The 144,179-nt window shown below is 42.4% G+C and overlaps 6 protein-coding genes and 1 pseudogene across 7 annotated transcripts in view; 5 read left to right on the plus strand and 2 right to left on the minus strand.

Moving 5' to 3' along the window:
• Window positions 1-12,531: 12,531 nt before the first annotated feature.
• Window positions 12,532-30,467, minus strand: prkn (parkin RBR E3 ubiquitin protein ligase). Of its 2 annotated transcripts, XM_085368969.1 has the most exons (11): window positions 30,405-30,467; window positions 26,219-26,382; window positions 22,898-23,129; window positions 22,152-22,267; window positions 19,629-19,712; window positions 14,144-14,259; window positions 13,917-14,053; window positions 13,665-13,726; window positions 13,048-13,278; window positions 12,855-12,972; window positions 12,532-12,781 (listed from the first exon to the last, which is right to left on the minus strand). In XM_085368969.1, the coding sequence occupies exons 1-11, from the start codon at window positions 30,409-30,411 to the stop codon at window positions 12,678-12,680; spliced, it is 1,371 nt and encodes a 456-aa protein (XP_085225095.1). In that variant the 5' UTR covers window positions 30,412-30,467; the 3' UTR covers window positions 12,532-12,677. The 2 variants fall into 2 exon arrangements, with proteins under 2 accessions (XP_085225095.1, XP_085225094.1); XM_085368968.1 differs by having other exon boundaries at window positions 13,917-14,259.
• LOC146620550 (uncharacterized) lies at window positions 27,148-28,490 on the minus strand. The gene is made up of 2 exons (XM_085369826.1): window positions 28,219-28,490; window positions 27,148-27,936 (listed from the first exon to the last, which is right to left on the minus strand). The coding sequence occupies exons 1-2, from the start codon at window positions 28,387-28,389 to the stop codon at window positions 27,148-27,150; spliced, it is 960 nt and encodes a 319-aa protein (XP_085225952.1). The 5' UTR covers window positions 28,390-28,490.
• A 7,674-nt stretch (window positions 30,468-38,141) lies between the features above and the next one.
• qkib (QKI, KH domain containing, RNA binding b) lies at window positions 38,142-54,029 on the plus strand. Its single transcript, XM_085369619.1, has 6 exons — window positions 38,142-38,280; window positions 43,167-43,303; window positions 43,499-43,615; window positions 46,278-46,421; window positions 53,322-53,409; window positions 53,623-54,029. Exons 1-6 carry the CDS (start codon window positions 38,151-38,153, stop codon window positions 54,027-54,029), a joined length of 1,023 nt encoding a protein of 340 aa, XP_085225745.1. The 5' UTR covers window positions 38,142-38,150.
• Window positions 54,030-123,321: 69,292 nt separating this feature from the next.
• On the plus strand, window positions 123,322-124,113 carry LOC146620552 (uncharacterized; the record flags this gene model as incomplete). Its single annotated transcript, XM_085369023.1, has 1 exon — window positions 123,322-124,113. A coding segment is annotated over exon 1 (792 nt), but the record flags the coding sequence as incomplete, so codon positions are not given.
• A 2-nt stretch (window positions 124,114-124,115) lies between these two features.
• On the plus strand, window positions 124,116-124,723 carry LOC146620553 (uncharacterized; annotated as a pseudogene).
• A 9,938-nt stretch (window positions 124,724-134,661) lies between these two features.
• On the plus strand, window positions 134,662-140,990 carry LOC146620554 (uncharacterized). The gene is made up of 6 exons (XM_085368971.1): window positions 134,662-134,984; window positions 135,097-135,145; window positions 138,124-139,149; window positions 139,309-139,464; window positions 140,281-140,373; window positions 140,650-140,990. The coding sequence occupies exons 1-6, from the start codon at window positions 134,962-134,964 to the stop codon at window positions 140,959-140,961; spliced, it is 1,659 nt and encodes a 552-aa protein (XP_085225097.1). The 5' UTR covers window positions 134,662-134,961; the 3' UTR covers window positions 140,962-140,990.
• Window positions 140,991-143,314: 2,324 nt separating this feature from the next.
• The window catches only part of lbx1a (ladybird homeobox 1a), a 1,253-nt gene continuing 388 nt past the window's right edge, over window positions 143,315-144,179 (plus strand). The window contains exons 1-2 of the mRNA XM_085369024.1: window positions 143,315-143,618; window positions 144,047-144,179. The exon at window positions 144,047-144,179 is cut by the window's right edge and continues 388 nt beyond it. Coding sequence (XP_085225150.1) covers window positions 143,315-143,618; window positions 144,047-144,179 — 437 coding nt within the window. The remainder of the gene's footprint in view (window positions 143,619-144,046) is intronic.

Consider the following 144,179-nt stretch of genomic DNA (forward strand, 5'->3'; position numbering starts at 1 on the left):
TTTGAGACCTTAGTTTTCACAGGAGCTACAGTATCCAGAGTCGTACATAGTGAGGAGGTAAAATTATTAACAAGATGATCGACCTCTGTTGGAGTAGCGTTCAGATAGCTGTTCTGCTCTATGTTGGTACAGGCCATTGAAGATGATAACAGTGTGTGGATTATATTCTTAAACTTAGTTACAGCGCTTTCAGAAAGACATCTACTGTGATAAAGTCTACTCTCCACTGCTGTGTAATCAATTATTGTAAATGTACATGTTGTCAGGAAATGATCAGACAGGAGAGGGTTTTCGGGAAACACTATTAAATGTTCAGTTTCTATGCCATATGTTAAAACAAGATCTAGAGTGTGATTAAAGTGGTGGGTGGGTTCTTTTACATTTTGAGAGAAACCAATCGAGTCTAATAACAGATTAAATGCCATGTTGAGGCTGTCATTTTTAGCATCTACATGGATGTTAAAATCACCCAGAATAATTATTTTATCTGAGCTCAGAACTAAATCAGATAAAAAGTCTGAGAAATCAGACAGAAACTGTGTAAGGCCCAGGTGGATGATAGATGATAACAAGTAAGACTGGTTTCTGAGTTTTACAGCTGGGTTGGACAAGGCTAAGCATCAGGCTTTCAAATGAATTAAAAGTCTGTCTTGGTCTTTCATTAATTAATAGGCTGGTGTGAAAAATTGCTGCCACACCGCCCCCTCGGCCTGTGCTTCGAGATTTCTGGTAGTTACTGTAGAATGACTTGGGGGTGTTGATTCATTTAAACTAACATAATCATCCTGCTGGAACCAGGTTTCTGTAAGGCAGAGTAAATCAATTTGTTGATCAATTATTGAGTCATGTACTAACAGAGACTTGGAGGAGAGAGACCTAATATTTAATAATCCACATTTCACTGTTTCATTCTTTGGTTCAGATGTGGATACTGTATTATTTCTTTGTCATTTTTTATGTTTAAATTGTTTGTTGCTGGTTTTTAGTTTGTTTTTTGTCTGTTTGGGAGCTGAAAGAGTCTCTATGGAGATGGGTCTTTGGGGGGGGTAGCAGGAGGAGAGAAGCTCCAGAGAGGCGTGTAAGACTGCAACTCTGCTTCCTGGTGCTAACTCTGGATAGTCATATTTTGGGGGGTTTAATAAATGTGTCCATATTTCTAGAAATGAGAGCTGCTCCATCCAATGTGGGATGGATGTCGTCTCTCCTAACAAGACCAGGTTTCCTCCAGAAGGTTTGCCAATTATCTATGAAGCCCACATCATTTCTGGGACACCACTCAGACAGCCACCAGTTTAAGGAAAACATGCAGCTAAACATGTCACTCCTGGTATTATTGGGGAGGGGACAAGAGAAAACTACAACAAAACACATGAAAACGCCAAAACACATGCAAACTCCAAAACACGAACAAAATCCAAAACACATGCAAAATCCAAAACACATGTAAACTCCAAAAAACACGTACAAAATACAAAACGCATGCAAACTCCAAAACACGTACAAAATTCAAAACACATGCAAACTCCAAAACACTAACAATATCCAAAACACATGCAAACTCCAAAACACGTACAACATCCAAAACACATGCAAACTCCAAAACACGTACAAAATACAAAACACTTACAAAATACAAAACACGTGCAAACTCCAAAACACGTGCAAACTCCAAAACACGTACAAAATACAAAGCACTTACAAAATACAAAACACGTACAAAATCCGAAACACGTACAAAATCCAAAACACGTACAAAATCCAAAACACGTACAATATCCAAAACACTTACAATATCCAAAACACATGCAAGCTCCAAAACACGTACAAAATCCAAAGCACGTACAAAATCCAAAACACATGCAAACTCCAAAACACGTACAAAATACAAAACACATGCAAACTCCAAAACACATGCAAACTCCAAGACACGTACAAAATACAAAACACATACAAAATCCAAAACACGTACAAAATTCCAAAACACATGCAAACTCCAAAACACATGCAAACTCCAAAACACGTACAAAATCCAAAACACATGCAAACTCCAAAACACGTACAAAATCCAAAACACATGCAAACTCCAAAACACACGCAAACTCCAAAACACGTACAAAATTCAAAACACATGCAAACTCCAAAACACGTACAAAATACAAAACACATGCAAACTCCAAAACACGTACAAAATACAAAACACTTACAATATCCAAAACACTTACAATATCCAAAACACATGCAAACTCCAAAACACGTACAAAATCCAAAACACATGCAAACTCCAAAACACGTACAAAATCCAAAACACATGCAAACTCCAAAACACGTACAAAATCCAAAACACGTACAAAATACAAAACACATACAAAATCCAAAACACGTACAAAATTCCAAAACACATGCAAACGCCAAAACACATGTAAACTCCAAAACACGTACAAAATCCAAAACACATGCAAACGCCAGGGCCCCATTTCAGGAAGCCGGTTTAGTGCAAACTCTGAGTAAGTATACCCTGAGTTAACGAAAACTCTGGGTTTTTGGTTTCACAAAGCGAGTTTAGATTAATTCTGAGTGAGTTACTATGACGACACACTCCGTGAAGCTAACCTGCCCCCTAGCAGGTTTACTTCAACTAACCCTGACTTTCTCCGCCTCTTTGTCAGAAACCTGACTGTAGGAAGTGTCAGACATGGCGTGCCCCTTCCTTGAAGAGCCAGTAGATGTTGAAGCCCAAATTCTCCGCCGGGAGAGAGTGATTAGAGCGCGTTCGGACATTTTATCATTTCCTGATGATCTCCTGTGCGAACGTTACCGTTTTTCAGCACAATCTATAATTTATTTGAATAACATCCTCAGGCCTAATATTGCTCATGTGACACATCGCAGACATTCTCTCAGTTCTGTACATATTATTTGTATTGCACTTCGGTTTTTTGCAAACGGGAGCTTTCTGTATAATATTGGTGACGCTGAGCACGTTTCCAAGGCTATAGTGATGGGATTTCCGGCTCTTTTTAGAGATCCGGCTCTTTCGGCTCGGCTCACTAAAAAGAGCCGGCTTTTTCGGCTCCGAACCGGCTCTTCAGGTTGTTTTGTTGCTTTAATTAATTTATTATTCACAATAATATAAAATTATGCACAAAAGGAATTACTAACGTAAAAAAGTGGTTTTATTTATATATGTTTATATATAAATATATGTGGTGGCCCCTAGAGACAAAACACGTACAAACTCCAAAACACATTTCTAGCATGAACTGAACTTCCAAAGCAGAGCTACTAGATCACTTAAATTACACAATTGAAAGCATGTGTGTATTGTTTGTGTATTTATACACAAGCACTCAAATATATTCAAATAATTTAAAAAAAAAGTTCATCTACCTGTTACTATCACACACCAAATCCGGTCATTGGTACTTGCTGGATTGTGTAGCCACAAGATAACAAAAGCTCAACACTGCGCCCAGCATCCTGGAGCACTTCTGTTGTCTTTTGTAAGTGTTTTGAGTTTTTATGTGCTTCTGAGTTTTTACGTGCTTCGGAGTTTGTACGTGTTTTTACATGTTTTGGAGTTTTTACGTGTTTTAACATAAGATAAGATAAGATAACCTTTATTAGTCCCACACGTGGGAAATTTGTTTTAATCAATTTGGAGTTTGTACGTGTTTTTACGTGTTTTGGAGTTTGTACATGCTTCAGAGTTCGTACATGATTTGAAGTTTGTATGTGCTTTGTCTCTAGGGACCACTGTAAATATACTTTTATTTATTCACGCCACATAAAATGTAATAAATAAATCATATAATACAAAAATTAACTATTCACATTTCAACTTTTAACTATTTAAATTTTCAGCTGTTTCCTTTTACAAATTTAAAGTGAAAACAACACAAAACACTGCAAAACACAATTAAATATAAATTATAATATGAAAACAAAAAGAACATGCACATTCTCTGTCATATGGGCCCGCATGAATCCGCACTTTCTGAATCCTTTATCATCTGCAACTGAAAATAGTTGTGGATGATTACTATACCTTTCTAATGTGAAGTTGTTGTCCCTGGCTCTCTTTCTCTCTCTCTCCCTCTGGCTCTGTTCCTGTGCTACTGAGTGTAACTACCGCCCCTCCCCCCTCTGCCCAGCGTAAAGCACAAGGCTCGCGTGCAGAGTGAAGCGGAAAAAAAGTGCGAGACAGAGGGTGAGAGAAAGAAAAAACAAAAAAACAAACCCACGAGCCCTCACGGCTCACGATAAAGAGCCGGCTCTCGTCGTTCACGTCAAAGAGTCGGCTCTAAGAGCCATTTCGTTCGCGAACGACCCATCACTACAAGGCTACCGTCTTTCGGGCAGTCAGGAATGTTACAGTTGCACTGAAACGTCTCCTGTACTCGTTTGTGGTGTTCCCCGGTCATAGACCCACAAGATTTATCAAAGAGGGATGCCACAAAATTGCAGGTATCAGGATGAACGAAACTTAATTCATGATGTGGTGATATTTGAACTACTACTTAAATTTTACATTTATTCTCACGGTTCCCAGGCGTGATTGGCTGTATAGATGGCACTCACATTCCAATCATTGCTCCTTCAGTAAATGAAGGAGACTATGTGAACAGGAAGTCTTTCCACAGCATTAATGTACAGGTACATAGTTCCCTGTGGCATTTCAAACTAACAAATTATTTCATTATAGTAATGGATGCTAATTTGTGTTCTCTGCACTGTGAAGATCATATGTGATGCTGCCAACATTATCACAAATGTGGAAGCCAACTGCTCAGCCTCTGTGAGTGGTGGTGGCGGAGGACCCCCACCTGTTTTTCGGGCCTCCGCTTTTTTTCTGTTGGCTATAACGGGTCACATTTGAGCATACAGAGTAAGCAAATATGTACTTGTAATGTGCTCAGATAATTTCAATAAGTGCTTACAGAGGGGAAATTAATGTAGCCTCTAACTGCAATTGATTTACATCGGACAAACAGACCAAGCACTATGGCTCATAATACAATTACACCTTACCTGTTTGGACTATATTTTTATATTTCATTTTTACTTGCTGCCAGGAATGTTTGGGGCCTTTTGGGTTGCACCTGCGCTCACATCACATCACAAAATAAAATGTATATGTCAGGGCTCTGTGTGCGGGCAGGCAGAGATGAGAATCCAAATGCAGGACTCGGAAAACGGAATGTAACTCAAAAACCTCAGCTTTATTGCTGGCAGGAAAACAAACATGAAGCGAGGATGGAACACTGAGACCAAGGACACACAGGCATAATCTGTGGGTACGACGCGACACTGGGCATGGGAAAACACAGGGCTTAAATACACAGGGTAGTAATGAGGAAATGGGCCACAGAAGGGAGACACAGCTGGGAGAGATCAGGGCTAACGAGACATGGGGAACAAAGCTGCACACACTAACATAAGACAAAGACTTTCACAATAAAACAGGAAACATGAATCACAACTCAGAGACATGGACTCAACACAGAGACAGAAAATGAAACATGGAACTGAACTATACATTAAACCACCATTCCTAAAACATGGATAATAGAAACATGAAACTCTAATAATAATAATAATAATAATAATAATAATAAACATGGGCAGCACGGTGGCATGGTGGTTAGCACTGTTGCCGCACAGCAAGAAGGTCCTGAGTTCAATTCCACCATCAGGCCGGGGTCTTTCTGTGTGGAGTTTGCATGTTCTCCCCGTGTTTGCGTGGGTTCCCTCCGGGTACTCCGGCTTCCTCCCACCGTCCAAAGACATGTAGCTTGTGGGGATAGGTTAATTGGATAATCCAAATTGTCACTAGGTGTGAATGTTCGAATGAATGTGAGTGTGAATGGTTGTCTGTCCCTGTGTGTTGGCCCTGCGACAGACTGGCGACCTGTCCAGGGTGTACCCCGCCTCTCGCCCTATGACAGCTGGGATAGGCTCCAGCACCCCCCGCGACCCTGAAAAGGGTAAGCGGAAGCGAATGGATGGATGGATGGAATAATAAACATCACAACAAGAGAATGAGAAACAATCCAAAACACCAAGATAACTGAAACACAAAGTACCAGAGAAACAAAGAATAATCCATGATGCAAAAGTGAACCAAAACATAATAAACTCAAAATACTGGGTCCAACGGACCCAGAACCGTGACAGTATAAAATAAAATAAAATAAAATAACGTGTTAAATGGGTGGAAATCCCTAGATCAATGTTTAAATTAACACTCACGCATTGACTCTGTCGGCTATGTTTTGCCATGCATGCTCCCTTTCTTTTGCAGCTGTGGCTGTGTTACCTTTTTTCCGCGGAATTTGCATGTTATCGGCATATACTGCCATCAGAATTTCGGCCTCAAGCGCTGTAAAAGACATTGACCGCGCCTTCTTTCCCTCCGTCTCCATGGTGACTCGCTTAATCTGTGCTCCACTAATCAGGGCTTTATGTATCCTCGTGCGTGCCCTTAATTTGGGGTTAAAGCAACTCCGCGTTGATTGAACTAATTGTTATCAGCCTTTCTGAAACCGAATATTCCGAGTTGGACAGTTCGGGGTTACTCAACCCCGTGTATCATTTTTAACTCTTGAGTTTTCTAAACCGGCTTCCTGAAATAGGGCCCAGAACACGTACAAAATCCAAAACACATGCAAACTCCAAAACACAAAGGAACTGCTCCAGGATGCTAGGGGCAGTGTTGAGCTCGATTTGCAAAATAAATGGCAAGTTTGTTGCAAACACATGGGCTGTATCCCAATTCAGGGTCTGCAGCCTTAAAGTACGCAGCCTTAACGGTCCACAAGGGCCGCGTACTCAAAGACCGCTAAGGCTGGAACTGCAAGGCTTGTAGGCTTGTGAAATTGGACGATCTAGTCTCCGTCGCGCTGCCCAGGTTGCCTAGCAACCATGATACTAACCGCTGGAAACGTGTCATACAGCTTTGTTTGACAGAAATGAAGAGAACATATTTTGTTCATTTGTTTGTTTGTTTCTACATGAGCTTTGTGTGATTTGATAGGTATCTGAGGCTGAGACCACAGGACTGTAAAACATGATTGTTGGGCTTCATTTCTGTACTGAACAGTCATTTTAAGATTAGCTAAATCATACAATTGATTGTCCCAAAAATTAGAACAGAATTGGGGAAAAGGGCTTTTAAATATGCTGCCCCTGCTTCCTGGAATAATCTGCAGAAGGAACTGAAATTATCAGAATTGGTTACCTTGGGAGAGTTTAAGTCTGTTTTAAAGGAACGAGAGAACAGCTCTTTTACTCAGTGTGATTGCTTTTAAATGTACTCTTAATTTGATCTGTTATTGTATATTTTACACATGTTTGTATGGGATATTGTATTTGTTTTAAATGTTATATACCTATGTGATATGTGACTTTTGTTGCTATGATGCCAGGTCTCTCTTGGAAATGAGATTTTTAATCTCAATGAGATTTTTTACCTGGATAAATAAAGGATTAATAATAATAAAAGCTAGTAAATAACAATTAGCTAATGCAGGGCTCTAGACTAACTTTTTGCCATGGGCGGACGGCACAAAAGTTAGGCGCACACAAATTTTCTAATAATTTATATAATATAATGTGTTTTTCTGGATACACTGTGCTTTTTCAGCATTCAAAGATTGATGACACCGTGTCAGAGCACTGGCTATTAATTTCAGAAGCATCAGGCCTTAACAGAAAAGTTAGCAATAGTTCTTTTCCTGTTACAGCTACATCCACTTCTGTCGTGCCTAGGCTGCTCATAGGGCTGGGTATCATCACTGATTTCTACAATCCATTCGATTCCGGTTTTCAAAGTCCCGATTCGATTCAACTTAGCCTCAGACAGTCAGAAATATTATAATTCTGATCATTTATCAGTACTGACTTCATCAGAATTGTGAACATCACAGCAGATGCCTTTGTGTGAAAGTAACTGAGAATAAAACACAGAAAAACATGAAGGAGATTTTCCTGGTCTGGCTTTTTATAGCAGATAACCTTAAAAATATTCTACAATGTTCTGCATATGAAGTTTAAATTTCTTCAGTATTGAACAACAGAAAAAAAAGGCTTTCTTGTCCGAGGTCATTTAAGTGAAAAAAAGAAAAGAAAAAGACAGCAGCCACAGCGCTGTGAACAACAGTAGACTGGTGGGTAATAAGCGAATGAATAATACAGAAAACAGAGATTGGAGACGGGAAACTGTTCTTGAAGTGGGGGTGCAGGACCACCACCTGTCTTTTTTTGCTCTGCCCTTTTCCTGGGTGCTGTTATGAACAAACAAACAGATTATTTCAGGGTCTCTTTCCAAGAGACTAAAAGCAATATAAGTGATAAATATTACCATTCCGTAGAATATTCTTATATTTCACTTTTACTTGTTCCCATGTTCTAGTGGGTCCTGTTGTGGCTCTAATGTGAAAGAGGATATAATGTAATATAATATAATAGATTTACCCTACCGCCTACTGGTGTGGGCCAGAGGAGCCTGCGTCTGCCCTGGGGCTGTCAGTCTGCCCCAGGGCAGCTGTGGCTACAACTGTAGCTGCCTCCACCAGTGTGTGAATGTGGGAGTGAATGAATAGTGGCATTGTAAAGCGCTTTGGGTGCCTTGAAAAGCGCTATATAAATCCAATCCATTATTATTATTATTATTAATAAAGTACTTACGAGTTTAATTTGTCAGCAACTTTCTGCCAGCCCTCTCTCCTTGCTTTTGCAGCCTTTGCAGTGTTCCCTTGCGTTTTAATTAAACTCTGAAACTCCTGAAATCCCTCAATCAAGAGTTCTTGCTCTGCTGCCGAAAAATACTGAGCGCGCTCCTTTGACATTTTCGCCGACCAATCAAAGGGTTGCCGATCAATGTTTCTACTATCGATGCGTAGCCCCTGTTAAGCCACCCAGTGATCTCACATTACTTCATCCAGCTATACTAATCGTCAACAACAGGTGTGTTCGGAGAACCGGAATAGCGAGCTCAAAGTTGGTGCGATGATTTGATCTTGGATGTAGTAAGCGAGGTACGAAGAACGGACCCCTGCTCTCATTTGCTGTTTGGTTGTTGTTGAAATGGTCTTGTGAGCTTTAAAACACTTAGAGTCCCAGAGAGCAGCCATTCGGCTTTTCTACCTTTAAAACCCGCCTTCCAACCAAATGGCTGGTAGGTGTTTAGCTAGGCTTTAGCTTCAGCCAAGTGGAAGCTAAATTGTCTAGTCATTCATATGTAAATTAGGTTGTTATCTGGGAATTCTGGAGGGGAGTGGGGGTGTGTGAATGAGGGGGGGGGAGGGGGGCTGCTAAAAGCTGTGAACTTCCTTTTGTGTTCGTCTTGATGCATTCTCAATCATCCAGGAAAATAAATCTCCAAAAGTCACCAACTTGGAGTGGTTAGTGTACTCACTCACTTTTTATTATTATTTGTAAATATGTGTACAAATGGTTGGTTTTTTGTACTGTTTTTATCAATAAATCTCAGCAACAAAGGACATACACCCATGTGTGTTGATTTCTCCCTAAGATGGCAAACTGAAACACAAGTTTCCTTGTGGCTCAGGAAACTTTCAACATTTTCAGCAATCACTCACAATCCTGGCACTGCCATGGTATCTGTAGTCTGCATTTACCACATGTGTGTCTGTAGCAGTGAACACATCGCACAGTGGCATGATTGTTCTTGCATTTGTGTTTGACCTGACACATGGCTCTTTTTCCAGGGCTATGTGTGGAGGGTTGTGTCCAAAACAACTGTTCTTTTCTTGCCTTCTTCGCAGCTACATGAGAGTGAGCCAACTCTCTTGCAAGCTCCACCAGGAAGTCCACCCGTCTTTCCTTCGTCCCGGTGCATGCTTGATACAGCACATGTGCATTCAGTGCTGCCATGTCAATCATGTTATAAAACACGGCAACTGGCCAGCGCCGTGTTCCTCTGCGGACAGTGTACTCCCGAACCATCTGGTCCATCACATCCACGCCACACTTTGTTTTGTTGTAAAGGGTGACAGAAAATGTTGAAATGTACTCACTTTTTATTATTATTTGTAAATATGTGTACAAATGGTTGGTTTTTTGTACTGTTTTTATCAATAAATCTCAGCAACAAAGGACATACACCCATGTGTGTTGATTTCTCCCTAAGATGGCAAACTGAAACACTCCAAGTTGGTGACTTTTGGAGATTTATTTTCCTGGATGATTGAGAATGCATCAAGACGAACACAAAAGGAAGTTCACAGCTTTTAGCAACTCCCCCACCCCCTCATTCACACACCCCCACTCCCCTCCAGAATTCCCAGATAACAACCTAATTTACATATGAATGACTAGACAATTTAGCTTCCACTTGGCTGAAGCTAAAGCCTAGCTAAAAGCCTACCAGCCATTTGGCTGGAAGGTGGGTTTTAAAGGTAGAAAGGTAGAAGGCTGGGCAGTGCTGGTGTTAATCTGAGAATCTGGCGTTTCTGGCAAAACACAGTTATATTTAAAAGTCGATTCAGGATTTAATGAATTGATATCGCTTTATTCAAGCTACTCACCTCCCACTTCCACCTGCACTTTCAACTGGACCACGGCCAACCAGAGAGGTCCCGCCCCTTACTATCTCTGATTGGTTTAGTCCACGATAGGGGCATAATGTGTGTCTGTTGTTGACCACAGGGAAGGTTGCAGATTTTTTGTTTTTTTGCTACCCGAACATTTGGTCGCAAAGGTGCAACCAAATTTTTCTTTTTAGTCGCACCACTGAAAAATTTGGTCACATTTGCGACCAAATTGGTCGCACTCTAGAGCCCTGTAATGTTGTTCGTGAGACTAAAGTCATATCACTTTGGTAATGTAAATATAATATGGCCAATATTATAGTTATTATATTAATCATTATTAGTTATTACAGAAGTGAACATGAACTCTGTGTCAAATACTGAGCTTCAGTAAAGATTCAAGTTGCAGTTATTTATATTTCTTATCACCTTAAATCTTCACTCAAAGACGAGTATCTGTGACAGTGTATATATAGATGTATTATATATAAGAGACAAATGTTGTTCTTTTAATATGTTGGCATTACTAAATTTGGCTCAATGCTTACATACATGTGTAAAAAGAAAATGTACAAGCTGTGATAACTGTTTCTGATAGAATGAAGAGTAGACTGATATATGAAATATTCATTAATTTGGTGAGAAAATCAGACCATGTCATAACTGCTTTAAGTCATACAGAATAGATATCAGAGCCTTAAACAGGCTGACTTCTGCTAAATGGGTCAAACTGGGCAGAAAGTCTACAAACACATAACATCCTTATACACAGCAAAATCTCCAGTGTTAAATTAACACTAGAGAGTGTCTATATGGGTCCACTCCTCTGAGTGTTAAATACAACACTGTTGAGTGTTAAATTAACACTTTTGACAGTGTTTAAATGTTTAAAAGTAAGCTAGTCAGTTTTGAAGATTAACAAAGACTAACACTGAGCAGTGCTGATTTTCTAACACTGGAATATTTCTAACATTTTGAGTTATTTTCCAGTGTTAGAAAATCAGCACTGCTCAGTGTTAGTCTTTGTTAATCTTCAAAACTGACTAGCTTACTTTTAAACATATACAGTGGACACATGTTTGACTCCTGTGATTAAAGCATCTTTCTTTTAGCTTAACGAGTGAACCGTCAGCTCGTTCAAACACACGTTAAAGTCCGTTTGGCTCGACACCACCGAACAGAGGCAGCAATATAACATAGCTAACATTAACAGTGCAGTGAATCCTGCTTGTGCCGTGATATTCAGGACTGCAAACCGAGCAGCATCACTGACTTTCAGCTTGTTGTGTTTGTGGATATATGACTGACTTTAATTATCCATAAAATCATCAGATTCTCTGTCAGATTAAGGTCGACTATTGAACGGCGCATATTTTAAAGTAAAGGCTTTAAAACCAAGTTAGTACAAACATCGCTAATGGCACATAACTTTGCCAACATGTGGCCAACAGTATGTTTTAATGTTCTTCATTATTAAACATTTGCGCATAAATAAGTGACATAATATTCAGTACTTTGAAATTTTACTCTTCGGCCACCCCGCTTCAACTGTTTTCTTTGGCAAAATTATCCACACCCACCACCGCACTATGAAGTCTGGGATATGTTGGGCCATGAAGGCTACACCGACCCATCCTTAGAATTCAGGGAAATAAAGGATGCGTTTGAGGGCCGCATTTCAAGCAGCCTTTGGTACCTAGTAACTACACAAGCCAGGAAGTACCTGGCTTGTGTAGTTACGTCCTGGAGCACTTCCGTTGTGTTTTGGAGTTTGTACGTGCTTTGTCTCTAGGGGCCACCGTAGCACCTGATGATGAAACGTTTCTCATCTGAAAACGTCCAGATGAACAGAATCAACTTTCTTTACCTGGACGATTCAGCATACACGTGAAGATATTTTAACTCAGAAATGTTTACTCAAATTAACAAAGGAGACAGTAAAACCTGAAAGTCCAAGAGTGAAAATAAACATTTTTCCCACTGTTGGATCCACATGTTTATTCAAACAGTCAGTCAGTCAGACTAAAAACTTCATTTGACTTTTATTGTGAAAGGGCTTCAACAAAAAGGAAGAACATGTTAAAGCCATCAGTCTTTTCTGTGACCGCAAGCAGTGATGTGACCCGTTTAACTGAACCAGTGGTTTCCCATACACTCTCTGTTCCAGGGGACTCCACAGAGCCAGCACCACTCGGCCTTGCACAGCGGGCAGTGCATGTGCATGCAGCCGCCTGCAGGGGGAGACAGCGTGTCAGCCATTGTCACACGATCCTCGACATGTATGACACCACAGCCGTCCCTTACCATTTCTCTCCACGGGAACCGAACACGTTGGGCAGGGCCGGGTCGACTCGGCGATGACGAGCAGAGACGCTGACTCCCATCTCCCCATGAGCGACGCCTCCTCCCCGACCACGAAGCCCTGAGGAAGAAGAGGAGTCAGCTGATTGTTTTATTTTCGTCATCGTCCTACAACCTCTGTAACTGGCCAGCTCACCTGTGCTGCTTCCCCTGTGGGCGGGGCTGTCACTGCCTGACACGCCCCCTCATGGTACTCCCCCCTGCAGAGTCTGCAGAAGACAAAGCCGCAGCCAAGCCGGCGGTCACACTCCAACTTCCTTCTGCCATCAGGTGGGAGAAGCCCCGCCCCACAGCCAGGTGATGGACACATCATTCCTCCAGTGGTGAGCAGACACTCCTCAGCGCCATACTGCAGGTAGCGCCCATACTGAGAGGACACAGCAAAGGTGACTGAGGGTGCAGGTGGTTCAGCTGACTCACCTGGAGCATGCTCACTGGATGAATTTTGGTTTTCTTGCGTTATCGTTGCCATGGTAACCCCTTTCTGCTCACAGTAATTGGCTAGGATTGAGGCAGAGGCCTCTCATTGGCTCTTACTGGTTCCCATTTGCTTACAAAAATCTTCTTCAGGGATTTCATATTTGAGAGTCTGTCTGACATCTGTCTGCCACGTTCACTCTTTTATTTATTTATTTGTTTTTATTTTTTGATCATTTTTTGTTGGCCGAGTGTTGACAGACTTCACAATGTTTCACTCACAGTAAGTGTGAGAGTATTTGTATAATTATCTTTGTGATGCAGTACTGCGTGTACCTGCTCATCTCCCAGGATCCTGAAATGATGAACTTCTTTAATCAGAGAGTCGTCGCAGCCGACTGAAACATTAACACATGAAACATGTTTACACGCGTGTGCACACTCACACATGTCTGATAATGTCGCATGCTCCTGTCTGCAGTTAATGAACAATGATCATTGAAAATGAATTCAGATTCTTGGGCAGTCTTGTTCTGACATATTTCTACAGAGAGTGAAGGTTGCATTGACCACACCCCTTGTCCCCACCTGCACACGGCAGCGAGTAGCCAATCACAGGATGGTACACAAACTGCCGGTCATTCAGGCGCGTCTGGCAATAACGCTGGAAACAGTCGAGACAGATCACATGACGCTCCGAGCACTGGAAGACCAGGACCACGCCCCTGAGAGGCAGAAGGGGTGGGATTACACCTGGCTGATGGGTGATGGGTGGTGTGTGTGTGTGTGTCCGTGTGTGTGTGTGTGCGCTGTACATGACATCGGTGCAGGCGATACAGGGCACGCCTCTGGTGTTGGTCATGATGAGGTCGAGGGCCACGGAAAGGTCATCATCTGACGTCGGGTGAGACGCACACTTCATGTAAAACTCCTGAAGACAGACACACACACTCCACCTGGCTTAATCAATGACATTATCTGTGATGGCTCATGTGACAATCAAAAGTTCCCGGAAAAACTGAAGTGAGGCGGGGCGCTGTTAGACACCATGGTGTGAAGCAGATGGCCCCGCCCCTCCTTGAGCCTGGTTCTGCCGGAGGTTTCCTCCTGTTAAAAAGGAGTTTGTCCTTCCCACTGTCGTCAAAGTGCTTGCTCATAGGGGGTCATATGATTGTTGGGTTTTTCTCTGTATCTATGAAGCGCCTTGAGGCGACTTTTGTTGTGATTTGGCGCTATATAAATAAATTGAATTGAATTGAATTGAATCTAACCCTAGCGAGTTTATTTCCCATCTCCTGCAAGATCTTCTGAAACGGAATGAAGCACCTCTGTTGGATCGGGTTCACAGATCCCTTGGACCAAAGCCCAGAGATGGAGCACCTCCTTGCCCACTGCTCATTAGAGTCCACTACTTCCATGTCAAGGAACAGCTGCTACGTCTTGCAGGATCAAACTCTCCTCTACTTTACCAGGGCAGAAGGATCTCCATTTTTCCAGACTTCACACCTGCAGTGGCTAAAAAACGTTCGCAGTTTACTAGTTTGAAGCACCTTCTGCACTCTAGTCCTGGGATCAAGTTCGGCCTGTTCTATTCAGCGGAACTGAGGATATCACTTCCAGATGGAGTTGTACGTAAGTTTACTGATCCTGCGTCTGCCACGGACTTTGCCAATAAGATCCTGGGGGGCCCTGCCTCTCAGGACACATAAGTGTCTTAGCCCGTTAGGCTGATATGTTCATCTTGGTTAACTTCTGTGAAATTTTTTATTTTTTTTATTTTTTTAGTAACATTTATTTGAGGTGAACTTGATTTATAGGATGTGTCTTGTTCTAATATATTTTTATACAATCCTTGATTTGTCTCTGCCTTGTATTGTAAGGAGCTTGAACTCAACTGAGACTTTGGATGGTTGGGAAGAAGTGCTCAGGGGTGTATTTGGTGGGGGGTGCGCGCATCTTGTTTGGGAAGATGCTTCAGCATTTAGGGGGAAGTTTGGGCGTTCTCTTTGTTTTTATGTTGTACTGTTCTGTACACTGACTTTGTTCTTTCTGTGCTTCTCACCGGTCAGCTTTTGTTTTTTTGTCTTTGTTCTAACATGGTATCGCAACTAAATATTAATAACCAACAAGCAGGTCACTCGTTTACGTTCTGTAGCTGGAATTGTAAAGGTCTGAATCAGCCTATTAAAAGGAGCAAGGTCCTCCATCATTTGCAATTTTTGGTGCCCAGATTGTGTTTTTACAAGAAACACACCTAAAAATTTCAGATCATTTTAGACTTCGTAAGTGCTCCAAAAACGTGCAAATATGTGATGTCTTGATGAATCGAGCAGATATTAGAAGTTTACACAGCACCATTCTGGCATGAAAATATCTTTAAAGTTTATTTTGTGACCCAGAAACAGTAATATTTCAAACTCTGCCACTCTGTGTTCCTCTGCCACTGCCTCGTTTGAGGCAAAATAAATTTCACCTCAAAATGCAACACTTGCAACTGCAATTTTTTTTTACGTGCGTTCAAATTTTTTTTACGTACACTCAGAATAGTGGCACAAAAATAAAGCCACACACATCGAGCACATCTACTGCGGGTGTGGTGCCTGTTATCAGACCCAGAGTTTGCAACATCTCCCAAAAACCCGAAGATTAGAGCAGAAATGATAACGGATGATAATGGCAGCAGCAGCAGTTATTCTCTGCATGAGTAGCTTCATGTTGTTCGTGTGTCATTTACGTTGAGTAGGCTAACCATGTTATCACATTAATGCACGTAAGGTGAACTAGCAAACACCGTCGTAGTTACATGCGGCTGTCTTCTTGTTTGATAGCAGATGCTCCCTTCACCCTGGCCAAAAAGGCTAAAATGACCAAACAAAAAGTGGAAAACAGCTAAACATGAGAGGTTTTTGGACAAAGTTTGTTTTTTCCATTGTTTAAGCACTGCTTCCAGCCAAGAGTGATACCATATATGCCCCATAGCTGCAGAAAAGGCTAACATTGTTATCTTTTTACAAAAAAACAGCTGAACATGAGAGGTTTTTGGACAAAGTTTGTGTTCTCCATTCTTTAAGCACCGGTTCGAGCACCGTTTAAGCACCGGCACCGTTTCAAAAGTACCGGTTTGGTACTGGTATTGGATAAAACCTAAACGATACCCATTCCTATAACGACAGGCTGTCCTTGCAGACTGAGTTTAATCACCTGTCCTCTGCTCGGGCTGAAGAGATGCTGTTGAAGTGTCAGCACTCCCAGTATGAGTATGGGGATACGGCCAGTAAACTGCTTTCCCATCAGCTTCGTAGTGCAGCAGCTGCACATTCCATTCCTCGGATTCAGACATCAAGCAGTGTTTCTATGGATCCTAAAATAATTAATAACCAATTTCGAGACTTTTATTCTCTTTATGCGTCTGAATCTGTATTTAGCACTGAATCTTTGGACTCCTTTTTCAATCATCTTAAACTCCCATCAATTGATCAAACACACAGTCTTCGGCTGGAGGGACCAATAACTGTAGAAGAGATCCTGAAAGCTATCAGCAAATTGCAGTGTTCTAAGTGTCCTGGACAGGACGGGTCTCCCGTTGAGTTCTATCGTAAATTTATGCCTAGACTGGCCCCACTCATGGTAAATATGTATAAGCATTCACTTGAAGTTGGATCCCTCCCACCTTCTCTACTACAGGCATCTATACCCTTGATCTTAAAAAAGGATAATGATCCATTACAATGTGGCTCATACCGTCCCATTTCTTTGTTAAATGTGGACTATAAAATCCTTGCTAAACTTTTAGCGATGCGTGTGGATAATCATCTCCTGGTTGGAACTTCTTTATACTTCCCTGTTTGCCGCTGTCAAAACAAATGGCACATATTCTGACTTTTTTCCTCTGTTCAGAGGGACTAGGCAGGGCTGTCCCATGTCGCCATTGCTCTTTGCAATTGCAATGGAGCCCTTGGCCATATCGCTGAGATCTAACCCAGGTATCACCGGGGTTACTAGAAATGGTATGGAACAAAAGGTCTCCTTATATACAAATGATTTGCTTCTTTATGTCTCAAAACCAGCATCCTCATTTCCTTTGGTGCTCTCAATACTTGAACAGTTTAGCCTTATTTCTGGCTATAAGCTGAATCTCGGCAAGAGTGAACTGTTCCCTCTGAATGCTGCTGCACAGAAATATCAGTGTACAGCACTGCCTTTTCGACTTGTATTGGACAACTGTACATATTTAGGGGTTAAAATTACAAGTCAATTTCATAATCTTTTCAAGCTTAATTTCAACCCACTTGTGGAGAAAGTTAGGCAGGATTTGGACAGATGGTCTCTTCTCCATCTGTCTGTGGCAGGGCGTATAAATGCGATTAAAATGAACATCCTTCCAAAATGTTATTTTCTTTTTCAGTGTGTCCCTGTATTTATCCCAATTTCTTTTTTTGTTAAATTAGACAAGATTCTCTCGGTTCATTTGGAACAAAAAAAAAACAAAACCCTAGAATACGCAAGACATATCTTCAAAGACCGAAAAAGATGGGGGGGTTGGCTTTACCAAACTTTATGTTCTATTATTGGGCATGTAATATTCGTATTCTCAGGTACTGGCTACAGGGGGAAGGTATGAATAATGCCCCGGCGTGGCTGAGCTTGGAGATTTCTTCCTGTGCCTCATCCTCTTTACCAGCCCTGATTTATGCCCAAAAGCAGCCTCCGAGTGCAGGTTTTTATAATAACACTATTGTCAAAGTTACCTTGAAAATATGGCATCAATTTCGTCGTTATTTTAAGCTGAACTTTTTTCCCTTCAGTCACCCATTTTGAAAAATCCCTCTTTTCAGCCTTCGTTAGTTGATGGTGCTTTTTGTTTGTGGGCCTCCTTGGGTATCAGGTCTTTTTCTGATCTGTATATTCAGAATACATTTGCCTCTTTTAAACAGCTCTCATTTAAATTTGGCCTTCCAAAAAGTCACTTTTTTCGCTACTTACAAATCCGGAGTTTTGTTAAGGAGAAATCCTCTCAGTTCCCATCTAGACCTCCTTGTCATGACTTTGATAACCTTCTATTGCCTCCCCCTTCATCACAGGGCCTGATCTCTTGTCTGTATGGGAGAATATGTTCATTTGGCAACTCCTCAACCTCGGCTATTAAAATGGCATGGGAGCAGGATTTGGGATGTGTGATTCAGGATGTCTTTTGAGATAAAATTCTTTACCGGGTCCATGGCTCCTCATTATGTGCCAAACACAGGTTAATTCAATGTAAGATTTTACACCGCGTACACTGGACTAAAGCCAGACTAGCTCCAATATACCCCAACCTTAGCCCTGATTGCGACTGCTGTCATCAAACACCTGCCTCTTTAATACATATGTTTTGGTCATGTCCATCCATCAAACAATACTGGATTAATATTTTTCTGACTCTATCAAAGATCATCCAGCTAACCCTCCAACCTGTGCCCTCAACCCCTTTGTTTGGGGTTCTTCCTGATACAGTTGTCTTGCCGACGCCCCAGGCGGATTTGGTAGCATTTCTCACCTTATTGGCAAGACGCATGTTATGTTGGAAGTCCCCTTCTCCCCCATCCTGGGAAATCTGGATCAGAGATGCTTTGCATTTTAGCAAACTCGAAAAGATTAAATTCACCCTGCGTGGGTCTATGGTCAAATTTTTTAAGATCTGGCAACCCTTTTTTGATCATGTGCAGACTTTCCAGTCCCGTAACACTCCCAGTTAGCCAGCTCAGACTTTATTCTATTTTATCTAATGCTTAACTATACAGACTCTATTGTGCCTGCACTTTATGATGGCATTTATTTATCTACTTTATACATATTTCTTTTTTCTTACGGATTTGACTTATTTCGACGACTAAGCTGACCACTCATTTTGTTTGTTCCGTTTTGTTTTTTGTTTGTGTAGGGGTGTGGGTTCTGAAACTCTGCATATCTCTCTTGTCCACTCAGGAACTGCTATCTTGTACTCCAGGGTTTACTATTTGTATTATTAGCTTGGATCCTTTTTTTTTTCCTTTTTGTACACCTACTGGTACTCTTGTAATTATGAGGTGGAATGTATGTTTCATATTGTTTTACGTTCTTCAAAAAGAAAACGGCATATTGTTCAAGTTGTCTTTTGTAAAATGGATGCAGAAAATTCAATAAAAATATCTGGGGAAAAAAACTGAAGTCATGCTCCACCCCTCTGACAGCTGATCAATAGTTTGCAGATAAGTCTCTGAGCCGCTGCTTATTTTCTGATTCATCACTGATTCAGCTTTTTGGCGAAGCCTCGCCCCTTACCGCTTCGTTGCCTTGACAACCCTCTGACTGACAGATGCCATGGATGCGACCGGAAAGGAGCACGTCGTCCCAGCAGGACGGACCCTGCAACACACACAGTCAGTGCAGTACTGCAGTATAAGTACTGTAATACAAGTACTGTAGTACAAGCACTGCAGTATAAGTACTGTAATACAAGTACTGTAGTACAAGCACTGCAGTATAAGCACTGTAATACAAGTACTGCAGTATAAGTACTGTAGTACAAGCACTGCAGTATAACTACTGTAATACAAGTACTGTAGTACAAACACTGTACAGGGTGGTCCATTTATATGGATACACCGTAATAAAATGGGAATGGTTGGTGATATTAAAGTCCTGTTTGTGGCACATTAGTATATGTGAGGGGGCAAACTCCTCAAGATGGGTGGTGACCATGGTGGCCATTTAGAAGTCGGCCATCTTGGATACAACTTTTGTTTTTTCAATAGGAAGAGGGCCATGTGACACATCAGACTTATTGGTAATGTCACAAGAACAACAATGGTGTTCTTGGTTTCAACGTAACTTTATTCTTTCATGAGTTATTTACAAGTTTCTCTTTGTTCACAGCCATTGACATGTCGAAGAGGTTAACACGTGAAGAGCGAAATCATGTTGATATCTGGTGAACGCAGTAACCGGGTCATTGCAGCAGATTTCAATGCAAGACACCCTACGAGACCACCCACCTCCCATGCTACAGTTAGCAAACTGCTTGCTAAGTTTCGTGAAACTGGTTCAGTGTTAGATTTGCCAAAATGTGGACGTAAGAAAACCGTCACTAATGAAGAAACATCAGTGGCTGTCCTAGCTTCATTCAGCAAGAGCCCACAGTGTAGCACTCGCCGCATGTCACTGGAGAGCGGCATTAGTCGAACATCCCTTTGGCGGATATTAGCTACTCACAAATGGCACCCTTACAAACTCCAGCTACTGCAGCATCTCAGCGAGGATGACCCAGATCGGTGCACAGAATTTGCAGAATGGGCAAAACAAAAACTGGAGCAGGACCCTCAGTTCACGCAGAAGATTTTGTTCAGTGATGAGGCAAACTTTTATGTGAATGGTGAAGTTAACAAACAAAACCACCGCTATTGGTCTGACACTGACCCACATTGGATGGATCCCTCCAAGACTGTTGGAACAACAAAAGTGATGGTTTGGTGTGGTATATGGGGCACAACGATAGTGGGTCCATTCTTCATCAATGGAAACCCTCAAGGCCACTGGATGTTTGAAATTGCTACATGATGATGTGTTTCCCTCTTTATGCACTGAAGCTGGCATGTTCCCTGAGTTTTTCCAGCAAGATGGTGCACCACCACATTATGGGTGCAGGTCCGAGCATTCCTAGATGAGCAGTTTCCTGGAAAGTGGATTGGTCGTCATGGGCCAGTTGAATGGCCCCCAAGGTCTCCCGATCTGACCCCCTTAGACTTTTATCTTTGGGGTCATCTGAAGGCAATTGTCTATGGTGTGAAGATACGAGATGTGCAGCACCTGAAACTACGGATACTGGATGCCTGTGCTGGCATTTCTCCCGCGGTGTTGCTATCAGTGTGTAAAGAGTGGGAGAAGAGGGTTGCATTGACAATCCAACACAATGGGCAGCACATTGAACACATTTTATAAGTGGTCAGAAACTTGTAAATAACTCATGAAAGAATAAAGTTACGTTGAAACCAAGCACACCATTGTTTTTCTTGTGACATTACCAATAAGTTTGATATGTCACATGGCCCTCTTCCTATTGAAAAAACAAAAGTTGTATCCAAGATGGCCGACTTCTAAATGGCCACCATGGTCACCACCCATCTTGAGGAGTTTGCCCCCTCACATATACTAATGTGCCACAAACAGGACTTTAGTATCACCAACCATTCCCATTTTATTACGGTGTATCCATATAAATGGACCACCCTGTAGTACAAGCACTGTAGTACAAGCACTGTAGTACAAGTACTGCAGTATAAGCACTGTAGTACAAGCACTGCAGTACAAGTACTGCAGTATAAGCACTGTAGTACAAGTACTGCAGTATAAGCACTGTAATAAAAGTACTGTACACAGCAAAATCTCCAGTGTTAAATTAACACTGGAGAGTGTCTATATGGGTCCACACCTCTGAGTGTTAAATACAACACTGTTGAGTGTTAAATTAACACTTTTGACAGTGTTATATGTTTAAAAGTAAGCTAGTCAGTTTTGAAGATTAACAAAGACTAACACTGAGCTGTGCTGATTTTCTAACACTGGAATATTTCTAATATTTTGAGTTATTTTCCAGTGTTAGAAAATCAGCACTGCTCAGTGTTAGCCATTGTTAATCTTCAAAACTGACTAGGTTACTTTTAAACATATAACACTGTCAAAAGTGTTAATTTAACACTCAACAGTGTTGTATTTAACACTCAGAGGTGTGGACCCATATAGACACTCTCTAGTGTTAATTTAACACTGGAGATTTTGCTGTGTAGTTTAAGCAGAAACGTCTCTCACCCTGCTGAGCGTCAGCGCCGTCTGTTTGCAGCGTCGGCAGCGCGCTCGCAGTTTTCCTGGCTCGATGGAGCGGCAGCTCTTACAGAACACGAAGAAGGTACTGCAGGTACGCACACCTTTACACACAGTACACAGTCAGAGTAGTAAGGTGCTGCCAAGCATGATTAGGGTTATAAATACAATTTCAGGGTATTTGGTGGGACTCGTCTTTTCCAGGCAGCAGAAAGAATGTAATGTGCTACTGCAACCAGAAGGTGGCACTCAAGTGTTCAGGGACATTTCTATACAAACGTTTTACTTTATCATCGTACATAAGAAACAAGAAGCACTGGAACTCACAGCTCCAGCGAGGTACTGAGTAATACTACTCTGAAGGGAGTATTACAGCACTTCATGTGTTTCATGTATAAAAACGTGTTTCAGCTCATTTTTAATTCTTTCATCAGAAATATATCAGACTCCTCCCTCACACCTCCATCTCAGGTGTGTGATGGATCACTGATCAGAGACAGGTGATGCATTCAGGTGCCCTCGTAAACTCGGGACTCAAACAGGATGTACTGTCAGCTGAGGCAACAGTTAAAATAAAATTTAAATTGAATAAAAATCGGTTATAAAATAAATAAATAAGTCTTTCTGAGAGTCCAGTGTGCTATTTGTTTCATTAGAAAAAACATTACATTTCAGGAATTTCAGCAGCAGCAAGGGACGGGGCATCGAGGCACCTGTAACCATGACATACTCACTGCTGTGAGCTCCAGCCTGCACCTCCTTCAGACTCTCCCCCTCTACTCTGCCCTCTCCTCCCTCACTGTTGGCAGGGAGTCGAGAAGAGCTGAGGTCCAGCCTGGTCAAAGAGCCCTGCTCCTGCTCCTCCTCTCCGTCCTCAGCTCGGTGCTCCTGCATGAGCCGCTGAAAGGAGGCGCCTGAAGGAGGGAGGACGACGTGGACGGTGCTCTGCTCTGGGAGGTCGCAGCCCTGAGTGACAGGAGGAGGAAGAGGAGGTTTTTTTTTTTAAATTAATAATTAAAACAATGCAAATACAAACTGTCGTAGAGGATAAAACTGTAGAACAATATTCAAAGACAACAAAAACAACAAAAGACTGGAGGCAAAAATCAAAACAGTAACAGATGAGAAACGTCATCATAGATTTTAACAGATCTGCTGGATTTCAGTTTCTTCAGTGACGTGAATAATGACCCACGTGGAGGACGGTGTAGTATTTCTCCACTGGCTATAATGTAGATGGTATTTACCTAAGCGGATGATACTGTTAATCACAGTAGAGACAGATGGATGTAAATGATCCATATAATAATAATAATAATAATAATAATAATAATAATAATAATAATAATAATAATAATACATTTTATTTATAGGCGCCTTTCAGACGCTCAAGGTCACCTTACAAAAACACGTGAGCAATAGCAGCAAAAAATATATTAAACATGGTAAAATCTAATTTAGTCAGTCATTCAGTCATAAAAGTATAAAAGCAAATATAAAAACTGAGCAAGGTAAAAATGGACTAAGACAGATCAGCTGTATGCAATGCTGAATAGATGAGTTTTGAGACATGATTTAAAAGTGGTGAGAGCGTTTGGCTCATTAGTGACAGGCTCTGAGTCCAATGGTAGTCAGGCGAGCAGGTGGAACAGACAGAAGGGAAGAAGAGCGGAGTGTACGATGGAGTGAGTACGTATGAAGATCAGATAAATATGGAGGAGCGAGGTTATGAAGCGCTTTGAAAGTGAGAAGAAGGATCTTGAAATTGACATGGTGGTGAACTGGAAGCCAATGGAGCTGTTTAAGAACAGCTGTTATATGTTCAGTGGATCTAATTCTGGAAATAATACGAGCAGCTGTATTTTGAACTAACTGCAATTTATGGAGAGATTTATGAGGTAGACCACAAAGAAAGGGATTCACAGTAAGCTAAACGAGATGTGACAAGAGCATCGACAAGTATGGCGGTACTGTTTGAAGTGAGTGAAGGACGAAGGCGGTTAATATTACAGAGATGAAAATATAATTTATATGTGCTGCGAAGGACAGAGCGCTGTCGATGATGACACCAAGACTCTTAACCTGAGGGGAGGGTGTGACAACAGTCATCGATGGATAACGAAAGACTGGTTGGGACTTTGGTCAGTTTTGATTTGGTGCCTATTAAAATGAATTCTGTTTTATTAAATTTAAGAAAGTTGTGAGTAAACCAGACCTTGATTTCACTTAAACAGTCAGAAATGGATGTGGGTGGGAGAGTAGCTGTGGGTTTGGAGCTGGGTGTCATCTGCGCAGCAGTGAAACTGGAAGTTAGGCTTCCTGATAATATTACCTAGGGGTAGGAGATAGATGATAAAAAGTAAAGGACCCAGGACAGAGCCTTGGGGTACACCAGAATTAACTGGAGTAGATACTGATCTGTGAGAGAGTAATTGAACAAACTGTGAGCAGCCAGAGTAAACCAGGCGAGTGCTGTACCACTGATGCCAATAGATGCTAATCTGTGAAGAAGGATGTGGTGGGAGATTGTGGCAAAAGCTGCTGTAAGCTCAAGAAGAATGAGGATGGAGATGAGTCCAGAGTCAGCTGCAAGCAGAAGATCATTGGTGATTTTTACTAGACATGTTTCTGTACTGTGACATGAACGGAAGCCGGACTGAAACTGTTCGTACAGGTTATTTCCAGTGAGATGACGATGAACCTGTGCAGCCACTATCTTTTCCAGAACGTTGGCTAAGACAGGCAGATTTGAAATTGGCCTGAAATTATTTAGATTGGAGGGATCTGAACCATTCTTTTCAGTACTGGAGTTATTATTGCATAGAAGGTAATCTATATTCTGCTCTTGCTCTTGACGAAGGCGGTCGCACTTTTCTCCTCTCCTCCTCCTCTCCCTTAGCTTCCCTGCTTAGCCTCTTGTGTCCTTGTCTAGTCTCGTGTTTTTTGTATTACTTTACATTCTCTCACAGTCTGTTCTCTAAAACCTAAAAGAGGAATAAAGGCCACCTGGGTTGGCAGGAAGACTGTTTACTTAGCCTGGCAGGGCGAAGGACACTGTCCCAGCTGAACTCTGGACACACACATACATATACACTGATATGCACACACTCATCTCCCTTCCCTTTCCAAACGCCTTCGACACTTATTCCCTCCCGATGCTGCACCCCCCCGTTGCTTGTCATGTGTTTCTTTGGTGTATTAAGTGTTTTTTCATGTGCAGAGGTGTTTTTTTCTGTTCTCAAACTGATCTCCCTGTTGGAGCTCAGTCTGGGAGGAGTTATTTTCACTGATTTGAGTGACAACCAGCTGATACAGGACATGAGAAAAACAGATGGTGTAATGTTTCACAGGCTGAATCACTAAAAGAACACGGGTCCAAATGTAAACCTCCTTTTTAGAAATTCAGATACGGGGTATTTATTATTAATGACCTTAAAATGGGTTTCTTTAACTTTTGGAGGAACAGGCTACTTAACAAATTCAGAAAACACCTTTTCCACTAGTGACTGATCCCCGTGAAAGGCCTGCACACGTCTACCCGAGTCAAACTCATGGAAAAGAATCGATTTGAAGTTCACTCTAATAAACTTATTGTACTATCATTTAAATTAAAGTTTCCAATTTTGAAGCTTGGCAGCGCTGGTTTGATGTTAGAATGTAACAATGTGTTGCATAATAGCTGAGCTAATGGGATAGCATGACAAACCTTTCTGGTATCTTTTAGTGGGCAGTCTAAATTGTGTCTCTTCAGAAAAGATACATAATCCAGTAAAGCACCATTAGAGTCTAACAAGTCAGTTACAAACAAGATGCCGCTCTCAAACCAGTTTCTGGTAAATAATGGCTTTCTAGCGGTTATCAGTCTATTGTTCCAAAGTGTCCACATGTGAGACGAGGAGAAGGAGAGGACCTGTTTGAGAAAACTAGATAGTTTAACCGGAATTTTACTGAAAGTCGAGGAAGAGGAGGAGATCACTGGCATGTAGACCCCTCTGAGTGATCACTTCCTCCTGCAGATGCCTCGACCCCGCAGTGACCCCTGACCTCTAGCGTACCTGCAGTGTGGCAGTGCTCTGCAGCTCCCGGCCTGCAAACAGCACCTTGAGGCGCTCCGGCCGCACCCCCTGCTGACTCCCCACCACCTCCTTCAGCTGAGCCACGCTCGCCTCCTCCTGCAACTCCACCGGGACGCCAGGGCCCAGGTTAAAGCGCACAAACACTGAGGACAGACACACACACACACACACACTTCAGCTTCACGTAGGTTATTTGCCACGTGTTCTTTTGAAAGTAAAATGACGTCACTGCGTGTAGCACCTGAACTCTAATCAGGTCATTGGCTGTGTCCCAATTCAGGGTCTGCACGCTTGAGGCACGCGCACTACGCGCACTACGCGTACTACGTACGGTGCGTACTATAAGTACGAGAAGTGCGGAAGTGAGAGGCTTGTGAAATGGGACGGGACGGTCTAACCTGCGTCGCGCTGTTCAGGTTGCCTAGCAACCATGATACTAACCACGAGAAACGTTACATACAGCTTTGTTTGAAATTAATGAAGGAGAAAAAATGTTTTGTTGGTCATTCATTTTTGTCATGACATCACTTTGATTAGTTGAGTATCTGAGGCTGAGACCACGGGACTGTAAATATATGTGTGTGTGTGTGTGTGTGTGTGTGTGTGTGTGTGTATTATAGCAGTGAGCTTGAACTCTGGGTCAAAGATTCAAGTTGCAGTTATTTATATTTCTTATCACCTCAAATCTTCACTCAAAGACGAGTATCTGTGACAGTGTATATATAGATGTATTATATATAAGAGACAAATATTGTTCTTTTAATATGTTGACATTACTAAATTTGGCTCAATGCTTACATACATGTGTAAAAAGGAAAATGTACGAGCTGTGATAACTGTGTCTGATAGAATGAAGAGTAGACTGATATATGAAATATTCCTTTATTGGGTGAGAAAATCAGACCATGTCATAACTGCTGTAAGTCACACAGAATAGATATCAGAGCCTTAACCCATTTTTTAACTAATGCTGTGTTCTGGTAATTTGACAGCATACATGCCACTGCAAACAGTTGGTTGATATTATAAACATGTGACATGGTAATGATGCTATCAAAAAGTTTGTTCTGTTTGATCCTCCTAATGACTCGCTCCACATGTACCCTGAGTCTGGCTATGGCCTGCATCTCCTTAACCTGGTATGCTGGCATCTGCTTCTGCTTAGATAGAAAAGGTGGGCAGTACACTTTGCATTTACAACAATCAGTGATTAGGAAGCCCTTATCTACCATCACTGCCATGTCTTCAGTCAACTTCTCAGCAATGCCTGATTGTTTGAATAGTTCCTTGTCACTAACCGAACCAGCATACAGATTAGAGATGAATGTCACTGGACCATGTGGAGCTATGCCAACCAGGGCTTTCATCGTACAGTGGGATTTGTACGAAGAGTACATTTCACTTTGGAGAAGTGGTGAGGATGGTGTCTGACACCTCAGCTCTGTACAGTCAAGGATCATCTGGGTGTCTGAGAAATCTTTGAATTCCTCAGGGAGGTAAGCTTGCACTCCTTCACGTGTAAGCCAGATGCACTGAGACCCCAGTGCAGTGGCAAGAAAATTTGTCCATGTTGCAATAATGCGGCTCACTGTGGACTGGTGTATGTTAAAGCGGTGTGCCAGGTCCCTCTCCTTCAAACCAACTGACAGGAAAACCAGGAAAAGAAAAAACTCGTCAATTGGCTGTAGCAGCTGCCTCTGGAAGGTGAAAACAAAAGGGAAAATGTTACTCCTTAAGCTATGAACTAGTAAAATTATTCTTTTCTTGGCTAAATGTTTTGTAATGGTTAGGCATACCATACTGTACCATGGGGTAAACAATGAGGTGCTGTAGTGCACAGGTGTATGTATGTAAAGGATACTGAGTCTAGCATACATACACCTGTGTATGTATGCTACTGTACATAAAGTAATGTTATTGTACATAAATACAATAACATTACACCTCTAGTTCTAACTACCAACAAACCCATAACCTACTGTTGATGTGCGTGCAGGTGTCAACACTTCTTCGTTCCGATTGGCAGCTGACTTGGCTCTTGAAACCCGGATCATTTTATAGATGCAAGGCTCAATCAAAACCCAGAATGCCATCAAATGATCATAGCTTGGAAATCTATTCACGAGAGAGACATACATCATGTCAATCATTAATTAACATTACACACTGACATAAAAATAATGTGAACTGTGACAAATATGCTAATGGAATGCTGTATAAAATAGTCTGATTAAGAGTATTTGGTGTTGTATTTTACCTGTAGCATTAGGATATTGTTTAAATACTAAAGCATCTACATAAAACATACAATCAGCAGAGAAAAAGTAAATTTCTATTTTGTTTTCATTAAGACTGGAAACACTTTCGAAATTTAACTGATGGTGACCTTGGTATATTTTAAACAGTTAGCTTGAATAGAACTTAGATGTACCTGGTATAGAATCAGATGTCAGTGTCGGAGCCAGCAAAACGCTGTAACCCAAATTCTCGCTGGACACGTAACTCCTGTATTTTCTTCCTCAGAGTCTCCACGTCTTTGAACAGGTCTTCTGCAGCTGATGCAGATATGTCCAATGCAGACGGCTCGGGGACTGAGCAGTAGTCATGATCTCTTGTAAGACTTTGCTCTTCTTGATCGTCAGGAGGAACTAGTTCAAGGCGTCGCGCCGTTCTCTCCCAAACACTACGCCGCGGTGGTCCAAGTTTATAGCCATTCTACTCAAAAAGTGTTGGTACAGCACCTTTAATAAGCCTCCTTCGACCATCGAGGGTTGTTGGCTCTATGAGTTGATCACTGGCAAAGTGTCTGCAGCAGACCCTGGTGTGAGAGGTAATCGTGAAATGATCCCGGCGTATGTTTACCGGCCATTGTCTTCTCAAGTCGGAATGGGTCGGAAAGGCATGAAAACTTAGTATGCCGTTAAATTTGGCTGAAGCTGAACAAAGTGGGACACAGCGATGCTCGGAGTATTTCTTCTCCTGTTTTTGAAAATGTTCTGTTTTAAATACTTTCCTTTTTATACTCATTCTGAAGCGACATTAGCATAGCTACCGATAGATAAGCAAACGTACCGGAAACGCACAAGCGGTACTATTTGGAAACGGAAATACGTCACATGCCCTAGTGCAAGTAGTCTATTCAGGGTCTGCAGCCTTAAAGTACGCATTTCAAGGCCGATTACGTCACAGCGGCGCGCCGAAGGCTGTCCCAATTCAAAGGCTGCTCAAAATGCGGCCCTCAAATGCGTCCTTCATTTCCCTGAATTTTAAGGCTGTGGCAGTGTAGACTTCGTGGCCCAACATATCCCAGAATGCATAGCGCAGCAGTGGGTGTGGATAAATTTGCAGAAAAAAACGGCGGATGAGGGGCGCCCGAAGAGTAAACTTTAAGTACTGAATATTATGTCACTTATTTATGTGCAAATGTTTAATAACGAAGACCATTAAACATTCCTGTTGGCCACATGTCGGCAAAGTCATGTGACATTAGTGACGTTTGTACTAACTTGGTTTTAAAGTCTTTACTTTAAAATATACGCCGTTCAATAGCTGAGCTTCATCTCACAGAGAATGATCAAAGCTCATGTAGAAACAAACAAACAAATGAACAAACGATTTTCTCCTTCATTTCTGTCAAACAAAGCTATGACACGTTTCCAGCTGTTATTATCATGGTTGCTAGGCAACCTGGGCAGCGCAACGGAGGCTTTTTTTTTTTAACTTTATTGACAAACAACAGTATCAGCGCAACGGAGGCTAGACCGTCCCATTTCACAAGCCTCGCACTTCCGGCCTTAGCGGTCTTTGAGTACGCGGCCCTTGAGGATCGTTGAGGCTGCGTACTTTAAGGCTGCAGACCCTGAATTGGGAGACAGCCACTGTGTGATATATGGGACCACGAAGCGTGCACCGGACCACGCTTGATATTTGGGGAAATCGACGGCGCATTTGAAGTACACTTCGAATTGGGACAGCCGTCGTCGCGTGGCGGTGACGTAATCGCCCTTAAAATGCGTATTTCAAGCGTGCAGACCCTGAATTGGGACACAGCCACCGATCCGCACACAGGACAGCCCACACAGAACCCTCACTGACCCGCATCAACCAAAAAAAGCAGATCAGCTGACTGACCGGATCAATCAGCTGATCGGTCCGGTAGACTCACCGATCATGCTTCTCTCTGCTCTCTCCGTCCTTCATGTGTGTTTACAGTCTGCGGGCCGCAGTGCCCCCTGGGGGCTGTAGTTCTTTTTTCTTCGTCTTCAGTTGACTCCAACAATCAGGCGCATTACCCCCACCTACTGGTTGGAGGTGTAGCTTTAGGGCTGTGTGTCAGGTGTGTGTGTGTGTGTGTGTGTGTGTGTGTGTGTACCTGTGTATGGGTATTAATGTCTTTGTGGGGACCAAAATCCCGGTCCCCATTAGTTTGAAGACACTTTTGAGACTCAAAATATGGTTTTAATGTCAGGGTTACATTTAGGTGAGGTTAAGGGGCTAGGGCAGGGGTCAGCAACCTTTAACCCCCGAAGAGCCACTTGGACCCGGTTTCCACGCAAACAAAAACACTGGGAGCCACAAATACTTTCTGACATCTAAAATGAAGATAACACTGTATACATTGTTTTTTTACCTTTATGCTTTGTGTGAGCAACTAAGGTGTGTTGCTTATGAAATCCATGAAGTGCTACAGAGAAAACTACATTTTATTTATGTAATTAACACATTTTGAACTCTTAAAGAAATATAACAAAAAGGAAAGACACTCAGTTGAAGGTCTCTTACATGAATTTAAAAGCTGAACTAAAATGATCCATGTAGCAAAGAAAAACTGTTGAGAGCCGCCACCCTTGTATCGCCTTTGGGTTTTTGGAGCTTTGACCTGAATGTTAAAAAATAATTGGAAAAAAACACTATGCTGCTAAAAAAAATATTGCAAAATTCTGCATAAATATGTATTTTACCATGTTAATGTGTGTGGCGGGGCGTGGTCTGCAGCGCCGCTGCAGGGAGTCGGATGCACCTGAGCGGCACCCAAAATCACAAGTCTGTGCTCTCTATGCTGTTGTGTTGGTGTGTGTCGGGCTGTGAGCTGCAAAGCTACAGCCTGCTGTGTGCGTACAGCAACCGTGTGCTGAAAAACGTGTTCATGCAAACATCGTCGGGCCTGCCGTGACTTCTGCTCCTGAACCTCTGCGCACAGCGTCTGCAGATCAGGGCTGTACGAAGTCACTTTCATCTTTACAGGACTGTAAGCTGTCGTCTGTGAGGCGTGAGCGTGTTTGTTTTTAACACAGTTCACGGTGGAGAACAGCTGGTGACATAATGTGGATCCGAAGATCCATAACTGGCCTACCTGGGGTCGAAAGTCTCGATAAATGCACAGCGTTTCGGCGGCTACACCGGCTTCCGCCAGTGTGACGCTTATTTTGAGCAACGAAAAATAATGAAATATAATTTTATTTTTATATTTCAATATCACAATAATCTTCCAATGTAGAACTACAAGTTAAAAAAAGAACTAAACACAAATAAAATACACTTCAGCTAAACACTTCTCATTTATTTTACCCAAACCACGCGGGGCCGCAGTATAAGGACCAAAGAGTTGCATGCGGCTCCCGAGCTGCAGGTTACCGACCCCTGGGCTAGGGAAGGGTTAAGTCAATGAGATGTCCCCATGAGGATATGAATACACACACGTGTGTGTGTCTGTGTGTGCGTGTATCTGTGTTTGTGTGTGTGTATCTGTGTCTATGTGTTTGTCCGGGTTCCTCACAGTTGCCGGTTGAATTCTTGTTCTGACATCCCGACCTCTGTCTGATGCCCAGTTATTGATTATGATTTTCAAGGAAATGACGTCTGCAGCAGGAAGTGGCTCAGTTTCCCTTTCTGACAGTTCACCTGCTCCCCTGCAGAGGGCCTGGCTGATTTATTTGAACTCTGGGTTTAAAGGCCTCGAGAGCTTGAGAGAGGAGGTGAGGAGAAGTGCAGAGCGGTGCGCTGAGAAGTGGAACGACCTCACACTCGTCTCTGCTTAACAATGGGATGCTGCGTGTCCACCGTGCTGAAACTACAATATCCAGAAGATGGACTACAAAACGCAAATCTTCTGGAGGTCATATAAATGAGAGCAGCCTGTGAATGTATCGTGCACTACAGAGGCTGGAAGGAAGAGGAGCATTTGGGGTCAGAGTCACTGATGTCTGCAGAGAACAAACACAGGGTTCCTGCAGAGGCTCAGAGTCTGTTTGTCCCGACAGCTGTGAACAGCAACATTTTGGGCCTTATGCACATGTGTTTGTTTCACTCCCAGGAGGAGAGTATTTAAACGAGTTATGTAAATGTGACACAATTTACTGCATGAAGTCTAACGTGGACGTTAGAAGGGGTCAGCACAGAGACTACAAGCCCATTATCATCAATGGAGCTCCAGTGGAGAGGGTGCAGTCCTTCAAGTATCTTGGTGTCCACATCTCCTCAGACCTGACATGGGCTGCCCACATTCAGGTCCAGACCAAAAAGGCTAGGCAGCGCCTGTATCACCTACGACAACTGAGGAAGTTCAGGGTCTCTCCAGAGATCCTCAGGATTTTCTATACAGGCGCTGTGGAGAGCATCCTCACACAGAACATGACATCGTGGTTTGGGAACAGCTGTGTGAAGGACCAAAAAGCTCTCCAGAGAGTGATCCGTACAGCAGAACGCTGCTGCAGGATTGCTCTCCCCCCGCTTCAGGACACCTACACCAGGAGATGCCGGACTAGAGCAGATACTGAAGGACCCGTCCCATCCTGGCAACAAACTGTTCCAACTTCTGCAATCTGGTAGAAGGTTCCGCATCATCCGGGCAAGGACAGAGAGACTCAAGAGGAGCTTCTATCCCCAAGCCATCCGTGCCCTAAACACACACACCCGCCCTCTCACATCATCTATAACTGACTGAGTCAGGACTCTCTTCCAAACACTCTAAACCAAGGCACAATGTACATTTCAATTCCTTTAATTTTAAATATGTTTATATTGTCTATCCTGTAAAATAGTCAGATGTCTATTCATATTAATGTACAGAATTCACCTGCTTGCTGCTACTACTGCACATTCACCCAGTGTATATACTATATATATATAATGTTCTTCCTCTACCCCCCCCAAATTTTTGCACATGTCGAGGAGCGTGTCAGGCTACATTTCACTGTGTGTTATACTTGTATAACTATGCATGTGACAAATAAAGAACCTTCAACCTTCAACCTTGAACGTGTTCTCCCTGCTGCTGGGACAGGAGGGAGGCTTTATCAGGACGGGCGTCCTAAAAAGCTTCATTCTGTTCCTCAGTAACACTGTTTGTGCAGGGTCAAAGGTCATCAAGAAACCAACCAATAGGTTTCAGTCAATTTTGGTGGCTCCACCCACCTGATAAAACCCCAGATCATCCAATCAGAGCTGGCTGAGGCAGCTGGACCACTGAGGAGGTGCTGTACAGATGGTTCTGTTCTGTAGAACGTCATGTGACATGTTAGTCACATGACGTTCTTCCCACTGAGTTCTCTCTTTCTTTCGAATGACATCATTGTGTGTGTCCATTCAGAACTCCATTTGAATATGAATCAGTGGTCGCTGGGCGGAAAACAGCCGACACAAAGACTCCTTCACTGTGCCCCCCCTTACTTCCTGAAACCAGCCGGCCTTCTTCATGAAGACCGTTTTCTTTTCTTCCCTGTTGAAAGACGCTCTGAGAGTCTAACGCTGCTGACAACGGGAGGAGGAGGAGGGGGAGCGGGGGTGCGCTCCGGCCTCCTTTCAAACAGCTCGGAGGTCTGGACTGAACCCAAACAGCCAGAGCTGATCCAGGACTCCTAAAAGGCCCGACTGTGGGAGAAAATGTGAAAGGAGCAGGACGAAGAGGAAGACGTGGTGGCGTCTCCCTGACTCCTCTTCGGCCTCCTCATCTTAGAGGAGCTGCTCCTTTAATGAAAGTGTCTGTGGTGATTTGTGGGGCTGGTAATCAGTCTGAACCAAAAACCACGACCTTTTCCCAGGACCTCCTTCGTCCATCAGAGGAGGAGGAGGAGTCCCAGAGAGGGTAGGCACGCAGGGGAGCAGGAATGCTCACTGCACGTCCTCACAAACTGAACCTGGACAGTCAACACATAAAGAGCTACCAGTACTACTACTATATACTGTATCATACACTGTATGACACCCAGCACTACACTACAGTACTGCAGTACTCTGTGCAGTACTACAGCTGCTGACTGAGCTTTAACTCAGTTTGACTCTGTCAATGATTCCTGCAGAGCCGCACCTGTGCAGGTGTGTGCAGGTATGATAATGACTAAATCGCCTATCTAGGGGCGATCGTGGCGATTGTGTGTTCGTCTTGTAATCGGAAGGTTGCTGGTTCGAGCCCCGGCTCGGACAGTCTCGGTCGTTGTGTCCTTGGGCAAGACACCTACCGCCTACTGGTGTTGGCCAGAGGGGACGATGGAGCGATATGGCAGCCTCGCCTCTGTCAGTCTGCCCCAGGGCAGCTGTAGCTACAACTGTAGCTGCCTCCACCAGTGTGTGAATGTGAGAGTGAATGAATAGTGGCATTGTAAAGCGCTTTGGGTGCCTTGAAAAGCGCTATATAAATCCAATCCATTATTATTATTATTATTATCTCCCTCCTGTAACCACGCCCACCCCTCGCTGAGCCTGGTATTGCCGGAGGTTTCTTCTTGTTAAAAGGAAGATTTTACTTCCCACTGTCACCAAATGCTTGCTTTACCTTAGAATATAAAGCACCATTCCACAGTTTAAACACACACAGTTAGTGGGGTTAGTTTAATCGATGATTTGGAATTATCCGTAGGTGTGAATGGCTGTCTGTGTTAGCCCTGCGTCAGACTGGCGACCTATCCAAGGTGTACCCTGCTTCTCAGCCTTTGGTAAGCCCCCCCATGCCCCACGACCCTGATAAGTGGAAAAGAATGGATGGATGAACCTGCACAGAAACAGCTGTGGAATCTCCTGGAAGCCCTCCCACAGGCAACGGTGCTTCATAGGGAAAAGTAAGAAAGTCAAATGGCAGATCATTCTGTTGGTGTCATTCTCATGTCTGAAGTCCTGCCATTAGTTAATGATTCAATCTTAAATATGTTGGGAGGGGGCTCCCAGGTACCTGCCAGGTACCGGGCGGTTTATAGGTGCCTGGATCCCTGGAACCCTGATTCCGGCTCGCACTGGGGTGGCCGTCCTCTGGCGAGTTCGGCTGCTCTCGCCACTGGTTGTCTGGGACTGCCACCACATCTGGAGCCTCCCTCCTTCTCCTGCTGGGATAGGCAGGTGGATATCGCAGAGATGTGTGGCTTCGGTTCTTCGGTACTCTTGGTGGCTGCGGATGGTCCGATTTTCCTGGGTCCATTTCTGTCTGCTTCTGGTCCTTGGGGGGATTATTGCAACTTCCCACCCTCATTATCAAGTACATTTTGTGACACACATACACACACAAACACACACACCACAAGAAGACTGCTGATGTCTGTCTTTGAGCTTTTAAACCTTCCTCTAAAGATGAGACTGAAGGCTGTGGATATGAAAGGGCTTCACTGAGTCAGCGTTCAGAGAGCCTGATGACAGAGAGCATCTGTGCACAGGTGAGTCATAGGTGCGTGCGCTTGTCCACAGTGTGGATCGAACCGAAGGAGAAGCAGAAGAAGCTCAAGCCAGCTCAGAACAGACCCCATGCAGACAGAGGAGGCTGTGATTCTATCACCGTGACCTTTGACCTTATGATCTGAGGTCAGTGTGACCTACGCAGTCTGAAGGTCTCCTAAAGGTCACATGACAGCGATGTTGTTTGTTCCCACCAATCAGAGTGGGCAGAGAGGTCCGCAGATTTCTGTCGTTCCAGAAATTCATCCGAAAACAAAATGCCAGTACAAGTACTGCATAAATCTCTGTTACACTGTGGTTCCCTGTAGTACCTCTCAGTACACTGAAGTAGTCTGTAGTACTCGTCAGTGCTCAGCTGACAATGTGGTGCTCTGATCATGTGATCAAAGTAAAGGGGAGAAACTGGAGTGACCTCCTGATGAAACCAGTGGACACACACACCTCGCCTGCGCTCACACACTCTCACTCTGTTGTTTGTCCGTCAGAGAAAACTTTCATTGTTCCACTCGTAACAGGTCGTCCAGGCTCTGGTCACGTGACCCTGTCAGCTGACCCCAGATGGGCTTGTTTGTCCACCCGACTGACCTCCACCAGCTGAAAGACGTCCTAAAACCAAAACGGTGACTTTTTGTCTGTTCAGACTCAGAGCCTTCAGCTCAGGCTGAGGAGCCTCCGTTTTATTATCCAGTTTTATGATATTTACACATATGCTTGGAGCAAAATCTGCGGAAATGTTTGGCTTCTATAAAATTTTGAGATTTTATCTGTGCTGTGTGTAATTTTGAGGAACTTTCTGGTATCGTTGTAACGTCGTAGAGCATCATATTAAAATAATGAAAATCTGTGCGGTAGCTCTCTCCTCTCATGTGATATATCACTCGATAAGATTTCTTAAACTTGTTCCCTGAGATGGTGGACAGAGCTGCAGATCCATGACAGCCTTACACAGTTAGCTAGCAGCTAATGACCAGGACACGTGTGCAGGTAATAAAGGACAGGTAATGTACAGGCACACACACCATGTTTCCACAGAACAGCTGACCCACGTGTCCATAATAAGCTAACACTCCTGTGTTTTGTAGACTACAGTGTAGGCTATTCACCTACTTACTGGTTTCTGTTGCCTCAGTCTGCGTCTCCCAGTTACTTTCTGTTTCTCACAACTCCTCACAGCTCAAGTGTCAAAACATGTAGGGGCTCTTTGCGAGCTGGTTCCCGACTCGTATCTGCAGTCAAGAGCGATCACTGGTTAATGGTCATCATGTGACAGATGCAAGAAAGATCCTTTAATTTAGCAGAACTGTGATTAAAAGTTAAATATTATTGTTGAGGAGCACAGGCAGGACGCCACACATACACAAAAAACCCTCAACAAAAGGGCACTTTGGGTCCACACCAGGAAAGGGCTGGGCAGGCAAGGAAAAAACTACTTTCAGTAATTGTTAACTCAGAGCTAGTAGAGCACAGGTGTCCAACTCCAGGCCTCGAGGGCCGGGATCCTGCAGGTTTTAGATGTGTTTATGATCCAACCCCTGAGGTAAGTGTACAGGTGAGCACGACGGTGAGGATGCCTTCATTACAGGAAGTAAACACCTCCTCACGGAGGTGACGGATCAACCCTTAAACTCTTCATGAGCTGCTCTGAGGAGCAGCTGCACCTGCTCCTCTTCATCACGCTTCTCCTCTTCATTTCCCTCCTGCTCTTCATCACCCAAAGCGATTTTCAGCCAAACTCACAAAGAAGAAAAGTTTTTGTTTTCCCCTCCTTTGTTCTTCTGTGAGTCCCAGGCTCTGGAGAGGAGGTGGGTGATGAAGAGGGAGAGGAAGAGGAGGAGGCGGACGAGACTCATTTCCATGTGAAAAAAACCATTAAAACCAATAAAACTATTTAGAGGGACACGTTCAAACGGAGCAGCTTTATTGATGGTGACGCCTGGGAACAAAATACCACACACACGTTAGTTAGTTAGTTATTTGGTTAGTTAGTTAGTTAGAGTTTTATTTTGAAGCCCCCCCGTGTGCGCGGAGCGGAGGCTCAGAGCCGCTGCTGGCCGACACACAGCGCTGTTCTGCGCGGAGCGGAGGGCGGAGAGCCGGGCAAAGCCGAAGCAGCTGGAGCGTTAAACCCGGACTCGGAGCCGAGCGTGCGGGACTCAAGGCGCCTCCGTGTCTGGAGCGGGTCTGGATTCATGCTGATGCCGTGCAGTCCGCTGCGGTCCGGATCCGTGTAGTTCGGCGGGTCGTGGTGGGGAGGATGGAGGGGAGGGAGAAGCCCAGACCCGGTCCGGATTACCTGATGCAACTCATGAACGACAAGAAGCTGATGAGCGGTCTGCCGAACTTCTGCGGAATCTTCCAGCACCTGGAGAGGCTCCTGGACGAAGGTGAGACCCGCACGCGCGCGAGAGGGTTTAAATCAAAGGAAAAGTTTACTGAAACCATCCTGATACTTTTTCTTTTAAAACTTCTACAAGTTAAAGTGCTGGCAGTACTACATGTACTGCAGTAAGTACTGTCAGAAAGTGTGCTATGTGTTTTCAGAGTAAAAGTACTGTCTGAAGCATACTCGAGTAACGTATCATACTTTAGTGATCATGGATTTTAATAACTGATCATCATTTATTGATTTCATTGATCAGAAAGATTAAAAAACAAATGGGTGAGCTGGCACGTTTAACCCCACCCACAATTTTCACTAATCAGTAGGAATCCAACTCAGTCACTTTACAGCCTCATTGCATTATTAGGGGCATGGCCTCTGTGACTGACAGGTGGATGGGACACAGGCGGCTCTTGTTGCTGTCTGCTAGCTTCTCCTGAACTGGACCTCGGCTGTGTTTGTGCTGTTGGAGCCTTCTGGGCTGCTGTGAGGTTATTGTGGTCATGTGACTGCTGACATTATGTGGCAGTGCTCCAGCGGACATCGAGGTGGAGGAATGAGAACATCTGGTTCAGTTTGTGTGCGCACAGATGTTTTCTGCAGGTGTGAATGTTTGAATAAAGTTTCACAGTTTGAGAAGGACTGAAATACAAGAAGCTCATGGTCAGTGAGGGTCGATTGATCTGCAGACTGATGCAGCAGACGTCCACCTGTCTCACATTAGCTCACCTGTGTCTCTGTCAGGTGATCTGCTTTTCCATGAAGTTCATACTTCGAGCACGCTGAGGCTGGCCGGCTACCTGTAAGTTAGCCACACATGCCCAGATGAGCTTTGCTATCACTACACTGACACTCAGGTGTGCAGGATATAGACACGTCTGTACAGCACACGCCCTCCAAGAAGCTCTTTTTATACCCAGTCATGAGACTGACCTGCTGCCCGCTCACCTGATTGGCTGCTAAACACCAGGCTTTTTGGAGACAATTCAAATATATCTGATATTTATATTAAAACGGTGAAATGATTTCCTCAGTTTAAACACTTGATTTCTATAGATAATGAAATATGACTCAATATTCTGCTTACATTTACATTTTCTCAGCGAGTGAGCTTTTTTAGAGCCGGGTTGTAGATGCTAGGGTTAGACTGCATTTCACTAGATGGCCACAGGGGGTATTTACCTAATAAACACTTAATAACAGTTAGGTTCGTTTACAGTAGAGTCCTGTGAACTCGGAACAACATGGCCAACGTGTCAGGTGTGTTGTTTACCTGTGAGTTACTGATGTAGAAAGTGCGCTGTGATTGGACGGCTAGACCTGACGCTAGGGAGAATTGTGGCATGTGTCTGAACACTGCTTTTCCAACAGCACCTGAACACACCACAGTATGAAACCTTACTCCTCTTTATTTCTGTCCTCTGTGTGCGTCTCAATTACACTAAGTGCAGCTATTCATCATTTAATTGGTCTAATCAATTAATTCAAAAGCTCAGATGAAGTGTGTGTGTGTGTGTGTGTGTGTGTGTGTGTGTGTGTGTGTGTGTGTGTCAGTCAGAGAGAGAGAAGAAAATCAATTTACCCAGAATCCCCTCTGGCTGGCGTCCCTGCTGTAATAGCCTCAGACAGTAAAACCACTAGTACCAGTGTGTGTGTGTCTGTCTGACTTTGTGAGGACCAACATCCCATTTTAACCATTGTAGAGAGGACGTTCCTGCCTATTAGGTCTCTGTGTTGACTCCTCAGTGTAAGATGATCCTTTGAAGACCTCTGTGATGGTTCACGTTGGAATCAGGGCGACAATGAGGGTGACGAAGAGACCATGTGAGGACATGGTGCTTATACGATAACCTTTCATGACTGGTGATCTCCTCCTCTGCGCCATGACTCGGGGCATTGACATTGAAGTGAATGTTGTAGGCGGACTGAAAGCACGTTGGTTTATTTTGGAGGTGTGTCCTGAGCAGAGATGGGCAGTAACGCGTTACTGTAATCTGATTACTTTTCTCAAGTAACGAGTAAAGTAAGGGATTACTATTGCAAAAACGATAATTAGATTACTGTCACTTTCCCGTAGGAACGCTGCGTTACTGCGTTACTAAAACCGTGATTTTTGTCTGTCTCATGACAGTGACGTAAGCGAGTGCGACGTCCGTGACAACAGCTGTGTGCAGATCAACAATGGATCATATATCGATTGTGGGAGAGAGTATGAGCGTGCAGCGTTTAAAGCGTGGAAGTACTGACCTTACTTTGAGTTTGATTCCATAAAAAGTGACAAAAACATTAGTGTCCGCTGTGCGTGGGAAGAAAACTTCTTTTTACAGCGAAAAAAACCCCTAAACTTCCAACAAGCACCGAGTAGCTACGACGTAATGGGAAACTCACAGAGAAACTCGTGGATTCTTCCACTGACCGCGGCACACCTGCACCAGGGTAAACCTCCGCCTACCCCACTCCTGCTTTACAGGTGAAAATAGAGCAACAGGACCGCTGAGTCTTTGACTTTATTTATTTTCTGCTGTGTTTTACTTGCATCTATTTGAAAGACTGAGTGTAAACACAAAAAATATTTTATTTTATGAGCTGGAATGTGCAGAAAATAGGTTTAAATGTTAAACTAATTTCTTCCAGTCAGAGAATATTGCATATAATTAAATCTTTGCTTGATGCATAAAGTTAAAAGATTAAAACTAATAAAACAAGTTTTAAAAAGAGACTTTTCCATTTGATTACATTTTGTATGATGGATTATGCAGAAAAAGTAGAATTGGGCTGAAAGATCTATCGCTTTATCACCTGTTCAGGTTGTAAATCGTGTTTTTAAAAAGTAACTAAGTAACTAAGTAATTAATTACTTTTGAAAATAAGTAATCAGTAAAGTAAGAGGGTTACTTTTTGGGGGAAGTAATCAGTAATTAGTTACTGATTACTTTTTTCAAGTAACTTGACCAACACTGGTCCTGAGGGCGGGTTGCCTGCTCCCATGTTGCTGGTTATTGTGGCCGTGATGCTGCAGGAGCTGCAGACTGTGAGGAGCTCACTTGATGTGATGGAAAGTCTCTGATGCTAACCAGCAGGTTAGTGTGTTTCTAACCTGCTGAGGAGATGCTCAGGTGTTTCCTACCTGTGCAGCTGCTTGTTTCCTGTTTCCTGCTCACAGACGTCTGCTGCAAACAGCCGTCTGACATGAGGATGAACTCAGAACTCAGAGTTGCATGTTCGTGTGTGTGTGTGTGTGTGTGTGCGCGCGCATGTGTGTGTGTGTGTGCGTGTGTGTGCGCACTCCTAGCTCCTGATTGGCTGATGGTGAGGGCTGTTTTGTTGCTCTGAATCACCACACAGACAGCTTCATAAAGTCTCCCAGCATGCATTGCGAGGGAGAAATAAATCTTACCGGGGTGGTGGTCAGTATAAGATGTGCGATCATCATGGAAACAGTTACCTGGGATACTGCAACTTCCTGTGAAAGCTGCACTGGTTTCACGTCCCTACTTGCTGCTGTTTCAAGACAGAAACAAAGAGCTGAGCTGCAGCTTAAACACACGTTCAATGCCACATGTTAAACCAACATGCTAAAAACATGCACATGAAAGAATACAGAAGCAACACAGGAGTCCTGAGGAACCCCACAGCTAGCTGCTATAACACAGTTAGAGTTTTTAGCTGGTTTCTAACTACAGACCTCTCCAAAGGTCTGCTGGCCTAAGTCTTCGTCTGCAGGGTGATGTCAAATGATTGTTGTCACATGTTGTTTTGCTTTTTTGCTTTATTTTGTAACCAGACATGTCCCAGTGTTAAACATTTGCAGGACCAAATCTGTCAAAGTTATCACAGTGATAAAGCTGCGGCTCTGTAAAGGAGAAAGGACCGAGAACACCAACCGTTATAACTGCAGTAAAGGTGGATGGTGGTCTCCACAGAGGGGGGACCCATCAGCAATCAGCCGCCTGTAACACAGTCTTCAGACCTCCTCTCAGGTGGTTCGACACCAACTCACAGCTTGACCCATAACTCACATGATTACAGGGTGGGTCAGCAACTGTGAGGATGACCCCCGAGAGGACAAGCCTACCAGAGGACAAAGACCCGAGACACCACATCGTTCTGTCCAGTGAAACATTTGCAAGAACCTCCAAATGCCTTAAACTTAAGAACTTAAGGAGTTGCAGGACCTAGAAGACTAAGAAACCACACAGGTTAAAGTGTTCTCTTCAGTTGAGCTTGATCTGTGAAACATGAACATTATTACACTCAGCTGTTCACTGATCAGGCTCAACATGAAGGGAAAGCTGACCGATGTTTGCAGGTCAGGTTATCGTCTGGCTGCTTCAAGGTTCAAACTCCACGAGGAGAGCAGCAGTCACACAGATCATCAGTTCCACCTTCATCATCCATCACATCCATCTCACCTGCAGATACAAGAAGCTAAAGAGGACACGGGAATGACAGATCATGGAATCAGGTGAGAACATCATCGTCACCTCAGGTTTCAGAGGTTCGCACGGTGATGTTTGGAAAAATATGAACACGACCTTTAAATCAGTTACAAATATAAAACCTGAATGTCTGATCAGATTTACTCCAAACACAAAGAAAAGGTGAGCAGCAAAACAAAACGCAGAGAAACAGTGCCTCCAGCGCTGAAAACCTGAACATAAAGGACAAGTCTGAAGACGGCGCGCTCAAACATCGGTTTTCAGTTAAGTTTGATTCCAGCTGTTTGTTTCCCTCCGAGCTCCATCAGCTCCTCTTTACCTGCTGCAGGTGTTTTAGTGCTGATGGCCTGTGCGTCCCACTCACCTCTGCCACGAACTCCAAACAGAATCAGCTTCTGATTGGCCAGACCGCAGAACAGTTTTCCACTTCCTGCGTGTGTGTGTGTTTCAGAGATCAGCCGCGTGAGGAAGGACATGTACACGGACACGCTGAACGGATCGGAGAAGAGCAGCGAGCTGCCGGACGCTGTCGGCCCAACGGTGCAGCTGCAGGAGAAACTCTACGTCCCCGTGAAGGAGCATCCCGACGTATGTCTGTGTGTGTGGATCATCGTGATGCACCAATAATAATTCATTTCCTGTGTTTCCATCAGTGTTGCTCTGTTTCAAAGTTTTACGACTCAGTAGATTCATTCTAACTATTTATGGCTATTTCTGAAAGAGGATTGGCTGATTAGTGCTTAGGTTGTCATGGTAACAGGCTGACCTGTGTGTGTATGTCAGTTTAACTTTGTGGGGAGGATTCTGGGCCCTCGCGGTCTGACAGCGAAGCAGCTGGAGGCTGAAACTGGATGTAAGATCATGGTGAGAGGAAGAGGCTCTATGAGAGACAAGAAGAAGGTAACGTGCACATGCACACACAGCATGTCAGGTATTCATATCTTGTGGGGACATGTAATTAACACAATGCGTTCCTTAGCCCCTAACCATGAAAAATGAATGCCTAACCTTGAGCCTAAGCCCTAGCTATCACCCTGACACTAAAAACACATTTAGTCTCAAACATGCCTTCAGACTTGTGGGGACCAGGATTTTGGTCCCCATAAGTGTAGTAAACTTCCAATTATTGCTACCCACAAAGATATGAATACACGCTCATACGCACGCACACAGAAGGCATAAGATGAAATTTTTCTTCTTATATTTCAAATATTTGATTTTCTTGGTTTAATCAAAGCAGTGACGTAAAAAGTGAAAATGCCTGACACTGAAACACAGTCAGAGGTCAGTCAGCAGATTTTCATTTAAAGAACAACACATATGAAAATACACATCTGGTGTAGATATGCAGGGCTGATCCAGAGACAGAACACGTGAGCCTGAGCATCACTCAGATGTGTTTCAACATTTAAAACGAACGAAGAGCCTTCTCTTTGTTTGAGAAGCTAGAAGAGTGAGAACGTGCACGGCTGCTGAGGTATGACACATTTCCTTATCACAGAGAGTGTGTTCTTATGAATTTTATTCCAGATGTTAGGGTTAACTCTGCATTCTGCTTGTGTTTTATTGTGCATTTTCTGAAGGACTTTGTAACATTCGGTTTGATGTGTGCACAGAGGAGATCAGTCAGAATAGAACGTGTCAGTAGAATTAGGTCGCTCAGTGAAGTGACCGCTTATTGTTGTGAATCTGCAGGTTCTGAGTGCATCAACGAACGCTGAGCTGCGTCTTTCCTTTTACTTGAACTTCTATCCTATCACAGCGAATGTCCACTCAACCCGAAACAGATACCTGCAGAAGAACATGCAGGATCCAGCCTGAGCTCAGTGGACCAAACCAGTTTGAGCAGGGTCTTTCTTCATGCAGGTGCAGACTAATGTGGGATGGGCCTGATTGGAGAAATAGTTCATGTCCGAAACAGGAAGTATCTGTGGCTCCAACGAAGCCCGAAAATCTGTCGCTGTCTCAGATGGATGGTCTGTCCCTAAAACTGAGACTTTCACTGATTAGAGTTCAGTTTGAAAACTATAAAAATAAAGTCACACATCCTTCCAAAAAAGCTCTTAAACTCTTCTGTTGCTTGAACTTCAAACTGAAGCCAAAATCCCAGCTTGCATTCTGAACTTTATAAAGTTTCATTCTGCTTTGGCAGAAAGGACAGGACATTTTGGGTTAGGGTTAGGTCCTGTCAGACTGAAGAAAGACTTGTGACATGAATTTGTCTTTAGCTTGAGATTTTAAATACAACTCCGAACAGGATGTTGCTTCATGCACCCGTGTGTCAGAAAGTTTGTCTGCCAACTTTCAGGAAGAGCTGAGACTCTAAAATAAGAGCTGACGAGCTGCTTCCTGTGAAAGCTCTGAGTCTGCAGAAGCAGCCGAGTCACACGGTCTCCTCAGGATTAAGACTCTCTGAATGATTCACAGTGAAGAAACTATTTCAAACATTTCAGGTCAAACTGCTGAAAAAACATGCGTGTTTGTGTTTCTGCGTGTGTGACGCTGACAAGGTTAGCCACCTGCTACGCTAACAGAGGTACATGAGACAGGCGTAGCAACAGTTCAACACAAGCCAGATGGAGCTAGAGGAGAGGGAGGACAATGAATGAGGGGGGTGTTGGTTTTGCACTGATGTCGTGCTGAAACTCATACAGTTTTTGTTAAGACCACTCATCTGTGCAAGAAAACGATCGTCCAATCATCTGCCGATCCTCTGCTAACTCAGCAGACTTCCTGCTAACACGCTAACAGGCTGAACGCCAGCAGAAGATCGCAATATATAGCATGCTGTAGGTATTACAGGTACTGTGCTGCAGTGGTTTGTGTCATATCTATCTAACAGACTCAATTTGTTCGTATAAATGGAGAATCTACTTCACACACTGAGGTTAATTATGGAGTTCCACAGGGTTCAGTGCTAGGACCAATTCTGTTTCCATTATACATGCTTCCCTTAGGCAGCATCATTAGAAGACATAGCATACATTTACACTGCTATGCAGATGACACCCAGCTCTATCTGTCCATGAAGCCATATAACACACACCAATTAGTTAAAAAGTGTAACCAATTAGTTAAACTTTGACCAGGACATGTCCTTCAATGCAAATATTAAACAAATATGTGAGACTGCTTTCTTCCATTTGTGCAACATCTCTAAAGTTAGAAATATCCTGTCTCAGAATGACGCTGAAAAACTAGTTCATGCATTTATTACTTCCAGGCTGGACGACTGTCATTCATTATTATCAGGAAGTCCTAAAAACTCCCTGTAAAGCCTTCAGTTAATCTCAGTTTTTTTTAACCTTATAATATAAATTACCTTGAGGTGACTGTTGTTGTGATCTGGTGGCTTACTTATAGTTCCTAGAGTATTTAAAAGTAGAATGGGACACAGAGCCTTTAGCTTTGAGGCCCCTCTTCTGAGGACTACAGACAGTGAATGTAAAAACAAACTGTAACTCCCTGGATGCATTTCACCAAAGTCAGTCAATTGTGAACACCAGACAGCATGTGAATATTTACTACTTGTCTCTGTCTTCACTCATGTCTCCACCTGCAGGAAGACCAGAACAGAGGGAAGCCAAACTGGGAGCACCTGAACGAGGACCTTCATGTCCTCATCATGGTGGAAGACGCCCAGAACCGAGCCGACATCAAACTCAAACGAGCTGTAGATGAAGTCACCAAGCTGCTCGTGCCTGCTGTGAGTCCCCTGACCTCTGACCTGTGTGTGTTTTTGTGAGGACAAAGGAAGTTCTACATATCCAGGCTTTCTTCAAGTTCGCTGGCTTGATGAACTCTAAAACTTGCTATTTATCAACTTTTTCTGTTAAGCCGGGATCTCTATTAGCGCCAGGTGCTCTGACCAGAGACATTAAAGGTCTATGATGATGATGAAACCTGTAAAGAGGTGAACCCCTCAGAGGTGGAGCAGCAGAAACTGGTTAATCTGCTGATTTGTGACAGAGAAGAATAAAGGTTTGAATGGCAGGAAGGATGTTGCTCTGAGCGCGCTCAGCGCTGCTGTTTGTTTCCTAGGTGACAGCTTCACATCACAGCTGTGAAACATGACAGCTTCCTGTCCCACAGCCTGATGAAGGGCACGTGAGATCAGATCAGAGGGAACGAATGTGATTGGTTGAAAAGGCGTTCATGTTTCATGATCACATGAACACTTGATCACATGAAAGGTAAATGGCCTGTATTTGTATAGCGCTTTACTAGTCCCTAAGGACCCCATAGCGCTTTACATATCCAGTCATCCACCCATTCACACACACATTCACACACTGGTGATGGCAGCTACATTGTAGCCACAGCCACCCTGGGGCGCACTGACAGAGGTGAGGCTGCTGGACACTGGCGCCACCGGGCCCTCTGGCCACCACCAGTAGGCAACGGGTGAAGCGTCTTGCCCAAGGACACAACAACTGCGACTGTCCAAGCCGGGGCTCGAACCAGCAACCTTCTGATTACAAGGCGAACTCCCAACTCTTGAGCCACGATCGCCCCATGAACACGTGCACTTTCAGTCTGATCTGCTGGAGCTTCTTCATTCATTGCTTTCAGGAACATGCTGCACACAGAGAATCTCTCACTCTGAAAACATGCTGCATTAAAGAATCAGAGGAAACTCTGAGCCTCACCTGGTGATGCTCAGCATCAGTCACCATGGTGATTCGGCAGGTAAACGGACTCGGGTCGCTGACATCAACCTCACTTTGGGGTTTCAGCCCTTGGGCTTTAACCTTCATGTTCATGTTAGAATCACTTCTAGATTTAGGAGTGTGTGTGTGTGTGTGTGTTTGCGTGTGTGTGTGTGTGAGAGAGAGAGAGACAGGAAGTGCAGTGATTCTGCTGATCTTCACTTCCTCCACTCTCACTTCCTTGATTTGTGCAGAGGCAGGAAGAAAAAAAACTAGGAAGTGAGTCTGGGCACCTGATGATTCTCTTTGTGTGTGTGTGTGTGCGTGTGTGTGTGTGTGCGTGTTTTCTAACAGGAAGTTGGAGGGAGGCATTGAAGTTACTTTCATGTTGCAGAGACACAAAGTGGTTTAGAAGTCAGTTTGTAGTTGGACTGAAGAAAATGAAAGATGTTAACTGACGAGCTGATTGTCTAACGAGCTTGTGGCAGGTGTGTCGTGTGTGTTTGATGTTGTGTTGTGTTTCCTCTCAGGAATTGGTAGAAATAATTGCCGTTGTGTGGTGGACAGCAGCGCCCCATGTGGTCTGCACAGCCCTAAGCAGGCTGGTTACTGAGCGTGCTCATAGGATACTGTAACCATCATGAGTTCAAGTCATCTTAATTTGACAAAAGTTTATTTCTGGGACTTGAATGGTCTCTAGCATATCGAGACTATCTCTCCACACCGTTATATATTCCATATATACGGGGTACGAACCCCCTTGGTCGTGGGGCGTTGATAATTCTTTAAGACACTCCAGCTTGCCCGGCCACGCCCCACAGCTCACGTATAAAACAGCTGTGCAGACATGACATGACTGTTTGACGTGATTGTTTGATCTCCACTTGTGTCGTGTGTGTGAGTGACTTTTCTTCGAGAGTGCTGTGTGTGTGTGCATCCGTCAGGAGCCTCTTTTGGCAGCCTCCCTGGGTGCTAGCCTCTCCCCTGCCCTTTCCCTTAGCTTGGTCTCCCTTAGCTGGTTTCCCTCAGCCGTGGTTCCCCTTAGCTTGGTTCCCCTTTATCTTTCCCTCGGCCCCGGTTTCCCCTAGTTGGTCTCCTGTGGCCCGGTTCCTTTGCCGATCGAGCTGCCGTCTGTGTGTGTGGCATCTTGCCCGTGTTCCCTCGGCATCTTGCCCGCCTTGCAGGCTTCACGGCACTGGGACTTCGCTGTGCTACAGCTGGCGAGTGAGCATTCTCCGGTCTGTTAGCCTGTCTGCCGTTGCCCATAGCTTGGGTGCAGCCAGCAAGACTCGGCTCGTTGCTCGGCTACAGTGGGAAGGATGTCAGATTTCCAAGCATACGCTTTCACCTGTCACCTGTCACCCACCTGTCCCTGGGCTGCCCCCTGCTGGTCCCCAGGCACAGTGTCGGGCAAAATGGGTCCCTTCAGCTCTTAATTAGAGCATGACGGGTGTGGGAACTAGCCTTTCCTGAGGTCCCATCTAGTAGAGCGAACCTCAAGGTTGATGATGTCATACAGCCACAGCGCCTCCTATCTCATGTGCCGCTGCTGCCTGATTGGTCTGGTTGCAGGCAGTGAGTGTGCTGCATCCCAGCATTTGTGGTCCCCTGCCCGCAGATGGTTGCTGCTATGCATGGTGGGAGTAGTTTGCCTTTGGCCCCTCCCCCAATAGCCCTGTCCCTGGTCTCTTTGGACGCCCCTTTGGGCCCTCCCTGGGCAGGGCAGCATGCCCTAACAGGGGCGTGAGGGTAACTGATGCCCTGCTGGCGGCCATTTCGTCGCTCCCTCTACAGGGATGGAGCTTGACACGTCAGCTGCAGGCAGGCTGGGGACATGGAGAGCCCTCCCCAATCTTGTGCCTCTTGGGCTAAAATGGAGATGATGGCTGCAGCGTTGCCTCCCATTGCCCCGCCTCTGTGAGGCCTGTGCCGGTGGAGGTTGATTCTCAGGAGGATGATGTTTATGACGCTTGACTCTGGTCAGACGACCAGGGTTACAGTGGGGCAAAAAAGTATTTAGTCAGCCACCGATTGTGCAAGTTCCCCCACTTAAAATGATGACAGAGGTCAGTAATTTGCCCCAGAGGTACACTTCAACTGTGAGAGACAGAATGTGAAAAAAAATCCATGAATTCACATGGTAGGATTTGTAAAGAATTTATTGGTAAATCAGGGTGGAAAATAAGTATTTGGTCAATAACAAAAATACAACTCAATACTTTGTAACATAACGTTTGTTGGCAATAACAGAGGTCAAACGTTTACTATAGGTCTTTACCAGGTTTGCACACACAGTAGCTGGTATTTTGGCCCATTCCTCCATGCAGATCTTCTCGAGAGCAGTGATGTTTTGGGGCTGTCGCCGAGCAACACGGACTTTCAACTCCCACCACAGATTTTCTATGGGGTTGAGGTCTGGAGACTGGCTAGGCCACTCCAGGACTTTCAAATGCTTCTTACGGAGCCACTCCTTTGTTGCCCGGGCGGTGTGTTTTGGATCATTGTCATGTTGGAAGACCCAGCCTCGTTTCATCTTCAAAGTTCTCACTGATGGAAGGAGGTTTTGGCTCAAAATCTCACGATACATGGCCCCATTCATTCTGTCCTTAACACGGATCAGTCGTCCTGTCCCCTTGGCAGAAAAACAGCCCCATAGCATGATGTTTCCACCCCCATGCTTCACAGTAGGTATGGTGTTCTTGGGATGCAACTCAGTATTCTTCTTCCTCCAAACACGACGAGTTGAGTTTATACCAAAAAGTTCTACTTTGGTTTCATCTGACCACATGACATTCTCCCAATCCTCTGCTGTATCATCCATGTGCTCTCTGGCAAACTTCAGACGGGCCTGGACATGCACTGGCTTCAGCAGCAGAACACGTCTGGCACTGCGGGATTTGATTCCCTGCCGTTGTAGTGTGTTACTGATGGTGACCTTTGTTACTTTGGTCCCAGCTCTCTGCAGGTCATTCACCAGGTCCCCCCGTGTGGTTCTGGGATCTTTGCTCACCGTTCTCATGATCATTTTGACCCCACGGGATGAGATCTTGCGTGGAGCCCCAGATCGAGGGAGATTATCAGTGGTTTTGTATGTCTTCCATTTTCTGATGATTGCTCCCACAGTTGATTTTTTCACACCAAGCTGCTTGCCTATTGTAGATTCACTCTTCCCAGTCTGGTGCAGGTCTACAATACTTTTCCTGGTGTCCTTCGAAAGCTCTTTGGTCTTGGCCATGGCGGAGTTTGGAGTCTGACTGTTTGAGGCTGTGGACAGGTGTCTTTTATACAGATGATGAGTTCAAACAGGTGCCATTCATACAGGTAACGAGTGGGGGACAGAAAACCTTCTTACAGAAGACGTTACAGGTCTGTGAGAGCCAGAGATTTTCCTTGTTTGAGGTGACCAAATACTTATTTTCCACCCTAATTTACGAATAAATTCTTTACAAATCCTACCATGTGAATTCATGGATTTTTTTTCACATTCTGTCTCTCATAGTTGAAGTGTACCTCTGGTGCAAATTACTGACCTCTGTCATCATTTTAAGTGGGGGAACTTGCACAATCGGTGGCTGACTAAATACTTTTTTGCCCCACTGTACCTGATGGGACTGCCTGTCTACCCTGTGGCCACCTCGCTGTGCTGAGGGGCCTATGCAGGGATGTGGAGATGGCCGTGTTCAGGTGAGGCGGGGAGGACTCGGAGCCTAGGTTCAGCTGTCCTCCAACCACCCTCCTTCTTCCTGACATCCTTTGAGTTGGGCATAGTGGCCAGCTCCGCTGCAGGCATGGGCCAGCAGTTGACAATTCTCCAGCCTGCGGCGCTGGCTCGGTCTAGTGCGTTGCCCCTGTGTCACAGGTCACACGGCCATCAGGTGCCCGCTCAGTGAGCTGACACTTCCCGACTGTCCGCAGGTGTCTTGTCGGGCCCACTCTTGCTTCCCATCTGGAGCGTCGTCTGCATATCGCGGGTTTCTGTCATGGCGATAGCCAGCTGCCGTGCTCAAGTGGCTTGGTAGGCTGTGCTCTCCTGGAGTATTGCCCGTATTCGCTGGCTTACACGCCAGTTGGACCTCGCTGCGGCGAGTGAGAATTCTCCAGCCTAGTGTAGCCAGTTTTCTGTCTGGTGTGTTACCCGCAGTGCGCCGTTCACACAACCAGCGGGGCTCCTGTCATTGTCGAGCGGAGTGGCTTCTCAGCTCTGACTGCAGTGAGTCAGAGCCAGTCAGTAAGTGAGTAAGTGTTCTCCAGCCTGTAGGGCCGACTGTGCACAAGTAGCGAGTTCGCCCCTGCTGCAACAGCACTTAGCAGACGCCCGGCCCTGGGGTGGACCTTCGGGTTGTGTTCCCCACTTGGGCTTCGGCTGGCTGGACCGCCAGCCCCCTCACCAGTCTGCTGACGGCGCAGGGTGGTGTTGCGGCTTGGGGACAGACCCTTTGGGTCACGTCCCTACTTCAGCCCTCTGCTTTCAGCGGCCGTGCTGACGCTGCGGGCTGTGTTCCCCTGGCACATTGCCCACGGTTCACCGGCTTACGCTCCAGCAGCACTGGCTCCCTGTCTGGCATTGCCCACTTCTTGCTGGGTTGTGTGTCCAGTAGGGTCCCCACTCAGTTGCTCGGTGAGCGACGCTTCCTCTCCTCACTGTGCTCCTAGGATTCCGGGTTCAGGCCCTGTGCACCCCAGGCTCCAGCTGGAGATCATGTGGAGAGCGTGCACACAGGCTCATTGTAGCTGACTGCCTGTGCTTTCTGGCCTGCTAACCATGTGCCGCGGGTTTACATGCTTGTCAGACCTCGCTGTGTCTGACACGGCCTGTGAGTGAAAGCTCTCCAGCCTGCTGACTCCCTATCTGGTGCATTGCCTTTGTGTCATGGGCTTACACGGCCAGCACGGACCCGCTCAGTGAGCTGGGACTTTATGACTGACCTCGAGTGTCTTGTTCGAGTTTACTCTTGAGGTTCATCTGTCTGCGGACAGCACGTGGTGACGGTGCTGGGGGTGGACCTTCGGGTCATCGCCTTGCTCAGCCCTCCACTTCAGCAGGCTAGGCTACCAGGCTATGGCTGGGGTGACTGGAATCCTTGATGATCCTCCCCGCTTTCCTCAGGCACCGCTTCCTATAGATGTCTTGGAGGGAGGGAAGCTCACCTCCAATTATCCGTTCAGAGCACCGCACTACTCGCTGGAGAGCTTTGCAGTTGTAGGTGGTGCTGTTGCCATACCAGGTGGTGATGCATCCAGTGAGGATGCTCTCAATGGCACAGTGATAGAAGGTCCTGAGGATGCGGGGGCTCATGCCGAATCTTTTCAGTCTCCTGAGAAAGAAGAGGCGCTGCTGCGCCTTCTTCACTGTTTTGTTTGTGTGTACTGACCACGTAAGATCCTCAGCCAGATGTACACCAAGGAACCGGAAGCTGCTCACTCTCTCCACAGCAGCGCCGTTGATGGTGATGGGGGTGTGTACTTCTCTGCACCTCCGGAAGTCCACTATCAACTCCTTTGTCTTTGCAACGTTGAGGGTGAGATGGTTGTCTTGACACCAGTGGGTCAGGGCGCTGACCTCCTCCCTGTAAGCCGTCTCATCACCATTGGTGATACGACCCACCACTGTAGTGTCGTCCACAAACTTCACAATGATGTTGGAGCTGTTAGTGGCCGTGCAGTCGTAGGTGTAGAGTGAGTATAGGAGAGAACTCAGGTTACACAGTAACCGTACGATCTTTTGTGATCATTTACTGATGTTTGGATATTTTACAGATTGTTTTATACAACATGAATCTTTCTGTAGTGGCTGATTTCAGATTCTTTTTAAATGTATTTTACAGTTTTTCATACTTTTTAATACATCTGATACTTTCAGGCTGAATGAAATTCTGTGTGAACTTAAGCTGCTGTGTGTGTCGGTTCTGCATGTTCTCACAGCACACGCGTGTCTGAAAGTCGTGTCTGTGTTTCAGGCAGAGGGCGAGGACAGTCTGAAGAAGATGCAGCTGATGGAGTTGGCCATCCTGAACGGGACGTACAGAGACGCCAGCATCAAAACCTGTAAGAGACAGACTGGCCAATCATACACAGTCATTTTAAACATGAATCATTTGTGCCAAATGTATTGGTTAAAATGAAAAACATGAAGCATGCAGTGTTTTAGATGCCATTCACACCGTTTGATTCAGATTTTCATTTTGTCTTTTTACAGCAAGCATACTAAAACTCCTCCCCTTTTTATAAACCCTCCCCTTTCCTGTTACCCATACCCAGCATCCCTCGCCTTTTCTTTCGCAGCATCTAGCGTCTCGCAACAGGCTTCTCGTGTCCTCTCAGGCCCCGCCCCCGTACTGGCACCGCCCAATGCCCTGCGTACACCCGCCCCCACAGGCCCCACTCTCATGCCTCTGATTCGGCAGATCCAGACAGTGTTGCCCAATGGAACACCGGCACTGATGGCAGGGGTGGGGCCTGAGTCTGGCCTGATCTACACGACGCCATACGATTACCCGTACACTCTGGCGGCACCAGCGTCCATCTTGGAGTACCCGCTGGACTCTGGGGGGATGTTGGGTAAGCCCGCCCCCCCCTGTTCCTGTGAATGCTCTCCCATCCCTCACCACCACACTCATGGCCAGTGGAGCCCTGCCCCTACACTGGTCCTCCGACATGCTTCCTGAGAGACAAAACAAACAAACGATCAAACAAACACACACACGGCCTTGTGCCTCCTGCTGGACGGATGAGGTCGTCATTGCTCCATCATTATCTGCCGTTTGATTGGCTGAAAATGTTTGAACTGACTTCTAGCACTGATGTCATGTGACCACAGCTTCCTGCATTGAAAACACGCCTGTGAACTGAAAACACGCCTCCACTTGCAGACGCTTTCAGGTCGATGCAAACACGCCGATTTTTGGAGAGGAAGTAAAAGTTGATTCAAGTGATTTGAAAATTTGTAATCTTCAGGAAATAAAATTTCAGAGAAAAGTATTAGAAAGGTTTAAATATCAGAATAATGAGGACTTTGGTATTGTGAGAGGAAGAGCTAAATTTACACATCCAAGCATGAAATATTACTTTGGCCTTTATGAGCCACAGTGACCAATCAAAGTGAGGCACTCAAAGGGGTGTCACCTTTGTGATGATGTCTCAGTTCAGTCTCGTCCTGAAAGCCTCTCAGATCTCATCTGGAGTGAAATTGTCTCCCAGTGTGTGCCTTAATGCAAGTTTCTTATTGTTTTCATCACTGACCAACGATGATGTCATGACGTACCTGTTCTGTCACGATGGACAGGTCTGTCCCTGTCCTCCAAGGGCTGATGGGGCTAAACTTCTGCCTAGCCCCGCCCTTCTGGCTGCACGCCTACCTTTCCCACGCCACAGATTCACTTTGATCTGAAGCTATGTTTGTTACAGCCATAATGCAAACACACCTGAAAGGAAGGGTCAGAGCTTTAAAAATGAAATGATTGATAAAACCGTGCTTTAACCAAACACAGACACAGCTGTGGCCGATCAAAGTTTAGATTTTTTAAATTAAAATTTCAGGAATAACTCATCACACAGCCAGAACAAGCGTGGAGTCGTGTTTTATTTGGACTCAGTCTATAATTAAACAAAACTGCTTACAGCGCCCCCTGCTTCAGGCTGTGGACGCTTTATGTCAATGAACACAGAGTTAAACGTGATCCGAGAAAACCAGCCCAGCAAGAAACCAGTAAGAAAACAGGTGGCTTCTGGGAAACGCAGTCCTGATGTGTGACAGTGGCACAGCTGTTCACCTTTAGGCAGAACAGACAGCTCCGTGCTTTTGAAGACTTTACGGATCCTCTGAGGTTAATGAAAAATAATGGACTGTCTTTGAGTGAATTTTTTAACAAACCAACTTTGATCTGGGTTTCAGTTCAGGTCAGACTTTAAGTTAAGCTAGGGTAAGGCCTGTAAAGCTACAGATGTCTGTGGGTTTATTTTACGTTTTCTTCCATTTCATATGTTACTTTAAACATGTTACAGCGTGGATAGATGACAGAGCTAACAGTCCTATAGCTAAGTTAGGTGTGACTCTAGAGGAGACAGTAAACAGGAAGCTTTCAATTAAAGTTCTTGCTATGACGTTTGCTAACAAAACTTACCTCTGTGCAGATCTACGTCTGAAACATCAATGACTTTGCTCATGACGGATTTAATGCTGAACTTTGACCTCAGAGATGATTGGTGATGTGACCAAAGCCCTGGTGGTTACTGACAGGTTTATCAAGTATTCTGGGATCACTATGTGATTAAAACACGCCAACCAGGTGTTTTTGCTGACGGTCAGTGTAGAGCTAAAGTCTACGCTGTTGTTTCTCAAGACATAAATGTGAACATTTCTGATTTTCTCTCTCCAAAAAAGGGCAAAAGATCAAAAATAAATAATGATTTTTTTAAGTTGTATTATATTTCTTGAAATAACAAAAGTCTACATGGTAAAACATTGCTAAAATATTAGCAGCTGTTGACCAATCAGGCCACTAAATTCAATCAGCTAATCAGAGTCCCAGCTTCACTGTGAGGTCACTTCCTGTCAGAAATCAGAAACATGATTTTACTCTGTGAACTTGTAAAGATCAGAAACCTGTTGTCTGCCGGGGGTTTGGTACTAAAACAATCAAACTGTAATCTGTAGTTGGAAAGTAATCAATAGGTAACACTGACACAACTAATGAAACAAATCCGATGAAATTGCACAGAAACCTGGCGTAAACCCGACCGCCACATTAACCGAGTTCATGGTCCGAACACTCAGATGTGAACTTTTATTCGCACTCGAGGATCTCTCACAGGATGTCACGTTTTCCTTTAAAACTCGGACTTTGGTTAAAGAGATGATCTGCAGGGTGAAAGGAGACGTACAGAAAGACTTTTACCTGAAAGAACCGAACTTAAAGGATCGTCCACATGCAGTACCACGAGGTGATCACGAGACCTTTCTCATCATGGTGTCTCCCTGGTGAAAACGGTTCACGGTAAAACTCAACGCCGAGAGATGTTGTAGACTTCACACATCAGGCTGTGATGGCCTCTCGCCTTGCTTCTCTTCATCGCAAACACCGACAGGAACAGCTCGGCAAGCGTCTTCAGAGTGAGGGACGGGAGTCCACCCTTCTCTGGATCAAGAAAATGTGGTTTCATTTTGTTCTCATTTATACAAAGATCAGATCAGAACACAAACTTCCTCTTCCTAGAAGATTTAACACGGAGGACTGTGGAGGTCCAGGAGACCTTCAGGAAGTGCTTGAGCCGACAGTGATTTTACACCTCTGACATTAATGCGTGTTTCATGTCGGAATTATTTTTCAGACTGGATGTAAACGCGGTCGGTTCAGATATTTGCCAGCTCCAGCTGGCCAACACCAGCTCATCTAAAGAGTCCTTTATTGCTCAACCACTCAGTCTTGGTTGTTCGTTGAGATGTTGAAGGAGGAAATTGGCCCTAAAGTGGTTCAGGTAGTATGTACAGGTTGCAGCGTGGTGTTAAATGAACATATACCTTTCCTTTCATTCAGAAAAAATTGACCTTTCTGATCTGTTTAAGTTAAACATGAGGACGTTTGTGAGCGATTCCAAACTTTGAGAGTTAGCATTGGTCTGCAGCGGGTTGCATTCAGGTGTAACCAGTAAACCAGAGTGTTTGCTGGTGTCTGGCAGTGATGGTGGTGGTCAGGTGAGGGACAGATGTTCCTAATGAGATTTTAATCTGTATCTGTCTGATCTCTGGAACAGACCTCCTCCTCCTCCTCCTGTGTCAGTACAGCAGATGTTCAAACCTCAGAGAAGATTTGAAGAGAAAAATGTTCGACTTGATGAATGCATCTGACCATTTCAGACACTTTCGTGTCTTACTGTCTTTTTATTTCTATTATTTTAGTTTTATCGCAAAGAGAGAGTAGCTTTTATGTGTAAAAGTATACAAATATATATGTGAGATGTAAAGAGCAGAAGTGTTTATGAAATGTGAAACTTTGCAAAGAGATGCAATAGAAGTAAAAATCTGTAGCAGCTTTTTGAATTTATGATGAAGACAGGGCCTCCTGTTTAGGTGCATGTTTCTATGGATGCTCACGTGTTTCAGCACCACTAGCAAACCTGCTGTTAGGAAAATGTAGCATTGCTTCATGACTTTCATGTTTGTTCTAAACAGAAATGATTCATTTTAAAAAAGAAATAAAAGTTTTACAGAGTAAAAAATGACTCAGAATTTCTTTCATTTCTGCAGGAAGTGAACATCGTGAGTCTTCTCATATTAACCTGTAGCCTACTAAACCTGCTTTGGCTCTGCTTTAGCTCCTGCCTCATCTGGAAACCGGTCTTATTTCACTCAGACTGCTACAGCTCAGTTGGTCCACATCAGCAGAAATGCTCTCAGGCTTTGTATCAGAGCAGATTTGAGTCACTTTTCAAAATAATGCTTCTTTAGGTGATCTTGAACCTCAGTGAAGCTACTCACTTCATGCCTACCTTTTTCTGAATGGACAGTTTCAGGAAGCCTGCAGAGGGGCAGCGCCCACGGCTTTTGATGAGTCCACCTGTCATGTTTCTGGCTGTCTGAGAGTTTAGAGTGTCTGAAGCTGAGCTTTTACCTCTCAGAAACCTTTACCCCACCCTTATAATGGATTGAAGAAATAACCCTGACCCTATGAGTTAATTCAGCTAAAATTTAGTCAGGGTTAAATAATTTGAACAAACTCCATGTAGGGTTAGTTTCCCCAATAATCATGCAGAAAGTTAAAGTTGTGCTTCTTTAAATGAGACCTCAGGTGGTGAGACTAGGGGCCAGAATATCATCCAATCCGGTCCCACACAGGGACAGGGCTGTGTGCTCAGTTCGCCTCTTTTCACTCTTACCAACAGCACAGCTATCCACTCCTCAAACACGGTTCTCAAGTTTGCAAGCGACACCACAGTAGTGTCTCATGACAAACCATGTACAGAGAGGAGATCCCAGTGCTGTTTATTGAACAATCTGATTTGATTTGATTGATTAGCATTCAAATATCTCAGTGAATACAGAATAAAGATGTACCACAAAGCAAGAAAGCATGAGACAAGGCTAATCAAAAGGTCTTGGCTGAATCATTTTCTTATTACGCCAACCCTTTTAACGAAAGATCTTTTTGCATGCAGCTCCTGTACACAGGGCTCGAAGCAAAGAATAAAACAAAGCAAAGCAAAAACAAAAAAACAAACAAAAAAACTTTCCACCTTAGATAAGTAACTACATCAAAGCAGAACAGTCAAGAGTTTCAGTATTATTATTTTTGCTCTTTTCATTCGTGATTTATATATTTTTCTAATACTCTATTTTTAAACATATTTTTAAACAAGGAAAATGAACTACACCTTGTTAAATCACTGTCATAACTATTCCACAGGTTACCTCCTCTAACAGAAACACATCGCTGCTTTATATTTGTCCTCATCTTGTTTTTCTTAAAGAAATCTGTTCCCCTTAAGTCATATTGACTCTCTCTGACTTTAAACAGCTTCTGAGTACTGCAGCAAAGCAAGTTATTTTGTGCTTTATACATTATCTGTGCCATTTTATATTCAACTAAATCATAAAATTTCAGGGTATTCAGATTAATAAACAAAATGTTAGTTGGTTCTATATAGTTTGATTGGTTTATAATTCTTATAGCTCTTTTTTGTAACTTGAAAATAGGAAGAGTGTTCGTTTTATATGCATTACCCCATATCTCCAGACAGTAAGTCATATATGGAAGCAACAGAGTACAATAAAGTGTGTATAATGATTTTTTGTTCAGGACATGCTTTGTTTTATAGAGAATATCGATGGTTTTTGACATTTTTGTTTTCACATGGTTTATATGAGACTTCCAACTCAGCTTATCATCAATTATCACTCCAAGAAATTTATTCTCGTACACTCTTTCAATTTCAATTCCATTAACCCTTATTTTAGATACATTTTTCATTTGTCTAGTGCCAAAAATAATCAATTTTGTTTTCTTTATATTTAATGATAACTTATTTACATCAAACCAGTTTTTTAATATATTTAACTCCTTTTCCGCTGTAGTCAGAAGCTGTTCTAAGTTTTTACCTGAGCAATACAGAGTGGTATCATCAGCAAACAATACACATTTTAACAGTTTGGAAACACTACATATGTCATTTATATATAATTTGAATAATTTAGGGCCCAGCACAGAGCCCTGAGGAACACCACAAGTTACCTTCAACTGCTTAGATTTTACATTATTGAATTCGACATATTGATATCTTTCATCCAGGTAACTTTTCATCCACTTGTATGCTAACCCTCTTATGCCATATCTCTCTAGTTTATTCATTAATATAGAATGATCAATTGTATCAAACACCTTTTTTAAGTCTATAAAAACACCAACAGTATATTCCTTATTATCTATAGCATTAGATATCCCTTCAACAAGTTCCATCACTGCCATCGAAGTGGACCTTTTCACTCTAAAGCAAGCCTATTCAAATGGCGGCCCGCGGGCCAAATGCAGCCCAGAAGCAACCTGCGAGTGGCCCTGCCTGTGGTCCTGGCAGAAACACAGAGAAAACGCAAAAAATTAATTCATTAATTAATTTTAAAAAAATTAAAAATTCCTACAGCGTAGTGTAGACTGTGAATGCAACACTCCTAGTAGCCTAGCAATATTTAACCCACAATGCACCGTGATGTAAACATATTAAACAATCATCGTAATATAAGATGCGACAACAGCATGTCTTTCTCACTCCAACGGCGCAAAATTGACAATGAAAACTGTCGGTTTAACCCTGCCTGGACTGACAAATACTTATTCATTTTACCGAGTTTAATAATCTTACAACCGGAGTTGTGCTACCATGGTGAGGGTCCTGTACAGCCCAAGAGAGCTGCAGCATCTTCCCTTCGTGTTTGCTTCTTGGCGAAGAAGAAAAGGCCTTTCACAGATTCTGAAACGGTGAAATACTGCATGCTGGCCGTGGTGGATGCAGTGAAAAGTGATGAATAAATTAAAGTAAGTGTGACATCTGCTATTAAAAACGTACCCCTGTAGGACAGTTCAAATATTCGTAGAATTGAAGGCGTCAGACGAGTTTGAAATGCTGTTAGATGACCTGAAGAAAACTGATGTAATGTCTATAGCAGGAGATCACAGACAGAACTGATAATGCACAGTTGTGCGTATATGTCCGTTTTTTGGATGGGAAATTGCTCGGCTTGCTACCGTTAGAGGGACACACAGCTGGCGAAATGATGTTTGAGAAGATTTAAGCTCTTTTTGAGGAAAATGGTCTGGATATGAAGCGTGTCTGTATACTTGTGACCGATGGGGCTCCATCCATGGCAGGAAAAGTGAGTGGTCAGCGAAATATATATTTTAATTTGAAAGGGAATTATCAAAATGTTTTTTGTTATTATTATTAGTATTTCAAATGTGCAAAAAATAGTTTAGTTATAGCTCCCTTTTTTTTTTAAATGGACCTTTTGGTGTGCATTTGTGAGAGGTCACCACCAGATTTATAGGGGAAAAGGAATAAAAAAAATACTTGTTTTTCAGTACAGTTGTGTGGGTTTGAAACTGATCATGATCTGCTGCTTACTGGCTTCAAAAAAAAAATAAAAATCTGGCCCAGATAAATTCCTCGGTTTGAAAATCTGGCCCAACTAACTTCGTAGTTGAATAGGCATGCTCTAAAGCAGGGGTGCCCAATCCCGGTCCTCGAGAGCTACCGTCCTGCAGCTTTTAGGTGCATCCTTGTTCCCACACACCCGAATCAAATGAATGGCTTGTTATCAGGCCTTTGCCAAACATGATGGCATGCTGAAGAGGTAATCAAACCATTTGATTCAGCTGTGTTGGAGTAGGGATGCATCTAAAAGCTGCAGGATAGTAGCTCTCGAGGACTGGGATTGGGCAGCCCTGCTCTAAAGCCATGTTGTTTATCACTTAGGAGGTTATGCTTCTCAATATATTTATCAAGTCTATTAACAAATAACTTCTCTAAAATTTTTGAGAACTGTGGGAGTAGTGATATTGGCCTGTAATTGGTAAACTGACATCTCTCCGTTTTTATGGATTGGAATAACTTTTGCTATTTTCATTTGTGAGGGAAACACACCAGTTTGAAAGGACAGATTACAAATGTATGCGAAAGGTTGCACTATATATTCTATAATACTTTTAACTAATATCATGTCAATACCAAAACAGTCAGTGGACTTTTTATTTTTAAATGTCTTCACAATGTTAATTATTTCTCTATGAGTTACAGCACCAATAAACATGGAGGACACATTCTGAGTAATATGTTTATTTAGGTCGTTATTATTTCTTGACTCTGGAATTTCTTTTGCTAAATTAAAGCCAACATTTACAAAGAAATCGTTAAATTCATTTGCTATGTCTTCAGTTTTATCAAGCACAATATCTTTATCTTTTTTAAAATAATCTGGATAATTCTTATTTTTTGAGCCCTTTTTGATTATACTGTTTAATATCCTCCATGTTTCTTGTGTGTTACTTCTACTTTGCTCCAATAATTTGTGGTAATATTCTTTCTTACTTGTTCTTATAATATTTACTAATCTATTTTTATATAACTTGTACTTTATTTCAGCATCTTTTGTCCTCTATATAGATTATTTTTCTTTTTACATGCATCTTCTATCCCCTTTGTGATCCATGGCTTATTTGATCTGTGGTGCTTTCTAGTGATCTTCATTAAAGGACAATGTTTTTCATATAGTGAAATTACAGTTGATAGGAATGCATCATATGCACTATTTGAATCTTCATTTGCAAAAACCTCATTCCAATTGTATTCCTTTCAGTCCACCTGGAGGACAGCAATGGCTCTTGTTGTTCTATGTCGTATCATATCAAATGTTTGATTCTTTTGTTCAGTTTTAATCCCAAAATAATTTTGGAAAATTGCAAAAACAGGAAGATAATCGCTTATATCAGTTATAAGAAATCCACCTACTATTTCATGGTCAATTTTATTTGTGAATATATTATCTATCAGTGTAGCTGTATCAGTTGTTATTCTACTTGGTTTTATAATTGTCAGGCTCAGGAGGGACTCAGAGGCAGACCGTCACTAAGGTTCACAATTTATTTACACGTAGACACCAGGTGCGGGTATATACAAGTGAGGGGGCACAGGAAGAGGGTCTCCGGGGAACACAGGCACGGGAAGGGAACGGCTATATACACAATCCACTGAAGCTCAGGTAGCTCGGGCTCCGGTCTTTAGGTCACCGAACGGCGGTCCTCAGGCTGGCGAGAAATCTGGCACAGAGAGGAAAGGCAGGTAAGTAGTGGCACGACAGAAACTCGGAAAAAGGCTCAGATAGGTGATGACACTGACGAGTGTTACACAATAATCCAGCGAGGAAGCACTCTCAGCAGCTGCCTTAAGAAGTGAGTGAGATGATTAAAGAACATAAACATAAAGTCACTGAGTCATGGTCGCAGGACCATGACAATAGATGCAACTTATAATTATATTGCTAGCTTTTTCAACATGGATTTCAATAGTAACACATTCCAATACGTCATCTATGGTGCTTTACATACATTCAATCAGACTACATTTCAAAACTTTATCAACATATAAAGCAACACCGCCTCCTTTTTTATTCATCCTGTTCATTGTAAATAATTCGTATCCTTCCAGTCCCATTTCACTAACTTTCTCATTATCGAGCAATGTTTCTGATATTGCAATTATATTAAACTTTTTTAACTTACTTAAACATTCTGTAATTTTAGAAAAATTTTATACAGGCTTCTACTATTGAAATGTATGACCGACAATGCATTTGCCATTTTAATATTCATATTGAATTGGTCATCTGTATAGTACGCACAAGTATTATTGGTGTTATTGTAGAAGTGGGTATCTGGGTCAATGTTACTTTCAGGGTCTTGCATGTTGTGCTCTGCATAGTTAAACGTTTTGAAGTTCGTTTTCTCAGAGTGTGGCAAAATAACCACCTTGACAGTCCTTTTCATAATCAAATTCTTCCTCTTCAATATCTCTGAATGGAAACCTATAATCTGTGTCCAAACTTTTCATTTATGTGTTTTTGTTTTTGTTTTTGTTGTTTCCATTGTTTTTTGAGCCGTAAGGCCAGAAACACTTTCCATACCCATTGTTCATTATCCAATCGTCACTTTTCCAATAGATTCCATAGCAGATTCCTGATTATTTGTATTGCTCTAAGTCTTTGAGTTCTCTTATCATCACAACTTTCGCTTCTTCGGGATTGCCATTTAGTCTTATCATTACTTTGCAGTTCCTCATCCATGTCGCTTGTATCTTATTTTTTTTTCTCAGGCTGCGTGCCTGTCTTGCAATTTCAGCAGTCTTTTTTGTTAAATGTTCATTTAAATACAAACCGGTCCCTTTTAGCTTCCTACCCTGTTTCAGTTTTTGTTTTACTGTCTTTTCTGGGGAGCGTGTGGCATGCTGCAATATGATGGCTCTGAATACTTACATTCTTCGTTTCAAGGAATTTTATCACTTGCTGTTCAAGCGTTTGCAGCTCCTCTACCGGGGCATCTTCACCGTCTTTACCTCCGCCAGCTGTTACTCTGGCATAGGTTTGGTGTTGCGTCTCCAATCCACTTATGACTAAGTCATCCATTCTTGTCTATTGTTCAAGGTCCTCGATTCGCCGTTCCAAGTCGACAATCTGGTGCTTAACACCAGCAAGACCAAGTCTTGCATAGTCTTGTAGTCATAGTAGACTACAGGAGGTCCAGGAGGACAGAGCACTCACTTCTCCTCATCCAACAGGAGGTGGTGGAGTTTGTGGACAACATCAAATTCCTGGGCCTCCACATTACCTCGGGTCTGACCTGGTCACTGAACACCTCGTTTCTGAACAAAGACTCTTCTTACTTACTAACTGAATTTCATAGTATAATCTTCACGGGCTTCATCCGAAGCACACTCTTTTGATTTGCTCACAAATTTATTTTCACAATATTCACTCACTGTGTCTTTATTAACTAGCTTAGCTCGTAGCCGACTCGTTAGCAGCATGGCCTCTTCACATGTCCCTCCTGCACTTTCCTGCTCATTGTGTCAGATGTTTAGTTACTCCTCGGCCTCCTTTAGCAGTAATGATATCTGTAACAAATGTAGCATATTTGCAGCTATGGAGGCCAGGATTACTGAATTGGAGACTCGGCTTCGCACCCTTCATTCACCCATAGCTAGCCAGGCCCCTGTAGCTGGTGCAGCCGAAGATAGTGTAGGCCCCGCTAGCTGTTCCCCGGCAGACCCCAAGCAGCTGGGGAAAGAGGGCGGCTGGGTGACGGTGAGGAGGAAGCATAGTCCTAAACAGAAGCCCCGGGTACACCACCAACCCGTTCATGTCTCTAACCGTTTTTCCCACTCGGCGACACACCCGCCGGGGGTCAAACTCTGGTAATTGGTGATGCTGTTCTCAGACATGTGAAGCTAGAGACACCGGCAACCATAGTCAATTGTCTTCCAGGGGCCAGAGCAGGCGACATTGAAGGAAATTTAAAACTGCTGGCTAAGGGTAAACGTAAATTCAGTAAAATCATAATTCACGTCGGCAGTAATGACAACCCGGTTACACCAATCGGAGGTCACTAAAATCAATATTGAATCGGTGTGCAACTTTGCCAAAACAATGTGGGACTAGCCGCATGTTCTCCTTAAAATGTTGGCTGTCTGTGTCATGGTCCTGGGTCGTGTGACCCAGTATTGAGTTTTATGTATCTTTTGTATTCATTTATGCTTTAGCTTAGTTCGTCTAGTTAATTTCTAGGGTGCTGTTTAGCCCTTTGTTTCTTAGCTGTTTCTGTCATCTCCCTGTACTCAGTCTCCCTGGTTCGTGCGTCTACCTGTCATGCATCATGTCTGCGTGGTTATGTTTAGTTCATGTCATGTCTAATCTCCATGTTTCCTGTTTTACTTTGAAAGTCTGTATTCAATGTCAGTGTATTTAGTTTCACTTCTCCTGTCCTGTCTTTAGGTTCATGTGTGTCAGCTGTGCTCCCATGTGTGGCCACTTCCCCTGATCATCCCTCATGTGTATTTAGTCTCTGTGTTTCATGCAGTCTGTGTCACGTCGTCTGTGTTCCCACCCTCCATGTCCTCACGGCCAGTCTTTACAGTCATCATCATGGTCCTCTGAGTCTTCTTAGTTTATCATATCTGTTTCCCAGTTTAGTTAAGTTCAGTTTAGTCACGGTGTTTCTGCTTTGTGTGAGACCTGTCATCAGCCATAATAAAGGCTCGCTTTCAGTTTAAGTTTACTCCGGTCTACTCTCTTGTGTTCGCACCTGGGTCCATCACACACACCACCGCATGGTCTGTCTCCTCAGATCGTGACAGTCTGAGTGGTGTCCCAGAAACAATGTGGGCTTCATAGATAATTGGCAAACCTTCTGGAGGAAACCTGGTCTTGTTAGGAGAGACGGCATCCATCCCACTTTGGATGGAGCAGCTCTCATTTCTAGAAATATGGACAAATTTATTAAACCCCCCAAAATATGACTATCCAGAGTTGGGACCAGGAAGCAGAGTTGCAGTCTTACACGCCTCTCTGCAGCTTCTCTCCTCCTGCTACCCCCCCAAAAACCCATCTCCATAGAGACTGTGTCAGCTCCCAAACAGACAAAAAACAAACTAAAAACCAGCAACAAACAACTTAAACATAAACAATTACAAAGAAAGAACAATAAAGTATCCACATCTGAACCAAAGAGTAAAACGGTGAAATCTGGATTATTAAATATTCGGTCTCTCTCCTCCAAGTCTCTGTTAGTACATGACTTAATAACTGATCAACAAATTGATTTACTCTGCCTTACAGAAACCTGGTTGCAGCAGGATGATTATGTTAGTTTAAATGAATCAACACCCCCGAGTCATTCTAACTACCAGAAACCTCGAAGCACAGGCCGAGGGGTCGGTGTGGCAGCAATTTTTCACACCAGCCTATTAATTAATGAAAGACCCAGACAGACTTTTAATTCATTTGAAAGCCTGATGCTTAACATTGTCCACCCCAGCTGTGAAACTCAGAAACCAGTCTTACTTGTTATCATCTATCGTCCACCTGGGCCTTACACAGAGTTTCTGTCTGATTTCTCAGACTTTATATCTAATTTAGTTCTGAGCTCAGATAAAATAATTATTGTGGGTGATTTTAACATCCATGTAGATGCTAAAAATGACAGCCTCAACATGGCATTTAATCTGTTATTAGACTCAATTGGCTTCTCTCAAAATGTAAAAGAACCCACCCACCACTTTAATCACACTCTAGATCTTGTTTTAACATATGGCATAGAAACTGAACATTTAACAGTGTTTCCTGAAAACCCTCTCCTGTCTGATCATTTCCTGATAACATTTACATTTACAATAATTGATTACACAGCGGTGGAGAGTAGACTTTATCAAAGTAGATGTCTTTCTGAAAGCGCTGTAACTAAGTTTAAGAATATAATCCACACACTGTTATCATCTTCAATGCCCTGTACCAACACAGAGCAGAGCAGCTATCTGAACGCTAACCCAACAGAGGTCGATTATCTTGTTAATAATTTCACCTCCTCACTACGTACGACTCTGGATACTGTAGCTCCAGTGAAAACTAAGGTCTCTAATCAGAAGTATTTGACTCCGTGGTATAATTCTCAAACACGTACCCTAAAGCAGATGACTCGTAATCTGGAGAGGAAATGGCGTGTCACAAATCTAGAGGATCATCATTTAGCCTGGAGAAATAGTTTGCTGCTTTATAAGAAAGCCCTCCGCAAAGCCAGAACATCTTACTATTCATCACTGATTGAAGAAAATAAGAACAACCCCAGGTTTCTCTTCAGCTCTGTAGCCAGGCTGACAAAAAGTCAGAGCTCTTTTGAGCCAACCATCCCTTTAACGTTAACTAGTAATGACTTCATAAACTTCTTCACAAATAAAAATTTTTTCATTAGAGAAAAAATTACCAATAATCATCCCACAGATGTAATATTATCTACAGCTACTCTTAGTACCATTGATGTTAAGTTAGACTCTTTTTCTCCAATTGATCTTTCTGAGTTAACTTCAATAATTACTTCCTCCAAACCATCAACGTGTCTTTTAGACCCCATTCCTACAAAACTGCTCAAAGAAGTCCTGCCATTAATTAATGCTTCGATCTTAAATATGATCAACCTATCTCTAATAGGTTGATCATATTGAATCTCTTGAATCGCTACCTTATCGTGGTGGAGGGGTTTGTGTGTCCCAGGGATCCCAGGGGCTATGTTGTCTGGGGGCTTTTGCCCCCTGGTAGGGTCTCCCATGGCAAATTGGCCCTGGGTGAGGGACCAGACAAAGAGCGATTCATAAGACCCTTATGAAAAGGACACCGAGGGAACAGTTTACCCTGCCCGGGATAGGGTTACCGGGGCCCCGCCCTGGAGCCAGGCCCGGGGAGGGTGCCCGAGGGCGAGCGTCTGGTGGCCGGGCCTTAGTCCATGGGGTCCGGCCGGGCACAGCCCGAAGAGGAGACATGGGCCCATCCTCCCGCAGGCCCACCACCCGCAGGAGGCGCCATAGGGGTCGGGTGCATTGTGTGCCGGGTGGCGGCCAGGAGCGGAGGCCCTGGCGGACTGACCCCCGGCTGCCAAGACTGGCAATAGGGACATGGAATGTCACCTCTCTGGTGGGGAAGGAGCCTGAGTTAGTGCGTGAGGTTGAGAGGTACCGGCTAGATATAGTCGGGCTCACCTCTACACATGGCTTGGGCTCTGGAACCAGTCTCCTGGAGAGGGGCTGGACTCTGTCTCAGTCTGGAGTTGCCCCTGGTGAGAGGCGGCGGGCTGGGTATCCTAATATCCCCTCGGCTTGCTGCCGGTACGTTGGGGTTTTTCCCGGTGGACGAGAGGGTTTGTTCCCTGCGCCTTAGGGTCGGGGAACGGGTCCTGACTGTCATCTGCACTTATGCGCCGAGTGGCAGTTCAGAGTACCCAGCCTTCTTAGAGTCCCTGGGGGGGGGGGGGGGGGGGGGGGGGTGCTGGAGGGTGCTCCACCTGGAGACTGTTGTCCTGCTGGGAGACTTCAATGCTCACGTGGGTAACGACAGCGAGACCTGGAGGGGCGTGATTGGGAGGAACGGCCTCCCTGATCTGAACCCGAGCGGTGCTCTGTTATTGGACTTCTGTGCTAACCACAGTTTGGCCATAACGAACACCCTGTTCCGAACATAAGAGTGTCCATAAGTGCACGTGGCACCAGGACGCTCTAGGCCGTAGGTCGATGATCGATTTTGTAATCGTATCAGCAGACCTGCGACCATATGTTCTGGACACTCGGGTAAAGAGAGGGGCTGAGCTGTCAACTGATCACCACCTGGTGGTGAGTTGGATCAGGTGGCGGGGGAGGACGCTGGACAGACCTGGTGCACCTAAACGCGTAGTGAGGGTGTGCTGGGAACGTCTAGCAGAGGCCCCAGTCCGCGAGATCTTCAACGCACACCTCCGGCAGAGCTTCGACAGCATTCCGAGGGAGACTGGGGACATTGAGTCCGAATGGACCATGTTCAGAGTCTCCATTGCCGAAGCTGCTGCATTGAGCTGCGGCCGCAAGGTGGTGGGTGCCTGCCGTGGTGGTAATCCCCGAACCAAATGGTGGACACCAGAGGTGAAGGGAGCCACCAGGCTGAAGAAGGAGTCCTATCGGGCTTGGTTAGCCTGTGGGACTCCGGAGGCAGCCAACAGGTATCGACAGGCCAAGCGGAATGCGGCTCGGGCAGTGGCTGAAGCAAAAACTCGGGTGTGGGAGGAGTTCGGAGAGGCCATGGAAAAAGACTTTCGGACTGCCTCGAAGAGATTCTGGCAAATCGTCAGACGTCTCAGGAGGGGAAAGCGGTGCTCTACCTGCACTGTGTATAGTGCTGGCGGAGCCTTGCTGACGTCGACTGAGAAAATTGTCAGGCGGTGGAAGGAATACTTCGAGGACCTCCTTAATCCCACTGACACGTCTTCCGAGGAGGAAGCAGAGTTTGGGGATGAGGGGAATGGCCCGCCAATTTCCGGGGGCGAGGTCACTGAGGCAGTTAAACAACTCCTTGGTGGCAGAGCCCCTGGTGTTGATGAGGTCCGCCCCGAGTTCCTGAAGGCTCTGGACGTTGTAGGGCTGTCCTGGTTGACACGCCTCTGCAATGTTGCGTGGAGATCAGGGGCAGTACCTGTGGACTGGCAGACCGGGGTGGTGGTCCCCATCTTTAAGAAAGGGGACCGGAGGGTGTGTTCCAACTACAGGGGGATCACACTCCTCAGCCTCCCTGGGAAAGTCTATGCCAGGGTGCTGGAAAGGAGAGTTCGTCCGTTAGTCGAACCTCGGATACAGGAGGAACAATGCGGTTTTCGTCCTGGTCGCGGAACACTGGACCAGCTCTTTATCCTCTCCAGGATACTTGAGGGTGCATGGGAGTTTGCCCAACCAGTCTACATGTGTTTTGTGGACTTGGAGAAGGCATTCGACCGTGTCCCTCGGGGTGTCCTGTGGGAGGTGTTGCGGGAATATGGGGTGTCTGGCCCATTGCTACGGGCCATTCGATCCCTATACAACCGTTGCAAGAGCTTGGTTCGCATTGCCGGCAATAAGTCGGACTCGTTCCCGGTGGGTGATGGGCATCGCCAGGGCTGCCCTTTGTCTCCGGTTCTGTTCATAATTTTTATGGACAGGATTTCTAGGCGCAGCCAAGTGGCGGAGGGCTTTCGCTTTGGTGGCCTCAGAATCTCATCTCTGATTTTTGCAGATGATGTGGTTCTGTTGGCTTCATCGGGTGAAGGCCTCCAGCTCGCACTGGAGCGGTTCGCAGCCGAGTGTGAAGCAGCGGGAATGAGGATCAGCACCTCCAAATCTGAGGCCATGGTTCTCAGCCGGAAAAGGGTGGAGTGCCCACTCCGGGTCGGGGATGAGTTCCTGCCACAAGTGGAGGAGTTCAAGTATCTCGGGGTCTTGTTCGCAAGTGATGGGAGAAGGGAGCCGGAGATCGACAGACGGATTGGGGCTGCAGCTGCAGTAATGCGGACGCTGCACCGGTCCGTCGTGGTGAAGAGGGAGCTGAGTGTAAAAGCGAAGCTCTCAATTTACCGGTCGATCTACGTCCCTACCCTCACCTATGGCCACGAGCTGTGGGTAGTGACCGAAAGAACGAGATCGCGGATACAAGCGGCGGAAATGAGCTTCCTCCGAAGGGTGGCTGGCCTCTCCCTTAGAGATAGGGTGAGAAGTTCGGCCATCCGGGAGGGGCTCAGAGTAGAGCAGCTGCTGCTCCACATCGAAAGGAGCCAGCTGAGGTGGTTCGGGCATCTGACAAGGATGCCCCCCGGGCGCCTCCTGGGTGAGGTGTTCCAGGCATGTCCCACCGGGAGGAGGCCCCGGGGCAGACCCAGGACACGCTGGAGAGATTATATCTCTCGGCTGGCCCGGGAACGCCTTGGTATTCCCCCGGACAAGCTGGAGGAGGTGGCTGGGGAGAGGGAGGTCTGGGCCTCTTTGCTTAGGCTGCTGCCCCCGCGACCCGGCCCCGGACAAAGCGGATGAGGATGGATGGATGGATGGATATCTCTAATAACCGGCTATGTACCACAGGCCTTCAAGCTGGCTGTAGTTAAACCTTTACTCAAAAAGCCATCTCTAGACCCAGCAGTCTTAGCTAATTATAGGCCAATCTCCAACCTTCCATTCATATCAAAAATCCTTGAAAGAGTAGTTGTCAAACAGCTAACAGATCATCTGCAGAGGAATGGTTTATTTGAAGAGTTTCAGTCAGGTTTCAGAGCTCATCACAGCACAGTGTCCTTCAAAGCACATATTAAACAAATATGTAAGACTGCTTTCTTCCATTTGCGCAACATCTCTAAAATTAGAAATATCCTGTCTCAGAGTGACGCTGAAAAACTAGTTCATGCATTTATTACTTCCAGGCTGGACGACTGTAATTCATTATTATCAGGATGTCCAAAAAACTCACTGAAAAGCCTTCAGCTAATCCAAAATGCTGCAGCAAGAGTACTGACAGGGACTAGAAAGAGAGAGCATATTTCTCCTGTTTTGGCTTCCCTTCATTGGCTTCCTGTTAAATCCAGAATTGAATTCAAAATCCTGCTGCTCACATACAAGGTCTTAAATAATCAGGCCCCATTTTATCTTAATGACCTTGTAGTACCATATCACCCTATTAGACCACTTCGCTCTCGCTCTGCAGGCCTACTTGTTGTTCCTAGAGTATTTAAAAGTAGAATGGGAGGCAGAGCCTTCAGTTTTCAGGCCCCTCTTCTGTGGAACCAGCTTCCAGTTTGGATTCAGGAGACAGACACTATCTCTACTTTCAAGATTAGGCTTAAAACTTTCCTTTTTGCTAAAGCATATAGTTAGGGCTGGACCAGGTGATCCTGAATCCTCCCTTAGTTATGCTGCAATAGACGTAGGCTGCCGGGGGATTCCCATGATGCATTGAGTTTTTCCTTTCCAGTCACCTTTCTCACTCACTATGTATTAATAGACCTCTCTGCATTGAATCATATCTGTTATTAACCTCTGTCTCTCGTCCACAGCATGTCTTTTATCCTGTCTTCCTTCTCTCACCCCAACCGGTCGCAGCAGATGGCCGCCCCTCCCTGAGCCTGGTTCTGCCGGAGGCTTCTTCCTGTTAAAAGGGAGTTTTTCCTTCCCACTGTCGCCAAAGTGCTTGCTCATAGGGGGTCATATGATTGTTGGGTTTTTCTCTGTATCTATGAAGCGCCTTGAGGCGACTTTTGTTGTGATTTGGCGCTATATAAATAAAATTGAATTGAATTGAATTGAATTGAACACCCCCGAGTCATTCTAACTACCAGAAATCTTGAAGCACAGGCCGAGGGCGTGGTGTGGCAGCAATTTTTCACACCAGCCTATTAATCAACCAAAGACCCAGACAGACTTTTAATTCATTTGAAAGCCTGATGCTTAACATTGTCCACCCCAGCTGTGAAACTCAGAAACCAGTCTTACTTGTTATCATCTATCGTCCACCTGGGCCTTACACAGAGTTTCTGTCTGATTTCTCAGACTTTTTGTCTGATTTAGTTCTGAGCTCAGATAAAATAATTATTGTGGGTGATTTTAACATCCATGTAGATGCTAAAAATGACAGCCTCAACATGGCATTTAATCTGTTATTAGACTCAATTGGTTTCTCTCAAAATGTAAAAGAACCCACCCACCACTTTAATCACACTCTAGATCTTGTTTTAACATATGCATAGAAACTGAACATTTAACAGTGTTTCCTGAAAACCCTCTCCTGTCTGATCATTTCCTGATAACATTTACATTTACAATAATTGATTACACAGCGGTGGAGAGTAGACTTTATCAAAGTAGATGTCTTTCTGAAAGCGCTGTAACTAAGTTTAAGAATATAATCCACCCACTGTTATCATCTTCAATGACCTGTACCAACACAGAGCAGAGCAGCTATCTGAACGCTAACCCAACAGAGGTCGATTATCTTGTTAATAATTTCACCTCCTCACTACGTACGACTCTGGATACTGTAGCTCCTGTGAAAACTAAGGTCTCTAATCAGAAGTACCTGACTCCGTGGTATAATTCTCAAACACGTACCCTAAAGCAGATGACTCGTAATCTGGAGAGGAAATGGCGTGTCACAAATTTAGAGGATCATCATTTAGCCTGGAGAAATAGTTTGCTGCTTTATAAGAAAGCCCTCCGCAAAGCCAGAACATCTTACTATTCATCACTGATTGAAGAAAATAAGAACAACCCCAGGTTTCTCTTCAGCTCTGTAGCCAGGCTGACAAACAGTCAGAGCTCTGTTGAGCCAACCATCCCTTTAACGTTAACTAGTAATGACTTCATGAACTTCTTCACAAATAAAATTTTTATCATTAGAGAAAAAATTACCAATAATCATCCCACAGATGTAATATTATCTACAGCTACTCTTAGTACCATTGATGTTAAGTTAGACTCTTTTTATCCAATTGATCTTTCTGAGTTAACTTCAATAATTACTTCCTCCAAACCATCAACGTGTCTTTTAGACCCCATTCCTACAAAACTGCTCAAAGAAGTCCTGCCATTAATTAATTCTTCGATCTTAAATATGATCAACCTATCTCTAATGATCGGCTATGTACCACAGGCCTTCAAGCTAGCTGTAGTTAAACCTTTACTCAAAAAGCCATCTCTAGACCCAGCAGTCTTAGCTAATTATAGGCCAATCTCCAACCTTCCTTTATATCAAACATCCTTGAAAGAGTAGTTGTCAAACAGCTAACAGATCATCTGCAGAGGAATGGTTTATTTGAAGAGTTTCAGTCAGGTTTCAGAGCTCATCACAGCACAGAAACAGCTTTAGTGAAGGTTACAAATGATCTTCTTATGGCCTCTGACAGTGGACTCATCTCTGTGCTTGTCCTGCTAGACCTCAGTGCAGCGTTCGATACTGTCGATCATAATATCCTATTAGAGCGATTAGAACATGCTGTAGGTATTACAGGTACTGCACTGCAGTGGTTTGTATCATATCTATCTAATAGACTCCAGTTTGTGCATGTAAATGGAGAGTCCTCTTCACACACTGAGGTTAATTATGGAGTTCCACAGGGTTCAGTGCTAGGACCAATTCTGTTTACATTATACATGCTTCCCTTAGGCAGCATCATTAGAAGACATAGCATACATTTACACTGCTATGCTGATGACACCCAGCTCTATCTGTCCATGAAGCCAGATAACACACACCAATTAGTTAAACTGCAGGAATGTCTTAAAGACATAAAGACCTGGATGGCCGCTAACTTTCTGCTTCTTAATTCAGATCAAACTGAGGTTATTGTACTCGGCCCTGAAAATCTTAGAAATATGGTATCTAAGCAGATTCTTACTCTGGATGGCATTACCTTGGCCTCCAGTAACACTGTGAGGAACCTTGGAGTCATGTTTGACCAGGACATGTCCTTCAACGCACATATTAAACAAATATGTAAGACTGCGTTCTTCCATTTGCGCAACATCTCTAAAATTAGAAATATCCTGTCTCAGAGTGACGCTGAAAAACTAGTTCGTGCATTTATTACTTCCAGGCTGGACTACTGTAATTCATTATTATCAGGATGTCCTAAAAACTCGCTGAAAAGCATTCAGTTAATCCAAAATGCTGCAGCAAGAGTACTGACAGGGACTAGAAAGAGAGAGCATATTTCTCCTGTTTTGGCTTCCTGTTAAATCCAGAATTCAAAATCCTGCTCCTCACATACAAGGTCTTAAATAATCAGGCCCCATTTTATCTTTATGACCTTGTAGTACCATATCACCCTATTAGACCACTTCGCTCTCGCTCTGCAGGCCTACTTGTTGTTCCTAGAGTATTTAAAAGTAGAATGGGAGGCAGAGCCTTCAGTTTTCAGGCCCCTCTTCTGTGGAACCAGCTTCCAGTTTGGATTCAGGAGACAGACACTATCTCTACTTTCAAGATAAGGCTTCAAACTTTCCTTTTTGCCAAAGCATATAGTAAGGGCTGGACCTCCCTTAGTTATGCTGCAATAGACGTAGGCTGCCGGGGATTCCCATGATGCATTGAGTTTTTCCTTTCCAGTCACCTTTCTCACTCACTATGTATTAACAGACCTCTCTGCATTGAATCATATCTGTTATTAACCTCTGTCTCTCTTCCACAGCATGTCTTTTATCCTGTCTTCCTTCTCTCACCCCAACCAATCACAGCAGATGGCCGCCCCTCCCTGAGCCTGGTTCTGCCGGAGGTTTCTTCCTGTTAAAAGGGAGTTTTCCCTTCCCACTGTCGCCAAAGTGCTGCTCATAGGGGGTCATATGATTGTTGGGTTTTTCTCTGTATCTATGAAGCGCCTTGAGGCGACTTTTGTTGTGATTTGGCGCTATATAAATAAAATTGAACTGAATTGAATTGAATTGAAGACTAATCTAGCTCAGATTAATAGAACTACTTTGTACTAGAGATGGACCGATCCGATATTACGTATCGGTATCGGTCCGATACTGACCTAAATTACTGGATCGGATATCGGAGAAAAATAAAAAATGTAATCCGATCCATTAAATATCACGAAAGCACCTCACAAAACTTGCAACACGCCGTAACTCACCTCAGAACGTTAGCACGTCGGAGCAGTAGGCATCACGTGATAGAGCGGCTGTGGCATGCGGGACCTGTCGGTGGTCTGGATAGCATTTGGAGCTTCGCTAGCAACCCGGCATTTCATCTCCGACAAAGTTATCCCCGAGAGAAGTAAAGCAAGTGTGTAAGTCCATCTCTGAATGTTTGTAAAGCATTCCTGCGTTAAGCTTAACGAGCGATATATGGAGCGACTGCCTCTCGCTCTCCGGCTGCTACTTCAATCATGAAACTGCTTAATGATCAGCTGATCGGCTTTTCTGTCGCGAGTCCGTGTCTCTTGTTTGCTTTTGGCCCACTTTGCACCAGAAAGAGGAAACCAGCGGCTGAACAACAGCAGCACGTTTAAGCTTGATCAGCTGTTGTTAGAATGTATTTAATATTACTTTCTACTCGAGGATCTTTTTCAACGTAGCTGACGCTGGTAACTGTGCAGGGGCGCATCTAGCAAAGTTTAGCCAGGGGGGCCGATAGGGCATTAACAGGGAAAAGGGGGCACAAAGACATACTTTTCTTTCTTATTCTCATTTAAAATGTCTCGCTTTTAATTATTTAATATTTATCTGAATCTTACACCCAAAGTTTTAATCTGATGTAAAATGTATAGAAGTCCATTACTGCATATAGTAACTGTTAAGTCTAATATACCCTAGTAAGCTATAGTACTTTTTCCTTTGGGAAGCTACCATCTGTGCAGTCTGCAATTTTGTTGAAGAAAGATGTTGAATCTATTTAATATTTCTTGAAAAAGAATTGATTTCTGTGCATTTTTTTTCACACTGCATCAAATTAAGGTTGATTACGTCGATTAAGCATCATGAGGTGGAGGGTGGTTCCCTATTTTTTATTTATTTATTTTTGTTGTTGCTGGGAGTTGGAACCCTATTAGTTAGGTTGCTTAATATTTATGCTAAGTACTCTTTAAAATACCAGAATAGGGAGGATGGTGTAGGTCTAAGTTTATTAGATTGATCAGTATTGCTGAACTATGAAATATTTTTTTTGTATACAGGTATAACAGAATAGCTTTAGTGTAGTTGTTGTTTTAAACTTGAGTATGAACTTATACAAAATGCAGCAAGATATTTAAAAAACAGTTTTGTTGATTAAAAAACACTATATCGGATTCATATCGGTATCGGCAGATATCCAAATTTATGATATCGGTATCGGACATAAAAAAGTGGTATCGTGCCATCTCTACTTTGTACTAGCGGACCGAAAGTGTTACTGACGGGAATCTACAGCGTCTTGAGCTGAATTAAAACTTCAGAAGTCATTCGTCATGTTGAATGACCAGCGGATAAACTCTCAGATTGGTAATAAATGTATTACATGTATAAGAACAAGTGTCATGTTAACAAATGATAGCCGTACCCTGAATTCAGACTGTTTCTAGCAGAATTCCAAAGTTGTCATCTTGGACCCTCTCAGAGTACCCCCTCTGTATGCTTGCAGAGACCCTACAGTAGGGAAACATGCAAAACAGTGTCCAAACCTTTGTGTTTTAGCTTTATTTATGTCTTACACAGCATCCCAACTCTGTGAATAGTTAGTCTAATTAGTGCAGCATTACTGGATCATCTCTGTTTGAAGTGATATAATATGATATACAACAGTTTGCAGACCACTTCAGGGGAAAAATCAGCGCCATCAGATCTGATATTTTATCTAATCGCGATATGTTTGTAAACACATCTGAGGGCTCGATTGTACCTGAGGAGACACTGGACAGCTTTGTCCTGGTTAATGCTGAGAACCTTCAGAAAGTTTTCTCCACAGTGAGACCCACCACATGTCTTTTAGATCCAATCCCTTCTTCACTCTTTAAAACACTTTATGGATTTTTTGAGGCTGAGCTTTTATACATGATGAATTGCTCTCTTCAGTTGGGTGTCTTCCCTGCTGCCTTTAAAACGGCGGTGGTGAGGCCCCTTCTGAAGAAGAGCAATTTGGATTGTAATGATTTTAATAACTACAGACCTGTATCCAACTTACCATTTTTAAGTAAAATCTTAGAAAAACTTGTTTTTACTCAGATTACTGATTTTCTCAATGATAGACAGATCCTGGAGATATTCCAGTCTGGATTTAGGGTGAACCACAGCACAGAGACGGCTCTCCTAAAGGTTTTAAATGATCTTAGATGTAACTGGGACTCCCAAAAGCTCTCAGTCCTGGTGCTACTGGATCTAAGCGCAGCCTTTGATACAGTAGACCACGCTATTCTTTTAAACAGACTGAAACACATGGTGGGCCTCTCTGGTGCTGTACACAACTGGTTCACTTCCTATCTCTCTGACAGAACTTTTATGGTGAGTATGATTACATGCTCCTCTAAGATCCATAGAATGACATGTGGTGTGCCTCAAGGGTCGGTTTTAGGCCCTGTACTTTTTAATTTGTATATGCTCCCTCTCGGCGGTGTCATCAGGAGGCATGGAGTGAACTTCCACAGTTACGCTGATGACACGCAGCTGTACATCTCCGTGTCTCCTGATGACACCAGACCAATGGATGCCCTTTTTAACTGTATCTTAGATATAAGATCTTGGATGGCAGAAAACTTTTTACAGCTTAACCAGGACAAAACTGAAGTTTTAATCGTCGGTCCCGAGGCTCAGAGAGAGAAACTCTTGTCTAAATTAGAGGCATTTTCACTATGTCCTTCGCTACAAGTGAAAAACCTGGGTGTTATTTTTGACTCTGAGCTTGGTTTTATCCCACATATTAAACATGTGACCAAAATTGGATTTTATCATCTAAAAAATATAGCCAGAGTCCGCCCTATTCTCTCTCGGGCCAACACGGAGATGCTGATGCATGCTTTTATTACCAGTCGCATTGATTACTGTAATGCCCTGCTCTCTGGTCTTCCTAAGAAGAATATTTCAACTTTACAACTTTTGCAAAACTCGGCAGCTCGTGTGCTGACGAAGACCAGAGGGCGGGCCCACATTACACCGGTTTTAGAATCGCTGCACTGGCTCCCCGTGTGTTTCAGGATCGATTTTAAAGTTCTTTTACTGGTTTTTAAATGTCTTAATGGTCTTGGGCCTTCTTATCTCTCAGATCTGCTTTTACCATACGAACCCTCGCGGACCCTGAGGTCCTCTGGTGCTGGCCTTTTAATTGTCCCTAAAGTCAGGACACATACTCACGGAGAGGCAGCTTTTCAGTGGTATGGTCCTCGTCTGTGGAACAGCCTGCCGGAGGAGCTCAGGGCCGCAGAGAACGTACATGTTTTTAAGAACAGGCTCAAGACCCACCTTTTTAATTTAGCTTTTACTTAACGTTTATTTATTTTATGCTTATTTATTCTATCCTGTTATTCTATTATTAATTTAGACTTTACCTAATATTTATTGATTTTATTCTTATTCATTTTTTAATCTTCTTACTCTATTTATATTTATATTTATATTGTATCCTGTTCTTATTTATTTTATCATTTTACCCTGTATATATCCTATTGTGTCATATCTCCAGTGTTTCCTCAGAGGGCGCTCTCTGCACCGGGGCTGTGATCGACTGTGGCTGCTGGGTCTCTGGGGGTCCTCTCAGCCTGGCTGGGGGGCTCCTTGGCCTCCCTCCTGCTGTGTGCCCAGCCTGGAGGCTGCGGTCTGTGACCGGCTCCCGGTGCAGACGGCTCCCTGTTATAGTGTTTCCTCACTTGGCTCATGCGAGCCCAGCCCAATTTTTACTCTTTAAGTGTGCGCGTGTGTGTATGTGTGGGTGTGTGTGTGTGTGTGTGTGTGGGGGGGGGGGGGGGGGGGGGATATGTGTGTATTCACATCATTTATGTTAATGAGAGTGTGGGGAGTGAGTTGGAGGGTGGGGTGGGCTGTTTTTAACTATGTAAAGCACTTTGTGCTACATTGTTTTTTGTATGAAAAGTGCTTTATAAATAAAGATTGATTGATTGATTGAACTATCACTGAAACAGCAAACTTTGTAAATAAACAAACAACACTTCTCATTCTCTAAACGTTTGGCCACAGCTGTAGATTACACTATCAGTGCTTGTTCACTCTTGATAATAATTACATTTCTACATTCTCTTTGTGCATTTACAGGTAAACAATATCTTATATTTTATTTAAATGACTGCTTTGTCTTTGAAAAGGTGAAGAGCCTGAGGCTGGTGACAGTCCAGTTCTACTCTAAGTACATCCTTACAGTGGCTCACAGGACAAGGCCACATTCCTGTCCTGCCAGAAGAGAAGAGAAACTTCAGTCTTCGTGCAGTTCAACCACACCTGTCATATTCTGTATGACAGGGGTCTCAAACTCCAGTCCTCGAGGGCCGGTGTCATGCAACTTTTCCATGTGTCCCTGGTGCAACACAACTGAATACAATTAGTAGTAAATCAAGTTTAGGTGGAGTTTATTTTCGTTGTGCTGACTTTTTACAGTCAGTTACAATAACTTGTACTGCTAGCTAACATGACGGAGTTTCTATACAGCTGGGTGGGTGCTATGATGTTACTGATAGTGAACTTTATTTTATTTATAAGGTTAGTTAGTAGAGTTTCCAACGGCTCCTTAAAAATGGAATGGTCCCTCATTCAGAGAAAATATTACACGTTTCGTATTGAGCTGAGTAGAGATGCAGTTTGTCCCGGACTTTAGCTATAATGAAAAAAAGACACAAAGCTGGAGTTATTCTGTGTTTACGCTGCACAGCTGCATCTACTTCTCTCATTCTCTCCCCTCCCTCTCCTGTTATTACTTCAATCATGAAACTGATCAATGATCAGCTGATCGGCTCTCTTGCTTGTTTATCGCCCACTTTGCGCCAGAAAGAGGAAACCAGCGGATGTCGCGCTAAACAACAGCAGCACGTTTAAGCTTGATCAGCTGTTGTTAGAATTTATTTAATATTACTTTCTAGTATCAGCTGATGTTTGCTGGAGCCAAGCTGTAAACCTGCTGGTCATGATGTCGGTTTGGATATGTGGTGAGAGGGAAACATGAAGATGAAACCAGGAGATGTCCTTACTGAATCATCAGAGCTGAACAGGTGATGGAGAAACAGGTTTACCTTTTAGGTGACATGGATGAGTTGAAGTTATGAACTGTTTCTGAGAGACAAATAACACCAGGATCCTTTTTTTACGTAGCTGACAGCTGGTAACTGTGCAGGGGCGGGTCTAGCAAAGTGTTGCCAGGGGCCAGGTAGGGCATTAACAGGGAGAGGGGGCACAAAGAAATACTTTTCTTTCTTATTCTCATTTAAAATGTCTCACTTTTAATAAATAATTATCTGAATCTTACAACCAAAGTTTTTATCTGATGTAAAATGTATAGAAATCATACACATACCAAAAAGACTCTACATCACTGTCACAACAACGTTTATTTTCATTCAAAGGCTTTATGGCTTTAATACCTGTTGGGCCGGTCTCTAGTCAAAATGCCCGATTTTTTTTTGTCACAGTCCAGCCCTGCAGGTTAATACTGGTAGTGTCACCATGCCAGCTGACTGCATTTCATCATCAGCCAGTGTTGTTCTTTATACATCAATATTACCAAAGTTTACCATAAGGCAGCATAGAAAGTATTTACTTGCTTTCAGGTTTCATTCAAATGTTAGTCTTTTCAGTAGGGATGGGTATCGTTTAGGTTTTATCCGATACCAGTACCAAACCGGTACTTTTGAAACGGTGCCAGTGCTTAAAGAAACTTTGTCCAAAAACCTCTCATGTTCAGCTGTTTTTTTTGTAAAAAGATAACAATGTTAGCGTTTTCTGCAGCTATAGGGCATATTTGGTATCACTCTTGGCTGGAAGCAGTGCTTAAACAATGGAAAAAACACAAACTTTGTGTCACGGTTCTGGGTCCGTTGGACCCAGTATTTTGAGTTCATTATGTTTTGGTACTTTTGCATCATGGATTTTCCTTTATGTTTCTCTGGTACTTGGTGTTTCAGTTATCTTGGTGTTTTTCTATATTATGATTTATGATCTGATACTGTTGTGATTATGATTATCATTTAGTAGCCTTTGGTCAGTGTCAAGTCTGTCTCTGTCTAGTCTGTGTCTTAGTAAAGTGTGTTTTGTTTCCTGTTTTACTTTGAGGGTTCTTGTTCCTGTCTGATGTTAGCGTGTGCAGCTTTGTTCCCCCTGTCTCGTTAGCCCTGATCTCTCCCAGCTGTGTCTCCCTCCTGTTGCCGATTCCCCCGTTACTACCCTGTGTATATAAGCCCTGTGTTTTCCCATGCTCGGTGTCGCATCGTACCATCAGATTATGCCTGTGTGTCCTTGGTCTCAGTGTTCCATCATCACTTCATGTTTGTTTTCCTGCCAGCAATAAAGCTGAGGTTTTTGAGTTTCAATTCTGTGTTCGAGTCCTGCATTTGGATCCTCATCTCTGCCTGCCCGCACACAGAGCCCTGACACTTTGTCCAAAAACCTCTCATGTTTAACTGTTTTCCACTTTTTCTTTGGTCATTTTAGCTTTTTTGGCCAGGGTGAAGGGAGTATCTGCCATCAAACAAGAAGACAGCTGCATGTAACTACGACGGTGTTTGCTAGTTCACCTTACATGCATTAATGTAATAATGTGGTTAGCCTACTAAACGTAAATTACACACGAACAACATTAAGCAGAGAAGAACAGCTGCTGCTGCCATCATGATCATTTCTGCTACACTGGCAGGGCTAGTGGCCAGGACTCTCCTCTTCGGGTTCTTGGGGGATGTTGCTAACTCTGGGTCCGATAACAGGCAACCCACCCGCAGTAGATGTGCTCGGTGTGAGGTCTCGCAGTAAGCTATCAAATACTGTGCATTTCTCGGCTTTTAAAAAAACGCTATGCGTTACCAGGTGTTTCATCGGATTTGAGGTGTTACCTCCTTTGACAGTATCAGCTTAAAGCACTTGTTGCAGGCTGCTGAGTTTGCATCTTTTGCTGTGAAGTACAGCCAGACTTTGACCGTTTCGCCTTGGGCATTTTTAATCTGTAGCTCTGCTCTAAAAGAATGTACGTACCTGGGCCCGCCTACTATCCTCGGAAAGGTAAAATGATTGGCTAGAATCTAAAGTGTGTGACATCTCAACTGAACGTTTACTCTTACATGAGAAATAAAAATTTTATATGCATGGTGACAAACCTGATAAATTACTGGTGAGCCTTCTAAAAGGTTCTAGGGCAAGGCAAAGTATTCTTAAAATTCGACAACAAGACGGCAACATAGTCACAGATCATGAAAAAATCAATGAAGTATTCAGGGATTTTTACACCTCAGAGTCCCAAACTGTCTGCAATTCCGTGAATGATTTCTTAGCTAAACTTGACATTTCTGAAATTCCACCAGAACATAGAACAAGGCTGGATGAACCCATCTCTCAGTTAGAAGTTTCCTTAGCTGTAGCTTCAATGCAATCTGGGAAGTGCGCAGGTCCAGATGGCTTTCCGTCAGAGTTTTTCAAACACTTCTCTTCATTACCCTCAAAGACTGCATCAGACAGGGATCTCTTCCTCAGTCATTCTATGAAGCCTGTATTACACTTATTACAAAGAAAGGAAAAGATCCGTTGGAATGTGCCTCCTATAGACCCATTTCTCTAATGAACACAGACACTAAAATACTAGGCAAGATACTTGCCCGTAGACTAGAAATAGTTCTTCCAAAAATTATTTCAAAAGACCAGACAGGCTTCATTAAAAATCGTCATTCATATTTTAACATAAGGAGGCTGTTTAATATAGTCTACTCCAGCCACACATATTCTGATGAATGTGTAGTCTCTCTTGACGCTGAAAAGGCCTTTGATCGAGTTGAGTTCCACTATCTCTTTGCAGTCCTTGATAGATTTGGCTTTGGAGCAAAATTTACCTCATGGATTAAATTACTCTACTCTTAACCACACAGCAAATCCAGCATGTCCAAATTAACACTGTCGGATTTGACTTCAACACTATTAAAGTGTCTATATGGGTCCACACCAGAGAGTGTTAATTTAACTCTTTTTGGAGAGTTGGTACGTTAACTCTGATTTAGTGTTAAACACCAAATCTGTCTGGAGTTGATAATTTAACACTTGGTGTTAAGAGTTTATATATTAACTCTCAAAGAGCATTTTAGTTTAACTACGTAAGAGTTATCTTCTAATTCATTCTAAAAAGCGGGAACTTTACTGTTCTGAACTTCTAGAAATTTCTTTTGGAAATAAACATTTACTAAAAAGATGCAATGGTTTTTGAAAAACATTTATTCTGAACTGTGCACCACAATTTCAAAACATTTTCTGAAAGATGTAACAGTATACATGTTCTCACTTTCATTAGAATTTTGTTTATCAAAAGGTCTGACATGGTAAATGCAAATAACAGCATTCTCATCACTTATTTCTTCAATACAATATGCATGTCCTTCATTCATCCCTCTGTGGAACTTCAACGCACTTCTGCTCTCCCCCATATTCCATCTTCACAAGCATATCCTGTGCGGAGATTGAATAAAAATTAGTTGACACTAATTAATGGCACAAATAATCCAGTAAACAATTGCAGCACAGTAAAAAAAAAAAGGAATCCTCTTTGAGCCATTACTTGTGTAAAGTATTTTCCCAAAAGACAAGGACGCAGGCAACAGGTAATACTGAACTAAATGTAAAACCTCAACCTTTTTCATTTTTACCTAAACCGTGTGCACAAAACTCTGGAGGGATCTATGCTAACGTAGAACCCAGTCAGGACGTCAGCTACTGCTGTTTGCTCGTGTTTTTTTTATTTTATTTATTTATTTATTTTTATGGGCGATCGTTTTCAGGCTTCAAGCAGCACCATTATACCAACATTTCACATTCTACACATTGTTTTAAGCGTATTTGACCAAAAGTTTGACTGAAAATTCACATGCAAGCTTTTTTTCAAGGCTGTGGTATTTGCCCGCAAACAATACCTTTCAGCTAGCTAAAACAGAATATTATGCTATCAGCGAGCAACATGGCTAATGCCTTTCACACAGCTTTGTCTCAACTCCAAAGAGCCACAGAAGTAAAAGCTCATAATAATAATTGAAACAATCTTTGAAAAAATGACTTACCAAGTATGGCAAACAACTCAAATATGTAGAGCAAAATGTTCTGAAACGGCTTCACTTCAGCTTCGATTGGAGCCGTGCTGGGGGCGGAGTCTGTGAATTTACTCTATTGGTGTCATAGCCCCTGTAGGAGTTCAGAGTTAAGAGGTCAAGAGTTAATGTTTCCATTGTAACACCTCCAGATTTGACATAGAAACACTCATTTTTAACACTCGATTTTAACTACTATCATTTTACACCTCAGAGTTACATTAAAAGAATGTGACTCTGCTTAGAGTAAAATTAACTCTACTTTTGCAAGAAGACTATTAACACCAAAACATTTAACACTTTTGAATTTGCTGTGCACGTGCTACAATACGAGCTAACCTCCAATTCTCAAAACCTTTCAAACTTCACAGAGGCACATGCCAGGGATTTCCTCTCAGCCCCCTGCTTTTTGATCTGGCCATAGAACCCCTTGCCGTTGCGTTTCACAGTTGCACAGAGGTACACGGTGTTACGATATTACTTCAGGGAGCAGACATGACACCGTCTTTTAGGTTTTGCCATCACTTTTTATTATGCGCTCAACACCACCCTCCTGTGGCTTCCATGTGAACTGCACCTTAAACAACAACTGTTCAGCATATCATGACATCCCCCCTTTTTTTTTTTTTTTTTTTAACAACAGGTGCAAACAACAAAGTAACTCACAGCACGAACCAAGGCCCATGACCAGTGAAAAATTCTAAAATTCACAGATCTGGTTCATTTTCTCACTGCACAAATTATATATAAAGCAATAAATAACCTGCTTCCTGACAATATTCTAAAAATGTTTTCTAAAAGGGAACAGGGATACAATTTGAGGGGGGAATTAAATTTAAAACATCCTCGTATCCGTACAACATTAAAAAGTTTTTGCATCTCTGTGTGTGGAGTGAAGCTGTGGAACAGGCTAAGTAAAGATACGAAGCAATGTCCAAGCATGGCGCAGTTTAAAAAGCAGTTTAAGGATATGGTTTTTACAGGGTACAGGGAAAAGGTAGAGATTTGATAGGGTGTTCTTGTCTAATATTTTCATGTGTGTGCGGGTGCACGGGTATGTTGGTATGGGTGTGTGTATGTATATATATATATATATATATATATATATATATATATATATATATATATATATATATATTTTTGTAGGTTGTGTATCCTTGAGGTGTTAATGGGGTTATTGAAAATGTGTATATGTGCGTATGTGTATATACGTATGTATGGATAGATAGAAACATATATGCATATATATATAAAAAAATAAATAAAAATTACAAATAACATATAATGTAATTGCAATGAGGTATTTCTGTAGTCTATTGATACTAGATAGTGGAAAAGGGGTGGGATTAAATAAGCTTATGCTTCTTCCTGCTCCTTTTTGAACATGAACGTTATTTGGAGTTGTGGTTGCTCGTTTTCCTTTTGTTTTGCTTTGTTCATTTGTCTCTTTTAATTCTATTTTGTTGTACTTTTTCAACATGTTCAAAATAAATATTCAACCAATCAATCAATCAAAAAAAGAAAGGGAGAAAGAAATGCTTCTTGGCATACTCACATTTCTGTCTTGTGAACATATTTTTTCTTCCCATGTTTTTTTTTTTTTTTTTAAGTCAAAGCATATACTCAAAACATAATGTTCATTTTATTTCTCAATAAGCCTTCTGGGCTTAGAAGCAATATGTCCATTCGCTGTTTTGGGTGGGGAACTTGGAAACTCTGTAGGAATGACATTTTTACTTTGCATGTCCATCTCACTTTGTCCCTGTGTTTTATCACACTCATTTTGCTGTGTCACATTTTGATTGTCCCTTGACTGCCTTAGAAACTTTCTGTTCCTTCTATATGTCTGTCCATCAGGCATCTGAACGACATAAGATCTTGGATGTTCACATAAACCTGTCACCTGAGCTGGATTCCATGCACCCTGTTGCCACATTCTGACAGTGTCACCAACCTGCAGTTGCTGAAGTGCTTTGGTTCCTTGGTTAAAGTATTCTCTCTGTTTCTGTTGTCTTGTTTCCAACAATTGCTGCACTGTCTTAGTGACCATTTGGGGTTTCAATCTTTGCGATGTTGTTCGAAGTCTTGTCTTTATGCGTCGACCCATTAGCAGCTGGGCTGGTGATGCTCCAATGTCCTCCAACGGTGTACTCCTCAGATTCATTAATGATAGATACGGGTGTAGATACGAGTTTCACTGTTTGTACTCCTCTCTCTGCCATTCCGTTTGACTGTGTGTGGTGGGGGCTCATAGTGTTGTGCCAAAACTCTCACTCTTTTGCAAAGTCTTGGAATTCACGGGAGCTGAACTGTGGTCCGTTGTCTGAAATCACTGTTTCAGGAATTCTGTGTCTGGCAAATTGTGGCTTAAGATGAGTGATAACTGTTGCACTTCTTGTGTCCGACTTCAGCCACTCAACCTCAATGAACTTGGAATAGTAATCCACTAAGAGGATATATTCCTGCTGGTCAAAGGTAAATAGGTCCACACCTATCTTCTGCCAGGGTCTTTCTGGAACACTATGTGGATGTAGTGGCTCTTTGTTCTGTCATTTCTGGTGAGTACTGCACACATCACAGCAGTTCACCATCTCTGTGATACTCTGTGACATTCCAGGCCAAAAGAGTGCTTCTCTTGCTCTGTGTCTGCAGCTTTCAATACCCAAGTGACCCTCGTGAATGCGCTTTAGCATTTCTGCTCTCAGTGCTGCAGGAACAATAAGCTGCTCTCCTTTGAACAGAACTCCATCCACTACTGAAATTTGTTCCCTGTAATTCCAATACGCTTGGATTTCTGTTGCAGCTTGGTTTCTTGCTTCTGGCCATCCATCCAAAACTGTCTCTGTAAGTTTAGTCAGTGTCATATCATTCCTTGTTTCCTTTCTGAATTCCTCTAGTTTTGCACTTGTCACAGGTAAGTTTGAAATTACCATGTGCACTTGGTCTTCTATCTCTTTTTTTTTTCTTTTCTTTTCTTTTTGCCTGTCCCGTTTGGCTCTTTTGCCATCAGAATTATTGTCTAAAGGCGAAGAAAGATGCCCAACGGATTTACTTTACCAAATGGACCATCCCAGCCTTGCCGTAATGGTCCATTTGATTCACCTTTTATTGTTTATTTTATTTTAACTTGCTGAATACGGGACAGACTTGACTGGGGGAAAGAAGGGGAGAAAGAAAGAGGGAAAGAGAAACAGCTGAGAAGAGGGACGGGGGAGAAGGGCAAAAGACAAAAACCAACAGAATGTGCAGAAAAAAAATGCATATATCAATCACCTGGATCACCTGCTGAGAAAGAAAAAAGAGAACAAGCAGAAGAGAACAAGAGTAATAGAATAAACAACATCACAATGATATATGGGAATATGACAGTAAATACTAAATATTAAACATTATTGTGCAGCACATAAGATCAACAGAACACAGTGTGCTTTGAGGTAGGAGCCAAAAAGGGTGTAGTTTGTGGGTGTGATCACCCGTGTGTACACCTGTGAGCATGGACACGCTTGTTTTTTGTTTTTTAAAAGGTTCCTTCATGTAATGATCTGCTAGAGGGTGTGGGGGGTCCACAGCCCCGTCCTCCAGGGCATGAAGCAGGTATGGAGGAGATCAAAACTCCAGACATCCAGAGGCCCCCAGAACACAAGAGACCAAGGAAGACAAACAGAGGGGCAGCCGCGCCACTGTCCCAGAAAGAGCTGAGGAGAGTCCCAGATGAGGGCTCACTCAGCAGCCGCGGAGCAGAAGCCAGGGAGAGTTGCAGTGACGCGCCCGTGAGCTCCGCCGGCAGCCAGCTGTGCCTGAGTGACCGAGCCCCAGGCCGAGAGGCCGGGGGCACCCCACCTCCGAAGTGGCCCGAGCGAGCCCCAGGCTCCAGGCCCCGATAAGCGGCCGCCAAGGAGTGAGCCGGTGTGTACCTGGACGCCCACCCCCAGACACAAAGAACCACCAACGCACCGATGTCTGAGGGAGTCCGCCACTGGCAGGGGAAGTGGTGGGTGGAGATAGGCCTCCAAACCTTGGAGGGCCTGAGATGTCCCCAGAGAGGTGGCGTCTGATACCCAACCTGACATATAGACACAGACATACAGGCACACACAGACACAAACATCCATTCCCACCCTCATGCTCTCATATGCACTCACTCCACACTCAACCAACGTGGAGACAGACATAAAGAGACGCTGTACACACGATCACACTCCCCAAGCGTACTCTACGAACCGGGTCTAGGTACCCTTGCCCCTGGAGGGGGAAACTGCACCCAGACCCAGGTGGTGACCGCCCGACTACGCAGCAGCAGGGAGGCCCCACACTCCAGACCCCAGTCGGACGGCCAACTCCTCCTCCTAGCCCCCCGCTCCAGCAGGCCGCAGAGAATGGGGGTGAGAGAAGACTCCAAACCTCCCTCCACCCGCTCATTGTAGTGTTGATGCTTGTGTGTTCTAAGGTGCATTTAAAACCCAGGAGGGCATGGAGCTACCTGCCAGAGAGCAGCAGGTAAGCGCATGGTCCCTCCTGCTAGCCCTCAATGTCTACGTGTATTCAAAATTGAGAGGTGGGCAACGACGCCAGGGGTGAGGTGTACACCCTGATGGTCTATTGGAGTCCGTGTAGCGTGCCCACCCCCAAGATCCTATATGTATGTGTAATGAGAGTGTGAGTAATGTGAATGTCTAAGTTGTGGGATAAAATTGAGGCAGAGGCAGCCAGAAGGGGACAGAGGGGGGGTAGCCTCCTCTGCACCCTGATGACATACCCCTACTCCAAGGTCCTGCATGTGTGGGTGGTTGTGGTGGAGCGGGAAGAGGGAGGCAGCTGGAGATGGGGAGTGAAGGAAGGGAGGGGCAAGTGACCCCTCCCTGGGGCCAGCTCCCCCGCTGACCCCAGTAGGCACCCCCATACTCCGCGACCCGCCAGGGAAAGGGGGCCCAGGCCCATCCAGACCGGGGCCCAGTGCAGCAGCGCTTCCCGGCCCCACAGAGCCCGGGACAGTCCACCCAACCCCACCACAGAGAAAACTGCACCCACCCCACCATCCACTCATCTTCCAGACTACATAAGACAATAGACGCCCAGGCTGAGATCTTCCTCCACCTCTCCTGTATCTCCCCCTCCTGCAGAGAGAGTTCCTGAAGAGCGGAAAGCTCCTGCAAGATGTGACAATCTCCCCCACCAGTTGAAGAGCCCCCCAGGTGGCTCGACGCACCGGCGGCACCCTGCGCCAGGGCTGGGCCCCCATGCACCCACCCGCCCACAACCCCGGCAACACACCAACCAGGACCCAAGGTCCCGAGGCCCGGCCAGGGCCCCAGCCCAGAGACGGAGCGCCCCCAGAACCTCACGCCCATCCCGGACCCACCCAGGGCCAGCCAGGCTACCAGGTCAGTAACCCACGTCCGTCAGCACAGACCCTCCCCTAGCCCCGCTGCACGCAGCCGCGAGGAAACAGTCACCTGAGAGCCAACAGAGCCCCTAACCGGACATGACCGCTACCCCGGGTTGAGCCCCCCAAGGAAGATGCCTCCGGGGAACCCCCCGACGCCCTAAGCCTGTCCCTACCCCCACACCAATCACAACAGTGAAGGCGGGACCAAACTATGACCCCCCACCCCCACTAGGTGATGGAGCTGATCAAAGGAGCCCAGAGCAATTGATCTGATGTGGTGGCAGAGGCTGTATCAAGGCTAATGTAATCTAATAGATAATTTCTATATTGGTTAGAATTAAGATTATTTTTATTTTTCCAGTTCATGAGGACTGTTTTCTTGGCTATGCATAGGGCAGTGAAAACCATATGGGCGATATTCTTTTCTGAAGTGACATTATCTAAGCTGCCCAACAAACACACTAAGGGGGAAGTTGGAATGTTACATTTCAGACACTTTGATAAGTCTTCACATATCTCGCGCCAAAACTTCTGAACTGGTGGACAGAACCAAAGAGCGTGGATATAATTGTCCGGTGAATTGGTTTGGCAGTGTGAGCAGTTGTTGGTAGACGTAAAGCCCATCTTGAACATCCGATGACCTGTATAGTGCACTCTATGTAATATTTTGTATTGAATTAATTGAAGACTGGGATTTCTAATTAGATGAACTGAGACTTTCTAATTAGAAAAAAAAAAAAAAAAACTAAACTGAGTCTTTCTAATTAGATGAACTAATGATCTGAGACCAGAAGTTTAGGTCTAAGTTAACTGATAAATCCGCTTCCCATTTTGCAATAGGAAGTGATATTGATTCATCTGTTTTAGAAAGCATTCTGTATATTTTGGATAGTAATTTGGGGGTTTTAAGAGTAAGAAATTGAACCACACTTGGTGGTGTTTGTAGTTAAACTTGACCCGGTTTAAATTTCTTTTTTACTATGGATTTAATTTGTTGATATTCTAAAAATCTTTTCTTGTTGATCCCATATTGTGTAACTAGTCCGTCAAATGGAATAAATTCTGTTCCTTCTAGTATATGTTCTAAATATTTGATTCCTTTACCACTCCAATCTGAAAAGTTTATCATATTATTGTTTTGTAATATGTCAGGGTTGTTCCAGATAGGTGTACGTTTGCATGGGATTAATGAAGACGCCGTCAATTTTAGAAACTCCCACCATGCTGTCAGAGAAGAGCTGATGTTGATGCTTTTAAAGCATTCATGTCGTTGGATGTTTGAGCTGATAAATGGTAGGTCTGAGATCTCTAGATTATTGCAAAGTGCTTGTTCTACATCTAGCCAAGGTTCATCTAAGAGGGTATGTTTTAGCCATCCTGAGATAAACTGAAGCCTGTTGGCTAAGAAGTAGTGCTGAAAGTTAGGCAGTTCTAATCCTCCTCTATCCTTGGTCTTTTGTAGTGTTTTTAAGCTTATACGTGGGGGTTTATTTTTCCAAAGGAATTTGGACATACATGAATCTAGAGATCTGAACCAATCTTGTGGCGGTTTAGTTGGGATCATTGAGAATAAATAATTTATTTTTGGTAAAACCATCATTTTTATAGCGGCAACCCTTCCCATGAGTGATATGGGTAGACATTTCCATCTAGCCAGATCATCTTCTACCTTCTTTAAAAGTGGGATATGGTTTAATTTAGTTAGATCTGCAAGCTTGGGAGAAACATTAATACCTAAATATTTTATATTTCCCGATTGCAGTGGTTTAGAAGAGGAATTATGGAGGGAGCAATTAATCGGAAGGACTGTAGATTTTGACCAGTTAATTGAGTAATCTGATATTCTTGTAAAAAGAGGTTATCAATTCAATTACCCCAGAGATATTAGTTTGTGAATTTTGGAGAAAGAGTAACACATCATCCGCATAAAGGCTGATTTTATGTTCCACGTTCTTGCATTTTATGCCCTTAATTACTGAATTCTGTCTAATTGCTGCTGCTAGTGGTTCAATAAAAATTGCAAACAGTGAAGGGGAGAGTGGGCATCCCTGCCTGGTGCCCCTCAAGAGACAGAAGCTGGAGGATGTCTGGTCATTTGTTCTAACACAAGCTGTTGGGGAATTATATAATATTTTTAACCAGTTAATGAAAGAGGATCCAAAACCAAATTTGTGTAAAGTTGCAAATAGAAATTTCCAGTTAACTCTGTCAAATGCTTTTTCTGCGTCTAAAGAGAATATTGTAGTTTCTAGGTTTTTACTGTATGAGTAGTCTATCAAATTAAGTAATCTACGTGTATTTGTTGATGAGTGCCTACCTTTTATGAAACCAGTTTGGCCAGGATGAATTAAGAGGGGGGTTATTTTCTCCAGTCTCTTTGAGAGAGCTTTGCAGATTATTTTAAGGTCTACATTTACAAGGGATATTGGACGATAGCTTGAGGGATATACAGGGTCTTTGCCTGGTTTTAGCAGGAGATTAATGTTTGCAGAATTCATATTTGATGGAAGTCTGCACTTTTCTTTGATTTCTAACAACGTTCTGTAAAAAACTGGTGCTAGAATCGACCAGAATTCTTTGTAGAATTCTACAGGAAAGCCGTCTGGACCTGGAGCCTTATTATTGGGCATACTTATCAGGGCTTCCTGGAGTTCACCTGGTGTCAGTGGTGAATCCAGTGCCATTGCTTGAGTGTCCAATAATTTTGGAAGAGTTATGTTGTCTAAAAACTGATCAATTTCTTTTTTAGATGGGTTTATTTGTGGTGAATACAACGTTTTTGTCACGGCTGGCGGAGAGCCGTGTGGAGTGGAGGAAAAGGAGGGCCCAAAATGCAGCAAACTGATGATACGAGTGACGTTTATTTACAGGGTGGTAGTGGCAAAAACAGGCAATGAACCATGAGTAATTACAAACGGAAACCTAAACTGGGAGAAACTAAGTGACAAACCTGGGACCATACAAAAGGGGTGCGGGGCAGAGAGACGCAGAGACAGGAACACCATAGAACGCAGATGAATGTAGATTAACGCAGTGATACATGGATGAACGCAGACGAGCCGACGAGGAGCACAGGCAGACACCAACTATAAATACACACACCAGGTAATGAGGAAATGGCACACAGGAGGGGACACAGCTGGAACTAATGGGCATAACGAGACACAGACCTACAAAGTAAAACAGGAAATCTAGAACCCAAACCGGACACAAGGGCGGAGGACACAGAATAACTAGAACAGAGGGAAATAATCACAAAACACAAAACGCTGGGTCAACGACCCAGGACCATGACAGTTTTATAGAAATCCCTGAAAATGTTGTTTATTTGTATCGGTTCATATAATGTGTTCCCAGATGAATCTTGAACAGCACATATAGTTGTTTTTTCTTTATTTATTTTTAGCTGGTTTGCTAGAAATTGACCGGATTTATTACCATGTTCATAATTTTGTAGGCGTAGTCTTTGTACTAAGAATTTTGTTCTTTTATCAATTATCTCATTTAATTCTAGTTTTGTTTTGCGTATTTTGTTCAATGTTTCCTGATCTTGGTGGGACGCGTAGGCTTCTTCTAGTGATTTGATGGTTTTTTCTAATTCCTGAATATTTTTGTTTTCTTTTTTCTTTTTATGTGATGAGAAAGAAATTATTTTACCTCTCATCACAGCTTTCCCTGCTTCCCATAGAACAGAAGCTGATGTTTCGGGAGTGTCATTATAGTCCAAATATGAAGTCCACTCTTTTTTAAAATATTTGATAAAGTCTTCATCTTTAAGCAATGATATATTAAATCTCCAGTTTTTACTTGGTGTAGTATTATTCTTGTGCATTAGTGTTAAAGATACAGGAGCATGATCGCTGACAGCTATAGGATGAATCTCAGTGTCTGAAATGTCGTTCAGCAGTGAGCTGCTGACCAAAAAATAATCCAGACGAGAGTAGGAGTGATGGACATGTGAGAAAAAAGTATATTCCTTACTGGTGGGGTGAAGGGAGCGCCATGCATCGCAAAGACCAAAGTCACTCATATACTGTTTGATTATATTTGTGGACTGCCAATTACGCTGGTCTTCTATCTCATTATCAGATGAGCTGGTCACTGGCAAATATGCTCTGGATAATGTGTCTACGATGTACATTTCACTTCCTGGCTTGTACTGTACTTGTACCTGATATTTTTGCAGTCTCATTAGGAGTCTCTGTATTCTTGCTGGAGCACTGCTCAATGGCTTTTTCATTATCACTTCTAGTGGTTTGTGATCTGACTCCACGTTCACTTCTCTTCCATATACATACTGATGGAAACGCTCTGCACCAAACACAATCGCCAACATTTCTTTTTCTATTTGTGCATAACGCTGTTCAGTCTCTGTTAATGAGCATGATGCATAAGCAACTGTATTGCCCTCTTGTAGTAAGACAGCATCGAGTCCACTTTTAGAAGCATCGACAGATAGTGTTACTGGAAGCTGTACATCATAGTATCTGAGCACAGGAGCTTCAGTAAGAATTGTTTTCAATTTCTTGAACACGTGCTGATGCTCACCTTCCCACTGCCATGCAGCATCATCTCTGGTAAGGCCACGTAATGGCTCTGTGTGTTGTGACATGTTTGGAATGAACTTTGCTAGGTATGTCACCATACCCAGAAATCGCTCCACATCTTTTTTGCACTTTGGTGTAGGCATTTTTTTACTGCCTCTATCTTGCTCTGATCTGGTTTCAAACCATCTGCTGAGAAGATGTGACCAAGGTATTTAATTTCCTCCAGGCCTACCTTGCATAAACTTCTCTTCCTTCTCCCAGGAAGAGAAGTTGATGATGGAAGAGATCACTTCCCTTGCATCCATTCACTTGCATCCATGTTGCACACAAACGCTGTCTCAGCAAAACCTGTAATATCATCTAAGACTACCCCAGGTAGAGCACCGCTTTCCCCTCCTGAGATGCCTGACGGTTTGCCAGAATCTGTTCGAGGCAGTCCGAAAGTCTTTTTCCATGGCCTCTCTGAACTCCTCCCACACCCGAGTTTTTGCTTCAGCTACTGCCCGAGCCTGTCGGTACCTGTCAGCTGCCTCCAAAGTCCCACAGGCTTCCTTCACCTCTGGTGTCCACCATTTGGTTCCGGGGTTACCACCACAACAGGCACCAACCAATTTGTGGCCGCAGCTCAATGCAGCAGCTTCGGCAATGGAGATGCTAAACATGGTCCATTCGGACTCAATGTCCCCAGTCTCCCTTGGAATGCTGTTGAAGCTCTGCCGGAGGTGGGTTAATGTAGTTAGTACCTAATGTACACAGATAGCATTCTGTTATGTGTGGGGTTTTTTTTTTATTAATTATGACCTGGCCTGCTCAGAACCCAAATCTCAACATTATTAAAGCAGTACGGAATAATCTCAATGGGAACAAAAGATGGTTAGCGGGAACAGCAGGAACAAATCAGGAATAACAAGACATGGGAGATTAAACTTAGAACAAGGTACAAACAACTAAAGGCTATAAAAATAAAGGTAGAAATAACACCAAGACAAAGATTGGATCACAACAAGGAACAGAGCAGACCATGTTTTTGGTGTGGAAAATCAGAATTTCAGGCCAACTTTTCAACAACACAAGTGATTATAGAAGGTAGTGCACTTGTGGAGAATACAAAATTGCTTATGACGGGCAACCAAATAGAGCAGGGTTAAAAATGCTGATTAGGATGAGCCGGCAAGGATATCAAAACTAAATAAGCAGAAGAATGAGGCCAGAGGCTAGACTTGTATTGTGTACAGGGCTGACAGCCTTAAATGGAAAAGTCTGCCTTTACTATACATTACACCAAAAGTGTGATATTCTGCACCACATGATACTTGTCTAGTTGTAGGGAAAACAATCACACTACTCTGTCAAGCCATTAATAACTGTTCGTGAGTCACTTTGTGTGTGTGTGTGTGTGTGTGTGTGTGTGTGTGTGTGTGTGTGTGTGTGTGTGTGTGTGTGTGTGGGCTCCAGGGTGTTAATTTCCAGCGATGGGATGAGTCCTTGGCATCCCAGCGTGATTCATATTAAAAGTCAATTGGCCTTAAAATTTGGCCAGACCCCCAAAGTCTGCAGCAGTGAGGCATGACTGTCAACTAATGAGAGAGAAGTTCACAGTCATACTGGCTGAAATTGAATCTGACCAGAGAAGCCAATGGGCCAGAGACAGAGTGTCACAGCGACTGACCATTACACTGATGACAACTTTCCTGCTAACTGATCCATACTTGCCCACCCTGCTCCAGTACATTCTCCCCAGTGCTGGCGGCCAGTTGGTAGTGTGCTTCTGTATGTGTGTATGTCTACATGTGTTTCTGCATGCATGTGTGACACATTGAGATTGATGAAAACTTAAAGAACTCTTACATCTATAGCAACAATTTGCTAGGGATATGTACAAAGAGCAAAAACCTGTTTTGTCAGTAACCCCCTGGCCAGTAACATCAGCAAGTGCTATCAACGTATCCTTGCTCTTAATTTCTCGCCTTTGTGCCTGTCTGGTGAGGTATGTCAGTGCTGGCTGAGAAACAGAACGAGATGAAGCCAGGAAGGCAATCTCCCACCTGCTGGGCTGTGATTTCTGAACTATAATTACTGTGCACACAATTTGCTGCAGCGCGAAACTTTATCACTTAGGACCAGAGCATTCATTACTGGCTTGGAAACTTCTACAGTCTCCTTTCTAGACGTAACAGTTTTTCTCCTCTAACATTAATATATCTGGTTTATATATCTGTGAAAGAGCAATATCAGGCATTCACATTCAGAGGTTCTGTTTAAGTTCTGGGCTGATTAGATGAATGCCCATGAATAATTGTTTTGTTTTTCCTCATTTTGGTAACAATGCCTTACTGATTTGTTTTATTTTTTTCACTGATTTCTTTTAACAGTGTAGAGAGACACTCTCACAGATGTGAAGGTTTTTTAATGACGCTGGTATCCCATCTTTTTAAAAAGACATACTTACTTATATATACTTATACTTATAAGATTGCCAAACTTTAAGTCCTACTTAAACAGAGAAGAAAAAATGTATACATAATGGGAAGAAACAATTTATCTAGCAAATGTTACACACTAATATTAATGCATAAGATCTGTGAAATTAAGAGTAAAAGTGATTACATGTTACATTCTGGCCACTTGGTGGCAGTGAGACTAAAAACATGTCTTCCATTATCACTGAGATAGAAGACTAAAATATTTTACTGAACAATCAGCTGCAGATTGTTGCTGGACATATTGTTGCTGGGGGCTTTAATAAGACATGTTTGAAATCTGTACTCCTCAAATTCCACCAACACATGTACTACCAGGGGAATAGGACACTGGACCACAGTAACATCAAGCATCCCTACAGAACAACACCCCTCCCCCACCTCTCCCTGCTACTCATCCCTCCCTACATCTGCCTCAGGAAAAAAAACCTTCCAAGCACCTGGGCCATTAAAACATAGATGATGCTCTCCTCCAGCTACTGGACTGTTTTGATCTGTCAGACTGCTCCATCTTTCAACAGCAGGACCTGGAGACCTTCACTCACTCTGTCCTTTTCTACATTAAGTGCTCTGTATAGAATGTGACAGTGACAAAAACCATCAGAGTTTTTCTAACCGAAAACCTTGGATGACAAGTGAAGAACAGGTTCAGAATACATAACTCAGCCTTCAGACCGAGGGACAGTTCTCTGTACAGCACTGCCAGAGCTAGCCTGAGGAGGAGCAGGCCAAGGAGGCCTACAGGAGGTGGAGAGAGGGCTTGTGGAGAGGCATCCAGGCCCTCACCACCTGCAAAGGCCAGAGTCCCCCAACCTCTGTCTAGCAGAGAATATCAAGACCTTCTTTGCTTGGTCAGAGACCCATCCCAGAGACTGTGCTCAAATCCTCACCAGGCTGACTCATGCCACCATTGCCATCTGTCTGAAGGCCTCCACCATCATTCCTATTGCCAAAAAGGCTGGAATAGAAAGCCTTAATGACTTCGGATCTATAGCCCTCATATCTGTAGTCATGAAGTGTATCGAACGGATAGTGTCTCAGCAGAGACTGCCGACCTCCCTGTCTCGACCCCTACCAGTTTGCTTATACAGCAAATCGGTCCAGTGAGGGTGCCATCACCATTATCCTTCACTGAGCACTGAGACATCTGGAGAACAGGAAATACTACGTGATCATGCTCTTCATCCTTACCATCAAATCAGACCACCTCCACATACCCCCTGCTAGTGGTAGCAGCAGAACCCATCCTGCGACTGCAAGGTCTGGTTACTGGTTGTTACTGGTACTACTGCTACTGCACTGTCAACATAAGGCCCAACAGCTAATATGTCGTTTTTTTGATACAGTTTGTTGCATCTATGTCTAGTTTATATTTCTCTGAGCCTCTGAACATTTTTGCTGTTGTTCATACGTCTTTATCGGCCACTTCTTCCAACGAAACTCTTTTCCACAAGGTGCACAAGTACACAGGGAACGTAGAGGAGACGCTAGTTGCATTAAGAGGTTTGATTGGAAGAAGACAGATCAATCCAACTGTAACTACAGGGGTCCAACAAAGAATGGCCACGCATCATACTGATGTCTTCGGAAATTTATTTCTCTCTCTCTCTCACTCTTATTGTCTTCAGACACCGTGAAAACTGAAGAAACACAAAGTTTACAACATAAATGTTTTGAGCTTTTCAGTCTCTCATATCAGTGTCCATAAACAGTCTTGTGCAAGCAGAACAGAGAAAATGCACAATAATGGATATCACAAAAATGTCCTCTCATTACCACTGTAGAACACGTATGCAACATTATACAAACAATATACATGGAACCATACCGTGTGCGCCTCTTGGACCACATGCAGAATAACATTAACGCTGAGGCTGTAGATGCATCTGTAGCCACGTATCCATGCTAGCTCCACAATGCCGTGATTGTGCTCTCAACCAAACTCTGGTCATGTGACAATTACAAACTTTACCTCATACAAACTTTACAGCACTTTACATATTTAACAAACCCATATTTTGTAATCACATATTTTAGACATGTTTTTTAATTAATGTTACACTTTTATCATCTTATCTTGTAAATAAAAGAACTAAATTGAGCATGAATCTATCACAGAAACATGAAATAACCAACTTTATTTTAACTGTCTCAGGGACAGTTACACCAACTCTTGATAATAGTAGTAACAGTGAATCAATGCTATCATGTTATTATTATTTCATAAAAATGTCCCTCAAGCATGCACTATAAAATGACATTTTTGTGTTAACTGAAGCATCTATTTTACTTAAAGCACATTTAAGCAACAGAAGCTGATTCAATGTCCTTTAGAGGCAAGCTCATTTATATTCCAGGTCTTCAAAAATACTATCATGATCTAGCAGAATGATCACCTCAGTGGAGAGTACTGTTTAAATTACACTGGTTTATTCACGGGAGAAACGTCTGTCAGTGATATGTCCCAGTATTAAGTAAAGGGGGCATATCCAAATGAAGCCCGTGTTGCGGTCCTTATTGTTCTTCTGAATATCACGTGACCAAAGATAAACGAAGTCCTGATTCTCTTAAATGTCTCTGCTTCGTTCTCAATCTGAGCTGTAAAAAAAAAAAGGCAGAAATTAGTTTTTGTATGAGCTGGATCTGAGGTGATTCTGAGGATTATCATTGTAAGGACATTACAGGGAGTGCAGAATTATTAGGCAAGTTGTGTTTTTGAGGAATCATTTTATTATTGAACAACAACCATGTTCTCAATGAACCCAAAAAACTCATTAATATCAAAGCTGAATGTTTTTGGAAGTAGTTTTTAGTTTGTTTTTAGTTTTAGCTATTTTAGGGGGATATCTGTGTGTGCAGGTGACTATTACTGTGCATAATTATTAGGCAACTTAACAAAAAACAAATATATACCCATTTCAATTATTTATTTTTTACCAGTGAAACCAATATAACATCTCCACATTCACAAATTTACATCTCTGACATTCAAAAACAAAACAAAAACAAATCAGCGACCAATATAGCCACCTTTCTTTGCAAGGACACTCAAAAGCCTGCCATCCATGGATTCTGTCAGTGTTTTGATCTGTTCACCATCAACATTGCGTGCAGCAGCAACCACAGCCTCCCAGACACTGTTCAGAGAGGTGTACTGTTTTCCCTCCTTGTAAATCTCACATTTGATGATGGACCACAGGTTCTCAATGGGGTTCAGATCAGGTGAACAAGGAGGCCATGTCATTAGTTTTTCTTCTTTTATACCCTTTCTTGCCAGCCACGCTGTGGAGTACTTGGACGCGTGTGATGGAGCATTGTCCTGCATGAAAATCATGTTTTTCTTGAAGGATGCAGACTTCTTCCTGTACCACTGCTTGAAGAAGGTGTCTTCCAGAAACTGGCAGTAGGACTGGGAGTTGAGCTTGACTCCATCCTCAACCCGAAAAGGCCCCACAAGCTCATCTTTGATGATACCAGCCCAAACCAGTACTCCACCTCCACCTTGCTGGCGTCTGAGTGGGACTGGAGCTCTCTGCCCTTTACCAATCCAGCCACGGGCCCATCCATCTGGCCCATCAAGACTCACTCTCATTTCATCAGTCCATAAAACCTTAGAAAAACCAGTCTTGAGATATTTCTTGGCCCAGTCTTGACGTTTCAGCTTGTGTGTCTTGTTCAGTGGTGGTTGTCTTTCAGCCTTTCTTACCTTGGCCATGTCTCTGAGTATTGCACACCTTGTGCTTTTGGGCACTCCAGTGATGTTGCAGCTCTGAAATATGGCCAAACTGGTGGCAAGTGGCATCTTGGCAGCTGCACGCTTGACTTTTCTCAGTTCATGGGCAGTTATTTGGCGCCGTGGTTTTTCCACACGCTTCTTGCGACCCTGTTGACTATTTTGAATGAAACGCTTGATTGTTCGATGATCACGCTTCAGAAGCTTTGCAATTTTGAGACTGCTGCATCCCTCTGCAAGATATCTCACTATTTTTGACTTTTCTGAGCCTGTCAAGTCCTTCTTTTGACCCATTTTGCCAAAGGAAAGGACGTTGCCTAATAATTATGCACACCTGATATAGGGTGTTGATGTCATTAGACCACACCCCTTCTCATTACAGAGATGCACATCACCTAATATGCTTAATTGGTAGTAGGCTTTTGAGCCTATACAGCTTGGAGTAAGACAACATGCATGAAGAGGATGATGTGGACAAAATACTCATTTGCCTAATAATTCTGCACTCCCTGTATGGAGCCACCACAACGGTCAAAAATATCAGCAGTTAGGGAGCATTTTGACATGCTATTGTCCAATAATAACATAACGCGCATTCGTGTGTATTTACATTATACAGGACTTCACATGGGTATTCTGCAAATGACACACCTTTACGTTTAGGTATCCACTGGTATGTAGCCCACATGATTATCAAACCATGTATGTAATCAGAACGATGCCACCTTGAAACGAAACCGAAAAAAATATTGAAACCGAAAAAAAATATTGTAACTGAAATAAATGTACTGAAAAAGCTTGTATTGAAACCGGGAAAAAAAAATTGATAGTGAAAAACAATTAATTGAAACTGTAATTTTTTTGTTTTCGCTTACAATTTTTTTTTTCAGTTTCAATCCACTTTTCGGTTTCACTCTGCTGGCACTGTTTTGGCGTACGGGGGCGCGCTGGGGGGGGGCGGGGATTCCGACCCGCATGTACTTGCATATGCTGACCAATGACTGTAGAAAAGCAGGGTGAAGCTGACCCCCCACCCACTAGAAACGTAAAGGCAAATAGGCGGAGCGGTTAGTGCTACGTTTGTGCAGATTTGTGCAGGTAAAATTAGCGTTTGTGCTGCTACGGTTTTTGAGATATTAAACATTATTTTATAGGTCATTCAAAGGTCACCATCCCCCCAGACTGCTCCAAAACGGGCCAAAATGGTCTACTGTTTAGTGCTACGTTTGTGCTGATTTGTGCAGGTAAAATTAGCGTTTGTGCTGCTATGATTTGAGATATCCTGTTATGGTTTACTGCTGAAAAATGTCTTTTTCAAATGACCTTTCACTTTGTGTGTTCACTTGTTCAATAAAGTTCTGTTAAAAAAACCCTCTTGTTGTATTTAATTAGCTAAATTTGTAATGAGTGTATTTTTTTTTAACTTCAATTTCTTTACTTCAATCACTTTTTGTTCATAAAACCACGATGCAAATGCTTGAGTATTTTTTTTTTTTTTTAGAGTGGATTAAAAAAACTTTATTGAAAACTACATTTGAACATTTTACACTCCCATGAACACTTTTTGAGAAACGAACAAGCTAGCAGTCTTTTGCATCAAATACACATTTTCTGGCAGAAAAAACTATTATTTGGCATTACTGTGTCTGAAGGATTCTTAGAACAGCGTTCATCTGATTTCTGAACAAGGTAAGCTTACATTTAAAATACTGAGGTTTTAGTTACTGAGTTAATACATGATATAGCTAACTGTCTGGATCAAAAGGATTTTTTTTCAATGTTAAACATTTTCAAAAATGTCCAAGAAAAAAGTTTCTAAAGCACTTTAAAACATGTAGTACACTGGACTAAAGTGCTGTACAGTACATGGGTTAAATACTCAGACTCAATTTAATAAACTCACAAATTCAATAGCTCCATCTTAAAAACAATAATTCCACAAAATATGAAAGTGTAGATTGGTGGAGAACTTGGGGGAGGGGTTGCTCCTGGCTGTATATATAGTTCAGAAATCACATTTTGCTCCATCATAATCAGTGTGTTTTTTTTTTTAGATGTCTCGAAAGCCATCTGTAGACAAGGTTTCCATTTTTGCAGTTCTTTGCAATTCAAAAGAGGCCATAGTCCAAAATGGCAAAATAGCCACTCCAGCTGCATCAGTCTGGAAAGAGCTGAGTCAGCAGCTAGAAGACAAGATGTTAGCAAAGGCCCTGTACACTTTTGTGAAGCTAAATAGACACAACATCTGGTCAGCTTTGGAAATCAGTGATCAGGAAAGTAATAGTGAAGGAGAGTTAGATTCACATTGCATTTCTCCTGGACAAGAAAACTGTCAAGCTTTTGAACTAGAAGTCCCTTTTGAGGACTGGGTTAAATTTATTCCTGAAAAGGTTGAATACAATGACAAGTTTTCTCCTACCCAAAAAAGGGAATACACAATTTTGAAACCTGGCACTTGGACTCATATCATCAACGATCTTATATGGAAGAAGATCAAAAATACATGTACACTTGTGTTCCGTAGAGCAAAGGTCCATCCAACTGTCAACAATAATTATCTGGACATCAGAGGCGATTGTAAGGAGTGTCATGGCCAGTTAGAAATGTCATGTGACAGACAGCCAGCAATTAATAGTCCAATGGTGCTCCAGTGTTTCATGAGAAATACAGATTTCTCCCTGCACACTGGCCACTCCAAGCGGTTCATGTCTGGAAACCTGCGTGAACAGATCGCTAAAGAGCTGTGTGAGGGCAGAATGGAACCGGCTGTATGGAGGTCAGCGAGGGCAGCAGATCTGATGGATGTTGGAGATCCTGAGCCAAGCCACCTTCCAAATTTGGCCACTCTGCGAAAAGCCAAACAAGAGAGAAAAGACTTGTAATTAGGAGATAAGGACCCCATTGCATCTCTGCAATTGTTAAAATATAGTGTTCCTCACAGTGGTAGCATCCGAGATATTGGACTGGACAGGTTTTTCTGTCACTACTGGAGTCAAACACAGATGCATGTTTATAAGACATTGTCAAAAAAATCTCCCCCAACTGTGTGTTTTGATGCAACTGGTTCAGTTGTGAAAAAACTGCTGAGACCAAATGGCAAATCTGGCCATATCTTCCTTTATCAAGGTATTCTGAAAGAAAACAATTGCCCCAGTGTCCCAGTGGTGCAAATGCTGTCAGAGAAACATGATGTTAATGCCATCGCAAACTGGTTGACAGAATGGATTCGTGCAGGTGCACCTGTGCCAAAGGAAGCTGTGAGTGACTTTTCTCTGGCAATTCTGGGAGCTCTGGTCAAGGCTTTCACTCCTCATCCTGATCTGAAGTCCTACCTTAATGAATGCTTTCATGCCCTTCTTGGAACCCAGTCTGCCAAACTCCCCCTTGTTATATCAGGGTTGATGTTGCGCACTGCATCAAGATGATATGCCAGTGGGACTGCCTGAAGAAGAAAACACATCGCGTTAAAGATTTCTTTGTCAGGTCATTAGCAAAACTTCTTCAGTCTCAATGTTTGGACCATGCAAAACAGCTCCTACGTGCTATCACTGTTGTGGCCCTCAGTGAGGCAGAAGGTGATGACAGTTCTGGAGCCCCTCTTCCTTCAGAAAGGTGTAAGAAATACTTGAAAGCCCAAATTGCTCAAGACTCCATCATCATTCCAGATGAACAGACAGAGGAAAGTGAGAGAGCGGATTCAGTGGATGAGATCCAGACTGACCTACGACAGTGGGTAACAGAAATATGTGAGGAGAGCAGGTCACCTGCTGCAGCAAACGGGGATAGAGATAATATTCACTTTCTCCCTGAGATTATTCCTCATATAATAAGACTGGCAAGTTACTTGCCACTCTGGACAGGAATAATGGTCCCTCTCTTCCAAAGCACCAGCATCACAGCAAGTTCAGCCACTGTTGAAGCTGAGTTCAAAAACATAAAACATGGCCTTTTCAAACATGACAACTTGCCTCTTCGAGTCAATTGCTTCATTGCTCGTCATCTTTCCTTCATCGAGGGAAATATGCGGATTTGTTCTGCAAAAGAAAAGGTCAAAGATGAGCCAACAGTGGGATCACTGAAAGTCACAGATGCCAATTCTGGATCCATGACGACTCACAATGCAGAAGACAAAATAAAAATGGATGCTCACCCGTTTGTGGGATCTGATGCTGCCACAAACATTCTTCCGGCTGATGGGGATGCAGTTGAGAACTGGAGGGGCCTAGCTGTTCCACCCAAAAAAAGAAAGATGACTTCCTACCTCTCTTCATGTACCGAATGGCTCCATGCAGATGAAACTTTTGGGGCCAAAAGAGTGAAAGTGGGATTATTAAAAAATGGAAACCTCCATCAGCCTATTAGATTAGGGGAATCGACAATCTCTGTGCTCAATACCTGTGCATTTGATGCATTTTTTCAGTGCTTATGTTGTGCCTTCTGTGACAGCTCCACATTTCAAAATGCTGTTCTGAAAGACAGTGAAAACCCAGTCCTGCAGCTGGTGAAAGCCATTGCCACAGATGGTGTGACCCAACAAACCTACAGAAGGAGAGCAGAGCTGCTTAGTGTAATGTTTGAAGCTGTCTCGTTGAGGTCTGCTGCGATCCAAATCGATGCTCAGTGCAATATCTCTGCTGTAATTGCTAAGACAATGAGGAACATCTCAAGTGTTTATTTTACCAAACACTGCTCTTCACAGCACTGCTACCTCAGCAAAGGGATGACAAGGGAAGTGCCATTTGTTTCTCCTGCTATCTCTGTCCTCAAAGAGTCTGGTATGGCTCATCTTGGCACGGCTGTGGAAGCAGGACTTGGCCTACCTGAGTCTACCTGCCTCAGGCCACTCTCCAATCCATCTCTGTGTCCATCAGAATTCAAAACAGAAGACAGCACCACAGGAAATGAGCTCTGTGCAGGGACAGTTACTCACAGCTACAACATTGGAGATATCGTGTGGATTGATACTGACCTTGCAAACCAAACAGAATTTCCACTGAATGAATTTCCCTCCAACCTGGTTCTCCAAGGAAAGTCGTTCACTTTGAGGGCATTAATTGCTTTCCATGGAAAGATGACCACTGATGGTTTGGGTCATTACACTGCATACTGCAGGAGAGCTCCATGTGTGTGGGAGTGCTATGATGACCTGGGAAATGGAGTGACAGGAGCATCTGAAAAGAAAAAAATACAACCCCATGCTGTGTTATACACAGTATAATGAGTGCTGCCTGCATTTTTCTGTTTTATTTGGTTCATTACAGTTACATGTGTTCAAAGTGTTCATAGTGTGTGTTGACAGTAAGTTCAGTTTTGCACATAAAGTTAAAGTTCTAAATTAAAAATCTTTTAACACTCTTTTCTTTGTCAGTCTGATGCATATTTGCTTTTACACACCCAGTCACCTTCACCCGTAGCCTTGAAAGTACCCGTTCCATTTTTCTGTCAATAATTTTTCTGTATTTGTTTTGTGTTTACCTGGTGGCTTAAGTCAGGGGTCAGCATCCTTTTCATTTCAAAGGGCCCCTTTTCCCCCTGCTGCTACAAAACCTGTCTAGAGCCTAAAAAAAGGAAGAGCCTATAAATATCTAGAAAATGAGTTGTTGTATCTGGTAAGCTATGGAAATGTAAATAAAAATGTTTATTTTTAGATTTGATAAGACAATGAATCATCAAAGCTTTATAACGGAAAAAAGTATTTGTTAAAATGAAGCCAGCTACGTGAGTCCTTTCCATAATAATTGAAAATTAGGAAAGATGGGCAACCAACTTGAAAATTACAGTAAACAGATTTGAACCTAAGAAACATTAAATCACTTTTAAAAGCCTTGTACATTCAGTGAATAGTCAATGCAGATATTTCATTTAAAAAACAAACTGTTAACAGAACCCTTTCTTGTTGTCTTTATAATAAAAAAATGACTTACTTGGTCTTATAAGAGCCACAGTGGAGGGGCCGGAGAGCCACATGTTGCTTTAGAGCCGCAGGTTGAAGATCCCTCGCCTGGGTGCTGTGGAATATTCAGTTTTCTACACGTAGGTAACAACCTATCAAAACAAACACTTCATTTTTTCTGAGACAGCTACATTAATAATAATGAACATATATAATTCAAAACAAAATCACAGAGGCCAACTGGGTATGTAAAAAATAATAATAATTTAGGGATACGTGAATCACTTCACATGAAACTCAGTTTTGCCACAGAAAAAATTAAAACTTTAGCCTACCTTGTGTACGTTTCTGCACTAGTAACAAAAGAAATATCGACCTTTCCGCTGAATAAATTGTGTTACTAAAGTGTAAACTAATAAAAGTTATTATGCAGCAAGCCTAGAAAAAGTGCAAAACTCCACAGCTGCTGAAACTCACTGCCACAGACACTGGTGTTATACAGCGTAGGCCGTGATAATTAAAATCATTATATCTCAGATACTGTAGCAGCAGAAACGCTAATTTTACCTGCACAAATCTGCACAAACGTAGCACTAAACAGTAGACCATTTTGGTTTGTTTTGGAGCAGTCTGGGGGGATGGTGACCTTTGAATGACCTTTAAAATAAAGTTTAATATCTCAGAAACCGTAGCAGCACAAACGCTAATTTTACCTGCACAAATCTGCACAAACGTAGCACTAACCGCTCCGCCTATTTGCCTTTACGTTTCTAGTGGGTGGGGGGTCAGCTTCACTCTGCTCTGGAGAAAACACTGACGACGCGGCTGCGGTCACGGACAAACTCGCACGTGTCTGTTCGGGAATGGCAGATGCCGAGAGGTCCAGCGTTTACATTACCGACTATTTCAAAGTGACAGCCTGAGGTGTTCTTCAGTAAATTGGACTACCGGACAGGAGGACCTGAGGCCCCACCGCATTATTTTTGCTAAATTAAATGTGTTTGTAAGCTAATCCGCAATCTAGCTAGCTAAGATGAGCACTCGGCTGTCGGGGAAACTAGTTTTGTAAAGTTCGTTTAGCTAACCCGTGCAGGTGAATGAATTTACCCTGACTAAAGAAATCAAGAGAAACGCACCGGGCTGCTCAGTGACTAACCACGCTTACTGTACTCTTATTATGAGTATTATACTGTAAGAGCAACAGGCTGGACTCTGCTTCTGCTCCTGTGCAGAGCTGATTATATATTATATGTGTATATGATATGTGCAAACAGCAGCATGTTTTCTGTCGCTTTCCACATGTGGAAGGACATTAAAGCCAACTTTTAAATTCCCCTCATTAGTCAATAGCTACGGATTAAATAGCAAAGCCCGATACTTATGTACTGAAACCAACTACTTCCGCTTGTCAGCTTAAGTTAAAATGTTACATTTTTCCCCTGATTATTTTTTTTAGCTTTTGTTTTTTTTTTTTACTGAGTTTGTTACAAATATTCAGGTTAAAAAACTGTCCAAATTATTTTTAATGAATTATGTTCACAAAGTCACATGTTCAGTACTCTGTACAGCTTGCATCCTTTAGGACAAATAATTTGAAACGTTAATATTTCTTGTTCAATACTGAGCTGATAACACCTCTGTATGTTGTGACCAGGATGCAGCAGCAGACTGAACCTCGACTGAAACCTGCTCCATCATCTCATCTTTGCAGATGTCCATTTATAAAGCATCAACAACTCAAAGGTAAACATGATATTAGAAAATGTGTTAGTAAGGCCTTTAAAACAAATAAAAAAATAAACAGCTGTCGGCAGAACTGTAGGACTGAACAACTTCAGATCCCGAGTGTGTGAGGACGGAGAAGGATCAGCTCTATTTCTGATTTGAGAGATAAACTTTATATTTCAGTTTGTGATGATTCTGTTTGTGATTACAGGAGCTGTCCTCAGATTCAGACCTCAGCACCACCCAGTGACAGCAGACAGATCATCCTATATCTTCAGTCTTTGTAGTAACTCCAAAATTAACTGAAGAAAACAGTACAAAGGTTAAAGTACCACATGTGCTGTCAGTGAAAGCTGCAGCTGTTTTATTGATAAATTTAAAGACAAAAAGTCAAAAGGATTAATCACCCCTGTAACTGTGTCACTGTACATCAGCATTAACAGGACCTCAGTTTGGTGTTTCAGAAAACTGCTGATCTCAGACCTGCACAGCTTCTGTTTTAAACACTGAATGTACTCAGCTACATGAAGAGCACGTGATGTTTTCTCTGACACAATTAAATAAAACCTGATTAAAGTCAAAGGTTGTTACTTGTATTTGAACTAAAAACTTGTGATCTGGAATTCTTTCACTGTTTTTGACAATAGTGTGTTATTTATCATAAAGTAATTCAGAGTCATTCATACCAGAGTAACCAGAGAGCACAACATATATTTAACTTTCTACAGGACTTAAAGATATTACTATAGCTTATAGCTATTACTTACCTGCACTACTGTATAGTTCTGTGTAAATAATCATTCTGTACATATGATGATTTTTAATCCTACAACTGTTTATAATTTGCATAGTTCACATTTCTGTATAACTGTATATCTCAGATTTCTGTAGTTTTTCATATTTATATCCTGTTCATAGCCTGTACAGTTTGTACTCACTACAGCCTGTACATACTTATAGTTATAGAATATTCTTAACATACTTCATACCGTGTACATTGTAACATACCATAATAGACCCATTTCTGTAATATACTTACATATCTATACTATTGCTAATATATATTGTAATATATCTATATCATGGCTAAAGCACTTCTGGATGGATGCAAACTGCATTTCGTTGCCCTGTACCTGTGCAATGACAACAAAGTTGAATTCTATTATATTATGTAAAAGTCCAGACCCTCTGAGGATTATCTGAGTACTTCTAACATTACACAAAACAAAGGTCTCCATCAGTGTTCATGAAATGCTGGGTTTATCCTTCTTGTGAGGGAGCTGCTGGTGAAGATCACGAGCCCTGCTTGATCCTGGCGATGAGTTTCAGTCTTCCTGGTGTTTCTGAAATGATGCCTCTCACTGTGGGTCAACAGAACTTCTGGCACAGGACAGCTGTAATGAAAGAAATTGAAGTTTTGGAAATGACCTATATGTGAGAAGCAGATTTTGTATTTACTTTTCTTTTGCCAATCAAGATAAAGTATAATTTTCACCATACAATTACTAACCTTGTCATCTCCTGCACTGTCTGTTTTGGGCTCTGGGCTCGTCCTTCCCAGCGCTCATGAGACTGCTTTGCTGCACTGTGGTATGAGGTGCTAACCTGTTGACAGTGTTGGGAAGGTTAATTTTAAAATGTATTCTACCAAAGATTATAGATTAATGTATTCTGAATACTTTACAACTACATGAATGTGCTATTGTTGTGTGATTTATTACTATTACTGAAGGCTACTCTCCACACCAACACCAACTAGATGTTAAAATCTTAATATAAATGAGTAACAGTAGGTGGACATTAGGTAAGGCTGCACTTTTTGCAGTGATCTCGTGTAGAAAACTATTCAGCGCGTATATAAAACAGGTCAGCGGCTCCGAACCGTAGTAAAGGGACCTCTGGCTAATACGTCGGGTTCGTGTCGGGCTCATAGCTGAAAACTAGCTTTACTTTGTTGTCTGGGTCAAGTTTGCTAGCGAGAGACAGAGAGAGGCGTTGAAAGGCTGCTTATTGTTTTGGAGGAAAACACGAATACGGTGTACAGTCGAGTCTTAACAGCTTACTTACAGCTGGGCTCGTCAGGCACTCTTTTTGGCTTTAGTGGTTATTATTATATTTACATGCTTCCAGCTCCCGTTTCTGCTCCGTGACAGCTCCTTTCTCTCCCTCCTCGCTCACAGACACATAACGGGTATGGCAGTCCATTCTCCCTGCAGCACGGACTACACTGCCCATGAGGCTACATTCTTTAGGGCGATGCCTGTAACACTCTGCTATTGCCTTCATATTAAATAATTTTTGTATAATAATTTTTAGAGGCTCTTATTGCGTGTTTTGTTTGGTTTCCACCAGCGTGGAATTACCAAAAATAGAGAGACCATAGCCTAACATATGAAACAGGAAAATACCGCCATGTAATCCATTTATTTCAACAAAGTAACTGTATTCTCAATATCACCTATTGAACGGTAACTGTAACGGATACATTTACTCATATTTTGTATTTTAAATACGTAACGCCGGTGCATGTATTATGTTACTGCCCAACACTGCCTGTTGAGATCCTGAGATCCGCTCCTAGAACACCGGCCTCCAACTCCTGAAGAGACACGGGTGTCCCTAAATTTAGCAAATATTAGCTTCAGGCTAGCTTGCTACGACGAATAGGCTAATACCAGCATTTTACCACAACTTCACCAGATGTAGCTAAAAAAAACTAAACTAATGTCCAGTCCAGTGGGACAGCAAGAAAAGATGACAAAAAATGATTACTTACTTGCGGTTTGGAGGTTCAAGCTGAAATTGAAGCAGCCATTGAAAGACGGGTTTTTTTTTGTTTTTTTAATTAAATTAAACTTTATTTATAAACAACAGTATAACATACAAGGCACCATCATTAATCCGATTATGTTACATCCTCGGTTGAGCATTATAGCAAAACAAACAAACAAACAAACAAAACGAACAAAAAAAACCCCAAAACAACAACAATAAGCACAAAGTTAAAAGAGTTAGCACAAAAAGAAAGAACAGTCATTGAAGGATTCGAACCAAAGGCAAAAACTAACGTGCAAAAAAAGGGCAGTCGAGATTATAAAATAGGGAGTTTTTTTTGTTTTTGTTTTTTAACATAGGTTAAACTCTTTAAATAAAACAACAAGTTTATGAGCTTTCTTGTTATTCACAAGTTTCAGCGATTTAGCCCAGAGTCTAAAGTCATTCAGCCATCTGTTTATACATGGTTTAGCTTTAAAGTATCTGCATTTGTGAATAAAAAATTTTCCCATTAACAAAATCGTCCTAATCAACAGGTCAAAATCTGCATTCTCAGCAAGTATTCCAAATTTTATTACTGTCACCGTCAAATGTGGTAACTGAATTCTCCTGGACTGTAGCCAGCTCCACATGTCAGTCCAGAAGGAGTGCACTGATTCACAGTTGAAAAACAAGTGATCCAGACTTTCAATATCATTTTCACAAAATGTGCAGGCGTTCACATCTAAATTAAATTTCCGTCTTAAGAATTCATTGGTTGGATAAACCTCATTAATGATTTTAAAGTGAACCTCTTTTACTTTAGGGGAAAGAGGAAGTGAAATATATTTTTTTCTTATCGCCTTAACCTCCATGGTCTCAAATTCTTTAAGGATATAATTTCTTTTAACCGGATTAGGGCAAATTTCGTTTATCAAAATATTCCTGATCACTTTGTTTGTAAACCTGCTGTCACCAAATTCAACTCCAGCTATGCAGAGCTGCCTCAGTCCAGGAGAAATTTTAGAGTGCACAATATCTTCTTTTATCATTGATCTCAAAGGGACTGGAATGGCTTTCACTAGGGATTTATATCTCTTAACAGTACATCTTACATCAAATTTCTCACAAAACGTCTCATGTTTTAATAAGATCCCATTATCATCCATAAAATGAGCTATAGCCCAAATCCCTTTAGATCTCCATTCATCCACGTACACAGATTTCCTACACAAACGGATATCATTGAAAGACGGGTGTCACTACCCGATCCGTACCGGAAACCCGATCGGTACCCCGCATGCGCGAAAGGTTTCTACTTCCGGTCGTAGCGTTTTACGATAGTTATGGGTCAGCGTATCTGTTAAAATGTTAAGAATAACAAGTATATCTTAAAATGTTTGCAATAATGAAGCATTTCAGTACGATGTAGACAAAAACGAAAAATAAAAAGAAAGTTACAGATCAGGACTCTCCGATCCTTACTGCGCATGTGTAAAGTCTGACCGTACAAATCGGGTCTACCCGATCCGTACCGCGCATGTGCAGATGTTTTCTTCTTCTTCTGTTCGTTTAATGGCAGTTTACTCCCCAGTGTACGAGGATACCGCCACCTGCTGACCGAGCGAATAAACCCTATTATAAACTGAATTATCGTCATTACAAACGTGTGTTAAATTTGATTTATTGATAGTCGAGTGTGTTTATGCTTGTCTGTGAGGAGAGGATTGTTGGAATAGTGATGATGATGTGCGCTATCACTGTCAATTGTCAGTAAACACTTCATCTGGCTGATGAATCTACACGTGAGATATTACAAAGTCTGCATTATTAACTCTGTAATTAGGCGCCATTCTTCTTATTTTACGGCGCTGTTGATCAATCGGGGGACGCTCTCTGTTGAGGAGAAAAGCATGAATTTCTTTGTATACGGATTATCCATTGTTTAAATGTCCCGGGCAGTCGAAAAGAAGGCAGAGCTGTTGAGAAATGCTAAGAGCTAACTGGGCGCTAACCTTTTTTTTTTTTTTTTTTTTATTTTTTTATTTTTTTTTATTTTATTTTTTTTAAAATACTTTAATTAAATTTATGCACATATTACAATCTCTCGTTGGGAGACAACATTTGTGCAACAACATCTTGAAAAGGTTGAATAAGAAATCAAACGAAAAAAAAACAAAACAAACAAAAAAAACCAAAACAAAACAAAAAAACAAAAACAAAACACATATATACATATACATAAATATATGAAGGCCATTTTTATGACATATAACAGTTTCCTTTCTGCGAACACTTTAACATACATGTGGCTTACTTAGTACACCAAAAAACAATCATTAAAAGGATAGAGATTGAGTCCCATTGTCGCATATCAAAGCAGCCTCTTTACATGAATCCCTCAGTAATTCTAAAGATGACAAAAAAGATTTTAATTCAATTTTCAATACAGTTAGGGAAGGTCTTTTACTTTGCCATTTGCATTTGTGTATGTGGTATTTGCCCATAATTATCACCACCTTGTGTAGCATGGACAGTTCCTTAGATGGATCACCATTATTATATAAAACTTGTGTTAGAGTCAGTGGGGTCATCCCATCTATTCTTATACTCAACCAGTCTACTAAATCTTGCCAAAAGTCAGTTGTTACTGAGCAGGAAAAAAACAAATGATCAATACTTTCCGCATTTTGTGAACAAAATCCACATGGCTCTACCTCAAACCCAAACCTTTTTTTAAGCATTTCAGCTGCTGGGTAATATCCATTAATTATTTTAAATTGCATTTCTTTGACTTTGGGGGGGATAGGCCATTTTAAAAAGTGCGTATATTTGTTCGTTATTTTAACATTACTCCCTTTTAGTTTTGTGTTACTGTTAAAGTCGTGAAATAATTTGTTTTTAAATATCTTGTTCATGGTTTTATTATTACAGTTTTTATCCGTCAAAGGAATCTGGTTTAGATGTAAAGAAGGTAGACTAATTTGTGCCTTAGAGTAATACAAATAACCTTGAATCAAACTCAACAGAGGTAAGGGGATTGCCTTACAAACCTTGTCATATTCTCTAAGGGAACACTGAATGTTAAACTTAGCATTAAAAACACCCACTGAGAGAAACTGACCCCTTTCATCAAGTAAGTCTGTTATAAAGATTATGTTTTTTTCAAACCACTCTTTAATAAACAATGACTTCTTATTAATTGTAATTGTTCTGTTATTCCACAAGGTGGAGCAATGTGGTGAAAAGTTATGGGCAAACACCATCTTCCAATAAGACAAGACCTGCTTATGATATTCTGACAGTTTCACAGGCAACTTCAATATATCAAAATCACATTTCAGGAGAAAATCCAACCCTCCCACCTTTTTGAAAATATTTTTTGGGATATGGAACCATATGGAGTCAGGTTTCAAGAGGAAGGCTTTTATCCAGTTTATTTTAAATACTCCAACCATTGATTGAAAATCAATTGACTTTATACCACCTTTAGCGTAATCTTTGACAAGTTGTGATTTTTTAATGTAATGTGTTTTATTGCGCCAAATGAATTGATAGATTATAGAGTTAATCTTTTTAATGCTTTTCGGGGTAATGTATAGTGAGTATGCTGGATAAACCATCTTTGATACGCCCTCTGATTTGGATAATAGATTGCGTCCAAAAATTGTAATATCTCTCGTCAACCAATGATTTAGTGTTTTGGACATGCCATCAATTTTGTCTTTTAGGTTTTTTGATTCTCTAGTGTTGATGTCTTTGTCTAAATAGATGCCTAGATACTTAACTTCATTTTTCACTGGAATCGTCCTCATGCTATTTTCCAAACAATCATAAAGTGGCAAAAGTTCACACTTCTTTAGGTTCAGACACAAGCCTGAAGCTTTAGAAAAAATTGAAATGACATTCAATGCTTTCTCGAGTATTGATTTATCCTTTAAAAATATTACTGTGTCGTCTGCAAACTGACTTATTTTCAGTTCAATATCAAAAATGTTTATTCCTTCGATGTCTGAATGGTTCACAATGAGGTAAGCCATTAATTGAGTGCAAAGAATAAATAATTTTGGAGAAATTGGGCAACCCTGTCGAATTCCACAGAATATGTCTATCCTAGATGTTATGCCTGGATTGAGCGAAACATAACTATAAATTTGCTTGTAGAACAGTTTGATCACTTTGCAAAATTTGTTTCCAAATCCAAAAAGTTCTAAAGATCTAAATAAAAAATTATGGTCTATTGAATCAAATGCTTTAAAAAAGTCAATAAATAGTATTAAACTTTCTGAATTAATAAAGGATCGATAGTCAATCATATCTAATATTAATCTTATGTTATTATGAATCTGCCTTCCTTTAATAAACGCTGATTGGCACTCATCAATCAATTTGGTTAAGACGCTTTTAAGCCTATTTGCATATACTAAGGCTAATAATTTGTAGTCGTTACATAAAAGTGTTATGGGTCTCCAATTGTCTAGCATTTGTAAATCTTTGTTTGGTTTGGGTAATAAGGTTATTAATCCTGTTTTCATTGTTGGGGATAGTTCTTCATTTTTTAAACAATCCAAAAAGCCATTAAATAACAAATCTTTAATGTCTTGCCAAAAGGTTTTATAAAATTCAATCGTTAAACCATCAATTCCAGGCGATTTTCCATTTTTCATTTGTTTTAGAGCTGTATCTAATTCGGATATTTTCAAATCTTCTTCTAACCATGTTTTATCATCCTCTTCCAATTTTTTAACCTGATCTTTAATCATATCAAAAAAGATATCTGCATTTTCTTTTTCAGTTCTTGATTTATACAGATTACTATAGAACATGTTAATTTCCTCACTTATTTTGTTTGGTTCCTCAATTATAGTACCATCCTTACTCAATTTAGTTATTTTTTTCTTTGTTTGTCTACGCTTCTCTAGACTATAGAAATAAGATGAATTTTTTTCTCCATGTTCAATCCACTTGGCTCTAGACCTTACATATGCTCCTTTAGCTTTAATCAAGTACACCTCATCTAGCTTATTTTGTAAAGATTGTAAGCGTTCTGACTCTTCCGCAGTCATACAGGGTTTACCACATAATAAATGAATTTGTTCAATTAGATTTTTCTGTTCACATACGCGTAGGGCAGACACTTTCTTTCCCGTTTCTATAGCTAATTGTTTCACATTATATTTAAACCATTCCCATTTACTGACATTAGTCATGCTCATATTGTTAATTTCTGATTTAAGTTCTTTAACTTGTTTACAGAAGTCTTCGTTTTGTAATAAACTATTGTTAAATTTCCATATGTTGTCAGATCTTTGTTGTTTACGTAGAGATAATAAGAGACTTATCAGACAATGATCAGTAAGTGGGGTTGACTGGGTCTCACATTTCGTAACATATGATGATACTGTTTGGGAGACAAGCCAATAATCTAATCTTGAACATACGTTTTTATTTGATGGACTAAACCAAGTATATTTCTTCGTATTTGGGTTTGTCATCCTCCAATAATCGATCATATTGGTTGTCGTACAAAAGTCACAAATAATGCTATCGTGTTCTGGTTGATTTCCTCTTTGTGGTTGTCTGTCAAGCCATGAGTTAGGAGCCAGGTTAAAATCGCCTCCAGTTATCACCTGGGTAGAACCATATGTAGTACTCCACTTTGCAATTAATTTACTTAAGTTAGACATCATATTTCTATTTAGCGACCTGTTATTGTATCCATACACGTTAATAAGAATAATTTTCTGTTCACAGACTTCTACCAACACCATGATCCAATGCCCCATTCCGTCGCTTTTATGATCAATAATTCTCCCTGCAAATTTGTTGAATAAGATCATAACTCCTGCTGAGTGAGTAGTACCATGTGAATAAAGAATACTATCTCCCCATTGATGTTTCCAAAATGTTTCCTCTTCCTTACCAGAATGTGTTTCTTGTAAAAACAAAATGTTTGCCTTAATTTCCTTGCAGAATAAAAACATGGCCTTACGTTTGACATTGTTTTTTAAGCCTCGAACATTTAAGGAACTTAATAGAACAGCCATCTATAAGATAAAGAAAAAACAAAAACAAAAAACGCAAGAACAAAATACAAAACAAGAACAGTAACGGCTTCCTTGGCACTTACTAGAAGAAAAAAAAGTGCTTGAAGCAGGAATAAGCCTAGTGTCCTACCTATGTAATCATAACAGTACTCCGACCCTATCACAGTACTACCCCTTTATATATGCGGCAATTTTAGCTCTGGATAGCTCACATTTAACTACGACTTTGCTTTTTGACCCTCTCCTATTTTTTATTTGTGTATTTTTAACAGATATGTATATATAAACATATATATACACACATACATACCCACATTTTATGGTTAACTTGTAGTGACTTCTTCAAGTGCATCTCACAGATCGATCCTTTTACCGTCTATTATTGCATAACCCTCCTTTAGGAATGCTCTTTTGCCGTTGTTTCGAGCTTCCTGCACCTTGGGCCACAGCTTGATCCGAGCTTCACGGTCTTCTTTGGAGAAGTCTTCTTTAAATTTTATGTTCAGTTCTTTGCAGACCCTGGCCTCTTTGGATTTCCTCCATACTTCATCCCTTGCTGTCCTCATGCTGAACTGTATGATGATTGGTCTTGGCACCTTGTTGCTCACTGCATTGTCTTTCTTCCCCAGTCGGTGTACTGTATCAACCATGAGCTGCAGTTTTTCCACTGATACAGGAACCACTCTTGTTAGAATGCCGATCACTGTTTCACGTGTATTCTCGTTGTCCTTCTCTGTCAGACCCAAAATTCTGAGGTCCCATCTTCTGCGGTAACGTGCACTCTCCCGACAGCTCTCCTTTAATTCTTTGTTTTCCTTCATCAGCGACTCCACCTTCGTCGTCAGCTTGTCAATTTCCTCTCTGTTTTTTTGGGTCGCCTGTGTATTTACTTCAATGCGTTGTTCGAAGGCTTCCAACTTCTTTTCAAGCGAATCAAACCTTTCCTCGCATCTCTTTGTGAAGCCAAGTAAAACTTCATATACATTCTCGATGCTCACCTGCTTCTCAGTTATTTTGCTTTTCATTTTTTTGGGATTGGGACTTGGTAACGGAGTGTGGTCACCTATGGGTCTTCCGATCTCTTTCTGAAGTTCCATCTCTTCTATATCTTCATCCTCACATGCTTCCCGCATAGCAGCAAGGTTGTAATCATGGTCGGAGAGGCTACCTGTTAGCTTGGGGTTAGCCATTTTTATCACTCTAAGTTTATCTTTGTGTCTGCCTGAAGGTCTGTCAAAGTAACTTCCAGGGGGTTTCGCTTGCGTTCTACTTCCTTTGGAGTAACAGTTTGTCAGTAAAGTATTTTACAGGACATCAAAATCACGTTTCTTAATCAGACCCGCAGATTGTACAACCGCTTATTCCGCCATCTTTCTCTCCCTCAACTGGGCGCTAACCGCATCATTCAAATATATTGAATGTCGCAAAGAGAGGAAGTGACGTAAGATTTGCGCATGCGGGGTACCGATCGGGTTTCCGGTACGGATCGGGTAGTGACAACGGGAAGAGAGAAAGATGGCAGCTTGGTCAGCACTAGTTTTTTCTTTTTCTTTTTTTTTTTTTTTAACTTTATTTAACACATTATAGACATACAGTCAAGTAAAACAGGGATCAAATAAAAGATGACATTGTGGTAGTACAATGAGGAACAGAAAGAGTGACAAGGACAGTGAGACAAAAGTGAGTACAAAAAATAAAATAAATTAAGGGGAACATAAATAAACAAAAGTTTGCAAGAGCCAAAATCAAGTTAGCAGTTTCAATCGGTTACAGATGTTAACAGTCTTGAGAGCCTTAGTGTTTTTTGATGAGGAGATTGTCCTTATATATTGTGCAAGTTCCATTTTTAATACAAGAAGTTCAGGCTTTCTGCCGAGGACTTTGCTTTTGTGTATATGAAATTTTGCCAAAAATAAAACCAAATTTATAAAAAAGAAAGCATCATTGTCCTTGTCTTTAAAATTATAATAGCCAAAGATAACATCCTTATAGTATAGTTGGAGATTAGGAAGAACAAAGTCAGTAATAAACTTGTGGAAATCCTTCCAGAATTTACACGTAAATTTACACGACCAAAACAGATGAGAAACTGTTTCAGGTTGCTCTTGACAGAAGGTACAATTTACATTTATTTCAGCCATAAATTTGGACAAATATTGTTTGGTAGGGTAAAACCTATGAATCAACTTAAAGGAAATCTCTTTAATTTTTTTGGTTAAGAAAAACCTTTGTGGTAAAGTCCAAACTTTTTTCCATTCAATATCTGTTACAAAATTGGCCCAATAAAATATGGCTGATGGAACAGAGACCATTGCATCCTGAAAGAGAGATCTTATTTTGGTATTTATAGACTTATGAGAGGAAAAGCAAACATTGCCAGGAGAAGAATGTAACACATCCGGGGGAGTGACCTGTAGTGGAGCATCTGTGTAACATGGACAGACCAGATGGGATGGCATCGAGCACTATTGAGAATTCTTTAGGCGTTATCGGTACATTGTATCTCCTGAGGAACTCAGAGTAATTATAAAAGAGTCCATCTTCTCTATATGACTGACTAACCAAGATTATTCCATTATTAAACCAGTTATTTAAAAAAAGAGTTTTTTATAAATAATATTGCAGTTATTCCAAATAAAACAGTTTTGTGGAGAGAAATTGTGTTTGTAAATCAGCGCCCATGCCAAAAGAATTTGTTGATGAAAGTGAGAAAGTTTCAGTGGTATTTTTGGAATACTGTAATTGCAGAGCAGTAGGAAGTTAAGGCCGCCTAAATTAGAGAACACATGATGTGAGATAAAGTTCCAGATAGAAGTGGGATTTCTTAAATACTTTTTAATCCAGTTTATTTTAAAGGTGTTGTTAAGAGCACCGAAATCAATAAAATTTATGCCTCCTTTATCATATGAATTTAAAGCTACTGATTTACGTAAGTAGTGAGTTTTATTTTTCCATAAAATTTTTTATAATAATTTGTTAATTGACTTACAGGTTGTATTATCAACATGTAGTGACTGGGCAGCATAGGTTAGACGGGAGATACCTTCAGCCTTCGATAGCAGAACTCTACCCTTCAATGACAGGTCTCGCTGTAGCCAATGATTAAAGATTTTTTGGGATTTATCTATAATAGGAATGAAGTTTGTGGAGCATCTGGATTGCTCATTTTTTATTATTTGAATTCCAAGGTATCTTACAGAGTTTCTTACAGGTATTCCATGAATTGAAGTTGCTAAACAACTTTTAACTGGTAAAAGTTCACATTTATGCAGGTTGAGCGAAAGTCCGGAGGCTTTAGAGAATGGCTGTATATTGTTAATGGCCACTGAAACTTGCGAGGCGTCTCTGAGGAAGAGAGCTGTATCGTCTGCCAGCTGACTTATGAGTATTTCTCTGTTAGCAATGACCAGGCCTTTTAAAGAACTGAGTTTAATGTGTGAATTAAGGAGTTGCACAGAAAGAAGGAATAAATATACGGATAGGGGGCAACCCTGCCTCACTCCACGCTTTAGAGAGAATCTTGGGGAAATACCAGTGGCAAGCTTTATGGAGCTGTTACTATTGGAATACAGTGTCCGAACGGCATTACAGAAGGACTGACCAAACCCAAATTTATTTAAAGCAGTAAAAATAAACTCATGCTCTAAGGAGTTGAACGCCTTGTAGAAATCTAAAAAAAGAATAAGACTATCATCCTGTACAAGTTCTGGGTAATCTATTATGTCTAGAATTAATCTTATGTTGTTTGAGATATGACGATTCCGCATGAAACCAGACTGACTCTCATCAATAACTTTACCTAATACAGGTTTCATTCTATTAGCCAGAATTTGTGCCAATATCTTATAATCATTATTCAGTAAAGAGATTGGTCGCCAATTGTCTAAGAGCAAAGGATCCTTTCCTGGTTTTGGAATGAGGGTGATCAAACCTTGACATAAAGTGGGAGGGAGTGCACCTCTATCCATACTTTCCTTAAAAACTTCTAAAAGAAACGGGGCTAAACTGTCAGCGAACTGTTTGTAAAGCTCGGCAGTAAGGCCGTCAGGTCCAGAGGATCTGTTAATCTTCAGATGTTTTATAGCATCTGCAACCTCAATCAAAGAAATCGATCTGTCGCAAAGCTGACTATCCTCCTCATTGAGCTGAGTGATTTTGTCTAAAGAATTTAAAAAAGTCAGACAAGCTTCAGGGCAATAACTAGAAGAATAAAGTTTGCAATAAAAGTTTGAACAATATTTTGCTATGGTATCCTTATCATTATAAATTGTCCCATTAATATTTAGTTGTAGGATGGAGTTGGTGTTAGATTGATGCTTTTCAAGTCTGAAAAAATAGGCTGAATTCTGCTCTCCTTCTTCGAGCCATTTCCTGCGAGACCGAATAAATGCTCCGTCAGCTTTGCGTTTGTAAATCTCATCTAACCTGTGCTGCAGGTCAACCAGTTCTATCTTATCAGATTCACTGAGGGTGTCTATTGGTTTGGAAGTAAGGCATGTGATCTCTTGTATCACTTGCGTCTCATCAGATCTTCTTTTTTCTGCTAAATCACTGCTATATTTTCTAAAGAATTTTCCAATTTCATATTTCAAAAGTTCCCAGTTACTACAAAATGTATTATCTGTGAGAGCTTTACTCCAATAAAGTTTAATGAATCTCTGAACTTCACAAATCACTTCTTTATGCTCAAGAATGGTACTATTTAACTTCCAGTAAGAGGTTTTAGTGATTAGGGAGGATGACAACGGGATTGATAAGCTAACCATTTTGTGGTCTGAGAGTGGTGTAGGATAAATATCCGTTTTAACTTTTTCTAAATCTTTTGAGATAAGCCAAAAATCGATACGCGAGTGTCTGGTTTGAGTCTTATTGCACCATGTATAAGCTATCTGAGACGAATGAGAATCCCTCCAAGAATCGACTAAGTTGAATCTTTGTGCAAACAGTCTTATGAATGAGTTAGAGTCTGAACTTCTAGAAGGCCATCTGTCTAAATAGCTGTTAAACACTGTATTAAAGTCTCCACCAAAAATAATAAAAGAATTGGGATATTTAGATAACCAGCGCAGTAGGCGCTCCTCCAACCTATCAAAATATAGTTTATTCTCCCTATACATACACATTGACTAAAACATAGATAGAGTGTGCAGCCTCAACTATTAGAAACATGTAATGCCCATCTTTATCTATGTCAGAATTCAAGATTTTACCATTAAATCTTCCTTTAAGTATGCAGACACCAGCAGCATGCTCTGTACCATGGGACATCCACAGATCATCTCCCCATTGCGATCTCCAAAATGTTTTTTCTTGTTCTGTTGAGTGAGACTCTTGTATAAAACAGAAATCTGAATTGAACTGCTTGCAAAACAAAAAAATAGCCTTACGTTTAACATTGTTTCTTAAACCTCTTGCATTTAAAGAAATAACAGACAGAGACATAATGATAGTAACAAAAATTAAAAGTGACAAATAAGAAAAAGCTTAGACCAAGTAAATGAAGAACAGTTGAATTGGGAACCTGGTCACTTAAGAGAGTCCTATATAAGATGAGAACTGCAACCCCTGAGTAAGGAAATTGTGAACTTGAATAATAATAGGAATACAATAGCCTAAAACAATAAAACCAATGTGGTAAAAAATAAATAAATAAAATAAATAAATGCTTCACATATGAGCATTGAAAGGGAGCTTAATAGAAATTTTCTTGCTCCATTTAAATAACTAATTATTCAAAAAAAGAATTAAAAAAACAAACAAACAAACAAACAAAATAAAATAAAAAGAAGCTTATCCAGCTTGCTCATAACATTTGATTTGCCCCAGCTGTGTTTCCCTCCTGTTACCCATTCCCTGATTGCTCCCTCTGTGTATTTAAGCCCTGTGTTTCTTAGTGTCTGTGTTGCGATCTACCGTTTATTTTGCTGTGTGTTTTGTCTGTCCACCGGTGTAAGTTTATTTTGAGTTTTTCAAGTTATGTCATGTTGCGTTCAGAATTAAAGCCTTTTTTGAGTTCACGTCTGTCTCCGGAGTCTGCACCTTGGGTCCTATTCCTGCCTGCACACAGCCCCGCCTAACAGAAGATCGCGACCAGAACATGGACCCTGCAGACTCTTTTTCCTTTGAGTTCAACGGCGAGATGGAGCGGCTGGTGCGCCTGCTTGACCGCATTGCTCAGGCCAATGATTTGAGGACCATGGCAGTTGGGCTAAGTGCTGTGGATGCCATCATTCGGAGCAACCCTCGGCTTACTCAGTTTTCTATGGACACTGTGCTGGGCAGCTCCATAGCGGCCTGGAGGGAGCAAGTCAGGGCTGGCGAGCTTGCTCTCTCTACCTTCACTTCCACTTCTTCACCGCCGCCCCAGGACAACACACACTCACCACCTGCCTCGTCGCTACCTCAGACTGCCTCTCCTTCCTCACACCAGCCAGGACCTTGTTCGCATGCCCATTCGCCTGCCTTTTTCCTGGCGGCCATGTGGTCGGATGAGGAGGAGGTCTCCGTATCTCCACCAGTTTCAGTTCCCTCATCTAGAAGGAAGCGACGCCATCGTCACTCCTCTCCTCTGTCATCCGTCCAGCAATCTGCCTCCGCTGGAGGGTCCGAGGGACTGCTTCAGCCGTCTGTTCCCGCTGGAGGGTCCGAGGGGCCCGTTCAGCCTCCTGTCTCCGCTGGAGGGTCCGAGGAGCCCGTTCAGCCACCTGTCTCCGCTGGAGGGCCCGAGGGGCCCGTTCAGCCTCCTGTCTCCGCTGGAGGGCCCGAGGAGCCCGTTCAGCCACCTGTCTCCGCTGGAGGGTCCGGGGAGCCCGTTCAGCCACCTGTCTCGTCAGCTGGAGGGCCCGAGGAGCCCGTTCAGCCTTCTGCCACGTCAGCTGGAGGGCCCGAGCTCGTCCTGCACGTCCTGTCCGGCCTGCTCGTCCTGCACGTTCTGTCCGGCCGATGACTGGACGCCGTTGCCGTCATGGACAGCCCTCTAAACTACGCCGCCGTCATGGACGGCCCCCTGTACTGCTCCGCCACCAGTGCCTCCCGGCCGGCCGGCCTCCTGACCTGCTCGGTCGCCGTCGCTGCCTCCCGCCCGGCCGGCCTCCTGACCTGCTCGGTCGCCGTCGCTGCCTCCCGCCCGGCCGGCCTCCTGAACTGTTTTCTGGGCTCTTGGGCCGTCAGCCTCCGGGCCGCCCCCCTGAACTGCCCGGGTTTGGACTATTGTGCTGTCAGCCTCCGGGCCGGCCCCCTGAACTTTTTGTGAACTGTTTTTCCTGGCTGCCTGCGCCTGTCATGAGCCTGTTTTTTGTTCTGTTGCTTTCCGGGCTCCAGTGTTTGCATTTTTTTTTTTTGTTTCTGGCTCAATGTGTTTCATTTGTTTCGTGCCCTCCGTCCTGGTTCCCCCACCGCCCACCCTGGTTGGGTTGTTGTGTTTTTTTTTTTTTTTTTGTTTTTTTTGTTTTGTTTGTTTTTGGTGTTCTGGTTTGGGCTGTCTGGAAGCCAGCCCTTAAGGGGGGGGGGGGGGGTACTGTTAGGGTCCCTGGGTCGTTGACCCAGTGTTTTTGTGTTTTTGGTTCTTTGATTTTGTTATTTCATTATATTCTAGCTTTGCTTTATGGGTTTTAGGATTATTCTTAGTTTAGGTTCTCTGGGTGGGGTTTGGTTAGAGTTTTAGTGTTCTGGTTTTCTGTCTGGGTTCCATGTTGCTGTCTCCCCTTTCTGCTGTATCCCCACATCCAGTCAGTGTCTCTGTTCCCTTTGTTATAGTGCCTGCCCGTGAGTCTGTTATGTTTCCTGTTTTACTTTGAAAGTCCATGTGTGATGTTAATGTCTGGTTTTGCTTCCTCTTGTCTCGTTAGGCCTGATTTGCCCCAGCTGTGTTTCCCTCCTGTTACCCATTCCCTGATTGCTCCCTCTGTGTATTTAAGCCCTGTGTTTCTTAGTGTCTGTGTCGCGATCTACCGTTTATTTTGCTGTGTGTTTTGTCTGTCCACCGGTGTAAGTTTATTTTGAGTTTTTCAAGTTATGTCATGTTGCGTTCAGAATTAAAGCCTTTTTTGAGTTCACGTCTGTCTCCGGAGTCTGCACCTTGGGTCCTATTCCTGCCTGCACACAGCCCCGCCTAACAGTTCGGGTCTGTGAGACCCGTTTTCAGTTTTTCTCAAAAGAAAAATTTAACAATTATTTTTTTCAACCTGAAATTCATTGGCTTTGGCTTATTTTCTGTGAAGAACATAAATCCGAACTAATTTTCAATGACCTCATACTGTACCCCCCCCCCCCCCCCCCCCCCCCACGCATTTACATTACATACAAGGTGTTCGGGTCCACTGGACCCAGGTCTAATAAAAGTGTTGAAAGTGCAGGTCCTGTGTTCCCACACTCTGTCCTCCTCCTTTCTGGTGCTGCTGATAGTGTTTTCTTCCCCTCCTGCACAAAGTTGCCACATTGTTGAAAATTCAACTACCAACACCGTCTGCTCTTACATTCCCGCACATTTTACCCTCTTTCTTGAGGGATCCAAATTTTATTTTCTCATACCCTGTCCCTCCTGCAAATTAGAATCAGAATCAGAAAGGGGTTTATTGCCAAATGTTGAGCAGGTTTACAACATTAGGAAATTGCTGCGGTGCTTCAGTGCAAACATAGTGTCATAAATAGCACTTAAATAGACATGAAAAAATAAAAGAAGAATTAAAAGTGCTACGTGGAAAGATATGTGCATGAGATATACATGAGATATATACATGAGAATAAGAATTAAGAGTGCTACGTTGAAAGATATATACATGAGTGCAGGTGGTGATCAGTGCCAAACATGGAATGATGCAGTGACACAGCGTAGGGTCATGTGTTAGTGGTGGGTACAGTCATATGGTTATTGTTCATGTGTCCAACAGCAGAGGGGAAGAAACTGTTCTTATGGCGAGAGGTTCTGGTGCGAATGGACCGGAGCCTCCTGCCTGAGGGGAGCAGGTCAAACAGACTGTGTCCAGGGTGAGAAGGGTCAGCTGCAATCCGAGCTGCACGCCGCAGTGTCCTGGAGGTGTACAGGTCCTGCAAAGATGGGAGTCTGCAGCCAATCACCTTCTCAGCAGAGCGCACAACATGCTGCAGTCTCTGTTTGTCCCTGATAGTGGCTCCAGCGTACCACACGGTGATGGAGGAGGTGAGGATGGACTCGATGATTGCAGTGTAGAATTGCATCATCGTCCGTGTTGGCAGGTTGAATTTCTTCAGCTGCCTCAGGAAGTACATCCTCTGCTGGGCTTTCTTGATGACGGAGGTGATGGTGGGCTCCCACTTCAGGTCCTGGGTGATGGTGGTACCCAGGAAGCGGAATGAGTCCACAGAGGTGATGGGGGTGTCAGTCAGGATGATGGGGGGGAGTGGGGCTGTGTGCTTCCTGAAGTCCACAATAATCTCCACTGTCTTCTGGGCATTCAGCACCAGGTTGTTGTGGCTGCACCAGGACACCAGACGTTCAACCTCTCTCCTGTAGGCAGACTCGTCCCCGTCAGAGATGAGCCCAATAACGGTGGTGTCATCTGCAAACTTGATTAGCTTGACAGACTGGTGGGTGGAGGTGCAGCAGTTGGTGTACAGGGAGAAGAGCAGAGGAGAAAGAACACAGCCCTGAGGGGAGCTGGTGCTGATGGTCCGAGAGTCCGAGACATTCTTTCCCAGCCTCACATGCTGCTTCCTGTCCGTCAGGAAGTCAGTGATCCACCGGCAGATGGGATCAGGCACATTCATCTGGGAAAGCTTGTCTCGGAGATGGTCTGGAAGGATGGTGTTGAAGGCAGAGCTGAAGTCCACAAACAGGATCCTGGCGTAGGTTCCTGGGGAGTCCAGATGCTGCAGGATGAAGTGTAGGGCCATGTTGATGGTGTCGTCTACAGACCTGCTGGCTCCACATGCAAATTAGGGGCATAATACTATAAATAAGACTTTGCCAGTGTGGTTCTTTATCACAACTGATCAAGATGGCAAAAGATTATCTGCTGCGAGGGCCATCCAATTGATTTTGGAAGAGAGAGGGGCTTCGGATGATGATGTTGACAAAGAGGTTTCAGAATATTTCACATATCTGAAAATTCAGAGTCTGACAGTGACTTTGAAGAAGAGGATGAGGTTGAGCACCATTTAGTAACAAAACGAAGACGAGTACCCCATCTGCAGCCAGCTCCAGGACCAGAACAAGCCCACCAGACAGCAAGTGAAGAAATATGGATGTCAATAACTGGTGAAATTGAATGGTCTTCTTGCCCAAGAAATGAGCCACCCTGCAGAGCTGCTACTGTGATAAGCCAGTTATCTGACAGTTACTCATGTGCAGGACATCAAGTCTTCATTTGAGCTTTTCATCCCAGATTCCATCCAGAAAATTATTCTGGATTGCAGTAATCTAGAAGGACGGTGTGTTTTTGGAGAGAGGTGGAAGGAGATGGACCAAATTCATCTAAGAACCCCAAAGGCCTACTTTGGGGTTCTTATCCTTGCAGGAGTTTTCAGGTCCAAAGGGGAATCCACAGAATCCCTGTGGGATGCAGAAACCGGCAAGAACCTTTCCGTGCATCAGTGTCTCTGGAAAACTTCCACAAAATTTCCAGGATTATCCGTTTTGATAGCCGAGACGACAGACCAGCTCGACGGCAGAGAGACAAGGTAGCTGCCATCAGGACAGTGTGGGATAAGTGTGTGCACCACCTCCCCCTGTTTTACAACCCTGGGCCTAATGTCACCATTGATGAGCAGCTGATCTCATTTAGTTGTGAAACATATTGCTTCACGTGTAAATGTGTTGTGTCTTTCCACGCACTCTACTTAATTATAACTGATTTATTTTTTTATAACATTTTATAAAAAATAAAAAAAAACGAGAAGCACATTAATTCATAAATGTGATCTAACAAAGGTAAAGGGAAAAAATTAACCATGTTTGCTGTTCATATGGTTTGTAATTGGGATGAAGTAAACATCTGTTGAGTAATTTAACATAAAATTGTTTGATAGTGTTAATTTGGAAAGCCAAAACTCTAGCGGGTCCACCAGACCCATGAACACTGGCTGAGTAACAAAAATATGAACACCACACAAGGGTTAATATTGTAAGGTAGACCCTACAATAGTACATACAGAGAAAAAAACCCAACAATCATATGACTCCCTATGAGCAAGCACTTTAATTCAAATTCAAATTCAAATTTTATTTGTCACACACACACAACCATACACAGTATGACATGGGGGTGAAATGCTTGTAGCTGTACAATGCCCGACCATTAAATGACAGAAGAAAAGTTTTACAATATTTACAATTTACAATTTACTACAAAAGTTTACAAATTAACTTAGGAATTTACAGTAAAGAATGTGCAAATAGCAGAAGAGATTATAAAGACAAGGATTATAAATTATAGGAATTATAGGATTATAGGAAATGTGTGGTGGTGCGTGTGGTGACGTGTGTGAGAGTCCAGTCCTACACCTGGTTCAGGGCCCGAATAGCCTGGGGGAAGAAGCTCCTCCTCATTCTCTCTGTTTTGGCCTTAAGGGAGCGGAAGCGCTTCCCAGACCTCAACAGTGACCTCAACAGACCTCAACACTTTAGCAACAGTGGGAAGGAAAAACTCCCTTTTAACAGGAAGAAACCTCAGCAGAACCAGGCTCAGTGAGGGGCGGGGCCATCTGCTGTGATTGGTTGGAGAGAGAGAAGGAAGACAGGATAAAGACATGCTGTGGAAGCGAGACAGAGATTAATAAGTGTGATTCAGCAGAGAGGTCTGTTAACACATAGTGAGTGAAAAAGGTGACTGAAGAATAAATACTCAGTACATCATGGGAATCCCCCAGCACCCTACACCTATAGCCACATAACCTATAGCAGACCTGGTCCAGCCCTAACTATATGCTTTAGCAAAAAGGAAAGTTTGAAGCCTAATCTTGAAAGTAGAGATAGTGTCTGTCTCCTGAATCCAAACTGGAAGCTGGTTCCACAGAAGAGGGGCCTGAAAACTGAAGGCTCTGCCTCCCATTCTACTTTTAAATACTCTAGGAACAACAAGTAGGCCTGCAGCGAGAGCGAAGTGCTCTAATAGGGTGATATGGTACTACAAGGTCATTAAGATAAGATGGGGCCTGATTATTTAAGACATGAACTAGTTTTTAATTTAATTGTTTGTTTGTTTGTTTGTTTGTTTGTTTGTTTTTTTTGGGGGGGGGGGGGGGTCCATTTAGATGATTATTGTTTGCACTGGAACCAGTTCAGAAGGCAGTTTCAGCCTTACAGCTGTCAAATGGGGTTTAAAAAAAAATTGTTATCTTCATTATGACTTTTTAAGAAAGCAGAAACTTTACCTCTTCATTCTTAGCTTACAGTGTGTTCTTTTGTGATAATGCATTTGCTGAATATTTATTTACTTTCCAGGACAAATGAGAAGCAACACAGAAGGGAGCAGTTGCTCAGGTACCTGCAGGAGTTTCCTGTGAAACACATGTCGTGTCCATCATATTTGAGGATCAATGTGTGTGTGTGTGTGTGTGTGTGTGTGTGTGTGTGTGTGTGTGTGTGTGTGTGTGTTTTGAATAAAAACTCGTATTACTTGTACTTCTGGTGCTCTTAAAGATGCCCCTGAGAGGGGACTACAAAAGAAGTTGCTTATACAGTTTCAGCAGACTGGTTTGATAGCAGAACTTTTGTGTTTTATAGAGCCACGTGGGTTATTATTGATCCCCCCCCCCCCCTGATTAGTTTTGATCAGAGGCTTCACTTCACAGAGTGAAGAGCTTTCACTTATGCCAGCTCAGATTAAAAAAAAAAAGTGATATTTTGCTGAAAACAAAGGTTTTCCAGAGTCTTTCATTGAACATGGGGAGTTTTTATTTGTATTTTTTGAGGTGAACTATGAAATACAGGTTAGTGTAGCAAAGATGAAAAGTTTTGAATACCTTTTGAAAAAAAAAGGGCCACGCAGTCAAGTGTCCGTCAATATTAGAGATTCAGCTGAATAAGGAAATTTAAGTTGTTTCAGACAAGTTTGCTTGTGTTGTGTTGCTGCAGCTTAAACTATTTAAGACAATCAGTTTCCTTAATTAAGCAGGACACAACTAAGTTTAGGGTTGTCACAACTGAAATGTTGTGATGAATCTTAATGGAAGCAAATAAAGAGAATAAAACTGTCACGACCGCGCTGGCAGACGTGTGGAATTGGAGAAAGGACCCAAAATGCGGCAGCTCTGGTGCAGATGAGTATTTATTTAACAAAAGAAAATACAAACAGCAATGGCGTGGGTGAAGGTGAAACAGGAAAACCTAAACTGGGTAAAACTAACAAAACAAACCAGAAAAGATGCAGGGAGGTCCGGGGAAATACATACGGAGAGACGCAGGGAGACCGAGGGAAAACAACACAGACGAACCAGCAATTACTAAGACAGAAAATACAACTTAACCCCCTGCTGGCCCTGGGACCATTTTTGTACATTGTAGTTTTTCAGTTACAAGCCATTTGCACTGTGTTGAATAGAATATAGCCAAATTCTCTAAAAAAAAGTTTGGCATAATTTCATTTCAAAATTCAAGTCTGACTTCCTTAAATTAGCTTCAGTGGCTAAGCTAACAATACACATCCTCTTAGAGCCCTAGGGGCCGTTTACGGCCCCATTGACTTCCATTATAAACGCTATTTTTCACTGCAGAATTATTACCGTTAATGTCTTGGTGATTACTTATGTTTCCGTTTCGTTTTGCAGGACGGGCCTTAGAGTTGTAATTTTTTTATTTGTCCACCGGGTGGTGCCCTTGCTCCACATTTGACCCCGGGCTGGAAAACAGCGGGCTGCTTAAACAGACCTGCGGGAAATGAAGCCTCATTTCCGGCGTGCAGCAGCGGCTTCGCCCGCTGATCTGGCGGGACCATTTTCGGCCCCTAGGACCGTGAGAGGGTGCATTTTTTTTTTAGTCAACAGGAAATGACGTATTTGTTGTCACGTGGTATCGGATGTGTGTGCTGGAAAAAGGGGTCCCCGGTGATCGTGCCCCGGTGATCGTCGCGACTTACCCCGGGACGATGCACTTATTTCGGCCTAGAGGAGGAGCATTTGCCGCCTGGAGACCATTTTCTGGTCCTGAAAAAAAAAAAAAGGCGATCGAAATGAATGTTGGTGCCAATCTTTAGTCCATCTAAAGGCCTAATTATAATAACAATTGAATATTACCTCAAATGTTTTTTTTGGAAAATATTCAAGTTTTATGTTTTTTGGGGCAAAAAAAGCAGTACGCTCATGTGACGAAACCGGGATATAAAGGGTTAAAATCCGCGAAATGTAATTAAAACTTGACATGAATATTTCAAGGAGAAGTAGGTCTAAAAGATTGCCTAATTTAAAGTGGAATAAAATATTAATATATAAATTTTTTATAGCACTTTTTTGGGCGTGGTCGATTAGGACCGATAGTGTGTGCATTTTATGAAATGCGCTCCTGCAAAAAAAAATAAAAGGCGATCGAAATGACTGTTGGTGCCAATCTTTGGTCCATCTAAAGGCCTAATTATAATAACAATCAAATATTACCTCAAATGTTTTTTTTGGAAAATATTTAGTTTTTTTGTTTTTTGGGGCTAAAAAAACAGGGCACTCATGTAATAAAACTGGGATTTAAAGGGTTAAAACAACGAAAATATAATTAAAACTTCATATGAATATTTCAGGGAGAAGTAGTTTTAAAAGACTGACCAATTTAAAGTGAAAAAAAATATGAATATATAAAGTTTTTATAGCACTTTTTGGGGCGTGTACATTTTTGTACACTAGGGCCTTAAAAGGATGCATTTTTAAGGGCCAGCCAGGTTAAATACACTCAGAGAACACAGGGAGATTACACACACAGGTGGGAAACACAGCTGGGAGTGATTAACATGACGAGACTAGGGAGGCAAACTGAAAACACTCACATAAGACGCAGACCTTCACAATAAAACAGGAACTTACACATGAAAGGACACAAACTAAGAAACGCGGACTAGATACAGGAACACACGGGGGGAACAGGGTAAACACTAATCAGAGGAAGAGCAGAACCAAAATCGTGAAGAGAAAAACACAAAACGCTGGGTCAAAAGGACCCAGGATCATGACAAAAACTGTGTAAAGATGCATTCAAGTTCATTTGGCTCAATTCATATTAATAAAATAACGTACGCAAGTTCAATACTCTTTACTTCGGGGGGTTTTGGTTTGTTTGTTTTTAAATTATGAGTACTTCAGTCACTGTCACTCAGTTAACAATAATAAATCCACTTAAACTGTTTGATTTTATTAACTCAAATAATTCAAGGCAATCTGAGCTAACACGCCAGGTTTTACATTGCGGAATACTGAAAACTGTGAAGTATATCGTTAATGTTGGAACTGATAGCTTAATGCAGACCTTCCCAAAGTGTGGGGCCCGCCCCCAAAGGGGGACGCAGAGCCATTGCAGGGGGGCGCGGTATGAAAAGGGGGGGAAGAAAAAACAAAACGCTTGGACCCTGCTGGCACAGGCGCCCACAGACACGCAAAGCAGGAGATGAAGCGTCGCTGAATATGTTTCCAAACCAACTTCATTCTAAGCTAAAGACTAGAAAATATGGTGAAGCAAATCTTCCCTTTGGCTTCACCTGCACAGGAGCTGAGGTAGGTCTCCCTGCAGGGTTGGTTTTCCCTGCATCGATAGCAGCGCTGGGCTGTTTCAATCACAGACTAACAGGATCCCACAGCTGTTTATGTTTTTGAACCCATTTTGCACAGAGAGGCATTTTTTGAAAAATGTATTGATAGCAATGTTGAACATTATTACACATGAAAAAACAAAACAAAAAAACTACATGTAAAATAATCACACCGTGATGCCTCTGCCTTTCTAAATAGAGGGACAGTAACTGCACTCAAAAAAATCAACTAGGGCATGTGTTTGATTAACAAAGTAGTAATATGTTTACATCACATGAAGAAATCATTTTTATGCTCATTAAATGATTCATTCTTTTTTGTTGAATATAAATCAAAGAAAACTTTGATGAGTTAAATTCGTTCATGGCAATCCAATGAGAATGAGGTCCATCAAACCAAAGGCTCTGATAGCGTCATGTATTGCGCATGCTCCACGCCCACCGGATGCGGAAAGGTCCGTTGAGAAGTTAACGAGCGCACGTGGAGTTACTTCTTTGGCATACCTGATAGTGAGGTAAGTAATATTTCTTGATATATTTATTTAGGTTAGTGGAGTGAGAGATAAATACTATTAGTTAAAATTTTTTACCTGTGTAGTGTGGAGATTTATATATAGCAGGGAGGTTGTAGACCCAAACATTTTTCAAATGTAAGTCGGTGAATTTAATGTTTTTTTTAAAAACTTAACCGGAGTCGCTAATTGTTGCAACAGAGCAAAAACTGATGAGGTTATTTTGGTGAGTTCGTTTTTTTGTTTTTGTTTCTGTCGACTTTGAATGAGGTGTGTTTCATGGTTATCTGCATTGGTAGGACTGTTTTTCTTCTCTGGAGTTAGCTAACTTTGAAGAGCGGGAAAGCCGCGTAGAGCCGTAACGTCTTCGCATATAGCTCCATGAATGAAGGGTTACTTTCTGCTTAACCGGAGTTGGTGATTGTTGGTAGTAGTGGTAAGACTGACCGACATGGTTTTGGTGATTTTATGAGTGTTTTATGATGCTCTATCTAAAATTCCTGTTTTTGTCAGTGGAGTTTAGTCGCGGGCAACCGCATTAACTGGATTGATGAAAGGTTTAATTCAACTAAACCAGCGTTTAGGGGAGTTAATAACAAGGAGTAAGATAAAATCTGTCACAATAATTGCATGTGCATTTTCTTTTTTTGTAATATATTCACTTAATTTTTGAATTCAGAATGATTTAGGTGGATAATTGTTTGGGTTATAGTTTCTCTGGTGCTCTGCATTAGGCTGACTAACGGTGCGTTCACACCGAACGCGATAGATGCCCCTAGCTGATCTCGTGCACATTTGCACCTCGAAGCGCGTCCAGCATGAACTGGTCGAGCTTTATATGCAATTTTCACGCGTATGAAGAAGAGATCTGGGAGGAAGTAGTGCCAGACGGTATGTTATTAAAATGGCAGCTGTCAATCTAGCGTTTGAAGAAAGAGTCTCCCTTCTCTATTTGCTGTGGAGAGCAGAGCAGTGCCTAAAGGACGTCCTCACTGTACCTGGGTCCATCAGGTCTTCCACAAGCGTGAGCAGTTTGGTGAGTTTCACCACTTGCTCCAGAAGCTCCGTCTGGATGACGGCTGCTTTCAGCAGTACCACCTTCTGTCCCTTGCCGAGTTTGAGAAGCTGCTGTCCCGCAGATTTTACCAACTCGAGCGGTAGACGTGATAAGCGCGAATGCACAAAATGCACCACACAAACTTTAGTGCGTATTTTACTTCGCGCTTCAAAGGCGTCAGTCGTGTGAAGTAGGCAGAAAAGCGTTTTCTCAATGCAAATCTGCTTCCGAAGTTTAGCTGGACCCCCAGTCGCGCTTCATCGTGCTCCTCCATTGACTTTACATGTAAACCTGAAGCTCTGGTCGCGTCTATCGCGTTCGGTGTGTACGCACCGTAACAGTCTTCACATTTCACAGTATGTAGATATTAACACAAATTTGTCAGAGTAATAACTTTGTTTTAATTAATTTCTCTCCCCAGAAATACATCACAAAATAAAGCCACATTCCCATGCTCTGAGATTCTTATGCACCTCCTCAACAATACATGGTAAGTTCATGTTTGCCTTATTATTATTATTATTATGTTATTTATTTTTTTTGGATGATGCAGAAGTTTAATCTCCTTGACGTTTTCTAATGCATATTTCATTTTTTATCAGTGACGTGTATGTGGCAGTGCAAGCATTGTGTTACCAGAGAGAGCAGCAGGTACAAATTACTTCAACATTATAAACTACATCATCATTACGGAATAGGTCAACATTATCTGTGCATATATGTTAATTGTCCGTGCACATTTAAGACTTGGAGTGGACTGAACACTCATGTCTATAAAGCTCATTCATCTCAGTTTACACAGACAGCTTCAAGTTCAGTAACTTTTAAATGTGAGTTATGTGACTGCAGTGACGTCTTCTCTGAGAGAGATTTTTTTGTCCATATTGGAACACATCTGCGAAGTAACGAGACAGTTAGTTGTGTGTTTCTTGGTTGCCCTTTCAAGACAAATATTTACAATACATTTTATACACACAAAAAGAGGAAGCATCATCCACACACACTTAAAGATTTTAAAGCCAGTGTAGTTACACGTGTGGACCCAGTTCAAGTGATAGAGTCCTCTGATAATGTAAGGGCTAGCTGTTCTGAAGATGTATCCTATGGTGAATTTGAAAGTGAGTCAGTGACAGAATGTGATAATAGTGCTGTTGAAAATCAGCCCGAACTAATTGAACGGAAATTAGCAGTAATATTGTTGAAATTGGAACACATATTTCATGTTCCAGCAAAAGGATTAGATGAGTTCTTAGAGGAGTTAGTTTTTCTGTTGAGTTCAGCTAGTGTACCTCTGACAAAACGTACAATTACAGAAATTTCTAAGAGCCATAACCTCCATATTAGTCAGGCTGTTATTGAAGAGCTTGCAAATTCTGTATGTGTTTCTAACCCTGTGGCTAAAATATTGGGAAAGTGTGGCCCTCTTGCCACTCCTTATAAAAGAAAACTATACTACATACAAAATTTTAGGGTTGTAGAGCCTGTTGAGTATTTTTTATCGATAGACCAAAGGAAGTCATTTCAGTACATCCCTTTATTACAGTTATTGCAGGAAATATTGAGTCACAATAAATTGCTGGATAGAGTGATTGAAGAACAAATAGCTCAAGAAAATAGAGAGAATCTGAATGGTGATCAGAGGGTTTACAGATCTTTTCGAGATGGGGAGCATTATAAAAGAAATAGCTTTCTAGATGGTGAGAAGTTGAGAATTTCTATTAACCTTTATATTGATGATTTTGAGGTTTGTAATCCTCTTGGGACCTCACGGAAAAAGCACAAGCTTTGTGGTGTATATTGGGTCTTGGGCAATTTACCACCTGGTTCTCATTCAGCCCTTTCATCCATTTATTTGGCAATCCTTTGCAAGAGTGAAGATTTGAGGACATTTGGGTTTGAAAAAGTCTTTGATCCACTTTTGAGAGATCTGGTAACTTTGGAGCAACATGGTGTGTTCATCAGTCAGTTGAACGAGTGTATTAAAGGAACTGTGAGCTGCGTCATAGCTGACAACCTAGGAGCCCATGGGCTGGCAGGTTTTGTGGAAAGTTTTTCTGCTGAATACATATGCAGATTCTGTACAGCTAAAAAATCTGAAATAAAGTCAGTGACTGCTGGTGATTTTGAGCATAGAACACCCAAACTTCATGAATTCCATTTGAAGCGTGCACAAGAAACAGCAAGTGCTTGTTGTGGAGTTAAGCGAGATTGTATTTTGAGTAAGAATCTGAGCCATTTTCATGTCACTGCAGGCTACCCTCCAGATGTAGCACATGATCTGCTAGAGGGCATAATACCAGTGGAGCTTGCGCATTGTTTTTCTTTTTTAATCTCTAAAAAGTATTTCACCTTAGAAAAACTTAACAACTTGATCCAAAATTTTGAGTATAAATGGGCAGATAAAACCAACCGGCCTCATGCAATTCCCCAGACTTTCTCATTAAAAAAAAATATTGGTGGAAATGCACATGAAAATTGGTCTCTGCTTCGTTTGTTGCCTCTAATTATTGGTCCACTTGTTCCAGAGGATGAACCTGCATGGCATATTGTTTTGGATCTGAAGGACATTGTGGAGCTTGTTGTAGCCCCTGTCCAGTCTGATGAGTCGATTTCCTACCTTGAGTGTAAAATCAGTGAACATCGCCAGAGATACCAAGAACTTTTTCCAAACAACAGTCTTCTCCCTAAACATCATTATTTGGAGCACTACCCTGCTCTGATTCGGCATTTTGGGCCTCTTGTCCACAAATGGACAATGAGATTTGAGGCGAAACATAGTTTTTTTAAACAAATTGCTCGCCATACAAACTGTTTTAAGAACATACCTGTTACACTTGCCAAAAAACATCAGCTCGTGATTGCCTCTGACTTGCACTCTTCTGACCATAAGACACCTTTAATGGTAAATGTTGGCTCATCAGTACCAATTGATGTTCTGAAAAGTGATATCGCAGTAGCTATAAAGCAAAGATTACCAGATGAAACTGATGTCCATATTACAAAAAGCGTGTCATACAATGGCATGAACTACAGCACAGGAATGATAGTTGTTCATGGGCAAATATTTGGTTTGCCAGAGTTTGCAGAAATTCTGCAGATTTTTATTTTGCATGGCAGAATATACTTTTTTGTAAAAAAGTTCTCTGCTTGGTATCGAGAGCACTTCAGAGCTTTTGAGCTTGACATGTCACATGCGAGAGAGGTGTCTCTGATTGAGCATGGGGAACTACTCGATGACTACCCGTTAGCTGCCTATTCAGTGGGAGGCCTGCGTCTGGTTACTCTGAAGAGACACACTAACTTGCAGGGTAAACAGGAGTGATGTTTGTAAGTATTTTCCCCCTATATCACCTGGCACAGTAAATAATACATCATACTTTGCAGACCAATTGCTACTTAATTTATTGAGAGTAGATTTCTTTTAAGCATCTTATGCAAGAATTGTCATTAATTAGAAGAATGCAAGACAAATCTGGAAAATGCACTATTCACTTCTCCAGTAAAAAAATTCCTCGAGGCCAAGGTGACATCATCAAATTATCGTTGACATTAGAATTTGTTACACACACTCGCACAATAGTCAATGAGTACATCTTTATTTATTTTTTAAATATTTGATATTTGTCCAGGTCAGCATGATGCCCCAGCCCATAAGACTGAGGATCATTCTCGGAGAAGATGATGCCAGGAAACTAATTTTACCAGCTGGGATATCAGACTCCATTGAGGAATTGTGTCAGGAAATAAAGACAAATTTTGGAGTGCAACAGGATTTTCGTCTTCAATATCAAGATCCTGATTTCGGAAATGATTTTGTAAATCTGACTGCGATCTCTGAAATTAATGATAAAGCAACTTTAAAGGTTGTATACTTGGATAGTGTGCAGTTGCAAAGTTTTACAGAAGATGGAGTGACATGTCAACCAGTGCGAAGTCCAACACATTCCTTTTCAAGCTCTTCAGACACAGACAATACAAGGCCCGTTTCATCGTCAGGTTCATCACCGTCTACAAGACTGTCAGTGTGGCCAAGTGTCTTCACAGTCCCTCGTTTCAGCTATGAGGCTGAACTGCAACTTGAAAAGGCCAATGCTGAGTTCATTGCTGGTGGAACTCATTTGACCCCCTCACCAAAACTGAAATCCCACCTTTTAGAAAGGCTGGCTGAAGAAATAATAAAATTTAAAGTCTATCCAACTGACAATGACCTGAATGAAGTTGCAGAAGCCCTTGTCAAACAGCATCCTTGTCTGAGGGAGCAGGGATCCTTTAATGGCTGTTATGGTTGGAAAATTAGCCTCAAGTATAAAATGGCCAATGTCCGGACCAAACTGAGAGGCCTGGGCTGTGCTGAGGTGTTGGTAAATTCACTAAAGAACAAGGCCCAAGACAAAAGTAAGGCAGCATTGAATGTGAAAAAGCCTAGAAGAGCAGAAGTCAATTACTGTCCGCAGTATCCAAAAGGAGAAACCACTGACAGCCTGGAAAAAGAGAGAATTGCACTGCTTTCAGAGGTTCAGAAGAGAAACAATGACAATATAGTGACAATGAAAATGCAGAAGACTTTTTCGTACAGAAGGCAAGAAGTTATTCAAGGACAGCCCTTTATTGCAGATTTTAAAAGCAGATGGCCAGCTCTGTTCACCGAGAAAGAGGTGCATGTCCTATATGTCTAACTTTTAGAGTGTGTTTATGGTTGACCAGTTATTTCTTGCTTCACTAATATTGACATAACATAGTGATAAAACAGCTAATAATTCCTGGTATGTCCTTCCTCTGGTGCATATTATAAGTGCATTGTTCATGTTTTTCAGATTGACAAGGAATTCCTGCGCATATCGACAGTACCGCTGCTATCTAGATTCTTTTATGAGCTAGACTTGTACACTCCACGCATGATGGAGCTCTTTCGAGGCAAAGGTGGGGTGGCTGGCAGAAAAATGAGACACATCATGGTGGCCATCTCCAAGGTGGGTTAGATCTGTGCTTAAGAACTTTTTATGCCCATAATCTGGCAATTTTATGAGCAAAGATATCTATACATATGGTAGGCAAAAGTGCTAAGAGGTTTTCATATTTTATACAAATTATATAAGCATCAGTCTTATATTAATAAGTAATTGATAAAATCGTATGGTTAATTTTGATCAAAATGGGGAAAAAAACCCCAAAAAAAACATTAGTGTTGCCTCATTTTGTGTCTGATTTGGTTTAGACAGATGTTTTGAGGTGGCTGTAGCTCAGGTGGTAGAGCAGGTCAGCTACTAATCAGAAGCTTGGCGGGTTGGTCCCAAGCTCCTCCAGTGTGCATGCCAAATATCCTTGGGTAAGATACTAACCCCAAGTTGCTCACCGATGCATTCATCGGAGTGTGAATGTGTATGAATGTTAGACAGTAAGCACTAAACCCGGTGGCGCCAGTGTTCGACAGCCTCGACCTCTGTCAGTGCGCCCCAGGGTGGCTGTGGCTACAATGTAGCTTACCATCACCAGTGTGTGAATGTGTGTGTGAATGGGTGGATGACTGGATATGTAAAGCGCTTTGGGGTCCTTAGGGACTAGTAAAGCGCTATATAAATACAGGCCATTTAAACAGTTTAGAAAAAGTGATTGGGTGAATGAATTGTTGTATAAAGGCAGCTTTGAGTGCTCTGAGTAGAAAAACGCTATATAAGAACCAGTCTATTTACCATGTGGCCTTTTGGACTCTTCCAAACTAAGTATTCCTTTTTCAAACTGCTGCCTAAAAGTTAAATATTGTCATTATGGATTCCCTTTTTTCTTAGGATGACACAATACATACAAGACGAGCATGCATCCTGAAGTCCTTGTGTGTCTACCTGAATGAAGACCATGAGAAACTTGTGAAGGAATATACGGTCAGTTATATTCACAAGTTGTTCTGTGTTATGTAATTTGCTCCAGGAGTTATGGGTAATTTCAATATATGAAATGGTAAAATGTGACACCACGTGTGAATAAAAGATATTGCAATTGGTCCTTGTTTTGTTTCATGTCAAATTTCTGAGGTGTGAAACCAGAGACATAGAATTTAGTAAATATATCAGCATATTCACGCTGATTGCTGAATTCCTTTTTCTTTTTTTTTTCATATGTAGACTCAAACAAATGTATTATTATATTTTACGTCACAGAACACTGAGGCCAACACTGAAGCCATGGAACAAACTGTGATGGGAGTGTATGTCATACATCAGGAGGGTGCGGAGCCTGGAGATGACCCAGAGAACATCGGTGTCCTGATTGAAGGCGTGGAGGTTCTCACTGGTTTGAGGAGCATTGCAATTGCTTGTGCTCTGTTATTTGGACTGATATACTGTCTGAACCTAAGCTACCCACCGGAGCTCAAATGCACTTTTGAAGTCTTGCAAAAGATTATCATGAAGCTGGATGGACAGAGGTTGTCATCCAAGGCACAGTTCCTAAAAAACAAGCTAATGGGGTGAATGAGCTTGAAACGGACTCATGCAAGCCAGATATTTTTTTTTCAAGGTTTCTGCAATGCAAATATGTGTTTACTGTTTTAAAGTTTAAAATTGTAAGTTATAAAATGTTCATATAAACTATGTGGTTTGCTCTGTGGCTATTACACAAAGATTGTTCGTCCATAACTTAAAGTCTTATACAGTTTAAGTGTAAACACTGATTTTTGCCAGATGGCAATTGTTACAAAGGCAAATGCACACTGGTTTTCACAAATTGTTTGAGTGGAGCAGTTATGCTCAAAATTGAATGTTTTCTCCACACGTTAAATAGCATAAAGTCACTATTAATGGATACAGCCTGATTAAATGGAGGACTAATGTATGCAAGCAACATAGTAATGTTGTAATATTATAGTAATGTTGAATGTTATGTCTGAGCTTTAAATTGTGTTAAAATTCATATTGTTGTTTGCAATGCATATTTTACTACATTTTACGAAAGTTGCTTTGGGGATAATATTTTTTGTTTGCAAACTATTCAACAGACTTATTTCATTTTTATTATTAGGGTTAGGGTTATTTTATTGTATTTTTTCTTTCAGTCAGCATGTCTTGATCTGGAAGTTCTGTGGTCTTGGTATGAGATGGTTAAAGGGGAGAAAGCTAGGCTGAACTGGGATCCTGCCAACTGTTTTAAGAATGTTCAAGCAAAATAAAAGATGGTTTTGCAAGTTATCATTTATGTATGTTTCATTAATTTAATTAAAAGTAATGTTTACATAAGCAATACAAACACTAACTGAAACATGATTGGTGTAAGTACTACAGACATAAATTACATTTGTTCATTCAACAAGATTAACATTGGTGAAACAAACAAATATTTTAATTTGATTTTTATTCAGTTAACATGTTTGTACCAAGTTAGTCTAATTAAATTAATTTAAATTCATGTTATATTGTTTAAACACTTTGGCACATCAAAAGTCAGTCTTGTTACATGAACTAGTAACTGAATGTTAATGTTTAAATTATGTTACACTTACAAACATATTTAGTGTTGAAACAACACAATCAAGATGGATTGATTTAACATGATTTGTTTAGATGGAATATAGGTGGCAAGATGAAATTAAGTTCATCCAATGAATTATTTTTTTGAGTGTGTATGTAAAACCTGACGATAGTCAGATTAACAGTATTTTGTCTCTATCTGCTTTTCTGCAAATCATCTCATGTAAAAAAAATAACGTGCTCACAGCATGATGTGAAAAAGGCACATACCTTTTAACTTTGTGTGACCAACTCTATAAAATATAAAAATAAATGACTAAATAAAAACGCTCGAGTAAATCGATGAACTAATTGTTCAACTTCGAATTATTTCTCTTTTGGAAGTTTCATATTGTGTATAATGTAATACAAATATTTGAAAATATGGAAACAAAATAAAAACCCATGATAACGTGCGTATTTCTACACAACTAAAACCAAAACTTTACCGTCAGAAAACTGCTGCCTTGATAGCAGAATGTTTTAGAAGAAATCATCTCTACAAATGATTTTATAATCTTCCTGACTGGATTTTATTTAGGATTAATTGGCATAAAAAAATATGTGCTCGGTGTCCTCCCTGTCAGTTTGTCCATGTGTTCCTGTCTCGGGCTGTGGTCCGGGGAGCCTGACGCTGATTTTGGCAGAGCGCTCGTCTTACCGCGGGGGTGGCGAGGCTGGAGGTGTGGTAGGGCCTGCTCTGCTCCGCCACTAGCCTTGTAACGCGCTGTCACGCTCGTGCATGGCTCTGTCTGTACAGTTCAGCACGCATTCTCATTTTCTAATTTGCTTATTGTCTGTTTCTGACTGTAACTGGCCTGAAGAGTAATTCTGTGCTACTTACACCGTGTACGCAAATGACGATGATATCGTGCTGATAAACACATTTGCTCGTTTGGTGACAAATGATGTCGTTTTACAGATAAAGTGTAAACAGAGCCTACTCTGATTTGTAATTGGACTGTTCTTCGCTGTTTGCTCTGTCTCAGAGCTCCCCCCCAGCACGCGCGCTCACGCACGCAGAAAGAGAGAGAGAGATAAGGGGAGGGGTGAAGTGAGTAATTGATGGCCTTCCGCAATAACATGTTAGTTAGTCGGTCCAGCTCTTGGTGCATCGCTGTTCACCGAGTGAGTGCCAGTCTTATATATATTCATATTGTACGTCACTCCGAAAAAGTGCTTCAGAGAGACGGTGGGAGTCTGGGAGTCAGAAGTGTTTAGGCAGTGGGCGATATGAGGTTACACCTGTGATCCTTGCCGTGGCTCGTTTTCCTTCATTCTTGTCCAAACTTTGACATTTTCAGTCAGCTGCTGAGCCGTCATGACCTCTAAGGGAGACTCTAAACGTCCAGCTGTTCTTGAGGGCAGTAGTCGCAGTCCGCTGGATCAGCTTCAACCACCGGTCAACACCAACAAACCGCTGACGCCTTTCAGCATAGATGACATTCTCAACAAACCGTCTGTGAAAAGGAGCTACTTTCTCAGCGGAGAGAAGTTGCCCTCGGCTTGTCACGGCGTGTCCAGCCGGGTGCTGCTCAGTCAAACCTCCCCGCTCTGCGCGCTGGAGGAGCTGGCCAGCAAAACCTTTGAAGGCCTGGAGGTCAGCGTCCTGCAGGCTGCTGAAGGTAAAAGGCTGTTTTCTTCCTCTCTTATTGTAGGTAAGGAGAACATCCTCACTGTTACAACCGCAACAGCAGCAGCTTATTTTTCTGAAATATGAAAAATATCCGTAGATGTTTGGAGAAAAAGCTTTCAGCGTTATTTCTTGTACCTAATTGTAAGTACTACTGTTTTCTAAACAAAGAATGATCCTGTGCTATTTTTTCCTATTCGAAAACCGCTGTATGTTTTTTAATGTGCTCATTGAAATTTGACAAAGCACGCTAACTAAATGAATGAATCTGAATGAATGAATTTCGGAATCATTTCAGTGATGTCGTACTGGAGTTTTTGGTGACTTATAATTGGTTTCTTTTGTGTAACACTGTTTTTAGTGACTTATAAACGTGTGTTTTATTCCAGTTTTACATTCTGTATGATCTTATTTCTACAGGCAGAGACGGGCTAACCCTATTCGGTCAGAGAAACACCCCTAAAAAGCGGCGGAAATCCCGCACGGCCTTTACCAACCACCAAATATATGAGCTGGAGAAACGTTTTCTGTACCAGAAGTACTTGAGCCCAGC

This window comes from Diplotaxodon limnothrissa, linkage group LG13 (genome assembly GCF_057381915.1).
Source record: "Diplotaxodon limnothrissa isolate DT_005_m linkage group LG13, D_limnothrissa_male_GT1.1, whole genome shotgun sequence".
In the NCBI taxonomy this organism is placed as follows: domain Eukaryota; kingdom Metazoa; phylum Chordata; class Actinopteri; order Cichliformes; family Cichlidae; genus Diplotaxodon; species Diplotaxodon limnothrissa.

What these genes read in the sequence shown, in the direction of transcription:
- LOC146620550 (XM_085369826.1), bottom strand. Translation starts at nt 28,389, where the DNA reads ATGATTGACATGATGTATGTCTCTCTCGTGAATAGATTTCCAAGCTAT. An exon ending in CACCTGCACGCACATCAACA is followed by an intron (nt 27,937 to 28,218) that starts GTAGGTTATGGG and finishes TTCACCTTCCAG; the next exon opens with AGGCAGCTGCTACAGCCAAT.
- prkn (XM_085368968.1), bottom strand. An exon ending in GCAGGCTGGAGCTCACAGCA is followed by an intron (nt 22,268 to 22,897) that starts GTGAGTATGTCA and finishes CTGTGTGTAAAG; the next exon opens with GTGTGCGTACCTGCAGTACC. An exon ending in GTTGTCAAGGCAACGAAGCG is followed by an intron (nt 14,260 to 19,628) that starts GTAAGGGGCGAG and finishes GTCTGTCTTCAG; the next exon opens with GAGTTTTACATGAAGTGTGC.
- qkib (XM_085369619.1), top strand. Translation starts at nt 38,151, where the DNA reads ATGGAGGGGAGGGAGAAGCCCAGACCCGGTCCGGATTACCTGATGCAA. An exon ending in CTATGAGAGACAAGAAGAAG is followed by an intron (nt 43,616 to 46,277) that starts GTAACGTGCACA and finishes CTCCACCTGCAG; the next exon opens with GAAGACCAGAACAGAGGGAA. An exon ending in AGACGCCAGCATCAAAACCT is followed by an intron (nt 53,410 to 53,622) that starts GTAAGAGACAGA and finishes ACCCATACCCAG; the next exon opens with CATCCCTCGCCTTTTCTTTC.
- LOC146620554 (XM_085368971.1), top strand. Translation starts at nt 134,962, where the DNA reads ATGCACCTCCTCAACAATACATG. An exon ending in GTTACCAGAGAGAGCAGCAG is followed by an intron (nt 135,146 to 138,123) that starts GTACAAATTACT and finishes ATATTTGTCCAG; the next exon opens with GTCAGCATGATGCCCCAGCC. An exon ending in CTCTGTTCACCGAGAAAGAG is followed by an intron (nt 139,150 to 139,308) that starts GTGCATGTCCTA and finishes CATGTTTTTCAG; the next exon opens with ATTGACAAGGAATTCCTGCG.